This window comes from Empidonax traillii, unplaced genomic scaffold (genome assembly GCF_003031625.1).
Source record: "Empidonax traillii isolate 1590-97213 ecotype Southwest subspecies unplaced genomic scaffold, ASM303162v1 scaffold385:size1130455, whole genome shotgun sequence".
Lineage (NCBI taxonomy): Eukaryota > Metazoa > Chordata > Aves > Passeriformes > Tyrannidae > Empidonax > Empidonax traillii.
The window spans coordinates 39,025-159,332 of NW_020955578.1; the positions used below are offsets into that span (position 1 = coordinate 39,025).

Consider the following 120,308-nt stretch of genomic DNA (forward strand, 5'->3'; position numbering starts at 1 on the left):
TTTAAACATCCAGTTATTTAGTTAAAAATCAGCCATCACTTCATGGCTAGGCAAGGAGATGAATTTGGCATAAAACCCTTCTGTATATAGCCTTTACTATTCACATTCTTGTAGACTTGTATTTGAGAAGAGAGACTGTGAAAGAAACAGATATGAAAGTGTTTGAGCATGTTCACATTGTTCCCATTAACCAGTCAAGTGATCTCACTTAGCTACAGTGATTCAGTCCCCAAACTCTTCAGAAAACATTTGTCTGCCACCACAACTCACCCCCTTTACAGCAGTATTACTACAGAGCGTAGAGATGTGCTCAGCAGTAACAGACAGCTCAGCTTACCCCGTGTAGGCAGGGGGCTATTCCAAACTCCAATCTCTTGTGATGTACAGGAGTGCTCAAGAGTCTGTGACCTGCTTTCTCTTGTAATGTCGTCATGGCTTTATAAAAGGGTTGTACCAAAATTAGGAAAGGAAAAAGCCAACCACATGAAAATCTGGTCTCAGTTCTGGGGGAGGAGGATGGCCACAGCTGCTAGGCTGATAGAAGTGTGTCAGTTTGCATGGCACCACTCCTATACCGGAAAGCTTCTCTCTCCTTCTACCTTTGGTATTTTTTTGGTCTCCTCATGATATTTTTTAACCTTTCTTGCTTCTCTTTTCAATTTTGTTTAAAGGTTTTTTTTCCCTCTCTGTTCTTTTAACCCAGGACATCCCTGAGCATCTTGGCAATGCCAAGACAGGCTGCCCATACAGCTTTATGAGCAACATCAGCTAGGAGACTGTGAAGCTACAGAAACTACAGTCCCCATTCTGGAAAGATTTCTTGGTGTTGGAAAAGAACATTATTTAAGATATTAACTGAGCAGACTGTTCAGAGGCAGCTGTCTCCTGTGAGAAACAAATTTTGAAATGTAATTTAAAAGAGTAATTTAATAAAATTTCTGGACAAAGTTCAGAAACTGCAGTGATACGTTAGGATATACAGAGGTACACGTAACCTAAGCAGACATTGGTGAAAAATATTGGCACGGAATCTTTAGCTGACATGGCAGGGAACAAATTGAACCATCTTAAGAAAATCATTATAGTTGATCTTTATTGGAAAAAAATAATCTTTCCTCAAAAAAACCCCAAACCAAACCAAAAATTACGAAGAAAATGTTTGCTTGCAGTGTATTTCCATAGTTTCAGTAAAGAACTGAAGTCATCCATTTGGTTTGAAGCTAAAGCTTTTCTGTTTAATTGAAAGCTGAGTCTTAGCTTTAGCCTGCCAACTTTGAACACCAAAAAAACCTCCCACACAGGAAAACGTGAAATACTTGCCAAATCATCTCTCAGGACAGCTTTCTTACAAGTGAGATTTGTACTAAAATCCTGGATGCTGTTGGTCTGACTGCTGCAGAGTGGCTGCAGCCTTGATTCTCCAGTGGTAGCACCAAGAACAAATGCAAGAGAAACAACAGTGCAGTAGGCAACAAAATGATTTTCCAGAGTATTTTTCCATTGGAAGTGCCATTCTACTTCCAGCAAAATTAAGCCTATTGGCAATAAACGTGCTCCCCTCTGTTACCTTTCCCTCATAAGCTGTCCCTGAGCCCGGAATAGTTTGTGACCTTCAGCTAGAGATTGCTGCCATGGGGCCTTCATGGCTCCAGGCTTCCCCACTTCCCACTGTCTACCTTCCTTCTTTGTGAAGCGGGGCTTTCAATGAACCTCATCAGTAGGGGCATTTTGGGGGGGAAAATTTATTTACTTACTTATCAGATATGGCCACATCTGACACTTTTTTCCTAGAAATTATATAGGAGCTAAATAATGATTTACTTATGACAGATTCCAAAGCGTGTTAAATGCTGTGGCACAGGTCACTAGAGAATTACCTGATCATGCTGTAAGACCTAAGTTTCATGTTTGCAGTTATTTATAAAACAGAGATTATATTGTAAAGACTCATAAAATTAATAGTAATTTAAAATATCACAAAATATAACTAGAAAGAAAGAACAGATGCCAGAGATGTCAAAATATGCATTGAGATGCTCATTTCAGATCAGGAAAATTTTGAGAGTTTTTTACAGTTAGAACAATGGGGAAACTTTAGGTTACCATCTAAAAGACAGCACTGCTTATTATTTTTAGCCTAATTTTAGGGTTTATTTTTCACTTAATTTGTCGCACAATACGTAAAAACATGCACATTTGAAATTATGCAAATGTTTTAACAAACATCTTCTTTTAGAGCTTCTTAAACAAAACAGAAATACTCTGTTTCTTAATGTTTGTAGATTTAGTAAAGTTTTCAGGGAATCCTTATATGCAAAACTACAAATAAAGACCTGAGCACTGAGTTTACAAACTCCCATATATCCAATAAATTTTGTAACTGTGATAAAAGTTTAAATCATCTGATACACTTGAGGACCGAAGTAAAATGAATAAGTAAGTTCTTGATGTTCTCCATATGAAAATAACTACTTTTAATTTTTTTAAATATAGTTTCCTCTGAACAAACAATGGAAACCTTTTTTTTCTTACAATTTATTATCAATACTGGGCTTTTCATTTTTTGAATTTCCAGGAGAAAATCATACTTATATAGAAAAGCAGCAAAAAATTTAAAAAAAAATCCAGTTAAAAAGACCACTCAGTCTTATTTAAAGCTTCAGATCTACCATTTCCTACCAAAGAAAAACTGTTTGCCATAATTTTTCTGTTTATTTGTATTCTTGGATCACAAGAAAGAGGCTGATTACATAGGGCACTGTATGGGCTGGAAAAATCACATGGCAGCCTTGTTTTAATTACTTTTTTCCCATCTCTTAGAAAAACTGTCTGTTACTTGTACCCATTTCAGAAGAAGCTCTTATCAGTCTCCAAATACACTCTTCAGGGGTTGTAAAAAGTTTCCTCACATTTCCAGGTTTAGATTAGATTATTTGAAAGCAAATTTTTACACATGATAATTCTTATTCTTGAGAAAAGTCACTTTTGTGGCAGATTTCCCTTCACTCAGCTTAGCAGCTCCATAAAAATCATATTTTTTGCCTTGATCTTCAGCCAACATGTTCCAAAACTCTCAGGCAAGCCCTGCAAAGTACTCCAGATCTGAAATGTTTGCCCAAATGTCTGAATACACTAAGGTTTATTTTTACTAACTTGTAACTTTGGAAAAGCAGACTTTTTACTTATAATATAATCCTGTAACCACAGAGCAATGAACAGGAGATAATTTACCAATCTGCCACCCCTCTCTTATCTCAGTTCTGATAATGAGGTTACAGCATAAACCTAACCCTGCCAGTCAAAACTTCATGCTGCAGGTCTAAGAAATTCTCCGGTTTACTTTTCAGAAGTGCAGAAAAAATTAGTTGCTCCTGTCTTCCTATTTTCAGAGAAACCTCACAGGTTCACCTCTCCTAAAAAACATTCTCTGTTATTTATTCATTTCCATCAGCAATGGGTTACCAACAGAAAGTGAAGCCCATAATTGCAAGTACCAGTGGAAAACAGCTAAGAAATGAAAATCGAAATCTAACACAGTTATATTTTTACCGCCAAAAGGTTTCCAAAGTAAAATGACACAGACAAAGATGCTTGGTTTTACTTCTTTCATTTGCTGGTAGCTTGACCCACGAGCAACATAACACCCTGAAGTCCATGCCTGAAATTTGTAACACCCAGCAATATACCACTAAAGGTTGGATGTCTGAGTCTGTGCTCATTACCCAGGGCTGATGGAGGGGACCAGGCTCTCAGAGAACACCTTCCCTCACCAGCCCAACCTCCTTGCTGGTGGCAGGGCTAAGAGGTGGGCCCCGTGAGTGCCTGTGGGCAGCACCTCAGCATTTGCTATCTGGTTTTCTGGCATCAAAGCTGGGGCAGATGACTCATATAGGCTACTATCAAAATGAGGAAAATACGTGGTGTTTTGGCAATTTGCAGGATGAGAGTCTTGGTAATTGTTTTCTTTTCTGTTCCCAGTCACTGCCCAGAAATCCTTGTCATATAACAACTGAAGCATTGGCAGATACTAAAATGAGAGCATGATGACAATGTTGTGCAGCTCCCTGTTTTGGAGTTTCAACCTCACATGTCAAGTTAAACCAGATATTTCATGTGCTAGTAACTGTCTTGTGTTTTCTAAACCACTTATGGTTCCTGTCAAACCAAGCAAGATACTTTCCTGAACTTAATGGAATCTCTGTTACATGCAGGAGAAACAATCACTGTGTGGATGTTAACATATTCATAACTACAAAATAATCACATTTTTTGCCAAATGTTGTGCTTGACAAAGAGGCATTCTCCATTTTTGAGTTATCAAAGTAAAAAATGCATCCAAGTTGATAATCCCTAAATCTGGGAATACATACCTAAAATCTCAGTTACCCAATTTTCTTTGGTGATAGAATACGAAAAAGAGAGAATCTGAAATTTCTTCTCCTATTCAAGACTGCCAGGAGTAACAGTATATAGCATAACTACTAAGGAGAAGTTGGCCAAACTAGAAATTTTATAGGCACGTTTGATGAGAAATATTAACCTAAAACAAGGCCTGGATAGTTTTAGACCAAGAATACATGGTCATTGCAATGACAAGCAGGATCTAAATTTTATTTTGGAGTCTCTACTTCCCAAGCAAGTGTCAGTATAAAAGTCAAGTCTGACAAAAGTCAAGAGACTTCATGGAACAAGCCTTTCATCGGAGCAGTGCAATTCATCACTTCCATTTTCGCATCTGTGTTGAAATCTTCTGTTTTTTCTTTGTGATATAATTAACTTGATAAGCACATAAACTACAAGCCTGATCTTATACACTTTGAAATCAATAGGAGTTTTCTTTCTATCTTCTGTGGAGCAGGACCAGATGCAGGATAAGCTAATCCACTGGGGAGTTCTTACATGCCAAACCCTACGTAAAAGACAAATCAGAAAGTCAATCTTAATGAAAGTCACTTCTTAATGAACATCATCACCATTCTTTGAATGTGCTGTAGGAGTCAGAAGTGACTCTCTTTTGAAAAACAGTAAAATAAAATGAACTTTAAATCAGTGCAATTTTGCAGTTTTGAGAAAACAATATCCCTTTGCATATCACTTTCAGTTATTTAAAACCAGGGCTACAATTTCCACTGAAAAACCTTACTAGTTCTTGCAGAAATAACTGTACAACAGTTTCAAGACAGATAGTTAAAGACATATTTACTAGTCTGGTTTTTTTTTCAAAATAGTTTGATCCATGCTGCCCTTCACTAAACAGAAAATGTTTTTCATTTAGATTTGCCCTTTTTTTAAATACAAGTTTAGAGAAGAAAAATGGTCAGATCTTGGAAATGTTTAATGCTCTGCATTAATCCTTCATACTGAAAAACTGTTTACATTTGGGTCTCATAAGTCAATTTGTTGAAGATAAATGGATGGTACTTCTCAAAATAATTTTTATTTTAATCTTTCCTTAGAGAGGGAAATATGTAGGAATATTTTCTAAACCATTCATCAGCAAGTTCCAGATTAAATTATAGAAATTGACATGTGAATTTGGCCTGGGATTTGGAATTCAAAGGCTAACAGAGTGATTTCCCAGGCTTCAAAAGAAATCTTTTCACTTACGTAGTTGTTTAACACTTTTGTTAGTGGTGAAGTTCATACTCTTAATCTGATAATATCTGCAGCTGTGTGTTAACCAAGAAAAAGGTGTTAGAAATGGATAAGTACTGAGTCATGTGTAGCCCCAGAAACGCCATCAGCCTTAGCATAATTTGTGTTTTGTAATTTACGTTATCCAAATACAGCTTCCTAACGTATTCTTGAATAGTTCAGAATCCTGGTCTGGATCCCCTGAGAGGCTGCATTATTTTCTGTCCTAAATATACAATTTTGTGAAACATATGGTTGGGTAGTGGCCTGCCAAAAGTAAATGTAAATCTCATAACTGAATAACACTCCATGCAATGTATTTAAGAGATGTTTCTTAAGCTGTGACCAATACTTACTCAGCAGGATGTGGAAACTTCTGTTCATCCTCTGGGTTCCTCTCCCTTCACGATATGAAGTTTCAGGGGCAGTTTAAATGTTTTATGATTGTCTGTGCAGCAAAAAAAGTGCCTGTTCTGGTCACCTAATGTAAGAAAAGGGGAGGAAGAGCCAACAAAATGCAAATTTGGCAGTAGGGTGGTCTGTCGATTTTTGTTTGGGAAGAGGTTCTTCAGCCTCTCCTGTGAAGGTGTCCTCGGTGAAGGATGTGGATCAGGTGCTTTCCCTACCAACACTAGGTCAAGGATCTCTGGGAATTACAAATAGTTCATGACTGGTAGGCAGAGAATAGAGAGGAAAATAGGGCAATGGAAATTAGAATTGCATGAATAATGGAGTTTCTCTTTGGTGACCCAACTGAAAAATTAAACCAAGAAAATTCATTTTGGGTCAGCCCAAAGCACTTGTCCAACTCAAAATGAAACAGCTCATTTTGCTTTCAAATCTCTTTTCAACCTTTGAAAGAAATGCACAAAAAAATTCTAAACCAAAACACTATTTATTTAGAAAACTGTCAAAATGAAACATTTCAGCATGAATTTCTTTTTTTGAGCTGTAATTATTGAATTGAAACACAGCTTGCCTGACTGAAACTGTATTTTTATTTTGTTTTAGTCAGTAATTGTTAGTCCCAGACATTTCCCCCTGTTGTAAGGGAAACCTACTCCGACTTCTGCTTCCTTCGTCTGTTCAAAACTGACCATCACCACCACCCTTCACACACCCACAAGTCACACGTACTCTGCAAGAAAACCTATGAAGGAAATTCTACAAAATTTGCTGTGTGGCATTTCCAGGGCACCAGCTCATGAGGTTTCCACGGTAAAGTCTTCCAGCTGGTGGTTTTTAGGGTTAGAGAAGTTAATAATTAGTCGACTTCATTTTTACACTTTTGTGGACAAATGGGTTTTCATCTGGGTTTAGCCCCACTGAGGAAAGCTTGAGAGATTGATTTGAAACTTATGGGTAGGGCAGCTCAACAAGGAAAACGTAGAAGAGGCCTAGAGGAAGTAGAACAAGGAAATAAGTTATTTATCCATCTGTGAAGCAATTATATCATGGAGGAACAGCATGTGTGTGGCTCATGATCTAATCTCTACTTATAATTAAGGAAGAAAACAGGTACTTTTAGGTCAAAGTCATGTTATAGTGTCCAAAGTCACAATCTTCATAAGCCTCTAATGTAGACCAGAGGAATGACATCTGAATAATTCCTCTTACCTTCCATTGACTACAAAGGGAGATGGGCGTAGTTTGGGGAAAGACAGTGTATCTCAAAGGTCAGTGGAGTGAACTGCTCATTTGATGTTTAAATTCCCTCCCTTTGCTGTCATCAGACACAGGCTCAAGTGATAAGAGAAAGGATGTTGGCCAATAGCTCTTGACAACATTACTGCCTATTCCACAAGAAAGGAAATATGTATTCTATTGAATACAGCAAAAGGTTAAACACCTGACACTGTCACGTGGTTCCAAATCTTGGCTGGCTGTCACTATTGGGTCCCTTCTGCCTTGACTGTGAACAGGCATGTAAATCCTACATTGTGAGATACAAATGAGAGTGTATGGAGAACAGTAAACCATGCTGAATGCATCTAATTTGATAGGTAACAGGCATCCATCGCTCAAATGGATCATATGCCAGTCTAATATGTGATTTCCTATAAGAAAGTGTTATGATTTCAGTTCACATAAACCTTGCTCAAAATAGGCATGGATAGATGCTTTTAAATGCGTCTTTAAATTGCTCTGGCTCAGAAGCAGCAACTTTTAAATGTGGACAGAATACCTGTTGCCCTGATGAATAAATGGTAAGGCCTTGGTCAAGAAGACTTCAGCAGTTGCTGAAAATCTGCTATTATGTACTTCCTCTGGCTTTCTGACTATTTGGATGCTTTTCAACCCTTTAACCTTGGTCCAGTCACCAATTTCTTGGGCTGCACTGGAGCAACTCTTCTGTCTTTGCCCAGGAGACATTGCTGAAGGACATGATAATGACAGATTAAACTGCTCTTCAGTGACTTGGGCTTTTTTCTGTCTTGGAGTTTGTGTCAAGTGTAAGTATCAAACATTCTCTTCTGAAGGACTCTCAAATCCCTAATGCTGTAGAACACTTGTTTGTGCTCAGCATGCCTATGGATGGATCAGTGAGAATGCAGCACTCTGAGTTTTCATTAGCAACTGCTTCCTGACTGTCTCCATTTCATCTGACCCAGAGGGACAGTTTGGGGCCTTTCACCAGCAACTATTCAAGATGGGATCTTCTCTCTGGGCATACTGAGGCAGAGCGATGAACCAAACTCATGACTCTCAGGAGTGATGCTGTTTTTCCCACTGCCCCGCACAAGAAAGGCTGATCAACACACTACTCGCTAAGCCCTAGCCTCTGGTAAATTGGAATTGCAGCCTTATGGTAAGGAAGCATGTTCCCAGACTGAGCTTGCATGCTTTGTAGATACATAAGTACAGCCATTAGTTCAGCAATGCCACAGGCATAACGTGTGACATCTCCCCGTGTCTAAAGAAAAGATAAAAGTTCTGCAAATGGCAATGTTTGGGGACTAAAATATTTATTATAATAAATTAAAGTGCAAGCATTTATAAAATATTTCATTGCATATAAATATCACACAGCAGTGTTACTTTCATAGTTCACTTAAAACGTTTTGATACAGTTTCATAAATACATTTTCTTGAATATTTTTCAATTAATCTATATAAATAAAAGTATTGTATAATTATTACCTTAAAATAAGTTACTATTAAATACAAATGACAAAAAATATTTCTGAATTAGTCTGAAATACCAACTTTTCAGGCCAAGGTCAGAAGGGGGCAACATATTCAAGACAGACTTCCAGGTAAGAGCCTCAAAACTTCCTGGCTACCTTTAACTGCCTACCTTGATCAATACTGATCCATAGGTGTCAAATTTCAGCATATAAAAGACAGAAACAGTTGCCTCATTCCTATGGAGATGGGGAGGACAGGAGCGTGCCTTAGAAAATAACTAATAGCCTGTGCTGAAATGGAGCTGCATTGTCCTGGAATTTTCATTTTCAAAGAAGGCAGCAATATGCATCCTGTCTCTGCCCACTTAGTTTGCTAGTTTTGACACAAATGCAAAATATATTGCATCTGGGGGAATGGGTGTAGTTGTTGTAACAGCTAATCAGTTTGGGTTATCATGAGATTTTTCAGAGACATCTCTTCAAGCTTGTTCCAAATTTTTTTCAGTTTTTCTCCTTGTTCCCTCCCTTCTTTGGGATATCAGTGCAGGCATTTTCCATGTAGTCAAACAGTAAATCCAGTTCTCCAATGGCTTTAGTCTTTCCATTTTCTCCCAACTAGAAAAGAGCAGAATGCAAGTCTTAGCAACTCATTATTTCTCAGAAAATTGAAATTAGGATTGTCACAGAAACTGAATCAAGAATTTACTTTCCTAATTCTTTCACATAGTTCTATTAGAGTCATTATGCCATAAAATATAAACTAGCTTGTTCAAATCTAGACTAGCATATACAGTTCCTGCAACATAACTTTTTAAGGTTTAAATTACCATAACATGTGCAGAGAGTTAACAGGACAAGTGAAGGAGGGCTGGAAGGGGAAACGTTACTAATCCTCTCTTTGTTGCTCCGGCAAGCTTCACCTCCCAGATAATCTCCAGAGTTTGTTTCATAATTAGGTCAGACTTAATCCAACTAAATGATTGGTGTTTGAAACTGCTCTTTTTAAATGTTTGGAAAAAAATGTACCTGTTCCATTTTGTTCTTCATTTGTTCCAGGTTCTTTTCAATGTGCTCTCTGTTTCCTGAGGATTTCTGAAAAAAAGGAAACATCCAGACATAAGATTGACAGCTGTATGCAGCAACGTTCTTGTTGTTTGGGGATTTTTCTTTTTCACACCTTTCTATCAATTCAGAGTTTCATATCTTTGATCTGAGGTTTCCTTTCATATCACTGCCTTTTGCCACTGTTTGTAGCATTCTGAGATTCAGGAGCAGCAATAAGAGCCAACACAGGGAAAGAAACCCAATGTTACTCACACATTTGCTCAGCTCGGAGGTCAGGGATGCCAAGAACTGTGCCACCTCCTCAACATACGGGTACTGATTCTTGACCTCAGTGAGGAGAACATCTTTTACCACAATCTCCACAACCCTCTTCATCAGGTAGCAGCGGTTGTTTTCCTATGTATGATAGCAAGAGATCATGTTAAATCAAAGCAAGAGATCAATGAGTGCTGCAAAGAGCAGACTCCTCGAGTAAGGCTTACCTTGATGTTAACATAGAGCTGCTGCCCAATCAATCTGTTATCTGTGTCCTTGTCCGAGGCACTGGCCTGAGAGCAAACAAAGGAAATGTCAGATAGGGACAGGAACCTTACCTAAAAATTAATAATAAACCCTAAGGTTTTCATCAGTAATGAAAGTGCAGGTGAAATGAGGGAATGGACGCCACAGACAGTCTGTTACAGGTAGATAAATCTGGATATTGTGTCTGTTTCTCCCTTCAATTGGATGAGATTTAAGGTCAGTATCACTGGAAAATAAATAAGCAGAAGTCGGAATTCATGTCCCCCTCTTAAAAGTCTGATGTTGTAGAGGTTACAATGACTAAACCAGATGCTGCAGGTGGCCAACCTCACGGTGGCCCACAGCGTGCTGGGAGGTGCTGCAGCCCTCGATGGTGTACACTGTGGGAGACCCACCCATGGCAAGAGCAGCCAAGAAACCCACCCAAGCAGAGCACTGTAAGATGCCTGAGCATCTGTCTGGCTGTGACTGAAGTCATGGACAGACAGAGCTCCAAATGGACTCGGCAAACTGAGAACTTTAATCTCATGTTTCACAACTGTCCCATTTTAGCAGCAGCTGCTTGAAGAGAAGGAGCTGTGCTGTTCCAGGAGCTGCCTTTCCCTTGGGGAGCAGGAGCAGGAGGAGGAGAGGCAACAGCTTCCCCTGCCTACACAACCAGAGGGTAACAGACCCACTACACACATACAAGCTCTGCCTTAACTGCAAATGCACATTTTTCCTCTGGAGAAAGGCATGGTAAAGAGAGAACAATACCAAAGGCTAGAAGCCAGGACAGAGGAGTAAGTCCTCAGATCCCACTATGAAGAACACGTAGGTTACTGTACCATTTTAGCCAAGGTATAGGTGCGATTCCTGATGTAGGGCTGCTGGAAGTTGATCTTCCTGAGCCTGCAGGCATGATGGGCAACAGAAGCCCCTTTCAGAGGCAGAGAGCTGGTGAGAAGAAGAGGGAGACAGCAACAGCAGCAGAAGAAAACCCATCCTGGGAAGCTCTTGGACAAGGTCTGCAGGTAGGCCATGGCTCACAGTCCGAGATCGTCCGTCCCAGCAGGTTACAGCTACTCAGTACTGATGAGAGAGAGAGCAGGGTTAGCATCAGGGAGAGTGGTCAAAGCAAAGTGAGAGCAGCACAAAGACTGCAAGCCTTACCTTTGCTGTGATTCTTGATGTGCTCTGCAGGAGGTGGCTGCACCTTATATAGGGCCAGCAACATCTCTCTCAGCTTTTTTTTCTCTTTTGGATACTGGTGGTGAAATAAAAATGACATCAGCAAGTCTCTTACTTTCCAGTATCCTCTTCTGAGAACTATCTAACCACCTCAAAACCCACAAATACAACTTCAAGGGCATCATAATGTTTCCTATAAAACAAACCAAATATTAATGTGGGGCAAAGCAGGGGTTTTTACCAGGGTAGGAATCCTGAATTCTTTTTGCATAAAAATATTCAAGAATTTTATGAGTTTGTGCCTCCTGTTCCAATTGTAACATGCTTATTTGATTGACAATTTGATAGCAGATAATGTAACCTATCTAAACTTTTGTTCATCTTCTGTGGTAAGAGACTGGTGTTTCACTGCTGCTGACTTGTGTACACAAGCAGTCAGAGACTGCAAAAGACCCAACGCACTGACCACCTATGGTTCCTATCCTGCAAATACCCTTCCTCACACAGTGGCCCAGTGGGTCACCAGCCATCTGTCCATCACTGTGAAATGCTTTCTGAGAGACCAGAAACTGTGTAGGACCAACACTGCATTTTTCACATCCCTGATTTTTCAAAAATTATCCACATTCCAGGCTGTAATCAGGTGTAATGACCAGAACTAGGGTCATGTTCTTTCTTATCCAGGTGATTTCCATGTTCCTAAGCCTCTTCTGCTAACATTAAGGTAGTTCTGCACCTTCAGTCTGAAATATTACGCACAGTGTTAAAGAGAAACAGTGCTCTTCTTAGAGAGTAAGTGGCAACCCAGCTGCAGACAGTAATGCATGAGAACACAGAACTGGTACAAATGCAGACTCCTGGGTTGACAATACCTACAGGACACACAGGTGACAAAGAGGAGAAATCAGACCTGAAAAACCAATGCTTCAGCTCTGCCTCTGAGAGTGAACATCTGAGAACTCTGAGAATGGGTATCCCTGTGGCTGGGCTTCACCCTTTGGGGCTGAGGATCACAGGACAAAAACCATAACCAACCTTACCCCATGGTCTGAAATGCCCAGCTCTTATACCTGAAGGAAGCAGTTAAAGGCTAGGTGGCACCAGGTTTATTCTTTGGCCTCCCCTGATACATCTGCAGCAGAAATTCATCTTTCCAGGCCGCAGTTCTGCCTCAGTTTCCCTCAGACACCTGCCACATCAGCTCTGCACAGATCTGTGCCATTGAAACTGCACCCCCTTAGCCTGAAGACACCATCACCCCCTCCCTTTCTGTGCCCCTCTCAGGTTCCCATTCCCACGACCAACTTCCAACAGCATCCTCACTGCAGCATGCAGCAGAAAGCAAATATGGAGCCAGGATGTCAACAGTCTCGTTCACACCCAAATGTACCACAAAGCTATTCAAGAACGTATTTCTAAACTCTTTTCCACATATGTTTCATTTGCCAGGCTAACAGTCCCAGTGGTGGTGCAGGTTAATGAGAAGATGAAACGCTGAGTTATACTTTACTTAGCCAAAAGACAGACATTAAAGACCAAATTGGGAGAAATCCTGACAGATAGGCTGTTTTGAAGGATTGGTCTCCCCTGAAGTGCATTTCCACAAACTCCTCTCCAGATTTTAAACACAGTCTGATAACCAAAGTCTGTCTCTATCTGAGGTTTCTCACACTTCTCCATCAGTTCATCCATCTCATACCCAGAACAAAAGCTGTGAACATGCACTCAGACCCCCGCCCTTGCCTTTCTAGCAGGTGCCACCTATCCATCCCTTTGGCCGCTTACTCTTGTCAGACACAGATCTAGCTTGCCTGATGTCTTCTTGTGGCTCCAATCCCATGGAAAGGGTGCATGACCTGGGTAAGTAGGTGCTGTGCCACTCTCATCTGTTTAAAACACTGTGAGGAGCCCTGCTGCTCCCAAGCTTCCCATGCACCCTGATGGACATATAAACAACATCAGGCAGATGAATGAGGAATTAGATGCTGAATCTTTCTTCTGCTCCTTTTTATACAGTCATTACAGAATATCTTTTGTCTTTCTTCTCTATTATTTGAAACCATACACTGTGACCCACCTATTTTCATAGAAAACCTTGTTAGCCTTGATAAAGCTCTCTTTTTCCCATCTGTATTGTTAGCCAGCTCTCTGTCATGCTACTTTTTAGTTGTGCCATGGTGTCTTCCTTCTGAGACTCTAGAAAAGCTTTGTTTCAGTTGTGTAGTTTACCTTGCTACTTCTGATATTCACCTTTATTTTCCACACACTGAGATGCTGAAGTGCATATTGTAAGTTCATTAATTTGTGTTCTGCAAATTCCCTTTTTATGATATTCTAAAGCCTTTGCATTGTTTAACTTTCTGTTAACAGATGGAAGTTATAACTCTCTTTCATCCCTCTAGCTTACTGTGAGTATGGTTCAATGCAAAAACAAAGTCAAAATCTTACTGGCACTAATTTTAGCAGACTGTACGGTTCCCATACTCATCAGTCCATTCTTGGCCTCTTCTCAACCATCTTCTACCAAATGCCTGTTGTTTCTCCCTGTACCACAGAGTTATGGTATAGCCACAGTCATCGTTGCAGTTATTTCCTTAACATGTCAAAAAGAATTTCTTTAGAAGTGGGGATATGCCTTCCATTCCCAGGGTCTTCTGTTATGAGATTGCATGGAACAAAGATGTGATTCGCCACGGCTATCACCTCTTTTGACTGGCTCACCACACCCTCCATGGGAGATAAGCATCCAGCATTACATCCTACATGAAGATGGAGCTAATAAAGAAAATAATTTTGAAAATGTTCACAGGTCATTTTTTCTCCCTGGTACTGTCCCAAGAGCTAAATGTCCCATCACTAAACTCACCTATAAACATTTAAAGTCTAATTACATGGTGTTTCCCTAATTCATTAAGAAACCATAGTGGTAAAATATTCTCGACAATGACTTCTTGACCCACATTGAAAACAGAGGATTTTTTGAGGATGACTGGAACTCCATATCACATCTGCCTCAAAAGCCACAGACATTTCCTTCTGATTTTGAATGAGGTCGCAGGTGAATAACCAACACTGTACTTCGATGTTCAGCTGTTGAGTATCAGCAGCAGCACGCTGGCATGCAGGAATTTCCTTGAGCTTTAGTACACTTTGAATCAGCCAGGATTATAGTGCGTTATTAGAAAAGTCAGAATTGGCCACTGGGCTAGAAACACTGTCAAAAGTAGGCATGTGAAAGACTAATTGTGTATCATCCTGTTGGATCATTTATTTGGCGATGCAATCATACCCACTCAAACCTTTGTGTGAGTGGACCACAGGTCACTTAACACCTAAAACTGAACATGCAATCTCAAGTTTCAGGTCACACTCATACCCTTATTTTGCTCTACCTCTTTTGTGAGCTAGTTGGCTGCATTTTATTTTTTCAGCTTTTGCCCAGACTTTCAAGCTTGCAAAGATTAAAGCTGACTATAAAAATGTTTCAGCTCAAGCTCCAGTGAAGTCTGATTTTAGTCAGCTCTCCACCCAGCAATGAAAACATCAGCAATGGAACTTGATTCTTCCTTATAAAACTTGAAAATAAGCTTTTCTGTAATCCAGCTATTCATTATGGAAACGTCCTAGTACACAGACAAGTGTCTTCTGTGTATGATCACTAGGAATAGCAGAAGGAATTCAATTTCTGTAGAGAAAATTATAGCAACACAGAACTGGAAAAGGACATGCAGCATTTCACCATTATATTTTTGCTTGGATTTTAGGGTTTTTTTTCATCATAGGTTTAATGTTGTCTAAGAAATTGTGAACCTTTTGGAAGAAGGAGGAATAGTACTAAAACTGCTTAGCCTGGGAATATTAGGTGACTGAAAAAGACTCTGGTGTCAGCTCTCATTAGAGACACTGCTGACTCAGGACTTTAGCAGAGGATGTGCAATTTCCTACCTCCCCTGATAGTAACATTTTTGTAATACAGAGTAATACATTTCCTCTGACAGTAACACTTCAGCTTCCATATCTGATATTTCATCAGAGATCTTTGTCTCTGACCTTCAGTCGGTTTTATTATATAATTTTTAGGTCTTCTAAGTATAAAATACCATATTAAAATATCATAAAACTGGTATTTCATACCATAAAACATCCAAGAGGAAGGGAACTAATAGCACACTGTGGCTTCAATTTTAAGTTACATTCTGGGACAAAAAAACGCAGTAACCTCTCCCGCCCTAAAAAACTACCAAACAAAACCTCCTTTGTTTAAAGAACTTTATTCTCACCAAAGAAACATTCATGTAGTGGAGAGCCAAGAGAAAGTAATCCAGAGACAGCACTACACAGCTGCTACCAAAGGTATTAATGTGTTAATACAACATTATTATCAGAACCACTGATATAGTAATTTCTATTGTGTCTGCCAGAAGGATTCAATGATTAATATGAAAACAAAAACCCAAAGAACAGTGTCAACTGAAGTGCAGTAGACATTAGTCCAGTGGTCTTGCCTCTTTACACAACTCCTGCCAACATCAATAAAGCGCAAAGAGAAGTATTTATCAATAGGAGCCATCACTTAGTTCACAGAGATGAGAGCAAAGAGAATGCAGACCATGCCAGTGCACACAACCTCATGCCACCAAAGGCACCACTATTAACCCTTCCACCAGATGGTTAGTTTTTTGAATTCAGTGCATAAAGTCACGTACATACTATAAAACTCTGTCACTTTATATAGTGACCTACATAGATCCAACTATGTCTTGCGAATAGTTAGATCAGGTGAACTGAAACTTCTGTGCTTCCTGTTAACGTGGTGTGGTTGCACAGCCGTGACTCAGTGACATGGCAAAGTGGAATTACTGACATAGAGTATCTCAAAGAAAACTAATCTAACAATTGGGAACAGAATTTTGCAAGCTGGTTTATAATCCAAATTAAATGCCAGTTACTCGGATTAAGAAATAGCCCCAGCATTGTGCACCTCGGTTTACCAAGTACCATCAATTATCACGTAATAAATCAACACCATTAAAGAAATTCATCTTGAAAGGAAGCAATGTAATTCAAGGTGAAATACTTGTGCCCGACACTGCCCACGCACCAGCATTTCCACTGAGGCTCTGAGCTCAGCATCATGGCCTGAGGGTGAGCCCATGGCTCACAGTTATTCTGTATAACAGAGCCATTAGAGAAGGTGGCAGTTCCCACATTGCTAACAGTAGTCTTCTAAATAGTGTCCAGCCCTAGGAAGTCAACAGTCCATGCCCCAGTCCCTCCCCGGACAGGTTATGCTACTGCCCATCTCCCAAGAGATTCCTCTGAGCCAGTGAGTTTCATCTTGGAGAAGAACTATTGTCAAGAATGTGAGATTCATGGGGCCAAACTGAGACTAAACGAAATAGTTACAGCATAGGAATTATGATGCTCTTTTCCAGGGTTATCTGGTTTTAGCCACATGTCACGTAATCTAAAATACACAAACAGGTTGGGGCCAGCTTCCCACTGGAAACACAGATGTGTGCTCCTCACGAGAGCACTGTTCTGGAAACTCAGAGACCCACTCTGGCTGAGGGGGCACCGAGCCTCTGCAGGTTTCCCCAGTCCCCATCAGCAAACTTGCAGTGAGACCTGGGCACCCAGCTCTCCAGAACAGGGTGCATCTGCAGATGGCTGCATATAGGTGCTACAAGAACCCAGTGACGAGAAAGGGACCTAGGAAGAAAGAAATCCAGAAGTACAGGCTTTCTGGATCCTGCCAGCCATTCCCATTCTACTTCAGATCTTAAAAGTAGGTGCTTTGGAGACATCCCAGCACACAATAGTATTAAACAAAGACATCATGAGTTTAAAAAATATATATACCTATATATAAATATATACATACACACCCACCCACACACTGTTGTGATTTAATGCCAGACAGCAACTAAGCCCCACACAGCCCCTCACTTACTGCTCTCTGGAGGGATGGGGAAGAGAATTAGAAGAGTAAAAGTGAGAAAACTTGTGGGTTGAGACAAAGGCAGTTTAACAGGCGAAGGAAAAGCCACACACAAGCAAAGCAAAACAAGGAATTCATTCACCACTTCCCATGGGCAGGCAAGTGTTCAGTCATCCCCAGGAAAGCATGGCTCCATCATGCGTAATGGCTGCTTGGGAGGATAAATGCCATCACTCAAAATGTCCCCACACTTCCTTTCTCTTCCCCCAGAGTTATATGCTAACCATGGCACCACATGATAAGGGATATCCCTTGAGTCAGTTGGGGTCAGCTGTCTTGGCTGTGTCCCCTCCCAGCTTGTGCACCCCCAGCCTACCTGCTGATGGAGTGGGGTGAGAAGCAGAAAAGGTCTTGACCCTGTATAAGCACTGCTCAGCAATAATGAAAAAACATCTCTGTATTATCAACATTATTTTCAGCACAAATACAAAACAAAGCACCACTTTTCTATGAAAAGAAACCCTCTATCCCAGGCAAAACCAGCACACACACATATATACATGCACAGAAACACATACAATATATGTGCATATCAGATTTAAACACAGTTAAAAAGAAAAGCTTTGAGGTCCACTTGAAACCTTTAGAGGTCATTGCCTTAGTTACCTTTGGAAAGGTAAGCTGACATAAATGTAAATACGCTGCACACAGGAAGCTGACACGTTTTACCAGAAGATTTGATCAAGACCTCTGATGAAAATGGAGAGCAAGAAGTTGGAGTTGTCCTTTTCCCCATCCACCAAAGAACCGTCTGTGCTAAGGAGGATCTGCTGCCCTGACTGTACCAATAAATTCTGCAACTAGCAAGCTCTTTGTAAATTAGTGCTTTTGTTTTTACACTCTTAATCCAGCTCCAGGAAGAGAAGCAGCGATCCAACAGAGGGTGTGAAAGCTGTAAGCACCATCAGGCCTTGCTTGCCTTCCCAAAGGACTATAAGTCTCCAGGTAAATCTTCTGTAGTTCACAGTCCTCCACCCTAACACGACGCTGAAGGACAACCAAGCACCATCCTTCAGTTTCCCAGATGCAGCACATTCAGCATGCAAAGTTCAGGCTTGCTCAGTCACTCCATGAGCTTCTCTAGAACACAGCATGAAACAGAAACCTCACAAGGTCAGCTCATATGTGACACAGATGAACTGTATATATACTAATATATTTAGGAAGCTCATTTACATTTTTAACATAGAACTCCAGATGTCCTTCTTAAACACAAAAGAAAACTCAAATCAAAAAGCAATCCAAAACTCGAATTTCTATGAAACTGGAGTTTTCTTGTTAGCTACCATCCACTGAAACTCTACAAGTTTTGCTTTCAGTGTGTTCACTGCAATGTAATTAACACTTTCCCCCTGGGTTTCAGTGAAGAGATAACCAAAGAAATGACTGCATCTCAAAGAGTTAACCACAGCTCCACCATCCTACCCTCTCTTCCCGAGGCTCCTGTCTAAAAAGGTTTGAATAACTGCTAGAATTAGGACATTAATTTTTGGTCACTTCCCATTAAAATTACTGTTCAACTTGTTTTCTTTATCACATATTTGTGTGCATCCAGATAACGAAACAGTTTTACTTCAGGCTACAGTAAAAATTAGTTACCAAGGTCATAGCAAAACTTCCACTTGCATAAGATGGTGATAGGGCTCTTTGCTGACAAATTTTACCAGATGCTAAGAACTGCTCTGATACCAGAATGTTAGGTGCCAGCTCAGCCTTGCAGAACAGGAAGATGGAACGAAGCAATATGGCATCATGCAAATCAGCACATCCTAAATTGTTCAAAGCAGCGGTGCTTCCTGCCCCATTTTCAAGTAGTACAGATTTGCCCATCAAGTACTACAGGTTTGGAAATCCCTTTTTCCTCCACTGCTATCTGCCAGAAGGCACTGACACCAAGAGTCAGATAGGGAGAACATGTAATACCTGGACTCCAACAACTTCTGAGCGAAGGAGAAAGCTGGTGGCTGGTAAATAGCTCCCCTTTACCTTACTGCAAAACACTCGGCTTCGGGCTGCAGCCCTTGGGTGCAGAGGGAACTCAGGTTACGTGTAAGACATCGATGAAGTCAAACGTGTTTTCAGGATGTTGTTACTCACTATATAGAGATCCATCAGCAATACAGAAGACATGTGGATCTATTCATCCAAAACCACTGAAAAATCCCTATACAACAACATACCCATAGTGACTTAAGTATCACTGGAAAACTTACTGGGTGACCCTGTGACTTAATCCAGACTGCATGTCCCAAAAACAGCCTTGAAGCCTGCACCTTCCTTAAAAGCAATCTAGCTCTGATGACTAAAGAAACTTGACTTTTTACATTTATCAGGTTAACATTTATATACTTCACATTATGTTTCAGAACTCACTTCAGTAAAGCAATAAAATTGGAAAGTAACAAAAATTATTATTGCAAAACTTATGCATTTTAGCAGTATTTATTTAATTGGATGGGATTATCCACAGTCCACCATTCTCCTGAACCTTCCTGCAGAGCTGAAAAGCCCCAGCTAACTCTTCTTAAACCGTTCAATCCTGGGGTTTGGGAGTATTTTCAAGATTTTAAGTAGAGAAGGCTGATGCTTCATGAAAGGCATTGAAAATGAAGGCTCTGTAAAAGAAATTAAAGCCCAGAGCCATAAAAGGATGCAAGTGCCTAAATACTACCTTGCTGCTACTGTAAGCAACAAGTTAAATTCTCAAAACTCTCCTCATGCCCAGCAGCATCAAAACCTTCCTGGAGGAATTGCCAAAGTACTGACAAAGGTGCTTCATCCCTCCTGCTGAAGTCATTCCAACCTGAGTGATTTGGCCAGAGGGAGGAGAAGGTGAATGCCTGAAAAAGCAGAGCTTTGGGAACAGAGAGGTGTCTGTTCCAACTCCTAAGCCACCAACCACTGCTATCATGATTCTGTAGAAGGATTTGAGAGCTCACTTCTCATTCTCACAGACAGGCAGCAGGCTTATTGTTTGGCTAGACAGTAAGTTCTTCAAAAGTGCAGACTGGAACTCAGTCTGCTCTTTGTGGGCTTGCTGAGGGAACGCTTTACTGACAGGAAAAGCCTTATTTACTTGTACAGGTGTTCGAGAGCTGTGAACCCCCCTCAGTGAGATTCACCCAGCAGGTATCTACAACTTTGGAACAGCAAGTTGAAGACAACTCAAGGCTGACTGGGTCATACTATGACTGGGTCAGTTATTAATGTGCTGGATTGTAAATCTTGACCTTAAGTTGACAAGCTCCCAAAGTTCTTTATTCCTTAGATACATCTCCTATTGGCAGCTGCCTTCATCCTTGTTTATCTTACTTGGTCTCTCCACTTTAAGGCTTCTAAGGTTTTCTTGACAGAAAACAATTCACATTCACTGTACAGCATGCACTTGTAATTACTAATCAAGGGTATACTTTTGAACCTTTTTTCCTATGTTCAGCTTGCTGGAAAACACAACAGGAAGTGTATTTGAAGATTGATTTGAAGTATTTAGAAAAACAACAAAACAAAATCTCTCTTGAAAAAGATAAACAATAGCAGAAAACAGGCATAAAGAATTTTACATCTGCCTTGAACACTACAGAAAAGCACACTTCAGCAGCTTTGCACTAGTGTGACTCAGGAACAGGTACTTTTGTCTACACTTACCTTTAAATACTTTTTCTAAAAGTAAATTCAACTAGAACATTTCAGGTAAAAGGTAAAAGTATTTTAGATGGGAAATATTGTTCAATGATGTGTGAGACACCTGGAATTTTCATTCTCATATCTAAACTGGGTGTGTAACTCCATGCAACAAAAACGCCTCCCTCCTTTACCACATGTACTTCGTCCTTGGCAGAAATCAATATATAAGTAGCATACTGCACACATCTAACACACTCAGAGCTACCTGGATGTACCAGACTCATCGTGCAATACTGTAAGCAAAACTGGAACATATGGTGTTGTAGTACCTATAAACCTCAAAATGAGACCTACACAAACACCCCGACAGAGCTGTCAGATAGCCAGGAAACCCAGGCAAACACAGAAAAACAAAAATAAAACATTAAGAAAGAGGGTACAGTTCATAAAACTCAGGTTACAGGTATCATAGAGAAACAGTAGATGATGAGAGCTCTTAACCAGAACAATGAGAACATGTTGAGTAGGCATAATGTAAATAGAAGACACCAAAATTAACCCACCCACAACATCACAGCAACATTCCCTCCTAAACAAAAGTATTTCACTTTTAGCCATTAAGTTTTCCACTATAAAACTATCTTTATAGAGGAAAACTGGCAATTTTTCATAAAGCCTGTAGCACGCAGTTTCCCTTTCAGTAGAAACTTAATGTGTAAGTTATAATTGGTCTTAAAGTGCATGCCACAGAATAACCCCAGAAGTCCTTGAGATAAAATAAAATACTTTGATTTGTTTCAAACAACTCCATTGGTAAGAAGGTACTGTAATGTACCATTTCTGGAAGAAGTGGACACTGTTTTCTAACATGATCAGTGCTGGATACCACTCATTCACTCACTCCTTAAATCAACACTCTTTAAATAATTTGTTGGGGACTGACCCTTTGGGCACTCCAGCTTATCCAGCCTGTGTAGCACCCATCTGCTCCAGGTCACCATTTAAAGGATCTGCAGTGAATCACTATTTCAAGTATCAACATATCTAGCTTTAATAAAGTACTCTTTCTGAAGATCAGTTCTGGGGTAACATCTTGGCTTTCATAAATCCACAGATATTCCAGCTGAACAGGTGAAACAGAGAAGGAAACAGAGAAGTGGCAATGTAATAGGCCCCGACAAATTATCCAGCATAACTTCCATAAAAACAAATCAAACAACCTTTTTTATTATCAGTAATATACATATATAATTGCATACAAAATCAAAATGTAATCAAATGTGTACAAAATTCAAATTGTTCTTGTATAAAATTTCCAAATAAGTAATACTAAAATTTGAAACCACACAACAAGAACCAAACTGCTTGCTAACCGCCTATTTCTTCTACTTCATATTAACTTGTCTGCATCACTTGGAAAAATAAAATGAGCTGTCAGTGTAAATCACAAACACTTTTCACCGTGACAATCATAACAGTATTAATCTCTCTGCAATAGGCAACTAGGATGAGAGGTAATTAAAATGTCAAAGCTAAGAAAAAAAACCATTCTTTTGAAATTACTTTAAGAAATAACTCCTCCTAAATACCTGAGTTTGAAGTGGGGCTGGGGAACACCATTGGTTAAGGTGGCTGAGTTTGCTTTTTCTAGAGAAGCTGAAATTAACAGTAAACATCTTATGGTCTCAGTCTACAAGACAAGCATTTAAACCAGTAAATCTGACAAACTGCAGTACTGTACACACTGAACTCTAATAGTCTTTCTTGTGGACAAGGAAGAAATTCTAATGCTTCATGTCCTTTTCTCAAACTCCTGTATGTTCCATATTTGCACCATTAGGAAATAAGAATCTTTTTGTAACAGGTTAAAAGCAGTTAAGTAGCAAAAGTAACTTTTTGTTCCAGTACTGTGTTGTGCTGACAATTCATACAGTGACATAAACAAATATACCATTGTTGCCTTTAGGATAACTACTTAAAATAATGCAACTGAGGTATTTGATGAAAGATGGTGCTGCCCCTGAATACTGTTCCAGGTCATACTGCCTGACTGCAGCAAAATACCTTGAAAAGTAAGACATGGGTTCCATAAAAAAATAATTATCTCAGTTTCAAGAGGTGCCACGTGGCTGTAGAGACATAGTGAATTAAGACCAAACTCTCACATATAAAGGACGTTCATTTTCAACACCAGTTTAAATATTTAATTTTCAGTCAGGATGGCAAGTCCTAAAACTGGGGCCTTATCAGAGGTTAAGTGAAAGAATGCAGCATTACCATGTGATCCACAACCACAATTTTTTTTTAAATGTACCCTACAAACTATAAAAGATAAATCGTTTTACAGAATAGTTGCTACACAACAGGTGGGAGACACTATGTCTTGCTCCAGAAATCCTTCCTCTTCTGAGCTCGTTCCAGTATCTGAGATGCAAGAGAGCTGGATGCTGCCGAGCGAGCAGAAATCTGAGACAACCTGTCATCTGTGAGGAAAGCAATAAAGGAAAAATAGGAAGATTAAACATATATATCAAAACACAGCTGACACTCTTGGCAGACTCTGAGAGTGTAAATATTTTTATGCCCTCTTTCACAATGGATGTTAAAATAGTACCACAATACACTTTAATTCAATTAGTTGGCATCTGACGTGCTGGAGAAGAACCCCACAAGAAACCTTCTAGGATGTTAGAAAAGTTTAAGAGAGTTACACGCCCAACTCTTGACAAACTCCAGAATGACATCCCTAGGTTCTCCAAGTCATTTTTACATTTATTCTCCTGTGTCAGAAGAGCTTAGGAATTGTTCCTCTGCCATTGAAATCTGTATAGACTAGACTCAGATAATAACTTATTCTTGAAAGCAACCCACCGTTTCAAGCAAGGCAGACAACCTTAAAATAACATGACTAAAATATCAGAACCCATGTTGCCAAGAGTCCTTCTGTGCCAAATGCAACTTGTGTCACAAGCCGTTGAAAGAAAGGTGTATTCTGAAAAAAATTTACCACAAAGACAACAAGAAGCATACTTTAGAAATATACTTTGGAAGGGTCTTTCACTGGAATATAGGATCCACTTCACATACAGTAGAACTCTTAAAACTGATAAGTTGCTTGTCTGATAAAGCACATTATAATTCTTTAACAGCATTATTAAAACGTTGCTACAACTCTGACAAGATGCTATCTACAAAAAATGTCCTTAATTACACTCCTGCAATGGATTAAAAAGAACTGTATCACTACCTTCCAGCCCCCTCACCAAAAAAAAAAAAACCAAGAAAAAAATTCCTCAACTAAATCCAAACAGCATCTCTACTTTGTCAGTGTTTGAATTAACTTTTTAGCAGAACTTATAAATTCTTAAAATACAGCAATCCAAACAGCCCATAATAGGCTCAGACACTATGCATAACAACTATATTCCCATGTATGAGAAAACTGCTAACTGCACTTCTGCAAACAGACATGTCACTGGAAGAACTCCACGAACAAATATGAACATACAAAAAATCTGTGAGTTGTCACATTTCATCTGTTTCTGAAAGCTCATACATCATCATTCAGCTCATAGGGAAAAAAAATAACACAGCAGTTACAACATTTAATCTGTGTGTAGCAAAGCTTGTGGGAAGCTGCAGAGTACTACAGGATTTTGCATGTTTTATGTAGTTACACAGATGCTTGTCTGAGCCATCTGCACAACCCACATATTTTTCAGGCAACTGCAATGAGTAAGATAGAGAATCAGCCTGAAACTTGGTTAAAACCAAGGAGCAAAGGAAGCACAAGGGGTACAGAAAAAAAGCTTTTGGTCGTTCTGGGGTATAACTATAAATAAACTATAATCAGATATAAGCTTGGTCTATCCATAATCTCATCTGAACCAGACAAACGTGACTGCAACTAGCACAGCACAAAGCTCAACCTCAGACACCACACTAAGAAAAAGTATATGGCAGCTCAAGCTAATGAGGCTACAGTGCCTTTGGTTGACTCATGCTCCTGAAAGAGTTTACTTGTGTCTGCCCAGCAGACACACTGGTGGGCTGCGCATTGGTTGCTCTCCCAGACTAACTTTACAAGAAATAGAAAAAAAGGCCAAAACAGCAATTTGAATAGCAGGATACCATAAGTACCCCTAATACACTGAGCAGAGAACAGGTGTGAAAATTAAGGTCAGAGGGATCATTTTATGCTGCACATCTGGTGCTAAAGTCTCACAAGCAAAACCTTTATCTTAAGGTTTGTGGTACGCTTTAAGTTGCATCCAAAGTTACTGCAGCTGAAATCTGGGCTATTATCATTTTGCAGTTTGCTTCTGTTGCTATCAACACAAAGGCTTAAAATGCGTGGGGAGGAAACAATTTTACGTATGGAACTAAGCAACCTACAGTAAGCCACATATTGAGCCACAATGGTCTATTTAATTTTCAGCCACATTTAATGGTTTACTCATGCTACACTATACCATCATGCTCAAACTTCATATTACTAGGATGAACATTTTTAAATTATTTTGATGAAAAAAATGCAGTAGTTATTCAGGCAAACACATAAACCAGTATTACTTACTGCTTCAGAAACCTCTCACATTCATGCAAAAGTTAAAATTAATCTAGATTATATACACATGATATACAATAATACTTTGGGACAAGAAATACCTTCATCGTTACAGTTTCTTTCCCGAAGGGGCAACTGGAAAGTTCTCATTTTTGGATTGCCAAGATTCCCTAAGACAAAAAGTCAAAGGCACAGTTTTGAATAATTTCAAAATAGATACCTAACAGTATTTCATTTTAGAATATTTAAAAATGTTGCAACATTATTTCCAAAACAACAGACTTATTAATAGCAAAATACCCAAAAATCCACCAGACTGAAGGTGAGGTAAAATAAATTTAGTCCACTGTATTCTTCTCAAGACACCTCTTCAGCACATACTACAAGTTACTTAGTGCACTGCACTTAATGTGTAGAGCTAGAATCCAGCACTGATTTGAAATTCCTTCCAATGAAATTCTCTGGATTTCATGTTTCTACTTACCTTGTTCCATTCTAGAATGGAAATACTCTTTTAGAGCTAATCTCTATAATCAAGAAAGCAAGAATTGTGGGACCTTAAGCAGCTATACAAAGTCTTTCTGGAATGAAGACTAAGGGGGGAAGGATTCTTTTCTTAATCAATTTTATGTTCCCAGTACTCTTAAACATTGTTAAAAATCTTTGAAATACTCCAGCACAAATTCCTCCTCAGCCAAGAAAAGGCTTTTCTCAATATCCAATAAATCTTTGTGACTTTTTTGTTTCCGTATCCTGCAGAAATATTTAAGGAGCTTATCTCACACAAATCTACAACTCCTGAAAAGTAATACTGCACCATAAAGGTCTCAGTTACTCAGTTACACATTGATGTCGACAACTGCAGCTGGAAAAGGGTCACAGCATCCAGTTGTAGCCTAGATACTAAAAATTAGAAGTGCTTATGCTAAACCAAATTATTCTCATGGTAAGTACTTACTGAAACTCATAATCCAAAATTAGACAGTAGACTAGTAGGATGTAACAGTACTAGTGGAGTCTGAAACTAAGGTGGAGTGTTGTGCACATTTCCTCAGCAAGACTAACTGTACAGTAGAAAAGCTTTCATTTACAAACAACACATTCTTTGTAGAAACTGTAAGGCAGCAAGTTCAGTATCCTCTTGGTCTGAACACTGCAGAGTGGTCATTTCCATCCTGCAGCACTCTAACACAGATGGTTAATGCACAAAACCCACCATTATGCTGGAATTCTGGATCCTTGAGAGTCCCTTGAATACGATGAGAGGGACTCCACCAAGGCACAGAGGAGCTTTTTGCTGACTTCAGCACAGAAGTTGCAGAGGAATGGTCTTGATGGGCAGAAGCAAGAGGAACTTGCTCATCAGCAACCCTGTTAGGAGGCCATGGATCCTGCCTAAGTGGTAGAGGATCCACAGTTCTCAGCCCAGCAGGTGGAGAGTTAAACAGTGTAACAGTTTTCATTTTCTCATCAGGCTGCAACACAATAGATAGAAGAAAAAAAAGATCAAAAAAAGTACAAAACCCCAGCATCTCATATACAAGCTTACAATACAGATCTTCCCATATGCAGCAAATGTTGGTTTTACGGTGTTACACTTCTCATAAGGGTACTAACACAATAAGTATTCTAAACTTGTGAGAGAGCCTAAAGAAAATCTGTTGCTAATAACAAGTGTTTAACATGGTCTGAAAGTAATCTAATCAGGTCAAACCAAGAGCTTTTTTTCCTCACAAAAAACCTGTGTTTTTAGATTTTAAGACAACATAACCAACTTCTCATGTGATTGTCTGCTTCTCTTTACAGAACTTACTACAGAGGATGTATGCAGTTAAATGGTAGTTGTCTTTGTAGAACTCAGACCAAGCATAACTTAACAAAAAGTATCGCAATTTTGAGAATGACAACTCCTAAATGTTTCTATTTTTCTTTTATTAACTATGCAAGCTGCAAAGTAAAAGCAGCACGAAAGTAAAGGAAAAAAAGAGTGAAACTGTTATGGCACATAAACCTATCTTGTATTACATGTACCCAACCTCTCTCTCTTGAATTTCTTTCAAGTCAAGCAATCATAGAATCACAGAATTAACTGGGCTGGAAGAGACCTCCGAGATCATCAAGTCCAACCCTTGTTCCAACCCCACTGTGATTACCAGACCATGGCACTCAGTGCCACATCCAGCCTCATCTTAAAAACCTCCAGGGACGGTGAATCCACCACCTCTCTGGGCAGGCCATTCCAATGCCTGATCACTCTCTCTGTAAAGAACTTCTTTCTAATATCCAACCTAAACCTCCCCTGGCACAGCTTAAGCCCGTGCCCTCTTGTCCTAGTGCTGATTGCCTGAGAGAAGAGACTGACCCCCATCTGGCTACAACCTCTTTTCAGGGAGTTGTAGAGAGTGATGAGGTCACCCCTGAGCCTCCTCTTCTCCAGACTAAACAACCCCAGCTCCCTCAGCCTCTCCTCATAGGACTTGTGCTCTGGAGCTGTGCCCTATATCAGTAGCTACAGTAACATTAATAAGGAAATCAACAGTTCCAGTAGTCTCGACCTCTTTGCTTGATACCCCCAAAAAATTATTTATTCAGACATGGGCCTTTTTCAGTCACAGATCCTGAGAATTTTAAGATAGCAAATGACAACTCAAGAGAAAGATGTTTTAAACAAATTATTCCCTATTACTTAAATAGTATATTCCTAAAATTCATAATGGGAAGTGTCTTTTCTGGCTCACCCGGAAGGACCTTCTTTTTGAAGGGTCTGTTCCTAAGTCTCGTTTTCTCTGTGGTGAAGGTGAAGACTTGACTTTAGGAGGAGACACTAAAACTGTACCTCCTATTGGAGAAGATGAAAAAAGCTTTATTACATTAAATAACCTAACAAACTGATTAATATATGTTTTTTTTCTTTAGTTCTTGAAATACTGCTTTGCATTTAAAGGTCTTTTTACCAACAGTTGGGGTAGTGCGATCATGATGAGTCCTCTGAGTTCCACCAAGAGCTCTCAGCTTTGGAGTAGGAAGCCTGCCACCAGTCCTTGAGGATACAGAAGAATCTGACACAGTTGCAGAAGTATTCAATTCTAAATTCTCACTGGAAAAAAAAAAAGAGACATTATTAAAGGATTAGCTAAGGATCCTGGAGTCTTGCAATCAAGCTTTTTGTTTCTAATTACCTCCTACAAGGTAGCCTAAAACTAGACAATTAGGGCCATAAAACCCTAGATTCCAGCCCTGGAGCCTCAGTTTCTGTAATTTTTCTGTGTAAATGGATAAAATACATAAATGGTCTCAAGCTGCAAATTCAGGCTCCCTCTGTCCCAATAAACCCTGAATGTATTGCTGCACAACACAGAGACTCAGCAGGAGGGCTGGAAATACTATTCACCCAGAAAAACCTTGAACCTGGTTGCTACCTTTGAGATGGGAGTGTGGGTTTAACACTCTTCAGACAGTGCGGTCGAACTGAAACCAAATATCCCACATGCATGTAATTGCTATAGCCCCCAGGTTATTAAATAAATCAGCACCACCACTTCAGTCTTCTTCCTCCAGGTGCATTTTAAAAGGAGGTGGCAGCACACCCACACTGTGCAAGGAACCTGATCCTATCAGTGCATGCTAGATGCACCTAGGCAAAGAATTCCTTATTTCTACTTCTCAAGAAGGCTTAGATAACATGCAAGTGTTAGGCTGCTCTGCACAGCCAAATCTAGCACACATCTCAGCACACACAGAACCACATTTCAGGATGAGAGAAAACCTTCAACGTCAATCAGAGGCATCAATGAACTGGATAATCTCTACAATTAGATAGAAATTTGGAGGGGTTTTCCACATGATAGTTTTGAAAGCCTGCACTTAATTTCTATTTGGGTCTAGCATCTCAACTTTTCTTTGTCTAGGTTTTGCTTACAGGGTATTATCCCCAAAGGAGATTATCACAGTTCCTTACCTTTGATTAGTGCTGCAACACCAAAAATAAAACCAAATGAGGAATATAAAATGCTTAGATTGCATGGTAACAAGAGCCAAAGTTATTCAGATTTAATTATCTATTAAACTAAAATACTGCTCTAAAAATAAAAAAGTATGCAAAACCTGCACAGTAAAAAGCCCCAGACTTCTGTAACTAAATACAGTTTGGATCTTTGAACTGTCAAATACAGTACTGTGCACATACTGAACTGATCTCTTATTATTTATAAATACCCCTCCACCTCAGTAATATAATGACCAGTGATTACTCGATGCTAATTTTTTTTTTCTCCCAGGTCCTTTATCTTTCTCTATGAATTATTTTTAGAAATAGATGCTTAAGTACAAGATTGGACAATACTCTCAGGCACATGGTATGACTCTTGGGGATGGTCCTGTGCAGGGCCAGGAGTCAGAGTTGATGGTCGTTGTGGGTCCCTTCCAACTCGGCTGATCCTGCAATTCTGTGAAGATCAGCATGTATCCTATCCTTTCACTCCTATCAATCCTTCATTGTCAACTTGAAGCAAATTGTGAGTTTTAATTTTCACTAAACTTGAAATTGGCTGCTGCATAACGAACAGTCTGCTCTAAGAGGCTGGTACTGCAAATGGTATAGTTTTGGAGAAAAACATTAGAATTGTTCATGCATCTACAAACATCTGTCCTGCAAGTTAGAAATCTAGTATTCCTAATGATGGATCCATTTCCATCAACCAGCTCAGTGTCTTAAACTTTCTCATTCCTTATGATACTGCTAAAAACAAAAGTAGTGTCATACCAACTTACACTCTCTTAAGTAAATCCAGTTATAAACCATAAATTAGTTAACCTACAAATTTCTGAGCTGTTAGAGGAAAAATATATATGCATATATATATATATATATATATATACACACACACACATACATATATTTATCACTAAAATGTTCCATTTTACCCTTCCATTTTTGTATCTTCTTCAGCATCCTTATTGTTTTCCTCTAACTGCTGGGTCACAACTGCAGCCTGTTCATCTTGTTTTTCTTCCTCTTCTGTTGATTGACATTTTTCCCTTTCTTCAGTACCTTCTTGTTCATCCCAAACTAAACGTCTTTTGACTGGAACAGTTAAAGCATCTGACGTGTCTTTCCTTCCAGCGCTGTCCTGGCGTGGTTGTTCTCTGGAGTCAGGTTGCTGTAGCCCTCCAGGGCTTGGTACAGCCTCTTTTTCAGAAACTCTAGGGAACAAAGAACGCAGCATCTCATATCACTGATTTGCACAATACGTGTTCTATGTAGAACACATTCATCCAGTTCAGTCCTTCACAACAAGTACAGCTCAGATATTAAAAAGTAGTACAGTTGACATGATGAATGGTTAAATTGCCACTGAAGTTTCAAATGATGTTTAAGCACAACCCATTTTCAAACTAGAGTCTATGAACTCTTTCTAGATTCTCAAATTGCAATGTAAATTAGTGCTCTATTTCTAATTTAAACCACAAGTTAGATTATCATAAGTGCTTAAAAAATAATTATTTCCATACAAAGGGACTCTCTGATGGCATAATTTTAAAAGCCAAGAATTTCAGAAGAGTCCTCTTCAATCACAACTTTTCAAAGTATTAAACTCTCAACTGCTGACAGAAATCAGTGCAGATTAGCCCAGTGCACAGAAATGAGATCAGTAAGAGGATCTGTATTTCACAGGAAAAGAAAACAAACCAGTAGACCACAAAAATTTACACCACATTTAACAAATTACATTGTAATAAATACTTTTTTACCCTTATTAGAGCTACAGTCATGCAAAAGGATAGATCTCTCACACACAAGAAAAGTAGTGTGCATACATCAGTCTACAGTGGACTGTAGAAGCATTCAAGGCTTTGTTCTTAAATATCAAATCTCAGAGAAGACATAAATTACTTTTATTTTCCCTTCCATGTTTCAGCTATTTTACTCTGTACACTTTATTAACATACTAATTCGGAATTTTCCTATCAAGGGAATTAGTATCTGTCAATTCTGACAGCCTTTAAAGAAAGGAGAAAATGGATGTACACTGGATGTAACTTTCTCTTCTTCCAGAAGACTGGACTGTGCCTCATTTTCAGTTTGAGCAAACAGCAACTGATAAATGCCCTCATCTGTTCCAGAGACTTTGCATATCACAGAACTGCAGAACAGCCCAGGTTGGAAAGGTCCTCAAAAGACCAACTAGTCCAACCCTCCATGGGGAAAGAGAGTCTAGATGATTACTGGACACCCTGTCCAATTGCATCTTTAGTGCAGTCAAACATCCAAGATCTCACACATCTGTTGAGCCCACATTCAGAATTTTACTCTGTTTCAAAGCTGCAGAGTAACAGGCAGGAATGATGACCTTACCCAGCAAGATCTAGTGCTCTGATGTTGTTGCTGATGCCTTCTTCTGAACTGGAAGTTGAGGACACATCCCAGAGACTGTTATTATCAGACAGGATCTGATTAAAATGGTATCGGGAGAAGTGTGTTCCCTCTACTCGTTGCCTGTAAGTCTTTGCTCTTTCTCGAAGTTCTCTCACCTATACATCAAGGGTTCATAAGTTGCACGTGTGTTTAAAGTTCACTATTAGGCTACTATAAAGTATGTGCATTAGCTATTGGCAGCTAGAAGAGAAAGGTAAGTTACTCATAATACAGGGCCAGCCACAGCACAAACATTGCATGCTGCAATAAAGGTAACAAAAGGAAAGCAAAAATAACAAAAGCATATACTCAGTAAGCATGTTTGAACCATGAAGCCAAAGCAAAATTGTCAATTACTCATTCCACAAGCACAAAAATTTATGCAGTAACTATGAAAAAATTTAGTGCTGGATTCTAGATTTTCCATCAGCGCTCAGATACAGTGCTCTAAACACTGAAAGAGGAACTTATATGCAACCAACCTCCATATACCACATGGAATTTAGGGTGTTTTGAGATGCCTAAGGAGAAGAATACAGAATTATTTTTAAATTTCTTATTTTTCTCTCAACATTTTATTGTTATTATCACCCTTGCAACTTAACTTCAGTCTAAGTAAGAAATTAAATACAAAAAGCCTACCAACATAGCTCTATGCTGCCTCCCTGAGATTCAATAAAAAGCTCTAAAACAAATACATCAGCACTGGTATTTCACCAGTTTTCTGCCAAGCTTCAGGAAATCAATTTAGATTCCTAAGCATCAGCAAAATACTAAAAAATACATTCACCACTAATTTATGATTATTTTGAGTTAACAGATCTACGTGCATGTGAAATACTGAGTTTGTAGACTGCAAATACTGCAACTGTCTCTAGCTACATTCATCTTAGTGAGAAGCTGATAACTCTTGGAGCTATTGTATGTAAGACGTAATATCAAAATTATTCTTTCTAGGCTTTAAGTAACTGTAAGAATGAGATACAAAACTGTTCAATTTTAGTCTAAAAGAAAAAGGTATAACCCCTCTCTTCAGACATCAAACACTGTAATTTTTATCGTTAAGACTATTTAAAAACACATGCTATCTTGTGTCCTTCATCCAAACACAATTACAGTGCAAAGAGAAAAAGGAAAACCAAAATGTTTATATTTAACTTATTAAAAATAAATTTGTGATATCCTGTGAATTCTAGCATACTAAAATGGTTCACAGGAAATAAGTATTTTGTAAAATATCAGGAAAGTAATACTGACACTTCCACCGGCCCATTTTCCTAGCCTTTCTTTTTTATTCTTCTTTCATGATAGATTTCACATCATTCCTCCTTAGTGGGCTAAATTCTGCTAATCCCACTGAAAGTAACTTGATCCAGCAGATGGATATCCAGCTAATATCCCACAATTTGACCCACTAAACTTGCAAAGAATAGCCCATTAAAAATATATGCCTGTCATTTTCAGAGGAGAATTTAAAGTTTGATGTGCAAGTGATTTACTGGATTACTCACTTTAAGAAGAAGAATGAAAAATTAATTATGATAGCCACAACAGAAGGAATATAAATCCAGAGCAACAGGGTACTGCAGGGGGAGGAAGAATACTATATCTCCAGTGAATTGTGAAAAAGTACAAAGGACAACCATTTCCTTCAGTGACTCAGGAGGCAGCATTAACTCAGCAGGACATGGGCCCCAGAGAGCCCTACTGTATTTATTAATTGCCCACATTAATTTTTCAAAAGCATCATTCAAAGAGACATTTTTTTCATCTGACTGCTGAAAAGCAATGCTTAATAATAAACTGCAGAGAAGCAGTCTAGCAGTAATTACTAAGGTCACACCAGGGTTCTATTATGGCATTTCCCTGTTTGGACTTCAGAAACTCTGCTCTGGACCCAAAGTTACCCATGAGTGGTCCCAACTAAGGCAGAAACGACACTGGATCAGTCGGAGCTTATCATCTAATCACTTCTGCTAAGCCAGAGATGTTCTGTAGGCACCTTTGGTAAGGGTGAGTCTAAACAACTCACCAGATGTAGACGTTAGATACCGTTTTGAAGAACACTTCTCTTCATTAGTATGGGAAAAGGTGTGGAATCATGGAGAAACCAAAAGAACTGTTGCACAACCTGTACTGTAAATAGCCAAAGTACCTTTGTTGCTTTACAACAAAACCAACACACTTGGCACTGTTTTTCAAGTTATGCATACTTTCATTAATCTGCTGTTAACATATTTCTCATATGGCTGGATTCTTTCTTATATCTCAACCATGAATTAAATATTTTATTCAGTCCTCTTATGTTATAGAGTCATAGAATATTCTGAGTTGGAAGGGACCCACAGGGATCATCAAAGTCCAACTTCTGGCCCTGCACAGGACACCCCCAAGAGTCACATCACATGCCGGAGAGCATTGTCCAAATGTTTCTTGATCTCTGTCAGGCTTGGTGCTGTGACCACTTGTCTGGGGAGCCTGTTCCAGTGCCCAATCACCCTCTGGGTAAAGAACCTTTTCCTAACATCTAACCTAAACCTCTCCATGACATACCTTCATGCCATTCCCTCAGGTCCTGTCACTGGCCACCAGAAAAATCAGTGCCCCCCACTCTGCCTCCCCCTGTGAGGAAGCTGTGGATTGTAATGTCTTTCCTCAGTCTCTTCCTCAGCAGTGACCTCAGCTGCTCCTCATATGGTTTTTCCTCCTTGGGACACTCTCCAATAGTTTAATATCTTTCTTATGCCATGGCACCTAAAACTGCACACGGCACTCAAGGTGAGGCTGCCCCAGTGCAGAGCAGAGTGGAACAATCCCCTCCCTCAACTGGTTGGCAATACTTTACCTGATGCCCCCCAGGACACAGCTGGCCCTCCTGACTGCCAGGGCACTGCTGACTCATATTCAACTTGCCATCAACCAGGACCTCCCGGTGCCTTTCTGTGGCACTGCTTTCCAGCACCTCATTCCCCAGTCTATACGAACATCTGGGGTTGTCCTGTCCCAGGTGCAGAACCTGGCATTTGTCCTTGTTCACCTTTATATGGCTGTGATTGCCCAGTCCTCTGATTTGTGGAGGTCTCTTTGCAGAGCCTCCCTGCCTCTGAGGGAGTCAACAGCTCCTCCCAATTTAGTATCATTAGCAAACTTACTTAGTATCTCTTCCAGTCCTGTGTCCAAGCCATTTATGAAGATGTTGAAGAGCACAGGGCCCAAGATGGAGCCCTGTTGAACCCCACTAGTGACAGGTCACCAGTCACCCCATTCACTATTACCCTCTTTGCTTGACCCCTGAGCCAATTGCTCACCCACCACATGATGTGTTTATCCAGCTGTGCTGGGAATTTTGTCCAGAAGGATCCTGTGAGAGACAGGATTGAAAGCTTTACTGAAATCCAAAAAATTACGTCAACTGGTCTCCCTGGATGAACCAGGTGGGTTACCTTGTCATAAAAAACAAATTAAGTTTGACAAGCAGGACTTTCCATTCATGAAGCTGTGCTGGCTGTGACTAATGACTTCAGGTGTTTCTCAGTACCTCCCAGGATAATTTTCTATATAATTTTACCAGTAACTGAAGTGAGACTGAGAGGCCTATGGTTTACAGGGTCATCCAACTTGACCTTCTTGAAAACTGGGACAACATTTGCCAGCTTCCAGTAACCTGGAGTCAACTCTCCAGATTCTCAAGACCGGTTGAAAAAGTCATTAAAGAGAGGCCTTGCAATGACAATCACCCTTGAGCCGAGAATTCTCAGAGGAGCCTCATCAGGTCCCATAGACTTCCAGGGATCCTGTTTGAGTAGCAGATCCCACACAAGTTCAGAGTCAACTGGGAGTTTATCATTTTCACAGACATGGTCCTTCAGCTCAGGGCACTGGGCCCTCCTTAGCCCATCACCAGTGCTGAAAGCAGAGGAAAAGCATTAAAGATCTCTGCCTTGTCTATGCCCATTTGTGAGGCGACCATCCTCATCCCGTAAAAGGTCAGCGTTGTTTCTGCACTGCCTCTTGCTATTAACGTATTTTTAAAAACTCTTATTGTTATCCCTCACAGTACTGTCCAGCTTCAACTTCAACTGAGCTTCGGCCACAGAGATTTTCTCCCTGCAGTGGCGAGCAGCATCTCTGGAGTCCTCCTATGTCAAGAAAATACACAGACTGACTGAAACTTGCAAGAAAAATTGTCAATTTTATGTCGTGTATGACTGAATTCAGCTGACTGCTTTGAATGGATTCAGCATGGTAAGCTAAGAAACTGAGCCTGACTATCAAGCCGATCTAGGCTGATACATATGCTGGCCTTCTCCTTTTATTCCCTTGGAATCTCCTATCATTCAACTCTGTATTTTGAACACTTCTGCTTATTAAAACTGGGCTGAACATCAGTAGCAAGAATATCTGCCAGAAGAGACTCTGTTCTGAATGATTCTGATTGTAAGGGAAACAAAACTCCTCCCTCACTTTGGATGTCACATTAATATATTTTTCAAGTCTCACTATCCCTTATTTTTTCTTATTATGTATTACACTGACTTGTCAGAACCTAATTGTCTTTGTATACTCACCTTTGGGAGCTTGAGTCATTAGCATTACAATCTCAAAACTGTATCTTATAAACATCACAATTTGAAGTTTTTGCATCTAAGAATCAAAATACAAAGCATACTCAGGCTTCAGATTTTCTAAGAGTACTCACCTGGTTGTGAACTTTACTCCTAATACGAGACCAAACTCCATCTTTGTAGAAATACTGGGCGGGTGACAAAAATTTTGACCTATATTCAGTGTTCATCTTCCTAAGAAATCAAGAATAAGGAGAGGAAAAAAAGACAGAAAGGATAAAGTTTGATATCCAGAATACTCTAGGAGCACTTTTAAAGTTACATCAATAAACACATATGTACTTGCACTTAAATGCCAGTGAGATGCGAAAAACACATGCACAAACAACAACTCAAACCAACACAACTAGGAAAGCTGTGAAAAAAACCCTCATTCAGTCGGTGGCCCTTTAAGTTACTCATGTTGTTTTTTTCCTCACAACACTTCTACCTGAAGCTTTTGCCCTGACAGCCAAATCAGAAGAACATGATACATACATAAGCTTCAATCACTTCAATGCAAAGTGTAGCATCTTGATTCAAGTTGCTGGTAAAGGGATATTTAAGTAAAAATGCTGTTTTGGCATTAATGTGTCTGAGAATTTCCTTCTATGAACTCCACTTTAAAGGCACTCTGAATATGGGTGGGGTGAACTGCTGAGGCTAGAAACATCTGACTGCCAGAACACTGGTCAGTATAATTCATCTAACCACGTCCTACTGGCTTTGATCTTCAAAACGCCTCAGTACTTGAAAAGATGGGTTTATTTTCCCTTCCGCCACACACATACATACACAGAAAAATTAACATCATCTAACCTATAGTAAGCAACAAGTAGTACTTCAAGTCCTTAAGCACTGAACTGTGGACATATCAGCTTAAATCTAAAGACATTTTTGGTTTTAATCTTGCTTCAGAACATTACTAACTTATTTTAATATATTCAGCATTGGGTGAAAAAGCCCTCTTTTTAAATCCTTCTTCAGAAATAGGTCATAAAAGCCTGAAGCCAGAGAATAAAAAGTACCTTTTCAAAAGACAAATACCAAGGTCACAAACCCTTTATACTCAAAATTTCTTTCAGTATGTCCCTTTCTTTAAAACTGACAGAATTTCTTCAGTTTTGGTTGCAAAACTAATGGATTAGCTCAAAAAAACACATCATTGCTATGCTTTGATTGCAGTCACTCTGCAAAAGCAGGACATGCAACACAGCTTGCATACAAAGGGTCAATCCCATCTGCACATTGAGAACTTGCACATTTTGACAGCTATTTGCCCAGTGATTTTTTAAGAAAAATTTGTCTTATGCTACCACACTGAAGGCTTAAGAGGAAGAAATTTACCCTTAAATGAAAAGAGCCACAGCATCTGATCAAGAATTTTACACACTACTCACTGCAAAATTGACTACAATCCACCACATCAGAGCGCTAAGAAAACCAAAGAGTTAAAGATTTTAGCTTTACTATATCTGCTTACTTCTTCATAAAGTAATTTTATTTCACAGAATTTTGTGTTATTATTTTGTAATCAACTCCCACTATCCAACAGCATTCAGAGTCAGGTAAGTATCCTCTCCCATTCTTAATTTAATGCCTTAACACTGCCAGAAAGAAAGCAAGCAATCGCTGGGACATATGTTAAGCACAAAGACAGGAGAGATGGTTAATTTCTGCATTTTAAAGCCCACATCTATTATTGCCTTTTATTGCTTTTGACATATCTCAGATGTCTATAAAATCGAAACGAGTTCAATTCCTGCACTGTAGGCATGTGGCAGAAAAAAAAGATAATTCGATAGCACCCAGTAACACACAATTTCATTTCATTTCCATGCTTGTCAGATTACCCTAAATGGGACAGATCTCTCTACTTCTCTTTACCACCTGTTTGCTTTTGTTATTCAGGGACAGAAGGCATTAAGGACTAGAAAAAGCAGAGATCAAGTACTATCTCCACAGTTTTAAGGTGTGGAGCAAGCACAGGAGAGCAGTTTGAGAGGTGACTATGACTTCTGAAGGACTTGCTAAAAGTGTAATAGCAGCACTGCACCACTTAAATTTCATTCATGTTAAATTAATTAGTAATATTATTATTGCACCACAAGGTTAAACTGGAGTGGCTACAAAGCTTCCACTTCTGTTGACCAGAGAAGAGGATGGAAATTAACACCAGGCTTAGATGTACCCCCAGGACACTCAGTCCCAGAGCTGCAAGGGGGCATTTGCCCCTACAACGGTAGCACGGTGTGGTTAAAGCTTCACTGTCCATCATTCTAAATATTAGGCTGCTGTACACCTACTTACTAGTCTAGGTTTTCCTACTTTATACATACCCACGACTTGTATGTAAAGAGAGGGGTTTTGGACTGATATGTTGCTTATTTTTTTGTTTAGGATGTTTCTGTTCTGATTTCCCTTGTTTTGCTGCATCTTCTGCTGGTTTTTGAATCGGTTCTTCCCTCTTACTCTAAGGCAAAGATAATTTTAAAAATACCATATTAGCTAACAATCTGAAAACCCTCATATTTCTTTTTGACATCAAGCTTTTGCAAATAGTTAATTTTATGTTAGTGTTAGCTATTTTGCATATTTAATACAAACAAAAATATCACATTGCTTTGTTAATACAAAAATAAACTAACAAAATGCCAAAGCTAAGTCTCTGAGTACAACGTTCAGTTAGTTAGATGATTCATTTGGTACACTTCACAAAATTACCATGAAACACGGAAATGAAATAATACAATACCTGCACATTCTAACCTGAGTCCAAAAGGCAATTTTTTTTATTTCCTGCCATCATGTTTTACAAATATGAGATTGATTTGTTTGGTTTTTACATGAAATATTCTTTTCTCCTGATTTATTTTATTCTGGAAATCTCATGCATGACTTCTGATTCTGCTAGAGATCCTCACAGATACTGTTCAAATTCAAGGAAAAAAAAATCCCACCAAAATCCCCCAAAACCCTTTCAATATACTAATCAGAGAAGAGATACTGGTATAAACAACAGATTTTTTGGACACTTTCACCAAAATTCCCTTCTCATGACTTCTCTTACTTCACTGTATTAGTTGTTCTCAAAAAACAACCCAAAATTGCAATATTAAAACCAGATAAATGTTTCCTGAAAGCCTCAGGCTTTTCAAGCTTCCATTGTATCTGCTAAAAGAGGCAAAAGGGGATATAAAATTCCTCGTGGGGATTTAAAGCACTGGGTAGGTCTGAGTTTTATATGACAAAACCTCCAAGCCAACATCACCTCAGAAGTACCAAGGGCTTTAAACTAAGCCACAGGCCCTGCATATTAAGTACTCGTTTTGCTCAGTAGTGGCCCTAGGGAACATGTTGTCTGACAGTGGCATCTTCTGTTTGATCAGGAACAGAGATGAGTAGTGAGGAGACTCATTTGTGGTCCTTGTACCTTTAGGATGGTTAGCTAGCCTGCAGTTTAGACAACACTACACTTGGCAGCTTGCTACAAAAACAAACATTCATACACCCCCCTTGTAAAACAGGTTCAGTCATGTACTCCAAATTGCTCTCGCCTATTTTTAGAAGGTCTCAGTCTGAAACAACTCCATTTCATTTCATGTATCTTGTAAAAATGACATGGGCATGTTTCCTAAATGTCCACTTAAGTCTGCACAAGTCAACAGCAAGACAAGGAAATGCAAGACAGCAAAATTTTCATAAAAGACATTTTAATATTTAAAATTTACTTTAAAACATGTTTTAAAATTGTTGGTTTAATGTCTTTTAAAAAAAGAACTTTAAAACTGTCTTTTACTCTCACAAAAGACATTAACATTTTGAACTGAGTAACAGAATCTACACAGGCTACACAATGTCCTGTTATAGCCCGATACAATTACTTACCCTTTCAACTTATCACCACAGATTAACTGTAACCCTTCCTGCATGTATCTTCAAATGACAACTATTGGCTGAAAATCAGTTCCAACTGTGACAACTTTCATACATCAAAATTACTTTTTCTTTACACTATCTCTAATTTATGACATCCAAAAAGTACCAGACCTTTCATTTAGCCCTCCTGACACCAAGAGACAACACTGATACCAATGAGAGTATAAATCAGAGATTTAGACTTCAGACACTGTCCTAATAACTAAAAACAAAGTTTCAATTGGAAATAAAAAAATTAAATCTTTAAAAAAATAAATGAAACCACTTGAAAACTCAGAAAAAAACACACTTAAAATTCCATTGTAAACTGAAAAAAATGAACTACAGAAACTACATAACCCACTACAGAAACCCCAAGGAGCAGAGCTGTACAGTGTTATTTTCAGTCTTTTATAACAAAACCACTATTTAAGTCCAGTGTCATTAGTAACATCTCTACAATGTAACTAAAAACTTTCAAAATAAACCCACCCCATTACAGAATAGATCAAAACTATATAAGTACTACTAAAGCCTTTCATTCGGGGAAATATTTACTTGTTCAGAAACCGGAAATTCTTTCTCTTCTGAAACACCTCTCTCTTGTTGCCCCTTAACAGCAGGAGACCCTTTGAAATTTCTCTCATATGCAGCTTCAGAAGTAATTGCAGGAGATTTAACCATAGGTGTGGATTTCCTTGTGTTGCAAATAACCTTGGGGAGAGAAGGAAAACAAAGAAAAAAGTGAGATTTGCTTACCTCGATGCTAAATTTTCAAAATCTGTTAAATGATTCATGCCAATATCCTCATGTATCAGCAGAGGGACAGTCATCTGTACAAATATAACATGTGCAGACTAATGAACTTGTAGGACCAAATCCAAGAAAAATTTAATCTGATGAAGATAAATTTAAAAGTGATCAAGTCAGACACAGTTAAATCTGTGATCAAATGCTGTTCTTACTGAAGTTTACTATCAAGAGGTTTTGTTTATTTGGGAAGACAGTTCACCTTCAGAGTTATACGTACAAGAGTCCTCAGTACATGTCAAGTCCATAAGTAACAGACAACTGCTCTGTGTTCTAAAGCTAGATGCTTAGGGTTGGGTAAATTAAAATCCAGTATTTTCCCATCAATATAGCATTATAAACCAGGGTAGAGAATTTGCCTGATATGTGGTCATGTATCAACCCTTCAGGGGGTGTTGAATTTAAAGACCATGCCATATGTGACAAGCATACATTTTCCTCAGCTTTGCTATGAGAACTTGGGTCTGACCTATAACCTAACTTGGATGACTGAGATTTTCACTGAATCTCTTCAAAGGAAAAGTACTGTCATTATTCGGTTTTCAGGTATATTCTCTGTCACATCAACATCAAACAACATTAATTTGTTAATATGTATCATTTTTATAATGAAATTTTCTCTAAGTTCTATTTATCCACAGATGTATAGTGCCTACAGACTTATTCTCACTGCTTCTTATTCCGAATAAGCTACGAAAAAAAAGTTTGCTATCTTAGATTTCGAAGTCTATCCTCTGAAAAAGGCAGATTCACAAGCACCAATAATGACATTATCAAACTGATTTCACACAAAATCAAATGGAATTCTCTTTGAAATTTTCCGTAAGGTGACTTTCTGGGACCTGCCTCTTTCTCAAAAGGTTTTTTGACTCCTACACTACCGTCACACATTTCAAAGAGTTCTCCTTGGATAAGGGACTGCTGGGAAGCATATCTTGTAGTAAATCCACCTGCTTGGCACTTCAACAATTACAGTGACTGATCTCAGGTATCAACATTTACTTCCCCTGAAAGCTGTTACTGAAAAAATCTGCTACCTGTGGATAAAAAGAGAGAGTGCACCATCTCTAGTAATTCTACTAATAGAAGACAAAATAAAAGCAGAAGTACCTATTTTATACTATAAAATGACCAGAAGACAGACCAAGTCTCTCAAGTCCCAATCCCAGTAACAATTAATTGAAAACACAAAGTAGTCTCACAATCAGTTACTCTCTGCAGTCTGACTAGAAATAGCATTTTCAACCCTAAAAACACTCAAAAGCTCATGATATGTATTAAAATGCCAGAAGAGTATCTTAAAATTGGAAGACTCCACTTTTAAATATAAGCTGTTCTCATGAAAGAAAAAAGAACACTGCAGGGATGCATTTTAGGGCTTAGAAGTACATGTGCACAGAGATGGAGACTGAGAATGAGAAACTGTGGCAACACAGGTAAATGCAAAAACACACTAATGCAAACAAGAAAATGGTCCCCGAAGAAAGAATAAAGTACAATCAGGCATAAGAAGAACAAATAATTAGACCTGACCACAATAAAGAATCACATGGAAACAAATCCCATTATAATGCACTTTTGTACAGTGAGAGAGAAAAAAAGAAATCATGTAACAACATTAAAGTTTGTTGTTCCCCCAAAAAAGGAAAAACACAAATCTTGGAAGGTAAGCAACTTTGCGGATACATAAAAGAAAGTATTAATTTACTGTTTGGATTGTTTAAAGTTACCTGTTCAGCTGCAAGTATTGGTGACTTTTCATGAGGACTCTTCCAGACAAATTGGCTTTGATATTCAGAATTTCTGGGGAAAGTATTTAAACGTGAAATATTCAAGTCTGCTTTCCTCTGAAGGGCTCTGTGAAGCTGATAACATAAAAGAAGAAAAAAAATAATAATCACTGTTTCCTTTCCTACAGTGTTTTACAAGTCAGACACCTTTCAACACACATTCAAACCAATGGTTGGGGTTTTGGATTTATGAACAAAATTAATGCAAAGTACAGTTTCTCATTACAGTCCTCAAGCCTAAAAAGTCTACATATTATTGGCTAATTTAATTGAAAACAACAGTGATGACACATGAAGAGTGGATTCCTATTGAATTAAGTAGCACCAAAATCTGATCTCAAAAGTACTGCTCTCCCCACAGAGAAGCTACAACATAGAGTATCAAAATACACAACTGAAGAAAGAGTTAGACAAGAGAGTCTGAGCACGTGCGTGAAAATACTGTTGGCAATTTTTATACTGGTCAATTAAAAAAAAAAAATCCCTTACCCCATTACTCAACTTTTCTAATTCCTTTTTCGGAGATGAAAATGCTTCATTTTGATTTGGTGGAGCTTCAGGGGGTGATTTCTTCATGTTGTTATTCTCTGCAAGGGCAAGAGCTGTTTGACTGCTAGAATCTACCAAATGTGACCGAACTTTTGGGAGGAGTCTGGGTCCTTCTAGTGTTTCAATTTCTTCATGATTCACATCATTATTGTTGTGGTCTGTGTGCAACTCTGCACCTTCAGGTTCAAGTGGGTCATTCAAATCACAATCTGCTGTCCATTCAAAGGACTTCGAAATCTGTGGATCATGGTAAGGTACCCTTCTCTTGGAAATGAATTTTGGTTCTCTCGTGATTCCTGAAAAATAACACATTAGGTTTAACAAAATCATTCTGTTGAGGGCATAATATCACTCTGTTACAATAATAAAGTGAAAGTTCATCATACAACTGATTATTAGAAAGCAGTATTTTAGTATCTTTGAGCAATGACAGACTATGAACTATGGGCATGGCTGCGAAGTTCTGTGTTATTTCATATCTGAAAACGACTTTCCACTAAAAAGACAGGAACATGGTGCTGCAGGTGAATATTGGACAAAACCCTACAGAGCAAAACTGTCCACAGGACAATCTTATGCAAGTTGATTCTGGGAGATGAACAAGAAGAAAACTAACACAACCACTGAAAAGAAGATGGCTAACGCAGATAGAGAATAACCAACCTGCAGCAATAAATTAAGCTATAAGCACTTCTCACTATACATGCACAACATACCTTGCTCAATGATTGTGACATATCCCCATCCACCTTGCAATTTAGGACCATCTCAGATACCTGGTGACTTTTTACAGTATGAACACAAAAACATTTCCAAAAATAGAAAAATACTGTATAAGAAAACCAGGTATCAAGTTATTTTTAAGAATTGCTGGCCTTTATATAGATAGGTGAAAATAAAATTACCCCACCACTTTAAGAAGAGTATTGAAATGACTGAACATATTCAAAAAGTTAATCCACTTCAAAGTGCCCAGCTGTGATGGAAAAGTAAGTGAAAGTCATGCCTTAAAGAAATACTTTCTAGAGGAGAGAGAGAGAGAGACACTCCTATCTCACGAAGAAGCAACATAGACAGAACCTACAATGAAAGGTATACAGAATGTCTGGATGTCTGACTATACGTAAGGGGACAGGAAATAATTCCAGTGGCAAAACACCGGAAAATTAGCAGAAACAATCTGTGAGCACCTGCAGTTGTGAACTTTCTGCGGTGATGTTCCAGGCGATTCCTAAAATTGCCAACTATGTGTTTCAACAAGAAGAACCATAACTAAATTACCAATAACAATCTGCCAGTCCTATGAGGTGTCAAAAGTTCCATTTAAAGATATAGTGGTTTAATGGTGGGAAAAGAAAATTAACACAAATATATAGAAAAACTAACCAAGCATGCACAAAACCACCACTACAACATCAGAAAGAGGAGGAACTGCTGTATTGCTAACTCATGAGTTTAGTGCAAGTCTTGTAAAATTTGCAGTTTTGTTTGACTGGAAAATAAGCATAGATTGCAATTTTAAAAACAAGTTGGCGTGTTTGGACGCTTAAGCATTTCAGAATTCGTGAAAATTATAGTTCTCAATACAAGCACCCACACACAGACCCATGTGCTAGGGAAAGCAAGGTTAAAGAAAGATATATTTTGCAGTAATGGAAGAAAGCACTAATACACATAAAGCATAATCTTTAGTAAGATTAAATTATTTAGTGAAATTTCTTCCATCTTGACTAAAAAAACCCTACTCCCAGTAGTTGGTTCCTAATCAGTAGACAATAATTTAGAACACTTATCATATTGTAGGAATCAATACACTGTACTCTTAATTACATAGACTGCATAGTGCAGTTGCACTGAACTGTGTAATTAATTTTTTTTAATTTGCCTCGTGCCACTACGATAATTGCTATTTTTTACTACTTCTTTTCAAAGCGTCACAGCTCGCATCACTGTCCATCACTTATTCCTACTCAACTCCCTACAGGTCTTTCCATCCAGATGCTATTTCGTTTGTTTTCTACTTCCTATCCCCACATCTATCTCCCTGCCATGACAATGCCTGCAATCCTTAAGTCCTAGACTACAGCATCACAAGCTTTTCCGTTTAATGATTGCCCTTTTCTTTCAGCTAGCTGTACCTGTTAGTCTTCAGAACAATTTTACATTGTATCAAACCTTGTCCCAAGTTAGTCTCACCTGAAATACCGAATTCTATTTACTGTTTCCATACACCATAGGTAACCCAGTATCATCCTCTGCACAGCCTGTATGGGTTAACAAGGCAACTGTCTGGGCTTTGGCTTATGCTGCCAAAAGTCAGAAACTACTTTTTTTCAGGGTTTATATAAATAGCACTAAAAGTTTCAGTGTGGCAAGAAAAAATACGGAGTTAAAAAACATATGTGAAATAATAACCCAGGAATACACTTTTAACTGTACAAAGTGCACGAACTGCAAACACAACCAGTTACTGTGGCCATGCACTCATCACAGCAAACCTTTCTGGGCCTTGGCTGCAGTCAAGGCACGCAGCTTCCACGGGCGCTTACCAAACTGATCCGACCGCAGTCCTGCCCACAAGGATTTCTGCGGGCTACAAAATTCCGGGCTTCTCCATTTGAAGTTTCTCTTATATTCACTCAGTCCCTGCAGCAAACAGAGAGGAGTCTGTCAAGCCACCGGTGCATAATCCTGCTCCGCTGCTCCTGTTGGTAACAGATCTCCGAGAGGGAAAAACACCAACACGCTGATACGGGATAAGCTACGCCGGCAGGTTGCTCTGCATCTTCCAAAACCACCCCCATCGGAGAACAAAAACTACTGCATTTCACGCACCAAAAAATAAAAACAAAAACACAAAACCAAAACAAACAGACAAAAGAACAAAAACCCAACCCTTATTTACATCTTTAGGCATACAGTTTCAGGAACAAACACAGCCTGGACCCGCTGTCACCTGCACGACCGAACTGTTTATGTCTTTATTGGCCGGTGCCCGTGACGCAGGGGTCTCCCCTTTCCCACAGAATCGGCCGCACCCCCGTTCCTGCCGCCCCCCGGGCCCGCTGTCCCCTCCCGCCTCACCCCGAACCGCACGGGCATGGCTAAGCCGCGGCCACAGCCCCGCCGTTCGCGGGCCCGACACGGCCCGGCCCGGCCCGGCTCCCCTCGCCTCCCTTCGCAGGGCGCCTGCGCGGCGGCCGCCGCGGGCGGGACGGGAAGGCGCGGCCGCGCCGCTTCCCCGCCTGGCCCTCCCCTCAGGGCCCTGTTGGCCGGGGCGGCCGCCGCCTCCTCTCCTGGCAGCGCAGTCCTCGGGGCCGCGTTGTCCTTAATAAAAGCCCGATCCTGCAGCTGTGGCCGGATAATGGCGCTGTACGGCCAGCGCTGTGCGTGTGTGGAAGCACAACGGGGAGGTACCCAGTGCTAATGCAGCTCAAGGCCGGGGGGATGTTGAGCGCCCGGTTGCAGAAAAATCACGTGTTCATGCACGCAGCTTTGTTTTGGTACAAAAATAGCGTTTAGAGAAAGGAAAAAACAAGACTTCTTACCCTTCTGGAGCCTATGCGATGCCGTGCCAGCGGCTGGTCCGCCTTCGCCACCTCACCCGACCCCGCCACCCGGTCAGGAGATCCTAATCCACCTTCTTGTTCAGATCTTTCCTCGGGGGTCCCTTTTCTGATGGCCTTCCCCCTTTTAATCTCCATCCTGCCTGGCTATACTGTATATAAAAAAAAATTAAAATAATAATTAAAAAAATAATAACTGAGAGGGTGGTAAAAAAAGTGCTCGGATAGACGTAGTGACCCAAACCGGTCCAGGCAGTCTTGTTTACATCCCCGTTGCCCCTGGCTGCTGACCCTCCCCTGTGCTCCCTGTTAGCAGAGCCTGCTGCTGGTCGCTGATGCCTCTAGAGCTGCGTAAGCTCTTTGAGCAAGGGCTTTGTCACTTCTGTCTCTGCAAAGCACCCTGCCAGACGCGGGAGGAATGTCAGTGCCAGTCCCACCGACTCAAGCAGAGTTCAGGTCTAGTGGGACTCTCTGTAACTGGTGAGCAACAATTTTTTACTGCCGATGTGAGACAGAAAGCACCAATCTGTAATGAAAAGCTTGCAAGCAAAGTAAAATGTTCTTCTGCGATGTGAACGGTGGTGGAGGAACAGAAGAAATTTGCTGTGTTGATAGAATTTCCAAGTTTCACACATCTTTACTGAATTTCAAGATCATGACAACTATTTTTTTAATAATTTACTTCCTGATTACACTTGAAACTGCTAGGTCCACCAAATAAAGTAGTTTGTTTTGTTATTACAGTGATTTATTTTGTAATGTTCAAGGGGGTCTAGTTCAGTACATTTTCTACTTTTGTGCATTACTTTTCAAATGAAAAAGCCAGCTGGCAAATATCTTCTTCAAAATACAGATTCCAGGTTTGCCAGGAATCATCTCTCCTCTTTGATATATATGGAAACCAGGCCAAACATAATTTCAGTGAGGTTTTAGGGTGTTTTTCAATTACCATACTATAATAATGCTTTTATAGATGGTTTGGGGTTGTCTGTATTTGGAGATGAATTTGATTCTTTAGTGCAGAAACATAATAGTAGGACACATCCTGAAATGCAGATTATTATATGTATTAACAATATCTTTCTCTTTTTTCAAGATAAAATGCAATCAACTATCCTGAAACAAGGGAATTCACATTCCGCTCTATGCACCAATTGATTTAAATTGAATTTAAATAAATCTCCTTATAACTAATAGATAAGAACAGCTTATGTGGGTAAATATGGCAACCACTGAACTACCTGTATCTTTACCTCATGTTCTTTATCACTGCTGATGTATACCAGCCACTTCAGGTTCAGTGTGTACACATTGCTGAATATACAGTTATTCAAAGTTATATGATGTAAGAATGCTAAGATCCTTGGGCCAGTTACGGTATTTTCATATGAATGTTGAATAAATAATGAAAGCATAAAAATGGACCCATGCGTAGGAGAAGTCACATTGCATTCACAAACTCGCAGTCTGGAAAAGAAGGAAAAAATTGTTTCCAGCTTTCTGGAAAATGAACTATCTGCAACTGATGTAAATGTGCATCCCTGAGTAACTGGTCTGTATCATTTACTGGTTCCCATTGTTTTAAAAAACACAAGCATTTAAAGCTTATGTTGCTACATAACACATCTAAGTAGTTTTGAATTCAAGTCACTTCACATTTCTGTAACACTTGAGAGGTTGACTGTCTTCCTCCTTTTTTTCCTATAAAGCAAATGTAAGTATTTTAATTTGCCTTGCTGATACTTACTCCAGATTTAGATCTTTTTGTTGCTATTCTCCAAATGAATCAAGAGATGTGGTTTCTTTTTGTAAACCACATATGAAAATTCTTTTGATTTTTTATGTGTATAATTTCAAATGAGTAATTTGTGAGCTATAAATTTTTCATGTTGTTTCCTTTGCCCATTAGCTTCACTACTTCTTGCTGCATGTCCAGACCTTTATCTTTGACCCTTTCTGACTCTTGACCCCAGCTTTCTTGAGTCCTGACTTCAAGTGCTTGAGCAGCTTTCACTTGAACTTCAGCCTGTGGATAGCTAATTAGTAGGTCTAACTAAATAGGGACCTTCCTATGACCTGTTTCTCTTGCTGCTTGTAAACTCATATACCACAGGCAACCCTGCCTTAAAGAGCTGATAACCTGAAGTCTCTTCTTTTTGTTTAACATGGGTGGTCTCTCCTGCCAAAACTCAGAGCATGATGTATCAGCAACCCTCCCTCCAGCCAAAGAAGGCTAGATGCAGCTTGCTGTGAAGCCTGACAACTCCACTCCATGTGTCAGCCTGAGGGAAGCAAATGAGAGCAATGCAACTTGTTTTCTACCTCCAGAGTCTGTAGCCTCTGGCACCCACTGGTACAGGAACAAAGGAGGAGCAGTAGCACAGCTGGCCTGGCACAGGTCCCATAGTTTTACGCTTAACAGCAAAAGTTTCTTGTGCAGACTTGTCCTAGCTTATTTTACAACTCATTTAGAAACTGCAGTGTTAAAACTACTTTAATTTTAGAACTCATTTCAATCCCCTTTTCAAGTGACTGAGCTGATGCAGCAGTCATTAAAGGGCACTGTTTTGTTGCTTACAGAGGTCTGGATTTGAAGATATCTTGGCTTCATGTCCTTGAGCTTGGCAAAAGCATTAACCCTTATCATCCTAAACTAGTCTGTCTCTCTGGTACAATTTCATTCTGAATTGCAGAGAAGCCTATATAGTTCTTCTTTACAACTGTAAAAGAAGTCATACAGTGAACATGAAATACGGACAGATAGGTCCAACTCTCAATCCAGCATCTACTTATTTGTGCACTGAATGCTGTCCTTAGGGCAAAACACTGTCAAAAGTGATGGCTGCCTTTGAGAACTTACTTTTTAACCCCAGGGCCAGACACAGACAGCAGGGCTTTCCATAACCAGGGGCTGCCAACCTCTGTGGCAACCCAGAGTGATCTTGAAACTCTAAAATGTCTCAGATCAGACCACTTTTGAAATCAGCATCCTTAGACTGTGATTCCTCCGTCTTTAAAGTGAGAATAATGAGACTCCTAACCATAGTTTGGTATCTCCTAATAAGGAGCTTTTTTTATATATATAAAAGCACAAGATAATTTTTGAATAGTGATTCAGGTTCAGAAGCAGAACAGAGTGTGTGTTCTGCTATGTCATATTTGTGTAGCTGATGCAAGGGCAACAGTGGCTAACTTAATTTTTTATATTAGAAGAAGGAAGGTAAGAGAGCATGTGTCATTTGATCTAATTCTGGTCTAACGTTTGCCTGAAGAACACAGTGAAACCAGAGCTGCTCATTCTTAAGCAAAGAACCTTGCACCCAGCTTGTAGATATAAACAGTGATTTCTGTTTCTGTAGGAAGCATAGGGCATTACTTTGTGATATTTGTGCAGTTCTATGTGCTCAGTCATTACCAGTCTACATGGCTGTTCATACTGTAGAAATAATCTCCTTTCTGTTTTTAAAGTGCAAAAGATTTGCACAGTGCAATAGCAAAATTGTGCAGTGCTGGCATAAATAATCTGTTCTGACAACCCCTCAGGGAGTAACTCCTGTTGGCAAGATGTGTATGTGTAATCCCAGGATGGTCTGATGCCCTGGTAACTGCACTGTAACAATGGAAAGAAGAGCTGGGCCTCTAGTACCTCATGGATTTGGTGGGCAGGCTCAGCTGGGTTGGTAAGGTAACGCAGCTCAACTTCAAAAGGGAAAGCAAAGCAGCTAACAGTCGTTGCAAGAGGGCCATCTGCTAGACGACCAAATCTCTCTATGATGTGTTAAGGAAACATTTTGTAAGAGAGGTGCTGAAGTTCCTACTGAATGAAACTTTTTTTCTTACTTTGCTCTACATGCCGTTTGGAACAATAACCTGTCATCACACATGCATACATCAGTAAGAAATCACACTTCCATGATGCTGACTCGCAGCCGTTTAGAAGGGAAGACTTATTAAGGGAGTGGCAATTAACCAGACTGTCTGAAGGAAATTGTCCTTTACATTTTTGAAGCCAGATGTGAGCAGCTCGCTCTCTTCCCTACTGCTCTGGGCAGCGTCCTTCAGGAGGCGGACAGATAGAAGTCTATTTCAACAGCCCTGTAGGACAAAATGAAAATGTTCAAACAAGTTCAGGTTTTGTATGTTTTGGTCAACACAGTTCATCTGGCAGCACTGTGGTAAAGGAACGTCTAAATATTGTTCCTGCTTTGGTAACAGTGATCTGTCAGTGCAATTCGCCACAGTGTCTGTCATCTGTGCTGATATCTGTATCCATTCTCTAAAAAAAAGGTGGTAATCCAATAGAGTCAAATTATGTAAACCTGCTGTGGTTTATAGTACAGAAAATTGAAAGAGGCATTATTAATAGCTTCAAATACACTGTACCAGTAGCTGTAACAGTCTTGAGGACAGACTAGTAAGGAGACAATCAAAGAAGAAATAACTTCAGCACCCAGTGCTGAAAAAGCCAGTGGCATTTTCATAGATCATATATTCTTCCTCCTTTTCAGGAACCCATTCCCTGTATATAGAAGGGCTAGCTCCTCACAGATAGCTTGTTACACCCTTTCCCTTACTGGTGGCATCTGGAAAAGTTACATATTCTGCTGCAGGATGCGTTTCTTGGGTCACTGCAGCAGCTTATGGTGAGGGTTTTCTCAGAGACACATAATTATTTTTATGAAGGGGAAGTACTTCTCAAGATCCTGAACCATATCAACTTTTTTATCTGTCATTTTATCCATTAACCCTCTAGTAACTGCAATGCAAGTCTCCTTCTTGTTCTTGTTTTCTTTTTTTAAGTAAAGTGTCATCAGAGGGCAAGTGCTTACTGGTACTGCTTGCTCATATACCTTTACTAAACACAGATCAGACTTTGATTCTTCTTTTTCAGTGTGTGCCTCTTTCCTCCTGACTCCTACCAGCCCATAGGATTGATAATGCTCCAGCAGTTACATATGCAAACCTACCTTTATTCACAAACTACAAAAACTGTTAGGTATTACCGTGCCAGCTACATCACATCTCGGAAAACCAGATGTGATGTACACAATTACTTGACTAGATCCACTGCCTTCTAATAAGGCATTGATTGAGGTACCGTAGCAGATGTTCCCAAATTGTGTTCATGCATTCCCCTCAAGTATGTATACTTTGCAGCCAGGTATATGACCTGTTGTCACCAGCACTGCTGCCACTGGTGTCCCTGCCAGTGATGGAACATGGCTTTAAAAGTTTGTGAAAGCCAAATTTAGAAACTTGCCTCCCCTCAAAGAGTGCCGGTAAATATAGATAAGCAGGACATCTGAGTGCACCCTGCTCTAGCTGCCCTTAGTTGATAGCCAAATTTGCAAGTAGGCAGGATCTTACAGTCCTGGACTGCCACGTGCCCAATGAGCTCCTTGTTTTCCTGGCCTTTGTCTGCGATAGGTACACACACATCAGCTGGTGTACACGTTTCTTACCCGTATTTGGTTGCAAGGAATATGAGTGTGTACCTGGTTCTGACACACGGTTCTGGCTGTTCCCAAGGATGAGAGCTTCTGAACACTCTCTATAAGCCTTTGGTTACTGCAGCTCAGCTTTATAGTTGGAATTATGTTAGCCATGTATATTCTATCCATACCACGCCAGTTTTATGCCTGACTAGGTATTGCCAGTTCCCCTCAGACAATATAAAGCCAGTATAAATAACCAACTCTGTACTTTGCATAATTCACCAGAAGTGCCATCATGTGCTCCTGCCCCATTCATTTGGACTGGTAGATGATCCAGTGCCACACAAATCAAATCGTAATGATCTTGTCAGCATGTCCTTACTAGAGCTGAAGTTTCGTAATTGTCTGAGCTTCACTGCCGTCTGACATAGATATAAGCACAAAGAAATCTTAATATTTACCAGTGCAGCTGTTTTCTACCTCCTTCCCCATCTGCAGCCCCCCAGGACACCATTCTAATAGTCTTGTGTAAACAGCAGTTGAAGTCCCTTCTACGGCAGATATGACATCACTGTGACACACATATCTCAAGTTTCTTAAAAAAATTATTTCCTCCATAATGCCCACCAGGGAAACTGAACAAGCTGAGAGTGTTCCTACAGTGCCTTATTCATCTCTGTCTGAAGACAACATCAGTCTTTGTGTGGACTGCGGAGAACGCAAGTGTGGAGTTACAGGCTGAGCCTGGCTCTACCCCTGGTGGTTCCAGGGAGAGGCCCTGTGGTCCCTATTGCTCTTTGTGGACTTGCTAATGGGATTTGCCGAATGCAAGACCTGTGTGGTTGTTCCTGACTTGACTCTTTCCCAGCTAAAAGAAAATGACCATATGGGCATATGAGGCCAGGCAGCAGCACTGTCCCTCAGGTGAAGACTGAACTGGAAGCAGCTCCTCCAGGACAGGGCTGGGTCCCAGCTGTAGCCTCCCTGTGGCACTGCCTGGGGACCTCTGCCTTGGCTGCACTGATTCTGCATTGTCCCCAAGCCGTGGCAGCCAGACCTTATGCTGTGGGGTGCTCTCAGGACCTTTATAAAATAGGCACAGTTTTTACAGCTCCTCTGCACAAACATGATGCATGGTGCTTTCTAGTATTTCCTTTCAATCTGTATTAAAATCTAAAGTTACCGGTACTGTTGGAAATGAAAATGCCACCTAACTAGCAATCTGGTCCTTATCACAGCTGCTGAATCTCAGTACCAAAAAGTCAAGTTTCAATCAATTTACTCTTGGATGCCGTTTCAACTTCAGATAAACCAAAGCTTTCAGTACTTAACAGCTTTTAGAAAAAATATGCAATTAAATATGATACTTCGGATTCATTTCAAAATACCTGACTTGCTGTGGTACACTTCCAAAGATAATTTCAGTAGGGTTTTTCTTTCTGTGACACTACCTGGAACAAAATCCTGCAATTTCCCTCTCGTAAGTGGCTCCCACTGAAATTGATGGAGCAACCTCAAAGGTACTGCTTTGCAGGCCAAATCTAGACATGGGGTCATTGGCTGATCATCTCTGCTAAGAGATCTAAAAAGGAGTATGCATTGTAACCTTTTACGTTTTAGTCAGTGGCTTGAACCTGGCCCATGAGAGCAGTGGTTTGATGTCATTCATGGGGCTACATCATTCTCTAGTCATGAATTCTGGTGAAGCTTTTTCTCAAGTAGATAGACTGTCCCAGATAAATTCTAAATAAACTTCATTGTTTTTTTAATCTGGAATGGCAGCAAAAGGCTTTGTGATTGAAATATATACCTCCCCGTCTGCAGATAGATGAGCTGGGTCTCACCATCATTAGTTGCAATGAGCTGTCGAAATCCATCTCTTAATTACAATGTTGGGTGAAGAGATAAAGTTGTAACTGTCATGGCCTGAAAGTCCTGCGAATGTAAGCAAAAACATTCCTGATGACCTCAAGAGAAGGTAGAACCATCCTGCTCTGAAAAGAAGGATAGTGAAAGCATTAACCTGAAGAGCAATGTCATAGTGAATTAAAACCAACAGTGGCAGTACTTAATTGTTTTTAAAGGTTAGTTCAGGCAGGTGTTCCACCAATTCCACTTGCATAGCCAAATTAAAATACTCTTAGCAGAACAAAGCAGTTCTTCATCCCCACCAGGATGTAAAGTTGCAGGAAAGAAGCCGTGTGAGTGGTACATAGATTTTTAAATATATATTTTAAAATAGAAGTATGTAGAAAAGCCCTCATTCTTGTGGCTGACTGATGCTGGAAGTTTCCATTTGGGTTTGGATTTGAATATACAAAAAGGAAAGGTTAACATTTTCAGAATATCCCAGTGGTCATAATTTTTTTTTTAATGGGAAAATACCTCCCTGACTGCACAGTGTCCAGTGTAGCAGCATAGTAAATACAGGCCCTTTGTGACTAATTAACACCCATTTGCAACTGTTGGGGGCATCAAAGCAAGCAGAAAACTTATATTTGGAGAAAAGGGTCCAGGGCAAAACATTGCTTGCAGTGGGGCATTAACTTCCCACAGAATATTTTCTGTGGTGGATACAATATAATGTGAAAATATTTGAAAAGTTAATATTTCATAGGCAATCACCTGATGAAAAACCCCCACCTAAATTTTCCAATTGAAAGATAGGAGAGTCTCAGTCTGCTTTGATCTTATCAGAAATAGGACTTTATAGTACCGGAAAGAAGTTTGAAAATCTTGACTTGTTAATTGAAGAATTAACTTGACATGTTAATTGAACTAGCAATAGGATCCAAAAAGTTAATCCAGCTTGATTCCATTGTGACAACTAATATGTTGTTCTTTACTTTATAAAATGGGTATTTTTTTGTTTTCTCTCCATTGTGGGTCTTTTCTTTAAGTGTTGGTCATGCTGGAAGCCTCTGTGAAGTTTGTTGCCTTTTCAAAGTTATAAAAAATTATTTGAGATTTAATGTTTGATTTTTTTTCTGCTCCTGCCCAGACAGAGTCATCCTCAAACAAATAATTTGCTGTTAGAGATCTTCTGTTGCTTTCTATCATAGCATGCTGCATCTGTCTTGACTTTAAATTTAAAATGTAACTCTAATGCAGCAGCTCTTCCAGATGATTTTCCTCCCAAAAACCATCTGCATTTGCACCATCCACCTCTGATGCTCATTGAACACTGATAGCATATATTAAGACAGCTTAAAGGAGCCATATTTCTCACAATTCTTCTGTCTATAAAATATTTAATCCTCAACAAGTGATGCTTCTTAATTCATTTTTTACATTCACTGAGATCCATGGCTCATCTCTCAAACATAGTTCTCACTGTCTTTTGAACTGGGTTATTTAAGGAACACCAATTAAATCCCTAAAAGCTTTTATTGGCACAGTAGCATTTCTGTTACACTCAGAAGTTCTATTTTCTTCCTGGGTAATTTCAATGGCAGAAAGACTTGTTGGAAGAAGGATGTATGGCAAGGAATAAGACCAGGGACCACACATCACACAGACAGCAGGAGGACACAGACAACTACTGAGGAACCAGAGTAAAGGTTATATATTAACAGGAACATTTCTCAACAGTTTCTAACATTAGAATTCATAGAGGCTCTCACTATTAATTTAAAGCTAATCCAACAGTTTCCAGAAAAAAAGTAGCAGAAGTACCACATTTTCCTGTGTTCCTGAGAAGTGAAGCAACTCAGGATTTCAGATTTCTTCCTGCCTCCTCACCAGGGCAAGTAAAATCTTTGATCTCTGAGTGGGAACAATGCAGATTTTATGACATGACAGTTCCTCTGAAGACTTGAGTGCTGACTTTCTTTTCAGTATTGGCCTGAATCCATTAAACCTAAATGAATGCACAATACTAGAAATTTTCCACTGCAATCTATTCATTAAAACTGCAGTCTGTTCTGTCACTTGATCAGTGCAGAAAGATTGAAGTAAAAAGTTTCTTCTGTTGTGTTTTGGTCAATAAATCTGCTGGTCCAGATTCATTCCTGGTACAGCTCCAATTCGGTAATGTGGATAGATGTTGTATTTTTTTTTCTCCCTCCCTAAATTAAATTGTCCAACCAAAAAGATGACAAATCTTCAAAAGTACTTTCCATAAGCAAGGCTGAAAGTATCATTGAACAAAGACAAATAGAGGAATTTTAATTTAAAATTTACTGCAGGTTTGCTGACAACTGGTTGTTAAGCTAATCTATTCGATGTTACATTTAGACAATAATCATAAATCAAAGTGAAAGGCAAGATCAGTTAAATAAAGCTATTTAGAAACATTTATTTTCTCAGATATACTTTTCAGGGCTTCTAGGCAATGCAGACACTGTTGACAACTGCGTGATGACTTGGGCAGTTGCAGAAGTGGCAATGGTGAGAACTGCCAGATTGAAGCACTTCTCCATTCTTCTGTTTTATTACTGCTTTGCCTCTGGCTTCAAGACCCAGTCAGAGCCAGCTGGAGTGGGCAGGCAAATTTCCAGATGTTAACACATGCCTTTGGCATTTTCTTTCACCAAAGTCCAGGATATCATCTACAGTCTTCTAAGGGCTGATATGCGGTTTGGAGATGAAAGACAAAACTTACAGAGCATCCATCGTACTGCTTAATAACCTAGGACATTGTGCTTTTTTATTTGAAAGTATACTCTGATAATTTTTGGTTTTCATTAAGAGATGTGATAATCGCTGTCTGGTGTCTGACAATGGGAGTCGGCACGGTGGGACTATCACCACTAGGTGGCACGAACCTGATGCAGCAGAAAACGTCTCAAAAAATGCTGAAGCACTCAATGGTTTGCTGAACAGCTGCCATCCAGTAAGTGAAAAGACGACGACCACCACACTAACCATCAGCACAGGACTCGTCTGGAGAGTCCACTTCATTCTGGTTTGCCCAGCAGTCTTCTAGATAACAAGGGAAGGAGGATGTGCTTGGAACAGAACTTCTGTGTTGCCTCCTTCCCCAAAGGCAAAATGAAATCCATTGCTAATAATATGTTTTTTCTGTATTTCTGCAGCCAGGTATTTAAATCGCACATTTTTTTTCCCACTTGGAGCTGCAGTGATGTGGACAGCCAGGACTGTGTCAAAAAATTGAGGCCAGCTGGCTGCTGTGGTGGTCACATTCCCTTTGGCTGTGGCTGCACAGCTCCCTCAGTGCAACCCTGTGTCCAGGCCTCAAGGCTGTAAACTGAAGCATCCCAGCAGCACTTTGCCTCCAGGTCAGCACTGACCCTGCACTGCTGGTCTGGGCAGAGCTGCTCTCATGGTGTGTCCTCTGAGTGGGCTGTCAATCTGGAAGACTCCAAATGATGGCCATCCAAGTAGGTATTAGAGATCCCAAGATAATTCCAGTTAAAACAAGTGATCCTTAAGATTTGTTTTGGGATATGCACTCTAGTATACGGCTGATTTCTTATTCAGATTTGCTAGTATCTAATCCATTCCTTTCGGCGGGATTTCTAGATAAATATGGTATTTGATCTCTCCTAAAATGCAGGAAGTCTGGCCATGCTATTTATGACAAAAGAGACTGAGAACCACAGAAATACATTTTGGTTAGGCTTACAACTCTTAAGCTTTTGTGACAATTTATTTCTACAGCATCATAGATGTGGAAAGCACTTTAAATACACAGAATACATGTTTTAAATGTGTTATCATATATGCAGAAGGCACTCAAAGAAAATGGAAGGTCTTTGTACTAAAGCACCTATGCTTTAAATGAGATTAAGTGCAAGATAAGATGACAATAAACAAAGGGCTGGATGAAAAACTGGCAGTGGTGAACAGTCAGACTTAATAATATGACCATATCTTATTTCCTCCTCAGATTTTTTAATACAGTAAATTTATTGTAATAGGATTTCTGGACAGCATCCACTCTGAAAGCCTGTGTAGAACTTAGCAATAGAAGATTGTTTGAAAAAAAAATGAGGCACGTCAAAAGATTTTAAGGGAGTCTGAGGATGCAGGAAGAAAAAGATCAGAGACTATTTCTTTAAAAATATTTTTAACAATTCGCATTTCTCACACAGACAGCATGCTTTAATATATTACTCTAAGTTTCTGAGTCATTTGTGTCAAATGTGAATTTGTTTTGGTTTCCTGGAAGTTTGGTGCTACACCCAGACACTACAGTGACGAAATGTTACACACATAAAGCCAGTCAGAAGCTGCATGCAGGGGTAAGAGTGAGTTTCCTTACAGGAAACTTGGCTTTTGGCAGAAAACTAAGTTCTCAATTTTGGCAATGAGATTAGAACAGGGGGAATACCTTTTCATATATAACGTAGAGGAAAGCAAACTATTTCAGAGAAAAACTTAATTTTGCTAAAACCTGAGTTTTCATCAGCACAAGTTTCAGTCATCAATTCTCAAACATGTTTAAGGCATTTTGTGTATTCACACACTATAAGGACCTTGCCTGAGGAGGACTACAGTTTCTTTACACTTCCAAATTCTATGCAATTTAGCTACAGATTTAATGTGGACACTTAAAAACACATGATAACCAGAGAAGCCCTGAAGCTTGCACAGGGGCAGGAGCTTGCTCAAAGGCCTTTACTTGAAGCAAGCTTTCAGCTCAGACAGAGGTGTTTCACCATCCTATTTCCTTGTCTATGGAGTCAGAGCTTGGTCTCAACCCTATTTCCCATTGGCAGGACCCACCCCTTGTGAGGCACCAGGCTCCCAGGGCCCCACAGTAGTGACAGGGGCACAGCAGATGGAGGGAACAGCCCAGGGAGCAAACCTTGAAACAGTACCTACAAAGGCAGACAGTGAATTACGGGGTCACAGTATTTACCAAAGAAATTAATTTAAAAAATTAGAAAAAAAAAAAAAGCCTACCAGCCTTCATCAGGGATACATAACTAAAAATCTGCAAATTCAAAATATCCAGTATTCACACACTTCCTTTAAGAGAGGTGAGAATTTGGGCTGTTTCACAGACAATTGGTGTGTGCTAATTTTAGAGGTCAAAAGAAAGTCAGAGAGGGGCACTTTTTTAGTGCAGCTACATCCTGCAAAGTGCAGCACAGGACTTCCTCATAAAAACCTGCTTTGCCCCTTTCCAGCCCCACCCTTCACATGCCCCCACCCAGAGTGCAAAAAGATACAGCGTTTCTTCTATGCACAGCTTTCCTGAGCAAAATAGTCCATTTGTTAGTGTTGGTCCCATTATATTTAGATCTGTCTTACAAAGGAACCAAATCTTCCAGGGGCAATCTCTGGACTTACTAGATATTTTTCTCTCAGGTCTGTTCCAGATAAAAATCTATCTAGAGATCAGTAACTGGAAATCTGTTGTCCTAGAAGAAGCAGTTGGATTATTACTATTTTATATTCCTGAAGGAAACTGTTTTCTTATGTCAAAGTATTGCATGATAGTGCTGTCTGAGGTGCTACACCTAACATCTGCACTTGTTTCCATTAACTGTGAGTAAGCTGGATCAATATTCAAACACAGTCATTTGTTCTCTGTGATACCAAGCATCTAACAACTGTCTCTAAAACCTGGGTGGTTAATGTGAACCAGGCATCTTTAAATAGATCAGCTGGCCCACCCATGATTATAATCCTGAACATAAGGGAACATGTTTTACAAGGTCAATTCCAATTAAAGCTCCTCTCCCAGCCCAAATATCTTTAATCTCCAAAGACTACTTGTATGCATCATTTCACTTATGCAAGCCTGTTTTGTGATTACTTCCAATTACTTCCCTGCCCACGTAGCTTTCTCACCCTCATCCGTCACGGTTGTGAATACGCACATCGGGATGTAACTGGCCCTAGCGTACTACAGCTGCTTTCCTCAGGTGTTCCTTTGTAGAGCAGACCTCAGGATGTGATTTAATACTTGAGAACAAGCTGGCACGTGGGGGAAGGAACTGCTCAGATGATGATGCTTAGTAGATCATGTTCCTGCTATTTTAGTTACTAGTTTTACTTTTTTACTCTACAGTTTATTCACATGCATAAAGTTGCAGAGTTGTTAAAAAGAGCACAGGAGAGGGGTTTTTTTGATAGCAAAAATAGAATAAGATTCTAGTCTTAAAGATGGATTAGTGTCAAAACCCCTAATCTATACTGGGGGAAGGCTCAAATGTCAAGGGCAGATCTTGATCTTAATTCTCTGCATGGAAATCTGAATTAGCTCCACACTTTGTCAAACGTTTTGCAGGAAGCCTCACTGACAGCACAGTTTGAATCAAAGTGTTCAATCCAGGACCAAGAATTAAAATTTTTTTCCATCCCCTTTTAATTAAAAACCATGTTTTAAAATGTTAATACTGCAAAGGTCAATCAGGACACAGACCATAGTAGTATTTGAAGAGAGAAGAAAGGTATCTTTCTCCAAACTCTACCAAATTATACCGATTTCTTTCTTATTTTTCAACAGGCATATGAAATGATGGGCTTTGGCAACTGTTCTATGCCAGGAAAGGGGAGTGATTCCATCTGATTCAGTGTTTGCTTCCCTGCTTTTCCTCAGCCCCACAGTACAAAGGGAGGTGGGAAACAGCCAGTCTCCTGAGCTTGTTGCCCTCTCCCTGGGGAGCTCCCGTCCAGCACCAAGATGCCATGTACCCCTTGGCACACTGGAAGAGCAAAGGCAGGGAGAGAGGTGGCCAAGCCAGTGGTGCTTCGTCCATCTGTCGTCCAGTCCAGTGGGACACCCACTCCTCAGGAGAGCAGAGCAGCCTTCAGGCTATAACTGGCTTTTCCAAGACATCTCTGCTCAGCTTGGGTGTACCCAAAGATCAGACCCAGTGGAGTTATACCAGTATGCGAGAGAGCAAATTATGGTCCTGGCTCTTTAGTTTCATTGTTTTGTGTTGATGATGCAATATGACCCATTTGTTAGGAATAATAATGCTGCACTCAAATATGCTCCTCTCAGAAATAGCTTCTTCACAGGCTCATTAAGGGTGACTGTTTTAGAAAAACAAATGCATTTGCCTTAGTTCCTGAGAGCAAAATGACTTCAGGGTTACAGATACTCCTTTCAAACTGTACCATCTTGCTGATGTACTGCATGAAAATATTAGGTGGCATCATGCTGCATCTGAATGGTGCTTTTGGATGCACCATTTCACCACCTCCTCAAAAAACCCCAAACATCTAAAAACATACTTTTTAACAGATATGGTCTCCTTTTAAACAGACATTCCCTCCAGGACCGAGGCCTGGAGTTTGCTAGTGTGGGAATGTCACTGCACAGTATGCTGCAAGTGCAAATACCTTGAATTAAAGGTATGAATTAAAGAAAGCAAACATTAATCTGAAAAGAGATCCCTAGCATACACAGTACATTTCTAATCAGTGTTCATAAATATAACTGATGGTAAAGTAATCTTGCCTTTGAACTGATTGCTCTGATCAGATTTGGTTTTAATTGAGTTCAGATGTAAAGACTTTTTAAAAAGGATGCAGTACTATAGAAATAATTGGGATTTGTGTGCTTCCAGGTGGGATTGGGATTTTGAATTCTGAAAAGAATTTTGAAATTCTTTTTCTACTTCTCTCTGATGATTGTGTCACATATGTGAATTTCTAGCATATTTTTCTTTCTTTGGCATAGGAAGATGAGAATATCTGTATTAGTCCACCTCACCCAAAACACAAGAGGCCAGAAAGGCTTAACACATGAGTGTTCTCCTGCAGGTTTAGTCTCCATGACTTCTGCAGGTATAGCAAATCTAGCCCTAAGGGGGTTTCCTAGGAAAACTGGTGAAAACACGAGTAAGAATATCATAAAATGGTAAATGTTCTGGTACAACATCCACTTGAACATGGAAAGGTTTTTGGGAATGCCTTAGAAATTTTCCCTTGCCCTTACAACAGTTAATCTGAAAACTCTGCTGCACTGCTTCCCATCATTTTTCAATCTGAAAATTTTGTAAGGTCATATTAGAAAAGAAGAGGTACTAGAAAAGACATGCTATTAAATTTTTATAATTGTTATATATGCCTACACAACAAATTTAGGTTTTGAGGAGAAAAAGAACAAGCACACACATTTGAATGAAGCAATATAGTGTATGTTTCTCATCAAAGTTTGCTGCATTACGCATATATTTTCTACTTCTTACAAACAGTTCTGATCTTCACAGAACTTCCTACAGTGAGTGGGTTAGCAGGCAAACTGTACCTGAAATGTTATTCCCAATAAGCACACTTGATTGGAGGATATGTCTGTGCTTACTTTCTGCAGGAGTTGCCCACGTCCTGAGGAGTCAGGAATTATACCTGTTATGACTAAGGTAGACCTTTGGAGCAGGTGTTTGTATTGATCTGATTTTGAGGACACACATCACTGCGGTGTCCAAGTCACCTTAGGCAGCATATTTCAGGTCTATGTATAAAGAATATTGATTTTTAGAAGCTTGTTTCTAAATGAAGAAAATGCAAGATCTGCATCTTTCTTCTCCCTGAACTTGCACCTGGTATTTCCAATTCATTCCATGCAGACTAGCTATAAAGTACTTTCTTATATCATTACCTCTGCACATTTCTAATACTTAATCCCACTAAAGTCAACAGAACCATCTTCATGTGGACAAGATCAAACCTTGAAGATGTAGATTAAGATTGAGGTGAAGGAGAGAGGCATACACCACTTCTGCTTCATACTTTCATACTGAAAGCCCCTTTCCACCAGTAAATTGCATACAGTGCTTCATCCAGATAAAAATACTTTGGAAGAAGCCATTCTGTTGCAAAGAATCGGACAGCAAACACCTGTTCCTCACCCATTACCACAATGAGCTCATTCCTAACTGATTCTCTGATGAGGAAGTGGGGTATCATCATAGAAACAGAGAACAGAGTGAAACAAAATAATGGTCCTGTGACAAGAAAGGGATCATATCACAGTCCAGTCACTTAGATCTCAAGGCAGAAACAAAGGTTTATGCTATTATTGGTACCCTTGTCACCTCGGACACCAATATTCAAGAAAGCCTGCCTGAAAATTATTTTCTTCACACATTTTCACAAGTGCAACTTGCAAACATGACCACAGTATAAGCTTAGGTTTATATCAGCAGTAACTGTTGTGGAGTGGGGACTGTTGTTACGTGGTGGTGCTCAGTGACACTTGTGAATTAAGACGGCCGTTGCAAGGAGCAGACATTGCACATGGCCTTGTGTAACACACTGCACTCTGCTTCTTTGAGCAACACAGGAACGGCCAGACTAAATAAAGTCCCAGGAGAGGGCCCAGCTCACCACACAGAGGCATATGGTATTGTTAAACTTACGTCTCAAATTTTTATCCAGTGTTGAGAACTTTAGACAAGCTGCTCGTGTAAACTACACTGACAGATAGAGGGTACTTGCATTAAAATCTTCGCCTTGTTGACAAATAATGGGCTATTTAAAAAGTTTTGCATTTGTAGCACTGGAGTTAGATGTATGACTAAGACAGGTGACTATGGAGAGAGTCTTTATATTAATTGATTGCTTATGTTTTCTATTAATGTAGGAACCCATCCACCATGCTTTAGCTAGGCATATGAAAGGTTTTAAAAGTGCCTTTGGCATTGGGAGCTAATATGAAATATATTGCAGCATAAAGATCTTTCAGAAAATCTAACCCTGTTTATCACAGTGACATTAGGAAGTCAGTAGGGATTATTTTTGTGAGCAAAAGGTGCAGAATTTGGCCCAACTTTTGATATACTGCCTGAATGGATCTATGCGATTGCTCCTGCACTTATTTCTGTTTGTAACTAAATGTAAGTTGCTTTCTGTGGATATTTAAATTGTGCTCTGTGTATTATTTACATGTGTTGAAAGAAGCATTGAGGTACAATAGGAGCCAGTATAAGACTAGCAGGGGAAGGCTATTAAGACATATACATGCTGAACTCATTAGCTAAATTTATCTTGTATTATTTTTAGTAGAAGTCCAGATGACTATGTATCCCCATTACATCTCCCTGGGCTTGCACATGGTCTATTTGTTTTTTTAAAAAAAAAAAAAAAAAAAAAAAAAAAAAAAAAAAAAAAAAAAAAAAAAAAAAAAAAAAAAAAAAAAAAAAAAAAAAAAAAAAAAAAAAAAAAAAAAAAAAAAAAAAAAAAAAAAAAAAAAAAAAAAAGCAGCTTAAATTATCAAATTGTCTTTCTTTCAAAAACAAGTTTCATCCACAATCTAACGTAACACTGAGGGGCCAAGGAGGCTACAGCAGGAAGATCCACATCAAATCCTACCTTCAGGCTGCATATCCTGCCTTTCCAACTGAGTGCCCTCAATTAAGGCACAGTTACTCTGCATATAAGGAAACCCCTGCTGTACAGAAGGCAGTGCAGTAAAATAAGTTGAAACCTGATGTCTTGCTGGTCTCCAGCAGAGGATGTGTGGAGTCAAGCATCCTCAGGCAGCAGAAGACACCCAGCCTGGACTCATCACATCTTAGGAATGTTTCTCTCCAGGAGAAAGAAAGGAAGAAGAGATCAGACAGCAAGAAATCCTGAGCAGGAATGCATGTACCACAGAGTCCCTTAGGAGGACAGACTCTTTGGTCACACTGGCTTTCATAACTCTGCTGGTCAAGTACCTTGTTGTCCCTTATTGCCACGGCTCAGAGCTGTTACTCCAGCAGATGACAGCTGATAATTCTTGAAGCATTTTATCTTGGCCTGTAACAGGGATTTTTCTGTACTGCAGTGAAAATCAAAACTCATTTCTAATGAGAACACCATTAATATCTACCCAGACCTCCCAGCTGAACAAAGTCCTCTGCACCAGTGCTTGCTCCAGCCTGGCATCACACTTGCACACTCATCTTCCCCACTACTTGTGTGTTAAGCACCCCAACGGTGCCAGCAAACCATCACTTCTCCCAGCACCCTTTCGTCTTCTCAAATGATGTTTGTTATGTGACATTCAAAAGTGAAACAGGCAACAAGAGCACCTGACTGATGAAGCTCTATCCCACTGGCTCCTGACATCTTTTCTCATGGGAAACAATGAGATACTGACTGTGGCTGGGGAAACTGGGACCTCCTGGGTGAGTTATACAACAATTATATCTATTTCAGGATGATTCAGGCACATCTCATTACTTCTGGTGTACCATTGATTTTACTGCAATTAAATCCTGGAGGTTTCAGACTTGGCTGAAATGTCAAATATCAATTAAAACAAAATCTCAGATATTCATAAAACGGATGCTTCCTTGAGATGCTTTAGCAACACTTCTGCCCTCCCCCAACTTTTGATCACCAGCCCCAAGAAACTTCAAACAGAAATCTTCCTCTCATATTATAAAAATGTCAGCCAAAATGGCTGATAATCACTAATACTTCAACCTTATTGGCTAAATTTGTACACATTAGCCAAGGAGAGATAGGTACCTGGTGCCAACGCAGGTCAAGGACAGACATGGAAATGAGAAAAATAATGCTATCATATGGGAACCATTGCTGGTTAAATTAAAATACATAATGGGAGATGCTTCTCAGGAGTCAGACAAGTTCTGACACAGAGAAAAAAATAAGGTAGCCCAGCTGATGTGTTTCTGTCCCTCCTTACTAGGGCTGGCATTTCGTGGACTGCCCCCTTCAAGCTCTGTGGACCAGCTGTGCTGACTGGGAGTTGTCTGTGGAATTAAGATGAGCTAATTACACCAATACCACTATCATGCTTACAAAGGAGAATTTGTGTTTGTGTCCAGTGCACGGATGCCACAAATCCATCTTGCTCACATCCTAGGAAAGGCTTGTCTCCTTTTTTCATAAAGGACGTGTTAAACTTCACTTATTACGGCTTAAGAAATCTAGAGGGTGAACATTTAGAGTACGGTGCTTAATTTGTTATACACTCTATGAAAACTGATAGTTTACTAGCTGTGTTTGTTGTTTTCTCACTTAATTAGGGACTTAGTTCTATGTTCCAGTGTCAACAGAGGCAGCAAATATTTAAATGAGATTGAGATGCTTATTTCCTTATTGCTTTGCTGTTGGTGAAGGGAGAGAGTTTGGTCTTTATCTTTTCATTCAATATTTTATTACAAAGAAACAAAGTGAAGTGATTCTGTCATCCACGTGTGTTGAAAAGAGGGACGGTAGAAAGCAAAGCAACAGAGACTACTTGGGAGGCTTAAACACCTTGTCTCTGCATTATATGGGAGCACAGCTGGATTATAGCAAATTGATGCCCTAGGCAAAATACAACACAGCATTCTCCAAGGCTTTCTCTGCTCCCCCAAGAACGTAGTGTCTCCACTGCTACATGAAGCTGCATTGACAAGGGAGTTTTCCTCTCTGGCAGGCGGAGACTTACCCACCAGCCACTCCTGGCACCATACTAGAAGCTAGGGGACCATCCAACAGCATTTTCATGGGCCAGGATAGGGCAGCCTAAGATGCCACACTCCTCCAGCAACCCTTTCCAGCTGTAGTGCAGTCGCTCATGGCTTTTAGAGTTTGCACTCCAATTTCCCTTGGGCTAGTCTTCAGGTGCCAGTGAGCTCAGGCATCATTGCATCTGTTACACACTCATTACCCTTCAAAGATTTTCTTTCTGACCATGAGGTCTAGAAATATGTATGAGTTTCTGTTCAGATGCAATCATGCAGCTCCCAGACAGAGAGACCGAGGCTTAGACCTAGTAGAGTCACCACATCAAGCATGTGGGAGTTGGGAGCATTTGGATCCATTTCACAGAGGGTGAGATGTACCCCAGCTATGAACAGAAAGTACAGACAGCAGCGCTGGCAGACCCCTCCTTGAAAGGCTGGGCTTTCTTCCTTCATTCCAGCATTCCCCTAGCACGCTGAAAGACTGGGAATGGAAGACTGCTTCAGATGTAAGGCATCCATTTGTATTTAATAGCTAGCATTGATTTCCAATTTCATATCTGCTGAACAGTAGCCACTGGCCTCATTAAAATTCATCATCATCTTCACTGCATCTTCCAATTCAGACTCTACCATCATCTTTAATGAATCAATTCATGTCAGCACACAATGTATATGTTTTTAAACTATTCTCGGGGACTTTATGAAGTTAATTCAACTGGACTCTGGACAGCCTGATTTTAGCTCATAGGGGCTACAAGGAAGATGTAAATATAAAGCACTCAAGCAGTTCAATGACATGTTCAACCTGTCTTGAAAAGCCTAGTATTAGACTACTCTCTGTCCTTAAACCACACATTTAATGCATAATAATAGTATTTATCCCTCATCGTGAAACGTTACAGCTCCTTAAAGCAACATGGAAAACATTGATCAGCAGTGTTATTCTTTGCCAGTATTTAGGCACAGCTCTCTGTCTGGGTCATCCTGTATCCACACCAAGAGCAAGCACCAGCACAATCTGCCCAGGGGCTGGGTATTTTAGAAGGAAGAAGGGATCCCATTTTTTTTGCTTCAACAAAGGGAAACAAATATTTGATGTCATAGCTCTGTGGCTTGGTAGCCACCAGTAGGGTTTGATCCTTTCTAAGAGGGTTGCACACTTTGCTATCCTGTGGCTTTGCTGGTAGCACCAGTGGAAACATTGGAGATATCAGTGATGCAGAAGAGGGAGACCTGAGGCTTTTCCAACCTGCAAACAGAAACGTGGCATCTTTGGCCCAGGGATCAATGACAGGCTGCTGCTCACTTTGTTTCTCATGACCTGGAACCACCCTACTTTTTTCACCTTGTTACAGGACAGCACCATTGATGTGTGGCCTCTGCAAAGGCCTGTGCAGCCCCTGTAAAGAAAAGGGACAAATCTTCAGTGTAAGAGATTGTGAAAGACTCTGACAACTGACAGCAGGAAACTCACGTGGTTGCTTGGTACCACGTGTAAATGGGGGTTTTGTTTGCAGAAGGGCAGTTCTGCTTGTATCATGTTCTCCTTCAAGAGATTAATTCTCCCTAGACCTAATGTTAGCACAGCAAGTCCAGAGATGATTACTCATCAATTAAAAATTCAATAAAAATAAGAGGTCATTACCATAATCCTTCAGATTGGGAAACGTGGAGTCGAGAGCTGTACCATACTGGCCTGTGACAAAAGCCCCAAAGACTGCAGGCTGTGGTGTTAATTGATTGGTGTCATTTATAAGTAATCTAACAATCCTGAATAATTTATTTTGCAGTGGCACATGCTGAAAATATACAGCTGCACAGCTTCAGAAGAAATGGTGCTAAACAGGGTGTAAGGGAAAGATTATGATTCAGTGATCTCTTTAGGAGCACTTTATCATATGCTCTGCTCTCCAGTGCTTTTGTTATGGCAGAAGTATATAGATCCAACAACAGGAATGTATAGACCTGGGTGGTCAAGACATACAGACTCAATAATCTCTTTAACAACAAATTACCCGTAATGAATTTTAAAAGCAAGGAAGGGGGATGCCAAGCAGGAAATACACAGCGCTGAGGACAGCCTTGCCGAACCACAATAAAAATTGACCGCCGTGCTTCCACAGCGAGGATGCTGATGATGGGAAAAAGTCTAACGATTTAATCTCTCTCCAGCCAAAATGGGATAGAAATTCTTGCCCTTGACTGAGCAGGTTTTCCAGGGGTCACCTACTGGGGAGTGACTCTCATCAACCCACACTGTTTTTACAACTGCCTGAATAGCCCCAGCTGATACGCTTTGAAATCGAGAGGAACCACCCCAGAGACCCAGAAGGATTGAAGAAGCCGGCAGCCAAAGCCAAATCTCCTCCCTTACGGGTGCACAAATGAAAAGTTCATGTGAGCTCTTATTTGCTCAGGCAGAGCTGCCACTACAGTCAAAGGCTGACAACCTGGGCCTGTTTCAAGTTCACATCACCCCTTGCCCAGGGTGAATCCCATCCCCACAGACCAAACCCCGCTCCTTTTTGGTTCTCTGAAGGGCAGAAAGCTCTCTCCTAAATTCCATTTTGCTGGAATGCTTAACTGCATTTCTGGGAGTTGCTTTGAAAAATTGTTTATGTGCGTTGTAAGTGAAAAGTCTCATCCTACGCAAGTTTGTAAAAGAAATGGAAATCAACCCCTGATGAAAGGACAGGCTCCTTACGTCATCATTTCTGTGCTGACATATCAAATTTTAAAAGCAGAGAATTATATTCTTGAGACCTGATTGCATTTGTACAAAATATTTGTATTTTAAGAAGTGTGGCAGGGTGGGGCATTTCTTTCTGAACATTAGTTTTTCAAGTGATCATGTGGAAATCCTAACTTTCATTTCACAAAGCTTTTCATTCTTCAATCTGCTTCTGGAACAGAGCCTAAAAATACAACCAAATATAGCTAAATGCCTCAGAAACTAGAATGGCAGGGGAAAAAAGCATGCAAACCTTTATTTTAAAACTCTTCTTTTTTCCCCTCCCTCCCAACTTTGACCCTGTTTTGGACCCTGGAGGGTAACCCTACTAACCCTGAGTACAGTGAACTCTGCCTTCTCCATGGGACTTTTCCATCCACACTGCATTTCCAGAGCTATGCTCATTTGATGGGAATGCAACTGCAGGCAGAAAATCCCATCTTGCTCCAGAGAAGTCAACAGTGAGCTCTCCCTGACTTCAGTCAACACTGGATGGCATCCAAAGAGAGTGAGGGCAGGAGGGAATATACTTGTTATCATTATTCATGTTGGTTGTGTAAACAGTGCTCACTTGTGACTGAAAAATATGTGTCTTTTTTTCTATCAAGAAAAAAAACATTTACCGAGAAAATAATCATTACTGTGCACTGATTGCTCATTTTTTCCATTGCTCTGCACGTCAGAGCATGCATCGGTACAAATACAACTGATCTGGTTAAGTGTTTAAATACACAGGGGAGTAAATTGTTTGGAATGAAAGAAATTCATTATCCACAGTTTGCAGGGCTGAAAATCTGGCTGTTTTAATGTTACTGCTGAGTAAAAAATTTAAAAGTGCATGCTGCAACAAGCTGAATACATCTTTAGATTCTCTTCTAGTACAATAAGCATATTAATTAGATTATTGTTCATTCTTTCAGTAATGCTGAACCCCAACACGGCTAGTAGGATAACTAAAGGTAATCAGCCAAAGAATAGCCAATTTTCCCTAGATTCTTTTCTCATTAATTTAATTCACAATGGGAAAAACTCCAGGTTTCCTCCTGGGATAGGGACAAGCAAAGTATGAGTGGTAAAGAACATCTCAAGAGATCACAGATGAATCCAAGAGATACTGTATTTGCACAGGAGGCAGGAGAGTGTCTCAGGTTGTGGACTGCAGCAGCCTGTGTGCTCCCACTCCAGGCAAATCAAATTAGAGCCTCTCCCCCTGCAAAAAGAGGACTCTCGTATACAGCAAACACAGCCAGGCCTTACACAGACCTTTAGTATTTGGACAAGAGATTATTCAATAAAACTAAAGGACCTTCTCAGCTAGGTTTTTACATCAGCTTTTTTCTATAGGACCTTTATTTTTGTCCATTCTATCCTCCAACTTGTGCATGATAAAGGAGAGAGAAGACATACTTATTTAATTACTTGGTTGTTTGTATTTCACCCTACTTTGACAGAGTTTCATGATTCATAAAACTCACCTTGCAGTGTCTGAAGCAATTCCTCTTCATGTATACCGTGGGAGTAGCATTTTGGGAAATTAAATGTTTCCCACATGGGCTTCTGTATGGGGCTGCTGCCGGATCCCCCTTAGAGCCCTAAGGTCAAGACACTGAAGAGAAATCATTTCCAGTTCACTGAAAAGCTCTATAGGGTGGGATGGCCCACAATTCAGCATAGAGCTCTTTTTTTATAGTTACTAGGTTTGCAAGTGCTGAGTTAGTTGGCTTCAAAAGAAATTAATTTCCAGATTTTTTTTTTAAATAGCCTCAGTCTCTTATTTTAGAAAATACACCTAGATTATATGGCTATAAAGCTATAGCACTGCTGTGCACAGCTTGCACTAGAGATGAGATATGAACTGTAGAATTCCTGTATAAAGTTTTTGACTGCCTTGGAAAAACTGTATCTCCATAAATAAGGCCTCAATCTAAGAGCTCCCTCCAGCTTTCTGCCTTGCCCTCTGCCAAAATTTGCCACCTCTGCAGCAGATGAACAGACCCCTGCCTGCACTGCGGTGCTCGGAGCTGAGACAGCGGGGAGGGACATTCGCTCTATGATGACTGCAGCTGACAACAAGCCTGGTGCCCACGGTGGCTGTGGGGAGTGGGAGAAGCCTCAAGGGGACTGACCCCCACTGCATGGCAGGGCTGGCTGGGGCACTGGCACAGTCACTGCTCCCAGCTGCCAGCATCGGGTCCACACTGGAGGGAACTGCTCACATGGCTGCAAGGGTCTCCCTGCACCTCAACTGCCCCAGTTTGCAGGCTGGCATGTAACATGAACTACAGATGAAGATAAATTAGCAGCATCACATCCGAAGAAGTACCCACAGCACACTTTGCTGCCCTTTCCAGGATGCTGTCTGCCTGGCTTCCCTGACTCACCCAGGAACAAACCCAAAACTAAGTACGCTACAGACATTCCCAGGCAGTCCTCAACTACAATTTTCTGTTTAGGGAAACCCTGCATTTCATAAATAGCTCAGTCATGCTGCCAGAGCTCAGCAGCTCCCTGAGTCAAGTCCTTTGCTGCACCACAGCACAGCTCAGCTCATATGAGTTCATTATCCCTGCAGCTAAAGGCACCTTGGCAAAGATGCTGCAGGGACCTGAGGTCAGTACGTATTCATGGCATTTTCTTTTGCTGCTTCAGTCACTGCCTGACCCAGTGCTGGGCTGCACATTCAGATGAGGGGGGTCAGACCTTGTGAGTGGGACCAAGAGGTGGACAGAGAACATCTGTCAAATACTCATCAGTATTTGAGCCTCACATCTCTTTCGTTCCCTTTCTAGTTCAAGGGGCTGTTTTGCACTTGCACAGAAAATGATAAAACCAATGAAGTGAAAAGCCATTAACTTGGATGTATAGTTTTTGGGTGCTAAACAGAGATGCTGCCTCCCATCTGTCTCTCCTCTGTGTACTGAGAAGTGCAGCAACCTTTGTAATTTTGGTGCCCTGACATGATATCACTGCCAGTTTTATCTCCAGCCCCTTCCTCCAAAGGCTTTGGCATTTGCCAGTGCCAAAGGATAACTGTCGTGTCTTCTCCCCCTGGTCTGTCCAGCTGGACAGAAGGGTGCAGGATTTGTTCCTTTTACAAAGAAAACAATAAACAGTTTAAAATGCAGTGCCTGGTTGCTCTGGGAGTGCCAGCATTGCCCCAAGATGATACCATATCACACTGGAGAGCTGTGTGGCCCTGCTTCAGCCAGGAGCTGCAGCCCTGGCCCTTATCTCCCATATCTAGGAGGACAATAGCACAAGGAATTTTGTTTGCTCAGATAATGACATACTTTTATTATAGAGCAACTGTACCATACCAAACATGTTTAATAATTAAGCAATGAGATATGACAAGAGGCAAATTCCAGCACAATTTTTACATGCCTTCAATTGTACAATAAGGCCAAAGGCCAAGGAATTTTCAACTGAGGCTCAAACTATTTTGCATTTGAGTCAACTATTCTGTCTAGTTTTCTGCAGCCTTTAGCATGATGGTGATATTCTGTCATAAATACTGTAAGCGTTAAATTTCTCATGGTCTGAGACCTTTGGAGTCTATTCTTCAAGTGATATATGTGTATCACTGGCATGCAGAACAGTGGAATGCACCCCTTTGTCCGTGATTAAGTCTGAAATTGATTTTCAGACCACAGTTAACAGGTCTGAAAAATAGGTTTGCTGATGGAATTGCTGACAGATTAACTACATCGATGCAAGGGATGTCACCTTAGTGTCATGGTTGCTAACTCTCAAATATTTCTCCTTATGCCTTAAAAAAGAGGAGAAGAACTTGAGATTCTGAGACAATGCTTATTCTTATCTGCTGCAAGTTTGATATGAGTTCTGTTTGCTTCGCACTTTATTATGAAATACAGTAATTTCCACAGAAACACCACAGTAATGCAGCATCAACTCTGAGACTTTAATCCTATAAAATCAGGCAAAGCCAGAGTGAAGATTCTCACAATAGATTTACAACAAGCTCCTTGTGGTATGTTTTGCAAGGACTTTCTTTACGCAGAGAACATAATACTGGGTAGTGTGACGTGCTGTACAGCAAATATTTATTTTTGAGATAAGCATGGAGGCTTGAAAGGTCTAATGAGCTAATTGAAATAAATAAGGCTGTGCTGGAATTCAGGGCCAGATGCATGTAGCGGTGATGGGGAAGCTGCCCAGCTGCTTTGCCACTCCTTTTCTAAAGACCAAACTGCTGGTGGGCAAGATACTATAGACCCCTCCCCACCTCTGCTCTGGGTTATCCATACTTGCAGGAATAACATGAGCCATTCCCAGCATTAATAGGCTTACTAATATTTAAGAGAGTGTATACTTGATCTAGACAATTAAAAGTAGGATCATGCTCTTTGTAATGGCCAGAATATGTTGTTCCAAGGAAAAAGAGCAAACCTAAAAACTAAATGTTGAATATTCCGTAATGTAGTCATATATGTCTGTAATGTTCATTAGAGATACAAAAAATGTAATTCTGATTCCTGCTCTCAAAATTGTCCACTTCAGCAGGAATCTGAAGTTTGGGGTGCGCTGAAGGCTAAGATCATTGGGGGCAACCTTATGTCGAGGCAGAGAGCCATCATGCACAGACTAACTGTGGCCGTGTGCTAGGGTAGGTGGAGACAGACCAAGCAGGTAAATGCCGGATGGTCACCAAGTGCTACCTCAGAGCTGCTTTTGAACATACCATAGATGAAGATCTGATTAAAATGCAGAGGGGCAAGGGTGAGGAAAGAAGGCATCAATTAAGATGTGATCATCTGACTGTGTGGTTTGGTATTTGCACATCTTCCTGTGTGCTCAGCCAGCTGTGTGTGTATAACATCTGGAATTAGGAGGGGGAGTACAACTGGGACACGGTCCTTTCCTGATTCCTGCAGATAATCAGGTTTTGCCCTGAGGCACTATACTTTGCTAACCATCATCTTCAAATCCAATTTTAAACAGACTGTGAGATCATACTGTAACACTGGCTGACCAGGACAGCATGTAAATGCATAAATTCAAGGTCTGACCTGTCCCTTACAATGCATTTCAGGCACTGGGAAAGTGAAGAAGGAAATCAGTTACACTGAAAACAACAACAGTCATGTCTTTCAATGTAGCTATAGACATAGAAATAGCATATCTTTATTATATTAAAATATCTAGACATTTACCCTTTTCCTGAATAAGTAAGGGCTCTTCCACAGAAGCTTCAGGGAAATGGCTGCATTTTAATACAGTCTAATTGACTTTTATGGTTATCTCTGCGGAGTCCTGGTCATAAAAGCTAATTAAATTATACTGATCTACATATTCAAGAACTATTCTCTTTCTCACCCTTAGAAAGAAAAAGAAAAAAATCAAACTGGAGGCTCATACTCATGATTAGAACACCTCAGTTTGATTAGCTCAGTGTTGCAGGATATTATGGAATCACGGCATATATATTTAACTTCCTCGAACAAGTAACTGTCCTTACCAGTTTTAAGAACATTGGATATGGTATTTCAGATATCTCATTCTGCAAATGTGTAGAAAGATCTATATACTCAGTTTACAATTCTACATTCATCTAATGATTCCCTAGAGAAAGGGGTTTAAAAGAAAAAAAAAAAAAAGACAGAAGTAAATAATCTGAATCTGCATGACAGGGTCTTTATAAAGTAGACTTTTTGTATTTTTTTCACTCTCTTCATTCTCTTTTTTTTAGGTGACCATTTTTTATTTTTACTTTTTAGTTCCACGCAGCTTGTGAGAGATCCTGACACTGTTGTATTAACAGTTTAACAGCATGCCAATCCTGATAATGTAAAAAACATTGCTATTTTTTAATCTGAACTCCCATTATTTTTCAGTATTTATTAGCCACACAGAGCCAGATTTCTGAGATATTTAGGTGCAAACAAATCAGACGTGTGCTAAGTAAGATTTCATGAAGCAGACAATATTTCTGAAAGTCTTAGTAGAAGTCTAACTCCTCCTTTCAACACCTAAAAACCTTTCAAAACCCAGCCTAAGGCAGTAAACAAAATTCTCGCTTAGAATTATGGCCATTTGCCCTGACAAAAATTGCAGAAACCAGTTCCTCTAGAATTAGTATCTACATATTTCAACCCTTTTTTGTAAGGACCTTCTGACAAATGCACCATACCGATCTTTGTCTAAATGCCTTAATCCAGCTAAGAGCAACAAACTGTACACTAAAGAATTTTCATGAACTACCCAGCAGCAGCTCTGAGTCCAGCAGGCTCCCTCGTGCTTATATCCACCATGTTAGGGGATATGAAATGCTCTTGACACCAGCAATGAAGTGGTAACATCCTTCTTTTGCTCTTCTATTATGGATTGACTGAACAGCCCTAAGCATCTCTTTCACCATCTACCTTTCTGTCCCTCCTCCTCCTCTCAACTTCTTTGGCTCCAAGTGTCCTGGGAACAGCTGTTAACATCCTCTCATTTGTATCAGAGGATCGCCTGGCTATACAACAGACAAGCATTCTCATTTCCACTACTTTTCCTTACTGCTGACGCACTCTCTTTTCCTGGCTCTAAGCAGCTTTTTAAAACACCCATGACATGATTTTTAAAAACGTTCATTTAGTAAATGTAAAGTATTAAGGGGAAGACATGGAGAAACCAATGTAATTTGCAGCAATAACTTTTAGCACCAAGAAATCCCTCTGCGAAGGCTCTCAGTGCTTTGGGAGTTTGTAACGAAAATTTAAAGGTCCCTTCCAACTGGGAAAAAAAAAGAAAAAGAGGAGCTGATTTGTAAACAAACAAACAAAAACCTTACCTTTTTCTACAATATAAAAAATTACCAACATTTTGCAAAGTGCCATGAACTTCAAAATGAAAAAATGTGAAGAAGAAGAGGTAGGACTTCTTGCTAATTTAACCAAATTTTGAAAGGGGGACAGTGAGGGACCAGCCTCAAGACTGGTCTCTGTTTGTTTCATGCTGTGTAAGACCATACTGAGCAACTGGTGCTCCTTCATTAATAGAAGCTGTGAACCAACTATAAGCCATATTAGGCTGAAGAAGGGGGGGGGGGTGTCTCTTTTTTTTCAGCAAGGACAGACTGATAACAAAGATTCATTGTATGCAGCAGTCCTATGTCGTGTGGTGAGAGGTTTCTATGCCAAGCTACTAGCTAAGGATCAGATTGCAAAAGAGAAAATCCCTTTGAGGGGAGAGCCTGCACAAAGCACAAACATTGTGAGACAAAGAATAAGGACTCTCATCAAAACAGCTACCTCTCACATTCTTTTCCATATGCACATTCAGAACCTTGGTGAAACTAGAGCCACGTGCTCTGCATTGCTTTCCTCGTAGGCACACAGGCACAACCAAGGTTATCTCCTGCACTGTCCTCTTGAATCAGTATCCCCTTGGGCATTCCCGCTCCAGCTCCACTGTGACTTCAGTAAGAGTGGAGGTCCCTCCCTTTCCAGATGAGCTGGTGGCTTTTTTTATGTTTATACTGAAGGAAAAGCAGCTGATATGCTCAGAAAGTTTAACTCAATCCAGAAAAATATTAACAGGGACCAGGCAGTCTTGGGTATATAGGTCTTAGTTGCATTTGCTTAGCACCAAGCCCTTCAGGATCTAATAATTAGTAACATTTCAAGGATCAGGTTTCAGTGGTGAATTTCTACACGTAAAAAGAAAGTATATCAGCACTGCAGGGGGTAGAATGTAATCCAGAATGTCTTTTTTTTTTTACCTGAGAAATCTGACCCCCAGGTTCATACTCTGCAGGGCTGGGCTGCAGGTGCTGCTGACAGCTGCAGCAGTATGTACAGTGCCTTTCAAGCAAATCCCAGTGATCTGATCAGACAGGTCAATAAATATAGCTGATGTATTTTAATTGGGCAGTTTCACGGACCCATTATGTCCTTGTTCGTAGATGGATTGCTAGGGGAGAGGTTCACAACTTTTCCTTTTAAAAATGTTTGAAGCTGTTCACCACCACTGTGCCATAACTCAGAAGGAAACTGCTCCAGCTGGACCTTTCTCTTTTTAGCAAAGCTGCTCATCTAAGACTGATCTAAAGACAGTTACATTGTATTAGTGTGCAGGATCTGATAAACAGGGTGGAAAATAAGATTAGAGCCTGTGGTGATGACAGTAATGCGGTCCATCCACCAAAACCTGCACAGTGCTTAGTGAGGACCCAGAGAGTCCATTCTCCACTGATCATATCCTGCTTCTACCTGCCACCCACCTTCACCCAAGTTCTGTTTCGCTGTTGTCTCTTTCCCACAAGGCACCACAGTTTCTGTAACAATTGATTTTCCTGACTCAAATCTATTTCTGAATGCAAAACTGTGTTGCAGAAGAACTGATGAGACAACAGTCTCATCATTTTGGTTTCCTCCACAGATATCTTCTAATGCACCCCTGAGAAGAAAGGGAAGTGTCCCCTTTTAGCACAAGGGCTGTAATGTAACTAGAAAGTTTCTTGGTCTTTTAGGAAAATGAAAGTTATACAAGTTATCAAGTTACCATCTGACTGTACGATGTCCAAGTGATGAGGAAGTACCAGTTTTTAAAAAATAACTCACATTTGGAAACCTCCCTTCCTATTGGAATTGGCATATATTGGTCACTTAAATAGGAGCCTAAATGCTCTTTAGGGTCTAGTCACTTCTTCTCAGATGACGGCCTGCCCACAGGGACATATGGCGTGGGTTTGCCACTAAATTCATTAATCCTGAAACTGGGTTTGAAGGTGAGGGGCAGGATTCTGAGCAGGATAGATATGCCTCCTGCATCATCCAGTCTGTTACAAGTACATCAAACCCTGGTTCATCTCTTCTCTCAGAACCTCAGCAGCCCTTTTTTAAGACTTCGGTACTGATTGTAAGGATGTTTCTAGGGAGAGACCTAAATCCAGAAAAATATTAACTACCACAACTGATCTGTTGTTGTGTGCTAGAGAGACAAGAGGTGTTGATGCCAGGAATGACAGTTTTTGCACAGGACCTTGTTTAAGTAGCACATGAGAAGACAGTTCTGGCCTCCAAAACCCTACAGTTTAAAGCTAGGAAAAGTTACAGCAGATAGGCAGAAAAGCAGACAAGGGAAGTGGTGAAACAAATATCCGTATATCCATGTATCTAATAGGTCTCATGCAAACTCACAGAGACAATATGGCAAAAGCAGAGTTTTAAAGGAGAACTGGAGAGGAATAACAAGGCAGCTATGCAGATGTTTCTGGGAGAGATTCTCTTGAGTGTTTGGGGCGGCATGAGAGCATGAAGGCACGTGTTTGAAAAGCTAGCAACAGGCCATGGGCATTGATACAGTGGGCTGGTTAAAGACAGAAATTGGCTTCTCAGCCCTGAAGGAGGTGGTAGGTAGGAGGAGAATAAGCCATGCTTCTCCCTCCACCCCCAGTTAGGCACAGAGGGAAGGTACCCACAGAGACACTCCCTTAAAGCATTATAAACGCTGTGTCAACAACCAAAAAGCCCCCCTTCTTTTTTACCTGCTGTGAGTCAAAAATAACTACAAAGCTGAAATGGAAACATATGGGCAGATAAGTGCTGAGGAAAAGGATTTCATAGAAGCAGTATAAACACAGTGTCTTTCAATGTTTTTCAAACAGCTTTTTCTGTGCTTACAATTCAGTAAGACGATACTGGAGATACCTTCTGATGTTTGTAGAGTTATCTACAATTTGAGAATTTTGTTCCCCCATGTCTTTTGGTTTGTTTGTACTTATTTTTATAGATTTTCCTTACCACACTGTATTTGCTAACATTTAGCAACCACTTCTTATTTCAGTTGTGCTTTTTAATATCATTGTAACCACTTTTCTCATGGTCTCTTGGTGTTTGTTCTCTGCTTTGTTTGGATTAGAAAAGAAGGACTTGAAATCCCACCAATTGCTACTTGAATATTTATCAGTATCTACTTGTAAATTCCTGAAAGTTTTGGTGAGTTTTGCATAATTGTTCTGATTATTATCTCTATTGTCCTTTATAAGGGAAAACTTTTGCCAGAGTCATCACCGTTCCTAATTCTTCCAGCTCCAGAAACAAGCCTAAAGTCAGGCCAGATGGATGCCTGGATTTGACCCTGCTGGCCTGGTTATCCATGTTTTCGCCAGATGTCCAGGTTAAGGCATAGCCCAGATCACTGAAAGTGCAAGTAGGAGGGAACTAGAGTTGCAAGGAAGAGACAAACTTACCTTGTCATACTAGGGACACCACATTCAATATGTATTTTCACCTCTCTCTCAGAAACAGAAGCAATCTTCTATATGACACTGCCAAAGTCTGTGTTCACTCTGATGAAGTGCTGTTAGGGCTGTGATTCAATCACGATGTTGTCAAAAAGAAAGTTCTCTTGAAGTTCAGGCACATGTGGATCTAAAAAAAATTGACAACTGCCCTGACTACAGCATTACCTTCCACACAAAGAGTGCCAGCCCTTTTTTCTCTTAATTCTTCTCTTTGTTATAGTCACCTTAAAGACTATGCAAGCAAAAAAATCCCAAATTATCATTAAAACTTGTTTCTTTGTGACTCTTTTGGACTAAATGATCTCTATCATCTGTGCAGTGCATGGATATTTTTAGCAATTGTAAACTATAGTGATGGGCCAGAAATATGCAGCTTAATACATTTCAGTCGGAATCTGAATTTGAGCCATTTCGGTCAGCCACATGCAATGTGAGTATTTGTAATAAGTCACCTACATCAACAGTGTGTTTGTTCTCTCCTAAAAACTGTATTATGCAGATTAAAGTACCACAGTTCCTTTTTTAAAAAAATTTCCTGTTTTATAATTGTGGTGACGTGGCCATTGGAAGGCAGGGGCAGTGTGGCAGGTCAAGAGGTTGGCTTGCTACAAGCTACAAGCTACAAGCTACAAGCTCTATCCCATTAGTTCACCATTAGTGGGTTGGATGAACTCTCTGGGAAGTGTACATAAAAATGCTAAAAAAGAAGCCCACTCTCATCATTCTATGTCTAGGCACTTATATTTAGCTAACATTGCTTTAACTACAGGAGACAGAACATTTTAAAGGGTAGTATTTAAAAATAGCTTGGTCACCTCAAGGTTTTTTGACCTCTTAACTATATTTTATGTATAATCTACAAATATGTGAAAGGAGAAAATTCATGAGTCAAAAGTAGGCGACAGCAAGATCCTTCACCATGTTTCAGTCCCTTTGTGCAGTACTGACAGCACAACAAAAGAAATCCACAAAAATGGCAGCAGCAAATACTCCTTTGGTTAAACAACTGAAGACAGTAGTTTAACCTGGACACTTGTGCCAATACTGCCCTAGAGGAATGCTAGAAGAGGAGTGAAGAGGAGATGGAAAAACAAGGGTGGCTTTCAGTTGTGTTTAAGTTGCAGTACCTTTGAAAAGTCCAGTACATACCACTGCAGGTGTTCAAAAAGATGAGTACCCCCAGTCCTATGATATATGTATCACACCTCCTGGGGATTCAGCACAGAATTTTACCTGCAAGTTTTGGAAAACACTGCTATACAATTTTGAAATACAGCTCAATTATTTGTTCTAGAAGGATAAGGAAAAAAATGATCCAGCTAGTATCAACAGGGGATTGCGAGTCAGCAAGGGTGGGTTATGTCACAGAATCACAGGATTAGGTAGGTTGGGAAAGACCTCTGAGATCACCGAGTTCAACCTATAACCTAACACCACCTTGTCAATCAGTCCATGGCACTGAGTGCCACATCCAGTCTTCTCTTAATCACCTGGTTCTGTCTTTAACTGGCTGTTTAATTGTATAATTCTCTTAATATACATGTGCACAGCCATGTCTGTCTTTTAAATTATAGTGCTCATCTGCTGAGAAGCTTATGTCATTTCTGAGAAAGTCATTTAGATACCTGGATGACAGGAGTTCTGATCATGCATTGGATTATTGCTGGCCCATGTGGTCTGAGGCGATCTTCACTGAAATATTAAGCAATCATCTGATTGATTTTTCTTATGACTTCTTGAACTGAGCCATTACCTGGAGCTAGATGTCTTCTTTGCTGATTTGACAAGAAACCTTGGAAAGGCTAAATCTCTCTTTAATTCCAAACACCTTAAAAAGACAGATTATTATACCTCGGCATTTACCAAACAAGCCACCATTCTACTGCCTGTGGGTCAAAGAACCGCTCTTTGTGCAAGGCTCTTCTCAGGGCTTGTTCAAGTATTGTCCTTTCAGTTGTTTTCTCGTCTCCCTCTGTTGGCAGTCTGGAGAGGGTTATCATTACTTCCATCTGCAAAATATATTTCACTTCCAAAAGTGTTATCCCATAGACTCTCACTGACTTTTTCTGGGCCTCTCTTGTAGGTGATGATCTCCTCACATTTTTTTTTTTAATTTGCCTAAGCTCCTCTTTTTGAAGTTCTCTTTTGTACCCTCCAGCTTCAGTGGGATGCAGCCTTACACACAATATTTGTTTAATAGTGTGAAAGGCCCTTTTTCCCCCCTGCAGTATTCCTTCTGACTTCAGCAATAATCTCGTTGCAAATTGAGATCAAAATTTGTCCTGCATTTGGCAGTGCCTTGACTTAGCTGCTAGCAGAGGTACCATTTATCAGACAAATATTTACATTTGAGCTTTATTTGTGGTTGGTCCTATGGGAAACAATTAAATATGCTCTTTTCCCAACTAAATCTGAAAGATGCATATTTGGGGCTAAAGAGTTCATTGTGTGATTTTTACTTGCTTTGCTATATTTTTATTGCTGAATTCATTATGTTGAACAATTGTGTGTGTCCAAAGTAGTTAGCAGGCAACTTAATTAGTCATGAGTATACATTTCTGAATGTTACATGGATCATCCAGAAGAATGCACAGACAGCTTTAGAAGGAAGTCAGCAGCATCAGAAAATGTTCCTCTAAACAAGTGGGAGCTTTAAGGACAGATAAAGGGGTTTTATACTTAAAAATAACCTCTTCACTAATCATTCTGCCCATATGTTGAAGAGCTGCTCCTTTGTCATTTCCTTATGTTTGTTTAGTTTATATGGTAGTCTGTGCAATGTGTAGATAGCTTGTGGTTTCTTTTCCTGACTTCAAAACTCTGAAGTTTTACCTAGAATTTAAAAGGGAATATTAAAGTTACTGTAAATAGGCTACTCTACTGATATTGAACACTACAGTGACTTCCACACTTCTGACTCCAAGTAAGATGATTATACAACACCCTCTTGATGTTGTGGGTTTCTCAATGCTCACAGGGATCCCATGAAAGCAGAAAACTAAACTGCATAATCCATTTAAATAGTTACCTACAAAAAGGTGCAGTCCAGGGAACACACACAATCTAGCCATCTCTGATGATGCTGAAACCCCACTGAGACATCAGGAAACTCCCGTGCAAAGAAGTCTATCAGGTGTTGGCCTTATCTTTGTGCCTTCAGCACATCAGCTCTGTTTTCCCAGCTGAAGACGCTTTTGCCTTCCTTGAAACTTTTGCATTGAACTATTAATATTTGTTGATACGTACCCTATTTGAAAGTCTAATAGTTTGTATTTGCATTTTATTTTATAGAATTCCTTGCTCTTGCTACAAGAAATGTAGTTGTAAATGGATATTTCATTGACCACCTAAGCAATCAGGGCTTTAATTTTGCTTTCAATGACATTTCAGCTTTCCACAGACACAGGAACAGATCTGTATTCATGGCTGCCTTTTATAATTAAACCGAAAAGAGAGGAGCTGCCATTAATGTAATGCAGTTTTCCAAATCAATATTGTGGCCTCTTCCTCCCTGATCTGCTGAAATACAATTTCAGAAATGCAGAGCACATGGCCACTCACAGGGAGGGAGGCACAGAGTACCTCATGTTCCCTCACTGTCTGAAAAAACTAAAATCTAAGTTGGTGGACCTAAAGAAGAGAGGCCAAGGGGAGCTGGTAGAGCTAAGCAGTTTTATAAAGCAAAAGACATCAGCTTAAGCCACTGTACTGCCTGTACTGGTTCCCCACAGGGGAAAGGTATTATCAATCTCCCCCTTGCTTCCTCATTAGTTCTTTTTGGCTCCAGACAAGTCCTTCATTCCTCTTTACCAAGAATGCTAGACTTCCGTCACAATCATAAGAAGAACAACAGCAGCAAAACAATGTGCATGTCTGGGTGTGCTCCAAAGAATGAAGCTCAAGGATAGAAATTGTTATGACATTTTAACAGAATAAAGAGGGTTTCTAATGTAGCAACTGAGTTTATGTCATAAAATCTTATACTGGCAAAGACATACTTTGCAAACACATTTTCCAAGCTTTCCCGAAGACAGCCTGTGCTACACATATTTCATACTGTCCTTAGGATATCTTGCAAAGTTCAAGAAATAATATGAATGTCTCTGAAAAAGTGAGGCCTCACATTGCAAGTACAGAGTGTTAGAGAAAGATGAAGGGGTCTATATTCCATCAGAGGACCAAATTCAACCAAACACTGCAAAGCTGCATCAACTTCACCTATTTCTTGGTTGTTGGTTGTTGGATTTTTTTTTTTAGAGAGAAAGAAAAGTGTGATTAAAACAAAAATTCAATACAATATTTCAATCAAAATTAGTTTTTCAGAAAATATTTTGGATGATCTGGGCATTTTTTTCCCACCAAGAATAAACCTTCCAACTTCTGTGGAAATCATACCATTCATGGGCACTTTTGGACATTTTCAGCATCCTCTAGGTCAAAAATCTCACCTATAGGTGGGATTCTTCTGAACATTCATCTTGACATTGGGGATGTTTTCATCTGGATTAGTGGCCTAAGCTTTTTGCATAGTCAATCCCAGTTGGAGGGAAAAACCCTTCTAAAAATAAAATGGTTAATTTTATCCCAAACCAGACATCTAAAATAGAGATACATCAAGCACTTTTTAAAGTACCTGTCTATCTGATGACAGTAAAGATAGCCTAAGGGTGCCTAGTTCTGATGCAGATGTTTGAACTCAAGTTAAGTGAGATGTTTTCTGCCCCATATGTCTTGATTTTACAGGCTCTCTTGCAAGCAGACTAGGCAACAGACAGTAAAAATACCAAGACATTTTTGTTCAGTAAACCAGAAAGTTTGGTGTTCCCCCAGCAGGTCTACTCACCATATGTCTCTACATTTGTTCTGTATCACAAAATTGACTTCTCATTGCTTGGTTAAATACAACATTTTTGAGAAGCTGACATATGGTAGTACCACAACACTTTTCAGAACTGGGATTCTGTGGAGAGCAATGGGGAATTCTGTTTAAAAGCTGGTGTTAAAAGCTGTCCTCATAAAGTCTCTGCTAAATGAGGAAAAGGAGAAGGTGTAGCTTTGGGGGTTTTTTATCAAAAACACCTCTTCTTAAAATATTGATAAATTACTTAACATACTCTGAGTTACTTGTATCAGAAAATGCTAATGGGAGCTGTTGAGTGTGGCACTGAAGTGGATTTGATTCTGTGCATCCAAATGCATGAAAATTCTTTACACATAGACAGATGTTTAAGATGCAAATGTGTTAGAGCTGAACCTCTCAGATCTAAAAAAAAAATCTTGTTTGCTTGCTGTTTTCTCCCTGTTTCAAGTAACATTCATTTCATTATTATTTTTATGTTTCAGGTTAAGGAGTAAATAATGTTATGGCAATCAGCTGTCTCACTGGCACTGCTCTCCCTGCCCCCTGAGGCTTCAATACAGGCAGTAGGTGTCCCACACTGTGTGAGTCAACAGAAGAGAGATCAGGAAGGGTGGGGGAGCACATCTATATAGCTCCAGAAGCATGAGACTATCTTATAGAAGCTTTCTGGGCATTGCCATTTCCCTCCGAACCAAGTCACATAGGTTAAACTGTACTGTGTCCAGGGGTAATGCGGTAGGAAATACCAACAAATTTTCTCACACCTGTGGTATAATCCTCCCTACATTCTAATTCTTCAGATAACTAGTGTCATCTTCAGAGCCCTCCACCCACTGCCTTAACCACCCTACATCTGAGCTGAGGAGGTCTCAGTCACAGGATTCCCTATTTGCACTGATCATGCCAGACCTTGGGTTCAGAGTATGTGATCTTGTTTCACACGAGCTCCCAGAGCTCTGCTGGCACACCAGCACTGCTGCTGAATCACCAATGTGTTTTAGTCAGCCTGCTTAAAATGGCACAGCTCTGAATTGTCTGGTTGCCTCCTCCAAGCTGCATCTGACTTTCTGCTGGTCCCCTTTGCTCGTTTCTAGCTACTGGCCTCAACTCTGAATTTGCACCCCCAGGCTCCTTCAGGCATCTATGTTCCAAAGGCCATGTGACCATGTGCAGCCCCTTCCTCTGATGAGGCTTTCCTCCACTCGCACTATCAGGCCATAAACCCTTCAGGGCAAGGGCTTATTACATGCTAGGCACTGACCTCTTCCTGTACCACATCATGTACATTTACAACACTATCAATTATTTAAAATAGCTCTGCCTTCAGTTCAGCCACATGCTGAGTTAAGCTCTGTAGCCGTTGGGTAGTTTGCAGCAATTTTATTTTTCCTCCTCAACGTTTCACAAATTGCTGGCTGCTGTGTAGCACTTGTTACTATTTGCTAAAGGAGATGATATGGTGTATTATCACTCGAGAGAAGTGTTTCTGGGGAGATAATGTTAGCTTTCTTCACAAAAATCCAGCCACACCTTTATAGAAATAGAAGGCCAGACCTTAACCCCAGAGGGCCCTTGACTTCATTAGCACTTTCATTTAGCTCAGACAAGTAATTATTAATATCAACATCCATTTCTAGCAAATCTAGCTGGATGTGCCACAAGGTGACAAGATGTAATAAACATAAAACGAGATAGACTTAGAAGAAGGGAAAATGTTCCTTTCACTTACAAAGGGACAGATAAGGCAGCAAGTGACAAATGGCAATGCACATGAGTAGCTTCCTCTTTTTTTAACATAATCTTATTCTCATACACTAAGATAATTTTTTAATGCTTTTTCCCTTGAAGTGTTGGGGATAATTTTAATTATTTACTCCGGTTAATTAAGAAATTAAGCTCTGCCTCCTGAAATATAAATACCAGGATGTTAGATGGCACAAATACTATTTTTATTCAGTTTGGGAATAGCTGGAGATAAATGCAATGCTTCTCCTCCCTACAGTGGCCAGGACACTGGCAAGGTCTTTAGGCTCCCCTCCATCTTCCCATACTGTGTATGCTTAGGGCTAAACCAGGAACAACACATCAAGGTTGGTCAAGGCATCCAAGGACATGGCAAAAGCCAGACAGGATGAGAGACCTTTCTTGCACTGTGCACTCTGTGTGTGTGTGTGTGTGTGTGTGTGTGTGTGTATACACATGTGTGGTAATGTCCCAGAAGAGGAACCTGGGAGCAAGACTTTTACTGCATCATTAAATGACTCGTGATAGCCATGAAGAGTCCAAAAACATTGTTTCTGCTTTTCTGTCTTCACTCATACCTGGATATATAAAGAATTATTTATTTTTTTAACCACTATGCCAAGAGCATTAGACTCTAAAACTATTCAGCCTCATCATATAAGACATCATCCCCACATCTTTGCAAGTAAGCCCCCAAATCAAGATGTAGAGCTACTTGCTTTCTCTATTCAAACTGCACACTTGGTTAGTATAATACATGGCAATCTGTCTTTTAATGGGAAAGCCTGAGGGAAAAGAAACTATCATCTGGCCTTGGAGACAGCCCAAAGTCTACCAAACCTTCCTTATAGGGGTGTTTGTGTAGAGCATAGTCAGCTACAGCTCAGTCACTCCCAAACCCGCTAAACTCAAGGACAGGAAGAAGGGACAAAATCCTAAAGCACAGTTCCTAAAATCTGCTTAGATTTCAAATCCTTTGTGCTTGGCAAATTCAAACCAGGAATTACAGAGGAGAGTTTCTCTCCCTCTTTGAGCCTTTCTCTAGGAAGGCTATGTGGCTCAGGGCAGGGCTCTCTGGGGTGCTGGTGACTAACACCAGCTGTGACACTGGCTGCATCCTCAAAAGGAGTGCAGAGGAAAGAGGAAGGGCCTGAGAAATGAAAGGGCTAAGCCAGTAGCTTCAATGCTGCTCCTCAAATCTTCTTCTCTGTTTCTCTAGGCCTTTGGCCCTCAGAACTCCTTTATGACATATGTGAAGGGGTGTCACCATTAGGAATATTTTCAAATAGCTAAGAAAAAAAATCCTTCTTCCTGCAATCAAAGCCTATTTCTTCTTGTACAACTGAAGTACTTTATGTTTACACTCTTACAAGGATTTTTTTTCTCCTGTATTTCCAACATCTCAAAATTATTTTTAAGTCTAAGCCATTTCATTATTGGAGCAGATAACAACACACTGAATAGTGACAGACCCAGAGAGGCCCTTGTGAGGTCTATTGGTGAACTATCAATTACCACTTTCCAGACATGGCTAGACAATAAACTTGGCTAATCATGTCATATATCACCTTCAAGGTCACCAAGAGCTTCACCATCAGCCTGGGGAGGTGACTTTAGGTAAAGACTTACTGCCAACCTCCAGGGTCACTCCTCTTTCCTCACGCTCAAGCAGCTTTCCACAAGTTCTCCCATCCATCACATCACTTTGTCTGACCGATGGCTTAGAATTTAGGCAGCCTGGGGCTAGAAGCGCATGGCATTCTTCTCCAAGTTTTAACTAATTATCATGGTGCATTTGCCATTTTTTCTATGGCTGACCAAAAAGATCCAGTTAAAACTGTCCACATCCTTTAAAAATTGTTTTTAATTCTTTATTCAGGGAAGCCAATGTTTTACTCATAGTCCCACAGCTCAAAAAAGGGAAGCGATAGAGGAAGACAAGTATAAGCTTGTGATTTATGTTGATGGCTGGTCCTCTACGCATTCCCCAAATCTCTTTTACTTGCCTGTTATGCATAGTCTGGCTTCTTACTGGCCTCCTAAAAGATGTACATTTCAACGAGGAATCTGAGCAAAGGGAATAGTGGCCTTGGTGACTCCTTACGGCAATAGCCACAATAATCTTCTCAGATGAGGAAACTATACGTACATATAACTTGACTTATATTCTACAGGATAATGTTGTGCTTTCAGAATGACTTCTTATGTGAATAGCTGAGCACCTCTAACATTACAAGTGGTTTTGTGTTAAAAGCAGTATGTAAGGCAAGTAGCATGACCTTGTAGAGGTAAAGGGTGCACTGCTGTGAAATGCAAGCAGTATCAGCAGTCACATGAGCAAACCTGTCCCATGTGGGCAAAGCTGCATGCCTAAGGCATTTGCTGGGTATAGCCCCACACCTGCAGCAACCGTGGAAGTTGTTTTATAACCCGTCTTTCCAATGGAACTATTAAGCTTTTTCATGAATAAAATACTACAAACGCTATGTCTTTGCTATAAAATTTGGAGTAACAAAATAATGTTTCTCTTGAGGCATAATGTGAGGTTAATCATGCACTGGTAGTGCTTTCCTCAAGCACAAAGTTGCTCTTTCTCCTGATTAGGGGTCCATTAGGAAACGACTGGCTTTCAGTGACTCCAAGCATCAGACAATTGCATCCCTCGTACTAGACATTCTTTTTAGAGTTTCTATGTGCTATATTCCTCCAGGCAAAGGATTTTATGACATCCAGACTAGTGCTAAGCTAGTTAGCAAGTGTAACAAAAAGTGGTGGCATGGGCAAGCAACTATTATGTGCGTCCAGGCTGCTTGCATTCTAGTTGCCAGCCTGTGCTGTCATATCTTTACCACTGCAGGAAGTATATTAAAATTAACACAGGTAGCTCATAAGTATGCCAAATCTGCCTTGAGCAAATATTTATAGTCTGTGTAGACATATCCAGTTCAAAAGCCAAAAAAAAAAAAAGTAGAACAAATGTCTATAAAGGCACAATTTTGCTTCTCTTTTTTATTTTTTGCATATTAGCTTCCTTTGTGGAAGTTCTTATTATAGTTCTACTTAGAATAGACTGGCAAGTGACGGGCTGAGTCATATTGGGCTCAATCTCCCTTATATGGCAGCAAACCAGTAGTCACTTTGCTGAAATTCTCCGGCATAAAACTAGGCTAAGTGGGATCACAACTGGGCTCACAAACTTGTGCAAGGGTGTTACAGGTGCTGCTGGTGATACATGTACTCTGGAGTTCACTCTCATCTAACTCATCACCATCAAGGTGACAATAAGAATTCTCAGAATTGAACAGGAGCCTAAATCCACATGGAAGAGTATACAGCAAAATTATCTACAGTCTGGAAAACAGGTTTTGCCTTAGCATAGAATGTATGAGGGTCTCTCAAAGACACACTTGCTACTTGCAACCCATAATGGTAATGAGACTAAATGCATAAGTAAGGGGGGTTACAAGATCATCCCTGACATCACTTTTTAATGCCTTACACTCATTTTTTCGACCTCTAGGCTGTCATATAACTACTAAAAACTACTGGGGGAACTCCTTGTGATTTAGCTCCAAAGCTGGTTCATGAATCTTGTGATCTGACTAGCTTAAAAAGCCAGTTGTTCCCTGACATGTAAGCAACATTGTCACAACATTAAATAGCAAATCATCTCATCCTCAGACACTTCCTGAGCATTTATAATTGCTTAATTGCTGTGAGTTTTGTTGGCAAAGACTGTACCAACTACTTTCCAGGGTGTATTCATTTCCAACCATTTTTATTGCAGTCCCTGCTGTTCTTCTTCATTATTTTTATCCTCTATGGGCCATGCACCACTTCGCTGAATCCAGTGTCTTTTCTTAAAAGGCAGTTTTCCTTGCTAAGTTGTTAATTTTTTTTTCTGCTGGCTTTGATGTCTTTCTTCAGTTTCTCAGTGCATCCTCAGAACTCCATTTCAAGCTTTTATTTCTGTTGATGACTGCTCTTTAATTTACTACTACATATGCCAGCAATTTACAAGTGTCTGATTTCTTTAATTTGAATTTTTCACGCAATAATAAGTAAGACATTAAGTCGATGTAGTGCTATCAACCTAAGGTGAAAAAAAAAAAGGAAAGATACAAACCAACATCTTCAATTGCTTTGTGATTACAAGTCTCTGTGGCATTTTTGGTTCATCCAATCTAAAGGTGAGGATAAAGATATGCAAATTACAAACAACAACAAAAATAACCCTGAAGGAAAGTCCAGTGTATTTGCAAACATAATTGGGTTTAGCAATAAAGCTAACATTTTTTCAAAATATGTTCTAAATTTCAAGCCAAAATGCTCTAGGCCATTTGAAATTCACTTTCAAGAATTGTTTGAAGGTGAACCCCATCCCAACCATGGAGCACTTGTACAGAGCTCGGAGGGAGTCACAGGGGGTCACAAAATGGGGAAAAAGCATAGAGGGGAAGGAGGAGAAAAAAGCCAAGGATGCAGAAGGAAGAAACAAAGGCTTACAGATTTATCCCATGACTTTTTAGGTGCCCCCCAGAATACTGAGTACATCCCACCTTTCCCCCTTTTGTTCACTACATGGCACAAAAGCACTCTGTGCTTTGTAGTTCTCCTTTAGGACCTTGTTACCCTGAAGTTGAACTGCTTGTAAGACTCTGACACACAGAATCATTCCACTCAGATCACAAGGAACAGGCTTATATTTAATGTTGATGTAAACTATAAAGGCAATGTTTTTTGTATGTGGTTAAAACAAAGAATGGAAAATTTAGCATGCCTAAATTCACAAAGAGAAAACCTGAAGATACTTCTAAAGGAAAAAAAAATGTCGGACACCATTCTCCTTGTCACGTTCACAAATCCATCATTTCTGTGTGATTCCTTTTAAGTTCAAAGCACTGGGTTTTTTTAGTAAATGAGACAAGGGGGAAATGGTGAAAACAGTTTCCCTGAGGAAAACTATTCCCCAGTTCTTAAAAAGTATGAACATTTTGAAATCTTAGGGAGATGAAAGCATTTTCTATTACATTTGTGCTTTTCTTCTTGTTATTTTTTATTTTTTATTGTTTTTACAGAACGTAGCACCGCAGGAAGGAATGGAAGAGCTAACTGAGATCCATAAATGAGCTCTCGAGTTGGCTGACACCAGTCTCCTCTCACAACGTTTTGAAAGGTTTCCCACCATTTTCAGTGGTGTGGCACAATACCTCTTGCTGCCCTCACATTGGGTCCTCATTCAGGTGTTTCAGGGCTTTGTAGGTGCTTTGTACCTGGTGTGTGGATTGTGGAAGAAAATTCAGCACAAACAAGAGCTAAGAACAGTGGTTTTGGTCATGTCCCAGAGCTTTTTTTATATATTTCCATTTGAAATATCCTGCAAATGTTTATATATAGCAATAGACTCACAAATAGCAGGCAGGAAGGGAGCTTGGGAGGTAGTCTAATTCATGCCATTACCCACAGTAGTATGGACCATACCTATGCCACTTCTCACTGATCCTTCTCCAGCTTCCTCTTAGAGATCTGCTTCCTAGGACATGTACTCCAGTACTTTACTATCCTTACCATTAAAAATCTTCAATAATGCACAAACTGTGTGATGCACTTGCACTATCCCCCTTTGCACTTTTTTTCTGGTCTTATCCGACATGAACATAGAGGTCAGACAATTTCCTGTCCTCTCCCTGGCAGGCCTCAATGCATCTGAAAAAACACTTTTGAGAGCTGACATCATGTCACTCCTATCTCTTCATTTCTCCAAAGAAAATAACCTCAGTTCCTCCTGCCTCTCCTCAGGGTCTGTGCCCTCATGATTATTTCTTGAGCTCTGACCATGCTTTTCTCATGAAACTCTGCCATTAGTTTCCCCTTTTCTGAAGCAGGATATCCAAAAATGGATTCTGTATGGATGAGAAGAAGATCCCACCATTAAGAGATCCTTCTTCTCCAACTCAGTATGGAATATCAATATGGAAAATCTTCATCAGCCACAGCAGAAATAAACAGTATTTAAAGGTCTATTAAGCTCAGCTTTCAGGAAACTGCAGTGTGGCCTCTCTGTGTCATCTGCAAGCATTAATAGGCACCAAGGCTAGTACCACATACACTAGTATAAGTGACCCCCACGTGGAGGGAAGAAAAATTATAGGTGCTGTTGGATCCAGACATGTTCCCCCAACTGCCATGTAAGGGTCTCCACCCCGATGTTCCACTACTAAAGGTCATTTGCCTTCCTCACACACGAAAACAAGAGACACGGAAAATCTGAGATGAGAAAGTGCTGGCCTGCTGTAACCCAATCAGTGTTGGTACAAAATGATGCTTGAATAGCAAGGATCCTATCTTCATTCTTTCCATCTTTTATAAATATCAATTAGTATGTTTTCTGGAGACTAACTTTCAGAGTTAATCTCCAGAGAGACTGGTCAGTAGCTTTATAGCAAGGGACCTTGTGTTGTGTAGCTGCCCAGGGCTTCCCCTCTGTAGTATTTAAGATTCCATTCAAAAGCAGTTCCCCTTTGTCTGCCATATTCATAAATAATGGATGCATCTTGCATTAGAGATTAGCAAAGATTGTTAAGCTTCCTTTTTTTGCATGTGTAAGATTTTGTAGCTTTTGAAATATTGATATAGTTGTGCAATTTGGTGCACCTATTATATTTTTAAGAAAGAATTAAAAGAAAAAAAAAAAAGGAAAATTATGGCAAATCTACAAAGCAGATATCTGACACTCAAACACCAGAAAATGTGATCCTTCTATTTTTAAGTCTATGGAAACATAGTTGCATTACTAACTTTTGTAATATTCTTTTAAGAAGACTCTATAGAGATTGCTGTGGGTTTCAAAGCAATTACAGTAGGAGGTCATGAAAAGCCTTCAGGAAATTCTGCCAAGGTACTGCACCATCTAAAAGGAGGAACACAGTACTGGAAAATTTTCAAATCTGATTGAGAGCAGACAAAGTAAGACAAATTTTTAAAGTCCTCTTTACTCATTTCACTGACTTTATTTTTAATGTAATACTTTACCATCACATCTTTTATCTGAAGAACAATTTTAGCCTCAGTATTCCGAGGCTAAAAACCACATGGATAATCACTGAGTGTTTTGGTGGGAACCAGCTTTATCAAGATGGGTGACTTCTGTTTTTTACTTTGTGTGCACGCTACAGAATTTAACTGTCTAGGCAGCAACATTGTGCTAGTTGTTGTGGTTCTCTGTACGCAATGAAGTCCTATTTCCAGCTCTCTGGCCCATCCCACGGACAGGACTCGTAAGTACAGTTTATTACAGGGACGAGTTAACCAGTAATTTCTTCGTGCTCCATGGCTAGAATCCCGAAATGCAGGCTGTCAAGCCAAAAAAAAGGTGGACAAAAATCGAAAGGCTGCATTAAATAGCCATAAAAGCTACAGGGTTTTATAATACATACAGTTATGGCAAAATCATTGCTTTCATGCTGTGGCCAACTTGCCATTATACAGAGCTATTGTAGAGAAGAACAGGAATAAAAGCCTGAAATAACCTAGCTAATGAAAATTGCAGGCAATATGGTACAGAGCAACTTGGTGCCAAGGCATTTGAATGGTTTGCTGTGAAGTCAGCCAGGATGGCTGGTGCCACATTAGTGCTAATACGCCCTTCTGGAGCATGTTGATTCCTTCAGGACCACACAGTTGGGGCGTTTTGTTCATGCTCCACATTGCAGGAACCCTCAGAGCTGGCTGAGGAGCACAGTGCAGTTATTAGCCAGGGCTCTGCAGGAGTTAGCCAGACTCGCTAAACTGAAGCTGGCTTTATGCAAAGCCACCTTGAGCCATGGGGTGTTTGGACATCTAAGTTGGCTCTGTTCAGAACAAGCTTTAGTCTTGTGGGATTAAACAGTTCAGTGTACAGAATGTACAAAATTGGCTGAGCTTCTCCAGTGACAAACTTACTTTAGATATGGCATAGCTATCTATGTAACACTGAACTACTGAGCCTGGCCAGATCCTAACTGCCTCTGTAATCATAAAATGATTTAGACTGAAACCACAGATCACTGAGAATGGGCTGCCTTAAAGAGAGATCCGAGACACAGAAAAAGACAAGACATTTACTCGAAGTCTCATTGCATGTCAGTAAGAAGTCAACAGCTGCCAACTAACTCAGCTGTTTCCCAAAGTTTAGGTCTTAGTCCAGGCTACTCTGTGAAAACAAGGGTAGAGTTTCTGTCCCTATTTTCCCCAACTGCAGGGAACAGCAGGGTGACAAACTCTTAACTTGTGAAATAGACACTACAAAAATGATCGTTCAGCAGACGAAGAGTGGAAAGAACAGGTCTGAGTTAACAGGGACCAAAATATTCAGATTTCATGACCACACACGCATACCCACGACAATACCACAAAAATTATCAAGAAAAGAAAGCTATTTGAAAGTTGGAAAGCAGAGAACAGGTACTCTGTTCCTAAATTGATTAGCTAAGGCATGGCAGGCTAGAATTACATGTGCCTTTTTAAATTACCCATTTAGCAGCAGTAGGGAATGTGAAGAGAGAAAGAGAGATTGACCACATTGTTTTCTTTTGACTCGGAGGCAGACTGTTTGGACTGGAAGAAGATCAGAACTTGCACCAAGCTCTTCATTCTTCTAAGATTCCTCAGGTTACACACAATGTATCCAAAAGTGGCTTAGTCTCTCTCCAATCATAAATATGTTATGATAGGACAGTGGGAAAATATGACAACATTTACAACTTTCTTCTCTTTCAATTTCTCTCTCAGTGACCTCTATTCACCTTCCTCTCTTCATTATCATTTGATTCCTCTCTTCTTCCACCTTTCCTATGAAGAAATGTGAAATAACCCACAGAAATCTTTCAAAACATAGAAATAGGGACACCAAGTCAAGAAACATTAGCACAGCTCAGTTTCTAACAGTGGACAGCAATAAACGCCTAGAAAAGAATTAGGAACAGAGCAAGTGCATCATGTTATTCCCAGAATATCTATCCAGTACACACCAATTTTTGGTTCACAGGATTCCTGAACCAGACACAGTGATTTTACATTTAATAGCCCCCAAGAGATTCATCTTTCATTAAGTTGTCTATCACTCTGGAACCTACACTAATTTTACTCATCTACAGCCTTTTGCAGTGAGGGAGAGTAACATCTTCAGCATTCTATACTCCATATTCTTATTTAAGGTTCCTGGATTTAATATATGAAAAAGATATTTCAGGAAATATTTCAAAAATTGACAAATTAAGGTTGATCTTTGACCCTGAGATGCAACAGATGTGATTCCCCTTCAGAAGATGAGATAAATGTACCTCTAACAAAAAAAACCACAACTAAGCATAACAGTAGCATGTGTTTTTAAACAGTGAAAGTACTTGTGTCTGATTTCAGGTGCAAGCTTTTCATCATGCACAGTTGAATCCATTAGAAAAGTTATCAAGAAGTAATCTGAACTTGGCTGCATAGGGGGACTGTGCAGATTAATTCCTTTTTGATAAATATTGAACAGAATTTATGCTGCCGTGTGGCTAGACAGACTCACTCCCATGGAGTTTCATAAGCAGCACCTTCTGTTTTCCACCATTTCTTCTTGCCAAAGGACACAGTTTCCTGTGCAATTCCTCATAATGTTCAAATGATTTCAGAACAGAAACATGAATTCTATTTTATACTGAGAAAAACAAATCCTTTGTGCCACAAGGTAATGGAGCATATCTAAAATAATACAGCAAAGCTTTAAGCTCAGCAAGAAAAATTCTGTTACCACTAGCTTATTGACAGAAAATGAAGCTGAAAATTTGGCCAAGTATACTTCTGTATTTTCTTCACGCTTTACTGTTGTGTTCAAACAAAGGCCTTCTCTCTTCCACTCAATATAAATGCTCCTTGTTTAAATCTAGAGTTCATAACTTAAGAATTTGTTCCTAGGGAAATTTTTCTACTGTTGTTACTAGTGCTACTGAGAAGACCAGAAGAAAAAAAGTTTTACTAAAGTATTTAGGATTCCGTACTATATTAACACAGAGAGAAAGAGCCTAAAGCACTGAGATGACTTTGGACAGCCTAGCCAACAACAGCCACTGCACTCTGCTGGCGTATCCAGTTTGACCTGACATCATCTGGGAATTCCTACAGAGTGAGGTGCTGAGATTTGGACAGAAAGCTCTGGCAGAGAGGTGGAAGTCCAAGATATCCACAGGGATGTCACCTGATTTTGTGTAGGTGGATGAGATTATGTTGGGTCAAAGGCGGACAGGAAGAAGGGAAGACTGGAGAGAATTTTCCCATAGAATCTGTAAAGAAACCTGTAAGAGGGAAACAAAGATCTTCAACAAAAAAATGTTAGATGAAGGGCTGGGAGGAGTAGAAAGAAAAATTTGTATAATGAGAGACATTCAGTAGGACATGACCCAGAACAGGACTAACTAGGAACAGAAAGTGGTTGGAAGCAATTCAAAATCCTGTATAAACTCCAAAATGGCTTCTCTGAAGATCTGGGTCAAGAAACATAATAATAAATGAAAGGGTCAAAGACTCGTACTTTTGACTTTGCAATAATATGTGCAAATATCTTCCGCTATACAAAAGTCCATCTCTCCAGTGTACTGCTGTTTGCTGCAGTGATTAGTAGATTATGCTTTTGCAGTTCAAGGGAGGCAAGATCTGCTTTCTGTTTCCTTCTGGGAACACCAAGGCCCTAGGAGCAGTGGGATGGTGAACAGCATGGGTATAAGCAGGAGAGTGACAAAATGGCTCCATACATTACTGTGGTCCAGCAAGCAAGATTTTGCAGAGGAAGAGTGGCCGACTAGACCACAGGGCTGTCGTTCAGATCACTGACTGCTTCTCAGCAAGACAACGTGAGGTGGAAGGTGCAAGCAGACACGGGTCCACAGACATCCAGAGGGAGAACCAGAACAACCCGTGTCTCTGTGAAGTTCACACTGAAAGAAGGAGAGAAAATACCTTGAATTGTCTCACCCCCAAGTATTCCACCTGGGCTCCTGCACTCTCAGATTGAGTGTACAAAGATTTTGCACGGAGGAACAGACACAGGTTGTTCCTCAGCTACTACTATGTCATGCTGTGTTGTTTGCTCTAAACTTACATTCAAAACAGAGCTGGACTTTTGAACTGGAGGCCTCCAGGGAGACAGAGCTATGCACTATTACTAAATTTAGACGCTTCTGAAGTGGAAAATGGCAAAATGTTTTGCAAATAGCAAACTTTTCAGGATGCAAGTCACTAGAGTTGTTCCGCACAGCCTGGCTGCTACAAACAAATGATTGGAAAACAGGCCATCATTAATTTCTTTCTGAAAAAGACATTTAGATTCCTGAACTGTTCACGGATTACTTCATATACATCCAGAATGAAAAGCCCAATTTTTCTTCCTGGCTCCAGTCGCACAGTGTTTCACAATGGCACTTCTGCCTAGGAATTGCTGTTCCCCGAGGAGGCATTTCTACCCTCTGCAGAAACAGATGAGTCTATGTAAATGCTACTGCATTTCTTTACAATAATTGGGTAGGGTTTTTTTACTCTATATTAATAATTCTCTTCTTTTTTTAAAGCTTTATGGGTATCGTCAAAATTGATAATCTACTATGCCAGATAATTGTGGTATTTATGGCCCTTATCACCTTCAACTCAGTTCAGTGTATTTAATTATACTTTGGATATAACTTTTTTTTGCAGTCTTCAAAGTCATCATTCTGATAGCAACATAGTTATTATTTCTTAATATTGGGATACATAGTGTTAATTAGGATACCTTCCTACTTTGAAACATGCTGGGGCTTGTTTACAAAGATCTGTAAGAAATCTGGCTTTGGATTTCTTGGATTTTCTGTGAGAGCTCATCCACTGCATTGCATCACAACATCTGCTTCATGGGAGCTTCTTGAAGTTCACTGGGACTCAGCAAGTAATATGTAGGGGTTAGCTTGGCTGGTGGAGACAAGCCAAGGTTCATCTGCAGAACCTTTCTGACAAGGACTGCAGTCACTACAAGTGATCTGTGCATTTCCATGGATATTCAAAACACTACATTCAAAAGACTCTTGGGATCTACAAACTGCAATACATAAAGAGAAACAGGAAAAGCCCAGAGCTATACTTCCTCTTTTAGTTTTTATTCATGAACAATGGAGAAGTCAGGTGCAATGAAATAAAATGTGTGTACTTAGACTAGAATGCTTTACTACTTAGATAACAGAATTAATTAATAGCAAAAAAAAATCCCTATAAATATTAGCATTTTGCCTCTCTGATGTGGTAGATATAATGCAGATTGATGGTTTTGAATAAAACACAGATAATACAGTTGCATGAATTATGAGACAATACAATTTAAGATAAAATGTAATTATGTTGCAACATCATCTCTTGGTTTAAGTTGCACAGCAGGACAAGGGTTTCCTAAGACAAATTTGATAACCACTTTAGAGGGTTGTTTTGTTTTTTTTTTTTAGTTGCCTAGTTACAGAGTTTGGAAGTATCTATTACAAGGTTAGCCCACTCAAAAGGTATCCTAAATACCATACGTCTGAAACTATAGCTTTAGCAATGTAGCAGACACCCAAAGGTTTCTTATAGGAGACTGATATGCATCGGTTTCCAACAAAACCTGCAGATTAAGATAATTTTGGGCATAGAAAAAGGTCCAGGCTAGACGCAGACAGACAAAGACCCAGTGTTTCTCCATGAGTTAGTCATTAGACTCCTTTGTGATTCAATCCCCTTGATAGCCGTAATATGCAAAACAAAAGTATATTTCCTTAATTTCTATAAAGAATTTTAAGATCTACAAATAAAAAAGTTGCAAAACAGAGCTAAGTACTATTGTCCTAAGTAACTCTACCGGTGTATCTTGAATCAAACTGTATATATTCTATGACTCATAGCTGGTTTTTTTTCTCTTTTTCCTAGTAGTTTTTAGAGGGTTTGTGCTTTTTGAAAGTATTTTTAATATTTTGTTATATCATGCTCCAGAATTTGCAAGGGTTCACATTCTTGAGACTCTGGTTTAGAACATGAATTGCCCTGATATCTGCTCCTCTCCTGTATGGTCAAAAAGGTAACCTTGAAACTTGACAGCATCAGCAACTGGTGCAGTAATGTCTTCCTGAGGCTGCAAATAGTCTGAATTTAGCACAATGAACTGCCTGTTCATATTCCAGGTGACCACACGTACGCCCTGATTCAGTGGCTAGGGTATAAAATCCGTCTAAGAAAAAACACGCACTGCCCTTTTACACATAATATTTCACCCTCTCCAGCATCTTGTCTCCAGCACTTTGTTTCCTCTTTTTCTGCCCTGCCATGACCTCTCTGAATCTGCCCTGTTATCAACCTCTAGGAGCAAATTAATTGGACAAAGTAACTCCTCCTTCAATCCCAATGAAAGGAAGTAGCATGTCAGAGATCCTGTCTGCAGCTCCTCAGGCATAAAGCCATGTGTGCAGGAGGTAGAACCAGGCAGCCCAAGGACTAGCTGGCAAGCTGGGACCAGCCCAGTCTGAGCACAGAGCTGCTGAAGCTGCCTAAAAGCAGCATCTTTCCTTTGAAAAAATTGAAGGGAAAGAAGATGTTGAATAAACATCAGTCAAACCAAGTCCTGAGGAGCAGATCCTAACTAAATGAGAGGTATACGTAATAAACTCTTCCTCTGATATAACCTCTGTTGAGAAAAATCTTTGTTGAGGAAAAAAGTTACTTTCACTGTCAACTTCAGAAAGAGTCAGTTGGCCATCACTAATTCTCATTATCCATCCTGCTCTTGGTAACTCCTGAGACATCTCTGCACAAGCCCAGGTTGGGTCTAGAGGCAGTGTGGGACCTTCAGGGAGAACTGTGCCCACCTGTACACATAATATTAGCTCACAGTTTTTGCTTATTTTATGTCTTTAAACAATAATTTAGATACTTAACCATATGGCGCTTTTTTTTTTCCTTCAAGCCAAGTGTTCATCTCTGTCTTTCCTGCCTGCATTTTGCTAGATAATTAGCAGCTGCATGAACCATACTGATGGGATGAAGGTGGGCATGGAGAACTGGAAGCAAAGATTAAGATCCCATTCTTTCACCTTAGAAACAGCAGTTTGTTTCAGAAGAGTCCATAAATGTTGCCATGGCACTCGGGAATTGTTTTTCTGTGTTGGATTGCACTGTGTGGTGACTTACATAGAGCTTCTTTTAATTTCCTGACATTTTCAGTGATGGGGCTAAACTATGAATTCTCAGATCCCTGAACTTTGCTCCCATTTTGTGGTTTGAGCTCATTTTATTGACTGGTAATGATTTTATAATAAGAGAATTGTTTCACTCATTAGCAGTGCCGTGACTGCTGAAGGTCTGTGCCCAGTGTAGATTACTTAATCCAGCCTGGCCAGATACTTAAATCAACCATGCATTTTAGCTGCTCCAAATGAAGGCTTTTATTGAACTGGTTTCCATTAATTTTCACTGTCCTCTGACAGCTGCTGCATCAGAGTTTCCTTTCTGTAATTAGTTACTGCAAATTTGTATATATGAGCAGTTTTTAAATATGAAAGGTATCTGGCACTGGTGCTGTTCTTACTGGTGCTGCCAAAGTGATTAGCCCAGCAGGAAAATGAGCTTAGCACAAAGAATATGGAAGGCTCACAGAAGTGAACTGCTGCAATATGAAATTCATTTCAAGGTAGTGAAGAGCCTCGGAGCCATGCAGCAAACATGCAGCGTGCAACACCCCCTAGGCATGTAAAGCCATGGTCCACCACAAACAACACTCCTCCGAGATCAGCTCCTTCACACTCTCCTGGACTCCTCTGCTACGAAGATAACTCTGCTCCATGCATATAGCAGCCCAAATATTCCATTATTGCAATGAATACTTGACCTGAAGTGCTAGTTGCAAGAAGCTATGGAGAACTGAGGCTGCCTGGCCAGGCTAGCCATCAGACCTCTCCCTGCTGAGGCCCCTCCAATGAGCAAATCACTCACCATCGCGATAAAGCAAGTGGGCAGCTTTTCCACTGGCAGTGAGGGCTTAACCAGGTATCACCGTTTCTGCTAACCACTCATTTGTGGCTCCACAACACTCTCTCAGCAGTTCAGCGAAACTCTGCGTGGCCTCTCTGTGACCACCAGATTGAACAAGCAACATAGACTAAGTTCTCTTTGATTTCCCAACACAATTCACTGTGTCTCCCAACAACAGCTTCACCAGCACCAGTCATACAACAGTGCAAAGGAGTGAAAAAGCGAGAAGACAAAAACAACTACAATTTAATTAAAGCCGTAGCTGACAGCAAAGTAAACATCTGTGAAGCCACCATGTTCACACTGACTGCAGAACGACTGAACCTCCCCTGGTACTTATTTCTCTCTGCCAGCTACTGACACAGCCTAGGAAACTTCCTCAGGCTGAACATCTAACTTTAAGTAGTTAAAATCAGATCAAAAAACCCAACCCAAAACATCTCTGGGTCCTTGGTGTGAAGACACCACATCCTGGTATTTTGTTTGCTAACCAGGCTATCAAACACTTCCTTTCTGATCATGATTCTCTCTTGGTGTCCCCTCACTACCTACTTTTTTTTTTTTTGTCCTCATCCTTTCAAATTGTATTTTGACCTTTTCATTTGCTCTTGCTTCTGCTATACTTGTTTTCCCCTTACTTTCATGTTTTTTATCTTCTCTTTTTTCCCTCCTCTGGTTTCAGCTTTACATTTCCGTACTTTGTTTTCAGTGCGCTGCTGTCTTGTGGGTTGTCACAGTAACACCTCATACAAAATTAGCTCCTGTGCTCCTCATCATTCTGTCGGGTAGAGACCTAATTGGCCTCTCAGTTTCCTTGCTACAACTCCGTGGCCAGGCCAGAGACAAAATCTTGTTGTCCCTTCTCCTTTATGCTAGCAGTCACTATCGTCCTCCTGAACCTTTCTTCTCTGTTATCATCCACATGTCTTTGGTGAGGAAGGTCAGAAAGCAGCCAGCCAGCTTCCTGCTTTGGTAGAATTTGCGTTCCTCTAAACCCATTTTGGAGCTGGCAAGTCTGAAGCCAAGCTTCACCACTTGTGTGAGCACGTGATTTCAGGCTGGTGTCACTGAACTGGGGAGCTGCATGCACCAGAACTGCCCTTGGGCCCTTAGCACCAAAACCTCTCAAAGACAGAAGTAGAAATAATTCTGAGAAGTGAAATAAGGGGTGGCTGGGAAGGGGGCAGGAGGAGGAACAGACATGCTCCTCGGTGTTTGCCAAGAGATATCTTGCCGTTCAATCTGGTTTATAACCATTAGGTTACAAAGAGGTACTTCTCAGCTCTGCTGTGCAGTGACACCGAGGAGTCAGCACTCTCCAAGTTGTGAAGAATCTATGCACAGCCTGTTGAAACCAAACTGTGTGTTTGGTTGATGGCACATTTCCACCAGGTACCACCACACATAAAAAATATCCCAGCTTATTTAGACCCATTAAAGAAAGCAGTTACACTGGTCTTCATTCAGCTGCACTGGCAGGCCAGCACCACTGTAAGGGAAATTCATCTCCAGGATCTGCAAATGACAGAGCTGGCTCCCCCTGTACAATTCAGCTTACTGCAGCAGCATTAGCTGCAGTACCTTTCATTACATTCTGCTTGCACTGTACAATATTGGGTCATTTGATATTCCTCCAAGTGACATTTAAATTTAAGTCCAGAAGAAAGACAATTGTCATCGTTTGTGAAAACATTACGTGAGAATTTTAGGCCCCTATGTCACTTGATGTTAATCAGCTCTGTATATAAAAAGCTACTAAACTACCCTCAGACCTTGTAAGGGCGGGCTATGATTTTTGCATCTTTTTGATGTGATTATTGTTCAGCCATTTATGTGTGACTATGATAAACATACTTCCTTGGAATTAGTCCATTTTAAAACACATTTCAGTGATGAGCTTGCCCTTCTTAGCCCTTCTTGACCCCCACTTGGTAATTTCTTCTAAGTCATTTTAATGATATTTTATCATTACAAGGCTTCTTAATAGGACAGTCTAGCTTTCCTTTCTCACTGCATGAAACAATGCTGCTAGAGCTTGATTTGCATGACCTAAATGATTTCTGCAATCACTGCTCTCCAGTTGTTTGTCCTGAAGGGACAGTGAAGGATTATACTGTTTTAAAAGCATGTCTATTTAGCAAATACCTCATTTGCAGTAAGACATCAGCATTTACCACATTCATAATGTAGCTAATAAATTTCATTTCTGCTTCAATTTTCTTGCTTCACAGAAGACCAGAGACAAAGATTGCATAATTGAGATCCAAGAGCAGGTAATAAGTCCTTGCCCATTAGCCCTCCAACTGCAGAGCTGTAAGACTGCTCAAAACAGTCAATCAGCAGCTTGTACCATCCATCCTATGACAAGGACCCTATATGAGGACCTCTATATCCCCCTGCATAAAAAGGGAGGAAGACTACTCTATTGAAGCCTTGAACTTCTGTCCCTCATGCTACTGTTCCTTTCTGTCCTAGTTTCCCTTCACTTAAAAATAAAATAAAAATTTAAAACCAGGCTTTTAGCACCACAAATATTTCAAAATTTAAGATGATACTACTTCTATTTGAGGAACTGATCCCATCAATAGGAATGCCATTATGGAGTGTAATTGCTCCTAGTTCAAGAGCACATTTTGGAAATAGGGAACAGAAAAAGTGTGAGGTGAGGTGAAGGGATGGTGTTCAAGCCTTTTCCAGCTGCAGTCCCAGTGGCCAATTCTCAGTACCAAAAACTAATGGAGGTAATACACTCTAGGCCAGGAGCTTTTAAGCTCATTTCCTTTGCTGCTACTACACAGAGGCACAGAGGAAGAGTTTAGTTAGAGGAGGAAGGGTCTGAAGTTTCCCCATCATATTGCAGCTCTGCAATACAAGAGGCACGATCTTCCTCATATCAGTAAGATAAATGAGAGTTTGAGTTGATTAATGATCGTGGCAGGAAAAGAACAGTAGTGAAAGCATTTATAAGTCACTGTATACCTTCCAGTCTGGCAAAGGATTCTGAAATAAACTACTTCATGCGGCAGTTGCTGCTGAAGGGAGGCATTCATACTGCATTAGTGACTTTGTTTATTCATACAGGTCTTCACAATAACCACTAATGTCATGTCAAAAGCAGTAATAATGGATTTCCACATCTTCTTGAAATAGCCCATGTCCTTCTTAAAGCAGGTTATGTCTCTGCCATGTTTCTGTAATGTCTAAGACTTTGATATTGGACCTATTAGACTTCATCACAGTAGAAGGAGTAATTATTTTACAATCCTTTTAAATACAATATAACTATATAAAAAATATTTTCTTGTCTCAGTTTCCATATCTAGATGACGCAACAGCACCCAGCTACATAGTTCTTTATTAAAACAGATCTGTTTCTGGCAAAGGGAAAGAACTTTGGAAGAACATTTCTTTTTTTTTTTTCCATCTGTCATGGAATCAGGAAGAACCTTTCCCTTAACACCAACCACAGCCTAGAATATTGCTGCTTGGAGCACAGAACACTTTCCTCCCCACTGCAGGACTGCCTTTGTAGGGGATAAAAAAGCAGCTGAGCCAGCTTGTTGAATTCTGAGCATTCTCCATCACCCACCACAAGCAGTGAGGGCAGCTTGGCTGCTGTCTGCAGGAGCAACACAGAAGGCCTATTAACAGAATAGACTTTAAGGCATCTGATCAGGTTACACACTCACATACAAGTACTCACACAAACACTCATATACACACACACACAGAACTAATAGTGACCCAAGAGAGATAAAAGCAATTTATAATGTTGCCACCTTGCAGCGTCACAGCAAATTCAGAGACAAACAGTTCCCTATAACATGGCAAACACATAACTAGAAGTCTCACCATTAGTAGTCTGTTTCTCTGCTAAGTCTGGATTAAAGGGGAAATCGCAAAATCTGTTGTTGAAAAGACCAGAATACCCTACAGAGCCAATAACACTCTCAGAGCAGGTGAGGTTTGCAATAAATTGATACAGCTCATGCCACATAAAGCAATATGAGGTGTAATTTACATAAAAAAATATATTTGGCAGATACCTTTGGGTCTGTTGGCTGAAGCAGAAAAGCAATCAATACATGCTGGCAATATTTACCCACTTACAGTACTGCCAAATGTGAATTTGAAACTGATCTTTGACTTTGTCTCTTCACAGATGAATGTGAATTGAAACTAGAATGATTCACATTACAGAGAAAGAGATATGGCAGGAATGCAGAGGGTCACCCCTATTATTTGTCCTTGCCGCAAGAGTCACTGCTGAAAAAATTAGGTCAGATACAGTTTCCAAAGGGATTAAGTGAGGTAAATCATATTGATAACAGAATATGAGTCTGAAAAAACTCACTGTGTCAGACTCAATCACCCTCTACCTGGGAAAAACATCTTTTTTTTTTTTAGAACTTGGAAAAGAAATTTTGGATTTTACAAAAAGAAGCCCACATCTGGTACATTATGCGTTTCCAGCTCTCTCACTTTCCCTTCTCCTTCAGGCAGGGGCTTTTAAAGGCACTCTCCCCCCAGAAGTACAGACTGGGGCTCCTGTGGTTAAAAGAAATGCTGCAAATGAACAATAAAGAAGAATACCTCTTCTAAGACAGAAACACATCCTGTGGCAATAAAAACTAGGACAAACATGACTTTTGGTTATCTAATTTGATTCCTGATTGTTATTACAATCCAAGTGTTATGAAAATTTCACTGAAAAACAATAGTAATTTCAAATATCAGGTCCTGATTGAAAGCAGCAGAAATGTCCCACTAAGTCAAATTAGTGATCCATCCCACTCAATATTCTGTCTCCAGTGGAAGATGCCTTCAGTGGAAGATGTTGTTCACGGAGAGCATGGGAGTCCAGACACTTTCTGCATTCCGTTCTTCTACATTTCCCAGCAAGCAGAACTGTTGTTGTGGTATGTTTGATGGTATGTTGCTGCCTAGTGCTGTTAGCACATTTACTGACATTTTATCTGCAAATTTGCCTCATCTGTTTTTGTCCTGCTGATACCATCCACCTTCTCAACCTCCCATATCACTTGTGCAACACAATAAAGCCTTCCCACTTTCCATACATGTCTTTGCAAGGAAGGCCCAGCTGGCTCAGAGACTGATCTTGGGCCATGAACACAAGCATGTGGGTCCCTTCCTGCAACAATATCTCTCTTCTCATTCCGCAGTGTTTCTTCTTCCAAGAAATAGTTTGAAACTGAAGCACTGGTTTATGTGGAAGAGCAAAGCCAGGGGAGGAAAATTAGCCATTTGCAATTTGCCAACAGAAACAGGGCTCTCTTATGGTCATACAGAATTGTTTAAAAATTAAGCAATAAGCTTGAGACAAGGAATAAATCAAAGGAAAAATGAACTTGTTCAAGGGCTTTTGCTAGTATTTCTAATTGTGGAAAGAAATGAGAAAACTGTCAAATGAAATCTCTTTGATACGACTGCATTAAAGGATAATTTCCATTCCCCAGATGCATGATCTAGCTCCTAATGAAAGGTGTGTCCTAACGGACAGAATTTGGCCCTATGTGAATCTAATGAACTCAACATCTTTAGCAGGTCTCTCAAATACTCCTTTGTTCTGAAAAGTGCTTTACTGCATTGTTTACATGAAAGAAACCATTAAAAAAAAAAAAAAAAGTCAGATTAAATGCTGTAGGGCCAGATTTCATCTGACCTTCCCATGATACCCTAGTAAAAAATTAAAGGAAGGTCTTGTATAAGGACTACTTCTTTTTACTGCATGAAGCAGCAGGTCTGATCCCTCACTGGGAAGGAAGCAGGGACTCAGCTCTAACTCCCCTCTGCGATGGAGGAAATACTGAAAAGTTGAGACCATTTGAATATTTTTTCCACATAACAAAGCTAGGGAAGAATACTGCCCAAGGTATAGCTTTATCTTTCAATAACATCTAGCTTATAAAAGGATTGTGGCCTTCCCTAAAACTGCATCTGCAGGGCAGAGCTGCTTGAGGACTCTGAGGCTGAAAGGCCTATAGGGAAGCTTGATATAACTGTAAAAGTTGGAAACAAAAATCAAAATAAAAATTAAGCTTTTAATAAATCACAAAGCTCTACTGTTCCAAGCAGGTGATGAATTCTAAATAATGAAGAGCTTCATTTCTCTTACAGTGCAGATTTATCTATTTTTAAATTTTCCTCCAGTTGTACTGATATCACCTTATACTCCATTTACTTCTTTATGGCAAATCTGCTTACGTTCCTGGAGGACTAAGTTCAAGAAAAACAGAACAACAGGAGGACCTACAGGTGAATGTAGCACTCCGGAAGAATTGCTGCTAGGTATGAACTCCACTCAACAGCAGATTGGGAGAATGACAGTAAGACAGACTTTGGAGGTGCTGTATGATCCCTGCGGAATGGACATTATTTGGGAGGTGATATTTAATTTGTTGCCAGAACTCTTTAAATGTTCTTGATAGAGAAGGAGATATGTTTTCTGCAACTCAGTTAATAAATTAAGGTTCTGATTTACATGAACATTCATTACGAAGGACTATTAACCTGTGGATATGGTCAGACTCTACTTAAGTGGCAAACCTGATGGCGACTGAAGTTAGAACTCTGTGCCCCCCCTCCTCATGATCATTCACAGCTAGCTTTTTTTAAATTTTAAATTTTAAAACTACTGACTATATCCCAGCAGCAGAGCAGCACAACCAGAAGGCCAGGCACAGCACAGTGTAGCTGCTGGCTCTGATCCGGTCGGGCTACCTGAGCTGGCTCACACCCTTGTGTCTGACTTTGGGGTCCCAGCCTGGGAAACTCTCCGCTATGCCTTTTGCTTCCCTGGGCACTGAGGAAGGCAATCAGATGGACCTCACAGCAATGTCTTTGGACACACAGCTCACACATTGCCCTGGTCCTCCCTGAGGAGCTCCTGGTATGATCTTGTCTCAGTTTGAGACAATTTGGAGGGGCAGAGACCTCAGAGAGAAGTCTCCTCCCTTGGATTCAGTATCCCTGGTTTCTCCAATACAGAGAGACCAAATACAACCAGATATAAGTGAAAAAATAACTCTTTTCCAAGAAGAAATGCTAATAACAATACTAATAAAACTAGGTTAAACCAATTTCCCAAGCCCCACCCACCGGACCGGATGGCAGCCGGCATCTGCCACCTGTTAAAAACACACGTGGCCACAGAGACAAGATGGTCACCCTTCCACATGGTTCACCTTCCCCATGCCTGGAACAGCTGGCTGGAACAGTTGGAGAGTCAGCCAAAAGGCATATTTGGATAAAAGAGAAAAGAAAAGGTGGATATCAGAATTTTTGTGTAACCCAGGACAGACCTCTATCGGAACAGCAGGGGCAAGGCTCCCAACAGCCTGATCTCAGAGTGAGCACAACTTTTCTACAAGCAAGGGATGATGAACATGTGGCCCTAATGCTAAAATGTACTGAGGGCTTCTGTCACACTTAGGCAAAAGATTTGCAGGATGACAACAATGGGCGATATTGCCAAGTTGTCTTCCACTCCACAGGAATCCTTTCAGCAGATCGACATCTCAGACTGATCGCATGGAAAAACCTTGTGGGCACAATATAGAACACATGGACGGGAGAAACATGGAAATAATTATTAGATTACTGTGACAGGGCAGGAGAAAGGGATAAAGTTTTCATTGCTTAAAATCCAACACTCAGTCTCTTGCACCCCTTTTGGCTATCAAGATAAAGATGAAAATTCCTGCTCTGCTCAAAATAGCCACTGGTTAATATATGCAATTTTCATATAGCACTTTTTCCTTCACATTGCTGGGTATCTGTGAGACTCATGTTCATACTTTATCAGACAGTAGACACAGAGCCGGCACCATTTTACACTTGGCCCACAGGTTCCAGTGTGAGTAAAGAGTACTCATCATCTCCTACCATTGCACCTAGTAATTATCTTCAGGATAATTAGCATATGTATCCTGGAGAACACCATCAAGATTCTTCTTTCTATTGTGGACTATAACTATTAGGTTGGATCTCTGGCTGCTACGAACTGGCACAGCACCCTTAATTAATATCTTTTCCTCTCCATCTGAGCTGAGAGGAAGCCTTAGGAATGTATGTTGTTAAGGGATACTCAAGGCAGCTGTGAGCTGTACATTTGAGCCTCCCAAAATCTGATTGTGCACTACAAGCTCTGAAAGTAATAGCTTGGTTGTAAATATGTGATCAGACCCTCAAATTGATTAAACAGAGGACTGACTATGTGTTGCACAGAATGCAAGGATCATTAAACTGCTAAACTTTGCACTGATAGAAACATTTTCTTTAAGACAGAACAAATGATTTTCAGACCTTAAAACTTCACAGCCAGTATCTTTGATGCAAAAGTGCATGGTCTGCCATCCTTCCCATTTCAATCGGTATAATTATAAGGGATTACTTAGTATCATTCAGATAAGTTCTCATATCATCATCTTGCAACCAAAATACCAGTGGCACTTCATGGATCTATCTCAGTTTGAGAACAGCTGAGGTTGTAGGTATGGCCTGTTTGAGGCTTGCTGCTGAAACACGACTACAGCCTATTATGGCAAGAGATCTACGCACAACCTGGGGAGTCGGCAGTGGGAACAGGGAAATCACATCCCCTCTTCCTTTCAGCGATAAAAGCCTCAGGATAAAATGTCTGTAAAGCCAAGTGCTACTGACTAAGCCGTTCAGAGGAGTGGAAGCAGGCAGGGATTGAAGTCTACCCATTTATCTCTTCCTAGAGCAGATTTGTGAGTGTTTGCTCTGGAAAGAGGAGAGGCCTCAGAAGCCATCAGCGTTCACAAACCACAGCATTAGAGCAGAAGTGTTAACGCCTTTCTGTGGCACTGTGCTGTCTTTGTAAAAAGTACAGTAACTTCTGCCTGCGGATACATGCTCACAGCATGCATCTTGCAACTTGTGGGGAACTTTTTAGTAGTAACGAGGAGGTTTCTGTACCTCATAACATTTTTCTGGATTAAAGTAAGGTATGAATTTTAATTACAATGCCAATTCCAGGACAACTACTGTTTCAGGCACACATAATCCATTACAGTTATTTTGGTTAATTTTCTCCTTGCAAATAATACCACTAGTAATAGCAAGCATGTTGTTACAATCCTCTTATGATCTTTTTCGCCACATACATTTATATGTGATTGTAATTATTATTATTACATATCCCTATATAATGATTGCCTATGTTATAGGTATGTGTAAGTGTATGTATGATGTTGTTACAATAATGTGTGTTGTATTAAGAAATGGCAAATATTAGTGTATATCTATGTGATTTGATACATATATGCACAAGGTAGTGATGGATACTTTAATATGGAGTATAATAGTTTGAGGCACATATGAATAAATATTTAAGAAATAAAAAAAAGAGCTATAGTAGTTCAAACTAAATTCCCTGGAGACAAGAGACAAGTTTTAAACAAAAGTAGTGTATAAAAAGTAAACTCAGCATAGATTCTGATGGCAAGTCAGTGCCATAGATATTATATCAAAATCCATATTGTTAATAATAAACTATTTTTGAGGACAGATTGATGTAAAACTACCCCCCCCAAAAAAAAAGTCATCAACAATCTAGCTATATTTTCTTTTCTTTCCTTCTTTCCTTTCCCTCTTAGAATGACTTTGATTTTTACTGTATTCAAATAGATCCAAACATATCCAGGAACTGTCATCAGGCCCCTTGTCATTCCTGGGGAAATATAGCAGAACTTGTATATCAATAAATGAATCAAGAACATCTGATATTGCCAGTATAATATCAGCTCCTTCTATTTAATTTGGATGCAATTAATCTGGAAGGACTGCAATGTCCCAGGAAACCAAAACTTTCCCTAGTTTTACACAGCAGAAATAGATGTAATTTGCTGGAATACTGGCCTTGTTTATGTGGGACAGACCTTCCAGCTGGAGTTTCCAAGCACACCAACACTTCTACTACACCAAACTTCCTACAGGGTGTGTATATACATATCCATTTTCTGAGCTGGCAGTTACATGAGCTATGAACTTCAGGTGTAGTGACAGAGTGCACAGCCTCTGCACTTGAGCAGGGGGAATTGCAGGACATTTATAGGAAGATCGGGGTGAAATATGCAGAAGGACAAAATGAAGGATGTGCTTAAAGGAACAAACACATACTGAAGACGTGAAGCTCAGATGTAAAGAAGGTCATCTTCAAAACACTCCTTGTGAACAACACCCAGAGGGGACAACCACAAGGTCTCCTGCTCCAGTGGAGTTATCATCCAGCTTTGAATCCATGTGGTGGTCCTGTATGGCTTAGAAGCTCCTCAGTCCCTGGATTTGTTCAGTGTAATGACTGCAAGCACAAGGATGGCAGCTTATTTTGGAAAGCGGCTTAACTGGGGAGTAAAGATACCTGCTGGGATGCCTCTGTTGAGTGTTGCATCTTCACAGTGCCACCCTCAGCTGCTGGCAGCTGTTGCTGGCACTAGCCAATACTCAGGAATAAATGTCTTTTACTGGCTCTGCGTGAGATGTTCAAACACAAAAAAAAGGGCAGGTAGCTCCCTAGTCTATAAAGCTGCTATGAATATATTGACATTTGACGATTGTGACTTAATCAAGATTTGTAAATAGTGATGCACTCAGTGTCAATTAAAACAAGAGGATGACACAGCACTGAGCTGATACCAGTCAAAGATATTTCTTGATGATCTGAAAACCACACCTATCTACTACTGATGCTTGGGGCAAATTATTTCCATAGGCTCAAACAATTAGAGATACCCTTCTGAATGATGTTTATCTAATGCTGCTTTCTTCACAGTAAAGACTGTTAATGCAGCAGTTGAGCAACTCCAGGAAGGCACAGTTATCCTGAGATAATCAGGAGCCTGAGGGCTCAGAGGCAGTCATCTGTATTCTCTGCCCCAATTTCATCAGTATATTAAATTAGGAAAACATCATCATGAAGGTCAAACATTTCATTGCAAAGAAGTGTAGAAATTCAAATACTGGATTGCCAGAGTAATTCTAACTAACTGGGTGTTTACATGTACATAGGTATAGTGCATTTTTCCAAATATTAATGCTGTCACTTATAATCTATGAGACTGTGGACGAATTATTAGGAAACTGGTATATCAAAAATGCCGATTTGTTTTTTTTGCCTACATGTATATGTTTATGAAGTGTGTGGGTAAGCAAATAACCAAATCAATTTCACTTCGGAGATGTATTTAACAACATTCTTTGATTGATTTTGTAATTTGTTTATATATTATGTGATTGCTTATATGGAAGGGCAGAACTAAGGTTCATCTGTCCTTCTTACAAATTCCACATAACTACATGGAACCTGTTTTATGTGATACCGTACCAAATCACCGGACAGTGGATATATGATATGTTTGTAATTGTCTTTTAGGGAAATTACAGTTTCCATACAAGGTTCAGCTGGCAAGCTTTTTGCCACTGATAAACTCTGAAAGAAAATGGGGTTGAGATTTATTAGCGGCTCTTAGGGTTCCTAATTATGGGCCAAGCTGTCTCGGACATATCGTAACAAACCTGAAATGAGATGCAACAAGCTGACGGGCATCTATATGACAGAATGGTTCATGACTCCGTTGTGCATAGGTAGATTACTACAGAGCATTTTAAAAATATATCTCCAAAATGTAATTTGGACAAGTATATGCTCAACTTTTCAACATGGGTGTCATGTATGTGGGAAAGGAGTCATGACTGACTGCCCTCCTTACATTCCAATCTGAGTGAGCCCTCTAATCACATTCTGGCCGGATGAGCAGAAATTCTGTGTATGGAAAAGGCTGAGAATTACTGGCCCAGTGACTTATTGACACTCAGTGTTGTATATACATGAAATACTGTGGGCAGTTCTGTTCACTGTCTGGGGTCCATGTGCTCGTGTACTGCAGTCCCAGCCTTCACAAACAGCCTGAACCATGCACAGAATGTTTCTGGGAACTAAAATAAAATATTATGCCTAGAGCAGGGCAGATACAGGGAGAGCAGGAAATAGGCTAACCTGGGAAAGCCTGAAGCGGCTCAGAACTTCTATAAAAGGAAGGATTACCCCCTGGGGACTTTTCCTCCATTACTTAATGCCCAAAGACAGACAAAAAAAATCACTTAAATGATAAAAAGCTATTTGAAAGAACTGGCTATAAAATGACTCTTATCTCCAAGGCACTGCTTTTTCTCTGAATCCACAGTTATGTACCAGAATTGTTAAATAACACGGTGCTAATCTAAGAGTGTTTTGAGGAAAAAAAGCTACAGTCCTCCCTTTTTTTTAACACTGCAGGAGCATAAAGAAATAAAATAAAAAGTAAATGCTGATCTCTCAGTATAAATTTCAGCATAGTAGTGGATGAAAGGAAATTTAAATACTATTTTGAAGTTGATTATATCACACAACTCCACCCTAGAACTAACTTGCAATCTTTAAACTACCCTGTTAAAGCAAAAAGGGAGACAAGATAAAAGATAAAGAGAAGAAGGGGGGAAGGGGAAGTTGCTATTTTATAAAATAATGGGATTATATATAATAAATCTTAGACAAAATTATAGGAGTTAGAGAAAGCATGAAATCCATTACTTCAATTCACTGTGTCCTTGCTGGAGTCTGAAACTCACATAATTTGATGATTTTAAAAGGAAGAATGGAATGAAAAGGAAAAATGCAGGAAAAAAATTTAGGAAAAGCAAAAAGGAAAACTAACTCAAGTAGCAACGCCATTAAAATAAAGTTACAATTTTTATTTTATGTTACATCATTAAATCATGGCCCCATGTCTTCTTTCACTTGAATGGAATTTGGAAATGCCACAGGGTGCACACAAACAGGCTGCACAACCAGCATAGCCCGTGGAGTATCACCTTAGCATGTGAAACACAACACCAGGGCAACGGGAGTATCATCTTCACGGAAGGAAATGCAATACCAGGGCAACAACTTCCATTCTGTCCCTGTCTTCGGTAGTGATTCACAGAGCTCCTCTTCACCCAGCCTCCTCTGAATGTTAAAATCCTGTCTGAAGTTCAAATTATAATAAATTTTATGCTGCTCGAGGTTTTAACAGAAGATTCTGTGTAGTGCAGAGGCAGTTAAAAGACTTGGGACCTTGAAGCATTTCTAGGTAAGGTTTGGAGAGGACAGCATTCTCATTTCAAATGTGTATTTTTATTGACAAAAATTGAATATAACAACACAGATCTCTCATGGGAATAGGATATTATGAAATCTTCAATTTGAAGTTCAGAACTGCATAGTACAGCAGTAATAGAATGGAAGTATTCATAAAATAAACCTGTTGCACAAATAATCTCTTCAGACTCTCAGGACAGCTAAGGAACAAGAAGGGAATTGATCCCTGAGTCCTTCTGAAGGTGACAGCAGGAAGGGATAAATAGGTTGCAGGCCCACTAGCTCAAAAACCACCCTGAAAGACGGACTAAAGTGAGGCAAACAAGGTGCAGAGTGTGATGAGAGGGAGCAAGAGGAGGCAGAGTGGGGCATCAACACGTCTCTGCACAGGTCCAATGCCACTGTCACTGCACCCGTTCGACATGAAGAAACATCAAAACATTTTCAGATCAGACCGTGAGCCACAGCCTGTGGCAGACGTAGCAACTTATTGAGACATGAAGACATGCACCTATCCAAAATCAGCCTGCTTGTCAACATTTTTCTGGTTTTACACTGATTATTTAGAGGATACAAAATTTCACAAAAATCTTACCTTCTTACTATAACAGGTACAGTTAGATTAGTGGTGAACTGTAATGAAATCACTATTTGAGAGGTTTGCCATTTATGAACTTCTTAAGAAAGAAGTGAAACAAAGACATTATTATCAGCTAAAAAATCCCGTAATGCATTCTTTTGAGGAAAAAAGAAAAAAAAGATTAATGGAAAAAATGAACCTGCTTTTTGGTTGGCTTTAAAAGGCAAGGAATATGTTTATTCCTTGGTGTAGATTTTAACCATCCTCATTAATATCTCTCTCCTGATTGTAGTTTCAGCAACAGCTTCCATGGCCAGAGGAAAGATACAGCAGAACAAGGCCACATCTACAAAGAAAGCTCAGAAGAAAATGATCTAACAAAGTTATGAAATAAATTCTCCTTTCCGTGCTGTACATTTTGTTCTTCTAACCAAACTGAGTACCAAAACTAATGAACTGCTAAAGCAAACTATTTTTTCCCTGTGAATGCTTTTGGCCCACTGTGTTAATTAAAGCTTGATTCTGAAGTGGATAGAAACAAACAAACAAACAAAAGTCACATCTACATCTATATGTCAGTGTAAATTGCTATGTAAGCTGGGATATAAATCTGCTGCTAGGGGAAGCAGGACAAAAACACTGAGTATTTTTGGACCTGTCATTGTTAAATATACTTGCTCCTGTCTTAATATTGACATGAAGCAGAAGTGAACATATATTTTAAATGCAAGTATTGCTAAATGTTGTACATCCCTCAAGGGCTGAATTTAAGTCCTGGTATAAAGCTCATTAAAACCAACAGGAACCTTTCTTCTGTCTCCAGCAGAGTCAGAATCTGAATATAAATAAATATTCTAAAAAAAGAATAACAATGAAAAAGGAAAAAAAATCAAATAACAAAAGAAAGGTACAACAGTTAAAATGTTGGTACTGACATTCAATTATAATAAACACCCTTTTACTAAGTAAAAATTCATTACTTTCCTGTTCTTGTAAAGCAGAGCCAAAAGTACCCACTTTCTCTGTACTTAGTAGGCACTACCACTATGGACCCAGTGCTGTCTTTGCTCAGGCTGTTCTGTTCTGCTTAACGCGTTATTCTAAAATAACTGGCACTGGGGTGAAGAAGGACATTCTCAGGAATAGCATGAAATCGTAAATGGAGAAACTGTTCGTTTACAACTTTACACAGACACTATATGAATTGTGAATGTACCAGTCATCGTCATCAGTCAAATGCCATTGCACCCAGTCCTTATCAGCAAGACTCTGAAGAACTATCCAGGTACCATAGGAGCTGGTGATTCAGAAAATAGTAATCTTTCTGCATCATGTGATGCTAAAAGTGTTCTCCTGGAAAACCAGGTAAGTAAAACTCCTGAAGCTTGGAAACTGTGAAAACATGTGTGTGTGACTTCTGGGTTTTTTTGAGAGAAGTGTTCGCCTATATCCCAAACAGATTCTTCTCCAGGTAATTACATTCCTTCACTAGTTGCAAGAGGATACACTATTCTTCATTTACACTTCTAAAACACTTATGTTGCTGTGACAATCTTATTCCTTAATCGGATGAGCAATTCAGAGTACTGTGCTTTCACAAAAGCTATGTTGTGCAACAGCTATTCTTTGCTCTATCTGAAGTACCTGCAGTGATATAAAAGTAGTCTCTTAAAGACAGAAGAAAATAGATTTAAAAAATGAGACCCTGTAAATAAGTGCTGACATTTACAATTTAAATTGGAGTAGTGTTCATTGCCTGTTCTTCCCCAGCTTGGAAAAACAAAGGCAAATTTTGTTCCTCAAAGTAGTTATCACATAGTAGGGAGGGAGACCAATCACAGTATAAAAGGAGGAATCTATTATATGAACAAATAATGGGATTTTAGCCAAGGATAAGGAAAAGGGTTAGCTCAGTAAGACATTTTGGCAGACGAATTCAAAGAGTCATAGAACATCCCTAACAGATAAGAAAAAGCATTAATTCAAGATAGTTTGGAGGAGGAAGACAGCACAGTGACTGAGAATTTTCCTCAACAATGGAAAGTGAAAAAAAGTTGGGAAAAAAAAATCTTGAAGTTAAGTTTCAGTCAAGCTTGTGATTAACCCACTGTTTAAACAACTTTAGCAACTCGCAATACATCAATCAATGGCAATACATCAAGAAGATGCAGTGAAGAGAGGTTAAGAAGCAGAACTGCATAACGGAAGCTATGTTAGAAGTGAAGATGATGAACTAATAGAACTGATAATGATCTGTTGAAAAACCTCAGGCTGAAGCTGTATCAATAGATATGAAGACACAGAGAAATTGCATGGAGTTTGTAGGGGAAGACACATTCCTGAAACATCTCAAGGTGCTATTCAGACAGACAGGTATTCCCACTCAGAGTAACTAAATCTTCTGAGTATGGAGAAATACCAAACAAAAATCATGCTGAAGGACAAAGAATGATAAAAATATCTCAACACACCTATGTCTAAAAAATAGCAGATATTTTTCTTTAGTGTTGAAGAAGTTTTCTCTTGTGCTCCATGATCCAAAGCATATGCATGATCTAGTAAGCATTCTCTTGCTGGAACGACTGAGTGCCCAAGCTAAAAATCAACCCCTTTCAGACCACTCACTTTAAAAGACGAGAACTTTGCTTTTTCTCTGAAACCAAAGCATCCTCCTAGGCTGACCAAACGACATTTGGTTCCCTTCAGGACAAATTTCTAGAAAAGTTCACAGCTAGTTGGCATGCAGCCAACACAATATTCCCTGGCACCACATACCCATTTAACTTTAGAGTTTTCTGGCACAAGCCAGCTCTGCATTCTGTCCCAGAGGTGGCTGTGTTTCAGCAGTAATGAAACTGCAATACACATAGTGCCACATTATTCACTCCACAACCCATGCAGCCTCAGTGAAAACAATGCAGGCAAAGTTAGAAAAATTATATGGAGGTGACCAAAGGCTGCCCTGCCAAATTTTTATTAAAGAATCGTTTAAAAAAAAAAATTACTTTGTTTTCCCCAAATAATCTAACAACCCCCACCTTACTCCCCCACTAATTCCACAGAACTTTTTAACAAGTTTTATCAATATTTTCCTCCTCATCTTCCATCAGAGGGGATCTTTTGTGTTTCACTTATTCCTCACAAGAGGCATGACATTATCAGACAGCTCGCTGTGTTAATGATGAGCACGCTGAATTACCTCCAGCTAAACACTGGTCATCAAAATAAGAGGTTTTTAAAGTACAGGCAGGCAACTGGTAAATCGGGAGACAGAAGTTACAGTGCTTTGGAAAGGTCTCTGATGTATAAGTTTATGGGCATAAGCAGGTCTCTTCTGGGTTTTGTTCAGTAAGCAGGTGGTTGAGTGTTTGATATTCCTTTTTTAAAAATTCCAGATCAATGCTGGGCACAGGCAAGCCCACTAAGGCAGGCTGGTGCATCTGTGTTGTTGCTACTCAACACAACAGCACCATGGCTGTATCTCCCCCATTTCACCTGTATCCCTGGTTCTCTGCAGAGCTGCTCCGTCATAGAGGCACCTCCACACCCGCTCAGCTGCTCGAGTGACCCTCAGCGATTAGGCACATATGAAACTCTTGACAAGCTGAGCAGAACAAGCCCTGTAAAGTACCGGGTGAGTACGCTTAACAAGCACACCAATTGCTATTCGCCAGTCACACTGATATGAGTAAAGCTGGTTTAAGAATTGTGCTGAGGATTAGCTAGATGATTCACAGGAAAATCCAAAATTAAGGGCCCAATTTACATTCAAAGTATGTGGCTGAGAGAGTTGGGAAAAGGGAACACTCGGCCTCTTGCTTAGAATGGATCCTAATTGCCTGTTTCTTCTAGTTACAGTAATCAATCTCCAAGCATGTCTATATTAAGCAAAACATATGTGTATATACATGGACGTACACTTCTTCGAAAATACATTCCAGATATCCCTATATGAAACTCAGAACGCCAGGATCTGCTCACAGGAGATTTACTCAGACTCCCAAAGGCCCCTTCCTGTTTTCTCGCTGTATAGCAGAGAACAGGATTTGCCCCAGTGCCTATAAAACACAGAACAATTAAAGGCACACTGTAAAATATTATTACGTTAATGACACACATCTGTTCCCGGAACACTGCTAGTTATTTGTGATTAACCTAGTTCACTGAAGAAAGTTGTGAGAGCAGAGGATATATCTTTCTTTGTTCTTTTCCTCTGAATAGTTCTGGGTGCTGATAATAATATCTACTGACAGAAAAGACTAAGGACACAAAGGTTCTTCTATCTGGTGAGTAAACATGCTACATAGCTAATAATTGCATGAGACGTTCTTAGGATTTTTACTTGAGAGGCTGCATTTTATCTATTTTGACATCTCTCATTAATGGTTTTTGCCCTGCATAGGATCCTCCGCTGCAAAAGGACTGGTTTCTACGGACTTTATTTCTCACAACCAGCTCTCTCTCGCATTATCTGTCATTTAAGGGGATTCATTATCAAAGTACTGCACAAGGGTTTAAGCTGTAAAACACCAGGAGATTTGTCTGGACTTTGGAAGAGATTTTATGACGTTCGAGATTTGGGAGTAACACTGTGAAAGAAAAATACTTTTTAAATGCGTCACTTTCTGGATGCCTTGAATCTGGATGAAGCTGCCCCTACCAAGGGCAGCTCTCATTCCACCGGTCATTCTTCGACTCTGCTCTGAGTTCCAGCGTCTCCCACACAGTCACTGGAAGCTGTATGGTCTCTCTTTTCTCTCTCTGCCCTACAAACGGAGAGCGTGTGCTTCCTCTACACCCACTCTCCTTGCCAGAAGC

At 40.0% G+C, this 120,308-nt stretch overlaps 2 protein-coding genes across 10 annotated transcripts; both read right to left on the minus strand.

Annotated features, from left to right (window-relative positions):
- Positions 1-8,770: 8,770 nt before the first annotated feature.
- On the minus strand, positions 8,771-11,591 carry IL22 (interleukin 22). Its single transcript, XM_027893294.1, has 6 exons — positions 11,502-11,591; positions 11,177-11,420; positions 10,310-10,375; positions 10,080-10,223; positions 9,789-9,854; positions 8,771-9,377 (listed from the first exon to the last, which is right to left on the minus strand). The coding sequence occupies exons 2-6, from the start codon at positions 11,369-11,371 to the stop codon at positions 9,264-9,266; spliced, it is 585 nt and encodes a 194-aa protein (XP_027749095.1). The 5' UTR covers positions 11,372-11,420; positions 11,502-11,591; the 3' UTR covers positions 8,771-9,263.
- An 11,681-nt stretch (positions 11,592-23,272) lies between these two features.
- MDM1 (Mdm1 nuclear protein) lies at positions 23,273-80,193 on the minus strand. 9 transcript variants are annotated; one of them, XM_027893260.1, is made up of 17 exons: positions 80,058-80,193; positions 47,346-47,515; positions 46,347-46,443; positions 43,738-44,093; positions 43,189-43,323; positions 41,207-41,362; positions 39,070-39,203; positions 36,826-36,925; positions 32,609-32,647; positions 32,067-32,242; positions 30,635-30,913; positions 29,670-29,681; positions 28,666-28,808; positions 28,450-28,550; positions 26,928-27,186; positions 25,813-25,881; positions 23,273-23,627 (listed from the first exon to the last, which is right to left on the minus strand). In XM_027893260.1, exons 2-17 carry the CDS (start codon positions 47,499-47,501, stop codon positions 23,521-23,523), a joined length of 2,319 nt encoding a protein of 772 aa, XP_027749061.1. In that variant the 5' UTR covers positions 47,502-47,515; positions 80,058-80,193; the 3' UTR covers positions 23,273-23,520. The 9 variants fall into 9 exon arrangements, with proteins under 9 accessions (XP_027749061.1, XP_027749063.1, XP_027749060.1 ...); XM_027893262.1 differs by lacking the exon at positions 80,058-80,193 and having other exon boundaries at positions 41,219-41,362; positions 47,346-47,526; XM_027893259.1 differs by lacking the exon at positions 80,058-80,193 and having other exon boundaries at positions 47,346-47,526.
- Positions 80,194-120,308: the final 40,115 nt, after the last annotated feature.

Coding starts and splice junctions, on each gene's coding strand:
- IL22 (XM_027893294.1), bottom strand. CDS start 11,371: ATGGCCTACCTGCAGACCTTGTCCAAGAGCTTCCCAGGATGGGTTTTC. Junction 10,376..11,176: donor CCTATACCTTGGCTAAAATG/GTACAGTAACCT, acceptor GTTTGCTCTCAG/GCCAGTGCCTCGGACAAGGA. Junction 10,224..10,309: donor AGCTCTATGTTAACATCAAG/GTAAGCCTTACT, acceptor TATCATACATAG/GAAAACAACCGCTGCTACCT.
- MDM1 (XM_027893260.1), bottom strand. CDS start 47,501: ATGGAGATTAAAAGGGGGAAGGCCATCAGAAAAGGGACCCCCGAGGAA. Junction 41,363..43,188: donor CAATACTTGCAGCTGAACAG/GTAACTTTAAAC, acceptor TCTCTCCCCAAG/GTTATTTGCAACACAAGGAA. Junction 32,243..32,608: donor ATTCCATGTGGTATATGGAG/GTTGGTTGCATA, acceptor CTTGATGTATAG/GTGAGAGAACTTCGAGAAAG.